Below are 105,661 nucleotides of genomic sequence, written 5' to 3' on the forward strand. Positions count from 1 at the left end.
AAATTTAAAATTAGTGTTGAAAATAGCAATAAATCAAGGAGAAAATCTGTATAACAAGAGGTTCCCAGGCGCCTGAATTGCTCAACTGATTGCATTTTTGCCATTTGACCCCAAGAAGACTTTGGTAATACATTTAATCAGGGTCTTATCATCAATTGAAAGTTTCTATTTATCATAGTTTTTATAAGATATATATTGGCTGAAAACTGTAAAAGAAACCGTCATTTATCATCTTTCAAAGGCAATTAATTGTACAAGTTGTCTGACGACTTTGATCTGATGCAGACTTTTGTAGGCCTTATAATATGGATCATTCAGGAAAAATTAAAGAATTTGGCTGAACCTAACAGTATTGGAAATATATGCCAAAAATGTTCGATTTTAACAGCTACCAGATTTTTCGACAGATCAAAAATACCCAGATCAGTTCTATGCAGAATACCATTCATACCAAGTTTGGTCCCAAATGGTCAACTGGTGTCAGAGAAGATTTGTTTAAAGTAATGATGTTAAAAATAGCCAAAAAAAACACCGAAAAAAGGGCAATAACTCCAATATGGCTTAACAAATTTACAAGAAAATTTGACCAGATAGATCTCGTCATTCTGAACACTTTCACCCATTACAGAACTTTGCTAAACTTAAATTACAGATATATATGGGAAAACTTCTGTCTGACCCCAATGTTCTATTTTTAGTAACAGCAGCCATGTAGAAAGATCAAAAGTCACCACATCTGTTCTATGCATAATACCCTAAGGAACATTCATACCAAGTTTAGTACTAATTTGTTAATCAGTTTCAGAGGAGAAGAGTTTTGAAAACTTGTTAAACAATGACCACACCAACTTATGGCAAAAGCTCAAATGGCCTTTGGCAAGGTGAACTAAAATATGAAATATAATTACTTGTGCAAGGAAGTCCTGCACATCTGTAAATCTAGACATTCATGGGGACTCTTGATGATATTTAGGTTATTCACTCTTACCAATTAATCATTTTAGTACTGTCAAAGATTTTTTATCCACTACCTTATTTTTCAAAAGGCTTTTCATATGTGTGTAAGAATTATTTGCTTTAGCAGCAGTGAACAAGATAAAATCCAAAGTCAGTCTTTTACAAATGTAACATGGAAAAAGGCAGTTAATATGACCAATCATAGTTAAGTTTGTATATTTATTCCAAAATAAAGTAATAATAATATTGCACTTTAAAATGAGATTCGATGACATGTACTGGAAGACTTCTGATACACATTCAAATAAGTAGTTTAAAATACTATAAACAAAAATCATCAAACATAACAAAATTAATGCTGACAAATACTATATTAAGTGTAAGTATTTGAAAGAATCAGGCAAAATAGGAAAAGTCAGAAATATGCATGTCAAACCCCACCAATCTGACAATCTAATATAACTCAAGGATACTTTCTCTGTTTGAAAAGACAATTATTTGATCTCTGCATCACTGGCTTTGCTAAGAAATTTTTCAATAGAATGTTAGAAAAATGAGGTTTTTGACAGAGTTGTCTGCCTATAAAATGTTCATCTATTGTTCATTTCAATGAAATTATAATTCAATGCACTAACACCATATGGAAAATATTGTCTTTTTTCCTTGAATCTGATGATGCAAATAGTCAAATTACACAATCAAAATGATGAGTTTCTTCATACCACATTTCACCCACTGCCTGATTCTTACAGAGACTGACACTTAAGTATAATAACCTAAAAATTAAGTATTAGTAGCTTATTTTCAAATTATTCATTACAAATATTCATTATTATTAATAATATGTTGACAACATTTTTTTTTCAAAAAATGTTTTACAGCAAAATGATATGTATTGCACAATTACAAAAATATGTTTAACTACAACTTTAAACTCCACTTTGGTCTAAATCATGTGAAAACTCTAACTTCCAAATTTCTTTAATTTTACTATTAAGGCCAGGGTTAAAATTAAGGAATACAAGCTGGTAGCCCAGACCATAATTTTCTTTAATATTTTCTATATGTTCAACTAAATTTTTCCAAAAAGTTTGATAGCCCAGTTCAAAATCTGCTTGTCATGGGCTACTGGGCAATTGCTAATTTTCAACCCTGAAGTCTATATGACTTATGAACATTGAAACTATCAGATTTTTTTTTATTTTTGTGAACCAGTTGAAATGGAAACCAACATTCAACATATACCATAACTACCATAAGGTAAATATTGCTGTTTTCAATTGCCTAGTTACCATGGAAACTATCAATGCAGGCATTATAAACTTATTGTTTGGAAAGTTTGGCAACTTAATTATAATAATACAGTTAGTTTTCATGTGTAGTTGCATCCATATTTTTACATAGTAAGGTATCAAAAGTTTCTACAAAGATTTCCACAATTGTCACTCATAATTCTCAAAATCCAGTTTTCTGAAATTTTCAATATCACACAATACAAAAGTGAATGGATAGATGTGTGTGTACTTCCAAAACTAGATTGAACTGTCCTTGCACAAGAAAATAATTGAAAATTAGAAATGTGTTATGATTAGAATTTGAAAAATTTGAAGAGAAAAATAGCAACCAAAGCAATTTTCTAGAAAATTGAAATTGCTAGTGTTTGTCAATAAGGCATTTCATTAATACTCTTAATAATTTCAAGTAAGCATGTTGAAACATTTATCGTTGAAGAACATAAAAAACATTATTTTAGAATTCATTATCAAAGTTTGTCATTACAGAGAATTGCCCTCAAAAAGGAAAATGAGACATGATATGATCAACAACATGACAATACTACAAGTTCTATATTCACTCAATGAACAAAGCCTTGTACCACAAATGGTTAATAACACACCTCACATTTTGAGAGTATTTGGTTTGGCGAGAATTTTGTAATTATAAATTTATTTTTGAACCCTCAAAGGCAAAAATAATATTCTCTTTTGAAAAATTCTTAAAAAAAAAAACCAAAACAATTAAAATAGTACTATGGAACTTATCATTTATTTTAATACTTGGCAAGATTATGCATATTTTGTGAATTTTGGTTTTGAAACTACCAAAAAACGTTTATTGGATTATGCTTAAATTTTTATTGTATTGAAAAAGACAAATCAGATAAAACAGACTTTGTAAGTATGACTATACCAATAATTAAAACATTACAGCAAAAGACAAAATAATAAATACATTTACAACCTCAAGAACATTTTTGATCTGAGAAAAAAAATAATAACAAACTCATTAAATGTAACCTAACTTAAAATGTATACTTTACTTTAATGCTACTTGCACTTTTTACAAAACAGTAACTATCTTGAACAAATAACTACACATCTTTGAATATCTCTATAAAAAGTATTAAGGATACTTTACAACTCTGTACGTGGCTTTTTCATTACATGGGACACAGCTTCTTGAATAATAGCATAGATTTCATCTATTGATGTCCATGGTCCCCAGGCATCTAAAACTTCTCCATTCTCATTCACTAAGTATTTGAAGAAATTCCAATTAGGGGCTTCTGTTTCACCTGTATAAAATAAAATGGTATTTTAAATTAGATGTATGAACTTATGAAACACCTTAGGTATAATGATCTCACTTTGGAGGCATCAAACAATATTTCTTTATTCAAAATATGCACAGTTGTTTCCAAAAAGCACATAATTAAAAAAAAAAAAAAAAACCACAATATACTGGTAGCCATATTCTATAGCCCAGACCAATTTATATTTTTTAGCCTTCCCATTTTTACTAAAAATAACTATACCTAAAAGATTGCTCATACAAACTGCACCAGTTTCTAGCCCAACTAAAACAAGAAGCATTTCAAACCAAACTAATACATACAAACACATTAATTATGGGTATAGGACAGGTCTATCAAAAATGTATTTCCTTAAAAATTTTAAGATAAAATTAAACTCACGAAACTTTCATACAGTTTTAAATTTGTGATCTGTCCCAAAATTATAATGTTCTTAAAAAAAAAAAATTCAATTTAGTTTTATTTTTGGGCTACAGCTCTTACCCCAAAAAGAGTGAAAATAAAACTGGTATGAAAATTTCACAGTTTACAGTGTGTGTTAGGTATGTACATTGTACATTTCAATCAATACACTGCACATTTTTTTACTATAATTTATGTTTTTATTGGTATAGCTAGGCAGTATTCAATCAGTAACACCCAAGCAGTAGAACTTCAGATTTTTAAAATTTGTTTAAGTGTCCACTAAAACCTTAATCATTTTTTTTATTTTATATTTTCCCTTTATGTGTAATTCAATTTTTGTTTTTTTTACCACAATGAGACATTTTTACCAGACATGTATGAAACTGTAGGTCCTGTGATTTTCAATTTCAATACCTTTAGTTTTCATTGATGATTTACACTGTAGACATATTTTTTTTATATTTCAAATCAAAACTGGGTCAACCTGTACTACCTGTTATTACCAACATGATATGGCACTTGTGGCTCATTGTAAATGCTGCCTTTTATCAATTCATTTTCAACATTGATCTTACCTATCAAATATTTCCATGCTGGTGGTACATCACTATCAATTACATTAATTTTTCCAAATACAGGAAACTTTACTTTGTATTTTTCTTTGACAAACTTTTGAATTTCTTCATTTGACTGAAAAAATAAAAGTAAATTCATGAGTAATGTATATTTTACCTAAATACATGCATATTGTTCACAGCACTTAATGTACATGCATTTTCAAACAAACAAGATAGCTAGGTTTAGCCATTTGTTTCCTGTCATAGCAGATTAAGTTAATGGAATATTACAAGAAGACTCCAAGAAGATGCTTAAAAGTGGAAAGAGTAAAATGCTTTATCAAATTCAGAATAAATGATGATGTATGGTTTAGATCTTGATATTAAATGCTGGTAAATTCTTAAAGTTTTGTTTTTTTTCCGTCTCAATCTCCTGACTCAAACTAGGTTTAAAGGGGCAAAAATCCTGTAAATTCATGTGATCAATACTCCATAATTCCTGATAATTTATACAACTACATATATACAATACCCTTGGTTTCAAAAGAGTTGCATCCATAAGGTCTACAATTGTAAAAACTAGAAAAACTGACCATTTAATTCATACCCTACCTCCACCACTTGATAACATGCACCTTTTGACATCAGGATGGATTTAAATCAAAAGGCTTTCAAAGCTAAAAAAAGAGGTGCACAGTGGTAATGTGTAATAGAAGATTCTGTGCAAGTTTCATTAAATTCTTTTCAGTTGCACAGAATGAGTTACTGATAAGGGACAGGTATAGGTACCCAACGACAGAGATTGATAGAGTCCATGTTTCTCAGAAAAAAAAAAAACTTAAGATAAAAATCTAAAAAAGAAGGTGCACATATTATATATATATTCAATACTAAATAAAAGTTCTGTAAAAATTTAATAAAATTCCATTGGACAGTGTAAGAGGAATTATGGATAAGATATGGATCCCACCATTTACCCATATTCATAAATGTCCATGTTTTGCTATGTGAAACCCTCAAAATGATTTAGATCAAAACTTCAAATAGAAGGTGCACAATGGGAATATGTAATAAAGATTCTGTGAGTTTCATTAATTTCCATTCCATGGTGTAGAGGTAATAGAGAATAGATGGGTCCTCCATCGTGTAATAAAAAAAAAGGAAGGAAGGAAAAGAGACAGACACCCCATCACTAATCTATATACCCCCACTATGCAAGTGGAGAGTATAACAAGCTGAAAAATGTGTAAGTCCCATAAATTCAAAAAAAATTTCATTGCCAAAACAAAATGGCAGTGTGGTATACAAATCTATACTTCATATATCATACCAAATATTAAAAGTATCCATATTTCCAGCTTCCTAACAGGGACAATAACACTTAATTCTGGTTTAGCTAGTTAAATTCAAATATACACATGGACATTACTAAAAGGTTAATGACCTTTCCATTTAGCTACATAGTAAAATGTTTTTACTTCTGAAATTAGCAGAAAAAAATAAACCCATACAACAAAAAAATCATACCATTATAATTTCCAGGCCAGCTCAAGGTAGTCTACAGGCCTTTTATCAACATATTTGGAAATTAGAAAAATGAAGCAAACATAAGACACACATTGAAACCATTCAACAATAATATTCTTGAAATGTCTATCTTAAAAGTTTTTTAGGGAAGATAATTTGAATCAAATGCATTGTTGTTCAATTTTTATTATAGCAAAATCATAGCTAAATGATAAAGAAAAAAATATTCTTTTTTCTCAAATTTCAAATGCCTGCTATTTTGTAGCTGGTTGGTATTCCCATAATTTTAAAACAATAAAAAGTTACTGTAATTACAAAAATGAATCTCTTGTAAAGTATTTATGAGCAAATCTAGCAATTACTGGTTTGAAATATGAAATACGATTACTTTCCTTTAATTGATCTGAAGATTTTATTTATAATGGTCTTTAAAAAATCAATACATATAAAATGTCAATAACTGTCTGAATTGCATATGTCACGTATGGGTCTACTAAAGATGTTTCCTGGGTGTAACATCTGGACAACATGATTTTCTTTATACTGTCATACCCTTATATTGTTACACACATTCAACTCTATGCATAAAATAATTGCCACATCTCCTGATGATGTGGCCTACTTTGTCATCAATCTTTGAACTGAAAATAAGCTGAGAACAAATTTAAGCAGAAAAAATGTCTTACCCCTGGTTCTTGTCTTCCAAACTGGTTACACGGAAAACCTAATACAGTAAATCTACCAGTTGATGACAAATGATTATGGATTTTACTAAGTGCTCTATAATGATTGTCAGTGTATCCACACTCAGAGGCCACATTTACCACTAAACTAATCTGAAAATACAACATTTGTACATGATATGTACCCAAAAGATCCAGAACTTCATCTACCTTCGAATATATAAAATTAAACGAAAATAGGGCAAAAATGGAACATTAAGTGATACCCCACCAAATAGCTGAGAATTTAAAATTAGCTTGTATTTTATGGTACTCAACAGCTGTGTATAGTTTTAAAAAAAGTAATTCATTCATTCTCCAGTTATCATCTTGAAACTGTCGGAGACAGCCACGCAACTTTTCAAAAATGTACGACATACATGTTGTTGTAAGATAACAAAAGACAATGAAAATTTACCAACCTGTCAGTCAAACTTACCCCTTATGAGGAATTAACTTTACAAATTAATTTTCACTCATTTTCATGTACTTAATTCTAAAATAAATCTTCTAGGTACATTCTGTTAATCTCTTTTTCTTTTTTATTTGGCTTAAGAACAAGAACGCCATTAACTACTTGAACTATATTACATAAATAAAGTCACTTCTAGTTTAATTCCATAAAACTGATGATCATAGAATTCTTTTCAATATCCAATCTGATTTGGCCGCCACTGAATCCCTTATCAATGCCACAAAACAGACTATAACTCATCTTGTATTCAAACTGAGGCACGTGATCTACTTTCAATATAAACAAAAATGGTGGCGCCCACGATTGAAAGGAAACAATATCGCTAAAACTTTTGGCTGTATCTGCTGATATATGGCAGTAAAAATCATAAACCAAGATGATTCAAAGAGAAGAATGTATATAGAATCGAGCCCCTACCTTGTTTGAGTGTGCCCAATGAAGAATGTGATGTAAAACGTTCTGTTCCAAGGTGAGGTAAAATTTTCCAATTTTCCAGAATGAAATTTGTGGCGTTGATAAGGGATTCAGTTGGGCGGCCAAATCAGAAATTAGCTCTGGACACTGAATCCCAAAACGGATTACCATTTCTGGACTATATACACTGGACAATAAATCTTTGGTCAATGAAATAGCTTTATCAACACAACATTTTTACCTTTAAAGGCTTTTTGGCAGTTCAAATGACAGTGTACTAACAAAAATAATTTATCAATTCACTAAAGTAAACTAAAACACTTAAAACAGAAACAACTTTTGCTCAACTTGAATAAAACTGTTTGATGAATACCTGTCCCTTGTACTTGCTCAAATCTACGTCTTTTCCTTCGGCGTCTTTAACTTTAAAATCATAAAAATTCCCATGACTTGCGTATCCTCCTTGAGGAGATGCATCAATTTCCTCTATGTAGTCTTCTTCCCCAACTTTCGGTGATGCGTCGTCTGCTTGAACATCTAAGTTTTGATCAGTTTCTTTCTTATCGGGAGAGCACTTAACAGACGTAAAAATTAAAAGTACTAAAGGCAAAGCAAAAACAATAGCCTTCAATGAATCCATGATGAATTGTATGACTTCTAGCTCTAAAATGCAGCGTGTAATATAAACAACGTGTACAAGCACCTGCAGCAGCCAAGGGAGAATACTCTTGTTAATTCCTAAATTAAATACTGCGATCTCGAGCTTGTTTTATCGAATTCGACCGGACACTGATCCATTCTCATGACAAAAAAAATCAAAATATACTAAACCAGAATCACAACACATGCGTTCATGCTATTTCATATTTGTTCGTTTGTCGCAACGAAAGCATATTTTTGGATATTTTTCGGTGTTATAAGTCTATCTTATAGATAGAAAGAAATCTCTATCTTCATATTTCCGCACTCCGTCATCATGCTGATTATCGTGTGACGCCTGCATGCATGGCTACCGCATAATTAAAAAAAATAAAGATATATAATAATTATATATATTATATATATATATAAATATATTTATAATATATATACAGACAAAAACTGTTATATACAATGATTTTTGTTTGTTTGTTTTTCATTCAAACGTGATTTTAGTTTTTTTTTAACTATGTACATGTCCTGCTGTTAAGAAAATTTGTGAAAGAGCAGGTGTGGTAATCTTCTCTATAAAACTGTCTACTGTGGTACAGAGAGCTGCAGATGTTGGTAGCATGTTCCACTGTATGCTTGTATATGGATAATATGAAAATTTATAGGTGTCTTTCTTTGTTTGAATTTGTTTATAATGGTAGGAGCGTTTATTTCTGGCTCTATTATCAAATGATACAAGTAAATTTGTTGGGTATATTGCCAGTTGAAGGTGAATTAAGAAGTTGATAAAGTTGACAATTCAATTATCTGTATTATAAACCATATAGATCTTAGATACAAAAAAATCTAAACACAATACTGAAATAAGTATGAATAAATATGTGCAGGAAATATTATTTCATCTTATGTGATTCCCCATTTCCCCCGCGAATTTCATGCAGTATGGCCATGGATAGTAAAACGTAACAAATAGTTAAAACAGCATTTTAGTACAATTTTGTCCATTTAATGCATCTAACCCATGACCTGAAGCCCCTGTGTCCGTGGGCGGTCAAGAAAAAAGTCCAAATATTGATTTTCAACATTTACATCTGAAATGTGTGCAGTGTTAAGGCGTACTAGAGAATTTTTTTAAATAACAAGTGCTACAAAAATTCGTATCATTTGATACTTGCAGTCATCACATATTACATAACCCAACCCGAGTGAAAGAAAACATTAGATGATTCCTGTCTTGTACTACACCATGCAAATGGAGGTTTTGGTATATAACAATTGTCTTGCTGTTTAAAAAAAATATTCCCGAGGAAGATGAACCAGGATATCTTTATTGAATTTTAAAAATCTATTTACTGCTATGCTAAAACTTAATACATTGCAGAGTGTCTTACTAGGTGTCTATTTCTTCTACCAAATACTTAGTATAGGACGTTTACCCTATCGGTGCACCTGGCCCATGCTCCCAGTTTTTAGTGGAGTCCGAGTTGCTTATTTACTCTTGTTACTTTGTATGTATTATTTTGGTTATTTTATGTTGTGTGTGTCTGTTTTCCATGTCAGGTCTTTGTCTTTTGATTTCTGCTAGAATGTTGGTTCCCTTGATTATTCTTGCACATATACAAACAATACATTTATGATAATGTAATGTATACTTCTACAAGCAGTATTGTCTGTAAACGAATTACGAATTATTTTGTGACAAGTCTTTCAAAACGTCATCTTTGAGATATTTAAAAAAAATTATTTTAAGTATATATCCTTTAGATGAAAACAGACATTTTGAACCTATTGTGTGTGTGTTTGTGTGTGTGTGTGTGTCAAAGTGCCGAAAGAAAAATATTCAAAGCCCAGGATTAACTCAGTAAAAAAACTATGAATTTGCGTCGATACATCCGTTTGTACTGTTTTCCCGAATAACTACGCCAAATTGTTTTCATTATTCAAAATTGAATAGCATTTATCATTTTAAATACTCAGAGTGATTTTTTTTTGTGATGTGCGCCAGGCTATATTAACAATTTCAAGTAAAAAAATGCCAATCTTTGTCAGTTCTATGATGCATTCTGGTTGGGTTTAATGAAATTCATTCATCGTCTCAATCAATAAATTTCTCTATGAAAAAAAAATGAAAAAAGGATTTTATTCTATCCTGTAAGGCTAATTTGAATTTCAAACTCCTCCCTTGAGGTCCTGAATTTTGACTTGAAGTTGACATTTTTCTATTACTGAGGTATTGATCGACGTATATAAGAAATTTTACCGAAAACCATCCGTGCTTTCCCCCCATATATTGAAGAGTATTAACCAACTGTTATAACTATTACAAGACACTTGAAAATATAAGCGACGAGTATGATTAAATCTCACCCCGCGAGATACAATGAGAAAGCGTGAGATTCCAATCCTTCTATTTTAATTACTTGAAAAAATCTAAATTATTTCCCTCCGTGCGATACCCGACAGTGTAGTCAAGGACGTTAAAAAAAACCTTAATACTAGTCATTATACACACGAAGTTGTATTCATAATTTTTTGTTTATCTTTTATTATTGTTTGGATGTTGATTGACCAATCAATTTTTTTCTTTCAAAATTGAATTAACCAATGATCAAGCGGCAAACTTCAAAAGTAGAGATCAAGAAACTTGTCCAAACAAGAAACACAAACAGACGTCAGATTTGTAACTATCACAAATATAGTACAATTGAAGTATCAGCTATCAGGTAAGGGAGAACTAACACAAAAATAAGTATTCAAGTCACAGTTTTTTATTTTGCTAATCTGGATTTTCAAAAGCTGTACATTGTATGGTCGTTGGAGAAAAAAGGGGGTTCCTTAATTAAATTTTTCTAGAATCACAGAAGTAATTATCACCAATGCTGTCACTAATATTTCATTTCTCTGTATAATCTGTGTGATAGCTGTTTTTGAGAACAGAATGTCAGGAATCTATTCAATTTTATGGAAGTTCAATAACCCTTTGAGTGCCAAGGCTTTTCCTTTATTTTGCCAGGGATGAATTTGAAGATTCAAATTCAACTGTCCTGCTTATGACGTCAACAATAACCTAACGTCACCAGAAAGGGCACAACAGCGGGGTGATCGAAAGCAGAAAGAAATAGACATAAACTATTCATCATTTGGATGTTTTCTAATATATTTTATACTGTCAACTTAGTACATATACGCAATGACGTACTTATGAGTTATGTACATAAAAATGTACCCAAAAAATAGGAAAGTAAAAAGAATATAATTAGACATTTCATGAAAAGTGTTTTTAATACTTAAGCCCATAGTTAGCACACAAAAAGATTTTACAAGCCGCTATTTATACACTGATATTCATTTGAAAAGGATATAATAAGCTATTAAAACATCTAAGAAGTAAGTTGAATTTCATATCCATTCTCCTTAAATAAGTACAGTTTAAAAAACAAATAGAAGTAATATTGATAAACAACCTAGTTATTTTATTTGGGACTTTGAAAGGAATCCTAAAAAAAATTGTAAAACATCTAGGAAATAAATAACCTTCATGCCAATGTTCTCTTTTCCCTAAGTAGGGAATACTTGGCGCTAATACATGTGGTAAGATTAATTTTCATAATCATTTGTTCAGCTGACAAAATGTTTCGTGCAATCGATGTCAACTTCGAGTAAAATCATTGTACAATATTTGCGATTTTATCAATGATAAATACATGTGCATGTACATACATAACGAATAGTTGAAATTATATGTTCATATTGTTTAAAATTTATCATTATTTTTTCTGTTTTGCTTTTTTTGTTATTTCTTTAACGTTTTTTTTTCTATTTTTCACTGTACGAATACATGAAGAATACATCTTGATTTAAGTAGATTGCACTGAAGGTGAAATCAAAGAGAAGTAAATAAAATGTGAATATTTGATCAATAGATAACGGCAAGTAGAAATAAGAACAAAATTTGCAAGGAATTTTTTTTTGGCGTTGTTTTAATATGAACAGTTTGCCCTGTGAATCACCCCACACGTCATGACGTTCAGAACTATGACGTCAACGACATTATTGCAGAACAATCGACTTGCAGAATGTGTAGACAACAGTTGCTAAGCCTATATATAGGCTCTTTGCAAAATACGGGAGTATGAAAAGCCTATTTATAGGCTCTTTGGCATAGTAAGGGTTAATTACAGATGATAATCAATCTGAAGAACTGAGGAATAAAGTACAGTTGTACTTTTTCTTGACCAGACTCACCAGTGGAGATTATTTTGTATTTTTTAAGAAGGTGTCTTTTAATGCAATAATAAAAGTCTGAATATATAACAATCTATGAAATTTGTAAGACAATAATACAAATTTTATTCATTGACATTGTACAGCTGGATGCTTTAGTCCCCGAATTGACACCTTTCTGAACAAAAAACCAGACTGCAAATTATTTTCTAGTAATCTAGAGGTCAAATGATACTTAACATGGTGAAAAAGCAATCAAGGGAACCAAGGTTATAGCTGTAATCAAAAGAATGTAATCCAGAGACAAAGAACATAAAATAACTAAAATCAAACATACAAAGTAACAAAAGCAAATCAGCAACTCAGACTCCAGTAAAAAGTGGGAGCATGGACCAGGTGCACCGGTAGGATAAGCATCCTCTGTTTTTCTAGAAACACCCACCAAGTTGCTCATAAAAAGTCAAGTCCGTGGTAGACAAACGCAGAAAGGGAAACTATGACCCGTTCAATAATAAGTTTTCATGGTGCAGATGGATACACCATAACAATCCACAAGTTCATGATGACAACAATAAAACTTCTGTAGTGATGACTTCAATCTTAAAGCAATATAACCCTGTTCCAGAAGCCTATTTGTTAGAGTTCTAGGGCGATACAAAAAGTCTGCGTAGCTTAGGCAAGCTCTGGCATAATGTATGAGTTGAGATATGAACACTCCATATGCAGGTGCTGAAGGGATGTTGCCACAGATGAAAGGAAAGTTGACAATTCTGAATGAAAAGTCATCACGTTTTTTGTAAAGTTTGGTCATTAGTTTTCCTTTACCATTGATTTCTAAGTGTAGGTCAAGATATGAGGCTGACTTCGCAGTGTCTGTAGTATCCTGTATCTCAAGTTCTTTGGGGTAGATGCGATGTATCAGATCCCCGAAATTAGGATTGTTTAAAGATAATATGTCATCTATTTAGTGGAAACTGAGATCAAAGGATCTAACCAAACGATATTCTTTCTTTCGGATCAGATCAGCTATAATTCAGCCTCATAAGAGTGGAGTATTGGTCAGCAAGTAAAGGAGCACATTTCGTTCCCATTGGAATGCCGACTGATTGTTGAAAAACACGTCCATCACATTATATATTTGTATCTAGGTGTACCATCTTTTTTGGAAAAACAACGATGTATGATGTTTTTAAGTCGGGATTTTAGCAGAGTATGGGGAATAGAAGTATACAGTGTTGTAAAGTCATAGGTTTTAATGCTATTATATTCAGATAATAGTCTTGAATTGATAGTCTCCAAAAGATCTTTCGAAATTTTTCAGGATCCGCATTGAATTAATACCACTACGGGAGTAACAAGTGTTGTGGTAGGACTGCAGACCCTCTTTGACAGTTGTAAGTATAGAAGTTAAAAGTTTTGAAAGAGGTTTGGTGGTACATTTTACAGATCCAGCTATGAAATGTTGTTTGTATGGATTCTTGTGGAGTTTAGGAATCCAATACATTGTACATAGACGGTAAATCAAAATCGTCGTCCTTGGTAAAGAGACCAAAAGAGGATAGCACAGATTTATGGCTTTCCAAAATCTCCTTTTTGGAGAGTGTGGTAGCAGTATAGGTCTTATCACTGCTTTTATTTTCTGCGTCTACCTCTGATAATAAACATTGGATGTAAAACTTTTTGCAGACAAAAACAATGTTGTTCTGGGATTTGTCTGCAGGTACGACAACATACTTTTCATGTATAGTAGACAATGTTTTTGCTACATCGGGGTCTTTGAAAACTGATGTAGCCTTGGCACTCATTGACCTACTTAAAACTCATTCATTTCAAAATTAAAGACCTAACGGCCTTTAAACACTCTGACAGAGAATCAATGTCTTCTTGTACATTAAAGGCTATATACCTTTTTTATTAACCTGTACATTAAAGACTGTATACCTTTTTTATTAACCTCATCCTGTTATAAATCTCCCATGTACATGTACATTAGACTGGGACAGCCAATCTAGGGGTCCTTGTAAAATCACAGTCCACATTAACATTAATGAGGGCATAGGTAAAATTAGCTACAACTGAAAACTACATTTTAACAACACTACAATAAAAAAAATTGTATAATTTCAATAAGTCCACATCATTCCAATGCTTGTTTTACACACAATAGAACAAGGCCAACATTTTTATAATCTGTTTTACGGGACCGTCGATCCTATTTTAGCCAAAAATAAAATAAAATTCAAAGTATGTGAATGTTGTTTTATTTTTGTAAATTCCACTGACTGCTGGAATATTTGCCAGAAAATCCCATGCTAAAAATTAAAGAAAACAGATCGCAATTTTTCATTGGACAAGTAAAAAAGAAACAACCAATCAACAATCGTTTTATTTTAGTAAGCCATCAGAAGCTCTCGCCAGTTATCATTAGTTAAAGAAAAACACTGAAAGTCAACAACAACGTGATCGAGGTTCGGCCTACGATTATTTCAAACTCGTTATTTTTGGGGAATACAGAAAGGTGAATCTTTCTCTATCCATCAATGAAATAATTGGTGAGATTGTCGATGAAAAAGCTGAGGTTGTCATAACAAAGGTGTCCTGCCATGGTCCCATGAACATTTTTGTTATACAAGGATTTAATCCTTAATCATTAACTATATATTTAACTCCATGATTATGAAATAAATGCTTATTAACCAAACAACATTCTCGCACCCTGCCCAACACACCAGCAGGCAGTATTGGCTTAAAAGTTGTCTAAATCTCTACATATCTTGTAACACACTAAAAACGTTCTGCACATAAATTATTTATATTTTTCAAAGCCAGAGTTGTCCAACATTGCCCCTCTGCAATTGCTACTGATGTAATCAACTATTTCAATACCAATTGCAAATTCAAAATATTCATCTTATCTAGAAAATGCTCCTAATTAACAACCAAGAGATAAGATTATCCTCTGTGGATAAATTTAAGGAATCACATTTATAAACTGTACTGGGTAAACACCTTGCCTATAAATTACCATTTTATCTGGCTTTGACAGCTGATGACTACTGGTCATTATAATAAATGTACATGTCCTTATTGTAAACAACACAGACCTTTTTACATTTTTGAATTTAACTATCAAATTACATAAACCAAAAATTGATGGAGAACACTGCACATCTCAGCTACAGCTTTTTAACAAGATCATTTCGCCTACCATTAAACCATTATCAAAACACATTATATCAATAAGATTCTGACATCCAGTCATTACTAGGACACAATACAAATGTGATTCTCCAACTAATAACCCTAACTGATCAGTGACAATAAGATCAAATGTGGCATGGGTTCTTATGTATTTTCCTAGGTAAAAATATATTGTCAGAAGGGTCGAAATGTTCACAAATGACTTGAAATACACTTTCAAAACACTTCGGAAATGTAGCCAAAAACTTGGAAAGGGGTACAAATGTATCTACACATCGAAAATATTTTACACACCTTCTTTTCAAAAGTTAAAAGTTGTGTGTATTCTCTGTTTCCTATTGAAAACAGTATTATTTTTTTCATCGACTCACCAAGATTTTGACTTTTATTTTTATTGCTCCCCTCAACAAATCTTTTTGAAAAAAATCCTGTAAAACAGATTATAAAAAAAGTTGGCCCAATGTGATAACTTTAGGAACTTTGTGTTTCATTCTTTAATGATGATTCTGAGTGTTTAACCCTCCATCTGCACAGTCAGGGCTCAAGCTACTTGAGAAAAACAGGGAGAAGTGACTTTTCTTTCAGTTAGACACTAAGGAGAAGTAGGGATGAACAGGGAGAAGTGATCACAGTCGCGCATCATTTACTAATGCTTTTTAAAATTATGTTTATGTTACTTACATGCACACAATATAAGCAACCATTTTCATTTATTCATTTTCTTTTATTGAGATAAATATTTTGGACAAAATGAAGTCAGCCTGCTGACTGAATGATTGACTGGATCATGTATTCATGAAATTGAATTTCTAATCTATACCTTACCAAATTTATTACAGCAATATTAATATGCTTGAGCAAAGCAAAGCTTCTTGCACTGCACTGTCCTTTTGATTTTGCCTTTTTTTGCAGCACTAGAATAGAAATTTTCAGGCAGTGACATTCTGTTGGAATTTTCATTTTGTTTTGTTTTTTTCCTGATCCCACTTGTTCCATAATGATTTCTTGTTCAAAATATCCAGTCTCTTGATATAAATTGATCAAGAGTATCAATAATCATGTAAAAATTTTATTACTGACAAATCAAGACTGAAACTTTATTAACACATATTGTAGCAGTCGGTACGAACTTGTCTCAAGCTTAAAAATGTTCCGTTTAAATGGATAATTGTTCTGTTATGAAACATGAAGATCAAAAGAAACACTTCAGGTTTTCTACCGACTTATCTATTGAAATAAATTTAACTTAAGTTCAAAGAACTAGCAGTCATGGCGAAATTCGTCTGACATGACCGGTACTTTTAGCCATTGGTCCGGTAAAATTTTCATGATTTCCGGACCAGATGTCCAGTATGTTTTTGTTTATTAGACACGCCTCAGCCGGAACTTTCGGTTTAAAGACACCATCCAATTCAAGGCAAATTTAAATTGGAGCAGAGAAATGATTTCGGTCTGGCGGATAATTGTTAGGTCCAGCAGATTTTGTTAGGTTGCTGGACCAAATGTCCAACTGGTTGAAAAATGATTTTGCCAAGTCTGAACCCGCACAAAAAATTTGCATGTTTCGTAACGAATTGTGAACGGTAAAACATGAATTATTGTAAGCTGAAGTGAAGAATGTTTATTCTGTATCCTAACTTAAATGTTTGAAACAAAAAACTGATTCAAATACTTGCTTGTAACCGACAATTTGATAGGTTTAAAAAAAATTTACGATTTATTTTCTCAAACGGGTGTCATTTTTGTTTGAATTGTTATCGGAAGAGAGATAACTCTGGTCAAAATACTGCTAAAAGACGGAGTACAGTCATGATCATGGGCCATGTCTGAAAATGAGAGGGTTTGTTTGTTTGTTTGTTGGGGTTTAATGTCCGAGCAGCAATATTTCAGCTATATTCAGACAATGAACATGAAATGGATGATAAAATGAACATGAAATGATAAAAAAAAAAGGATGGGTCACAAGGACAACAGGGTCGACAAATTTTGATTGCCACTAGAAAAAGGGGGGATGGGTAAGGTCGGGCAATTTAGCCTCCTGTGGCGGAGCGCAAAGGTTCCTGCTCCTATCGAATACCACAGCAGGGTTCTTTAACGTGCGAGGAACGTGGCATCTTTCCCAACACGGTGCACCACTATGGTTTGCGGTCAGGTTTTCTGTATTATAGCCTGACAACCCCAGCATGTAACATGCCAGGGGTACCCCATTCCACCACCTGGGGCACACATCCCAGTTGCTCTGTGGGGAGAGCGCCTAACCCCTGGCTAGGTTTCTGAGCACTATTTAGTCGCCTTTTACGACAAGCTTAGCGCTGCTGCAGGCCTATTCTTTTAAACACCCGGACCTGCACGGGGCCTGAGAAGGTGACTTCACTTTTCTTTTGGTGTCATCTGAGGACGAAGTGAGCAACTCCAGGGCGACTATTTCGTCCGAATTGCCCAGTAGCATGAGCCCTGCAGAGTATGTCACCTGGACTGATTATGTTCAATCATGTTGTAAATTTTCTTTTCCAGAGAGTCAGCTGCCGTACAATACTGGATTTGAAGTACCAATGTCACAATTTAACTTCGAAAATGAACTAAACAGTGTCCTTAGAATGGATGCTCCATTGTCAAAAGGACCACCCATTCGGTGGCAGAAGAAGGAGGATTGCAATGCTTCTGTGAATAGTTCTTTGAACATCAGCACAGCTTCAAAAACACCAATGAAGAATGTCAACAGATCTATGAACAATCCCAAAACACCATCTACTGGTTCTGGATCAAAAACTCCTAAATCACAAGGTACCAAATTGTACATTTTATGCATAAAAGAATAGTTGAGTATACATGTAGTAAACAAGTTATTACACAGTACTGCTAACAATATGCAATTCAATAATTGAATTCATGGACATATAAGGAAAATATGATGTATATGAAGTGTTAAGTTATTGCATAGATAAGGAACAAAATGTTATTAATATAAAGCTTAAAAAATTCCAATTAATTGTATTGGCAATTGTTTCTTGTGAATTCATTCATAACATGTATGATACTCAATTTATTATGTTGCAGGCAAATCAAAAACTCCAGCAAAAGCACCAAAGACGCCAAGTGCAGGAGATAGATTCATTCCAAACAGGAGTGCCACACAATTTGATCTTGGACATTTTAAGATTATGAATGATGGCAAAGGAGAAAATCCTGAACTTTTGAGTCCATCACAGCAAGAGTTTCAGAAAGTTATGAGTGAAAATCTGAATGGAGCTGACATCATGAGCAATAAAATCATTTCTTACAAGAATAAGGCACCAAATGCACCTGAAGGTATCTTTGATATAAGTAGATTATATTTCCTTTGCATGAAGGGGACTTGTTAAAAAAGATAGTACATGTAGTTATACCAAAAAATGTACATTTACATGGTTCTCTCCAGGATTTTCAGATAGAGCTGTATTCAGCGCGCGTGACACGACGTTAATAAGTCTCATGTCGACACGTGCCACTTTGTGTTTAATGTATTATATATATATATTTTTTATTTATAATTTTATTGTTTTTGAAAGTTTCTACAAATATTAATACAAATACAAAGACAGTCTCTCACACATCCTTTCATTCTGGAAAAAGTTGCAAATATTAATAGCACAATATATGTATGATTGTCATAGTATTTAATGTATTATATAAAGATTGATCAGTGTATTAAAAATGTACATTTGTACATTGCTGTTTATGTTTACATGAATTATTTGTAGGTAAATACATGTATTTTACCTTTTTTCTTCTTTTGCAGTAAATTACCGGTATAAATTTGATACTATTTTTTATTTTTCCTTTTTAAATTAACAGAAAAATTTAAGATATTCTATCAAATTATTATGAATAATTCTTCATAAATATTTCCTCTAATTCATACATACCCAGTGTTCTTCAAATTTTTGCTGACAGCAGACCCTTGGAAATAATAATTTTCAGGAAGTAATGTGGAGTTGACCTAGTTATACCAGGAAAAAATATAAATGTTATCCTTGTTATTTAAAGTTTGCACACTAATTGTTTTGTTTTGTTTTTAAATATTGTTTACATGTAGTTTGTTCATGACAAAAACCCCATATCATGAATTACAAAAAAAAATTCCCCACACCTGTTGTACTATTTTTAGACTTGGGGGAATTTACAATGTAGTTCTTAACTAATTTTCCTGCCAAAAAAACCTGCTCTTGATATTCAACAGCATAGCAATGTAAACAAAAGACAGTCATTTCCTTTTTCTCTTCAAAGTGTTTTGGAAGTATCTGATGGAATAAATATTGTTTGGGATTTTAAAATGTTCTTTTATAAGGTAAATCAGCTTCTTAATGTTGAAAACATCATGTGATTGTGCAATTATTCGACTTTGCATTTATAAATAGCCACATTCTTTTGGCCAGGGTTAAGTGATTTTTTACCATAGTCAGTTTTGATTGGTTCAGTACAGATATTAATATCTGATTGATATCTTCATTAAAATGTGTGGCCAGGTGGGGTGATTGATAAAGAATCTTGTAGGCAATGTCATAGGCTTCAGACGCCTGTGCGGTCACGCGGTGATCAACTGACTATAGCATGTTTACTGCTAATTACCTTGTGGTATGCCGTAAATGACCTTTGGGCACACACGTTTCCTGTCATAATTGATTTTTAATCCTCAAATTTAATTTTATAGCACAGAGCTGGTAGCAAGATAGCACAGAACCAATCTCGATAGCATTGTAAAGCGCAGCGCTTTAAGGTCCTGGGGAGAACACGGATGTAACACTGTTAATTGGCACCATTAAAATACGTTCAATGAAATTTCATACCTGGCATTTACCATTATTGCATTTATGTTTTTCACCATACTTCATAACATAGACATTTGAATATACACATGTATATGTAAATGCATGCTGCTATCCATCAGTCTGTCCACATGTTTTTTTTAATAACTCAAAAAGGCTGAAACATTTTATTGGGTTTTTTTTTGTACAATATTTACTTTTGATATAGAAGATACAGGTATCTCCATATTGTTTTTTTTCCAGTTTAGTACAGGAGTTGACATACAAAAACAAATTTCATTTTTTTATTCCTGATCATTGTGCATTGTTGTATAAACATTTTTGTTTTAAATATTGTATTGTCATTATATATATTATAATATCATTTTAAATGGATTCCAGGTTACCAGAGTAATTTACGGGTATTATATAGTTCTTGTAAGTCACCTGTCAGTACAGTAAAGAAAACAACCAGACATATTCCACAGTTTCCTGAGAGGATCTTAGATGCTCCTGATATCATTGATGATTATTGTGAGTATATTTATCATATGTTTTCCTCCAAACACAAAACTGATACCATGGAAATAAATGATATTACACTGAGTAATTCTCATTAAAAAAGTACTTATTTTGTTATACATGTAAATCATTAGAATTTTTTGTAGTTATGCAGGGCATAATCTTGGATTCCGTGAATAGGAGAAGTGACTTCTCCCTTCCAGGAGTGATAAGGAGAAGTGAGTCTGGAATGTGGAGAAATCATACTTCACCACTAAAATATTTTATCGCATTGATATGAAGTTGTATCTCAAGGACATGTATTTTAATAAATAATAAACAAATAAGATATGTTTAATACTGTAATTCCATTTTCTGTACTTGCAAATGAATAAGTACATGTATAATAAATAACTTTAATTGAATATAGTAAATGATCAGATTGTCACTGAGAACTTGTTTCTTATAATAACATGTTCTTGAAGTCTTAAGAATGGTCTGCACCTTCTTGTGGTCTCTTCCTAAAAAAGAAAAAGACATTTTTTTGTAAATCATCCCTGTTCTGACATTATGATGGGTACACTTGTATTGTAATTGATACAAAGCACAAATCAGTCTGTACAGACATGCATGTACATGTATGTTTACATATACATTGTTTCAATAGTGGGATTATTTTCAAATAATTGATAGTTATAATTTTAAATTGATAAAGAAATGACTGCATCTTGATATGAAGTCTATTATAGTTTATTATCCAATAAATTTCCCTGATTTTTTTTTATAAGTGATAATAGTTACCTTAATTATCTTTATTTTTGCCTTATCAAAACAAAGTCTCACTTCAAACCATCATGCAACCATACACACAACTGTTATCCAGGCTGAACCTACCAATTATTAATTGTCTTATAAAACCATTGAAATCACTGTAAGAGTCTCTCATTGAGTAAATAAATTAATTGTTGTCATCAAATTAATATAAAGGAACACAAAATATACATGTACTCAATGAGTTAAGTATATAAATCCTTGATGTACCTTACCTTTTGAAATTGTTTTCATTTGATTTTGAACTCAATAAGTTGAATATGTTTCATTCAAATAAGTTCTGCTGATTTTATCCATTATCCAAGTTGCTAGAGCAGGTGAAATATTCCTTGGATTGCTTGAAACTGATGAAAATTAACTCCTTCCAATTCAAGTTTACTCTTTGTTACGAAAATTGCCACCATTTTTGTTGTTTACTAGGGCTAGAGTTATCTTTGGTCAATTTCACAGGGATTTAAAAGAACACGAGCTGGCGACTTTTAACTAGTTTTAAAAATTCTTGGCAACTTAAATCTCCATTTCGCTGCCTAGATTATGCCCTGTTATGCACTTTTGTGAATGTAATATTTAGATGAAATTAGTACATATAATTAAAGGTGTAGGAAAAACTACCTGTTTCATATTACTGCTGTTACATGTTATCTCAGTATCATGTAAATACTTTTACTTACGTAGTGTATGTTATGTATATTTTTATCACAGATTATCACAATAGTGCATGTTAGTGGATGATTTAGTGTAAGTGTTTGTAAGAATCAGGCAAACTGGGAAAAATCTGAAACATGCATGTCAAAACCCCACGGATCTGACAATAAAATATCACTCAAGGATGCTTTCGCTATTTGAAAAGGCCATTATTTGATCTCTGCATCACTGGCTTTGCTCAGAAATTTTCATTAAAATCGTAGAAAAATGAGGTTTTTGACAGAGTTATTTGCCCTTTCATTTTCAATGCGTTTCAATGAAATTGTAGCTCAATGGACCAGAATGATATGGAAAATTGTATCTGTGTTCCCTGATTCTGATTGTGCAAATAGTCAAATTACACACTATCAAAATGGTGGGTTTTTTCATACCATGTTTCACTCACTGCCTGATTCTTACAGATACTGACAATTCAATTGAATATCCAACAAAAGTTAAACCATACATCCTGGGCATTTATATTTTGATTATTCACAATAACTAATTTATTGTCCTTCTATAATATATAGATTTTCTCAATAATTGATTAAATTTTGTGATCAGCAGAGTGATATTCCAAATCATTATTAATGCTAATTAATGGTTGATGTCCCAAGAGAACAGTGCTGTGACATTTTGGAGAAAGTAAAGTTTTAGAGTGAATTTACATATCAGTTATGGTAATGTGTTACACATGGACCATTTGATAAGTCACTGCTATCTACATGTTGAATATGATGAAAAAAAAATAATTCAAATAAAAATCCTTGGGATTTATATTTGACAAAAAATTATTCACACTTCCTTTCTTTTTATTTCAGATCTTAACTTGTTAGATTGGTCAGCAACTAACCAGCTAGCTGTCTGTCTAGGTGGCAGCGTCTATCTCTGGAATGCTACAACAGGAGACATCAACCAACTTATGCAGATTGACACCCCAGATGATTACATTGGTTCTGTGTCTTGGATCAAGGAAGGAAATTATCTTGCGCTGGGTACAAGCAGTGGTGAAGTACAGGTATAATGTATACTTTATATAGTGGGCACTATGCAGCTCCTGAAACATTAGGATAAACATTTTGTACACTTGATTTACATGGTGTATGTTGATTTTTAAACATAAATTTATCAAATGAAATTTTTTTAAATGTGAAGACATCAACAAAGACAAGAATAGAAGAAAAATTTTTTTATAAAACACAAGTATATACTTCAGTTGATAAGCATATACTGTGGATAAGCTTTATTTTGATAAATAAACAAATTGATGGCCTCTGAAAGGGACAGAAAGTAATGACAAGTACATGAGGAACCAGGTTTTTTTTTCACTGAATATGCTATCTTCTATAGGGGTTGAAAATTCCTAAAGCCCGACGCCCTGGACGAAAAAAGTTTCATCCCGGACTTGCCGTATTTCAATGAAATAGGTCCATCGGGCATGGCAAATCTAAAAATATAAAAACTCTTTTTTGAAAGCCAGCATTTTACAGTTTAGTTTAGTTTCACGCTTTTGGCTAGGGATGAAAAATGACATTAATGGAAACCGGTGGTTGCTATAGTGATTAAAAATGAAGAATCTGTTGTTGATAAAACATTTTCTGAAAAAGGAGACTTTCCAAAGTATTTTGCAATGTTTTATATATTTTCAATGTTGAAGGGGCTTTTTTTTTTCAATGACAATTTGACTTCATTGTGAAAGTGAAAGTAAGTCAGTTTTTTACCATGCTAAATTTAACAAGTGGATTACAAAGTGAAAATGCTCAAAATCTAAGCGGCAATGCCCATACAAGGAAGGGGTTTTCGAAGGAAAAACTTTGGACAGTTTCAGGGAATAAAATAAAAATTTAAGATATTTTGCGAGAACTTTGATATTTTTAAACCTGATTTTATGAACTTTTTTGCAAATTTTCATATATTTTTGCATGGTTTCTATGGTAACCCTATTTGCTGTGGGTATTTTTTTCCCAGAAAATTTTCACTGCACCCTGAAGGCCTTGGCTTGAGCTATTTCTAGATATATAGATTTACAGATGCTTGAAAATTTCTTAAAGTAATAAGTGCTACAAAGCATCAGATTACAAGACCAAAATTAGGCAGTTCTACAATACTGTGGAGTGCTGGCAAAGATTTTGTTGTCATTATTTGGACCCTGTTTCTGGATCTATTCCCTGACCTATAAATAGTTATAACTTTATTTTTAGAATGGGTATTCACTAGATCGATCTATTGATTAGTCATTCTCAAGTCTGAATCACACATGCACTTGATCAGATGCATTTTTTTGACATACTATTATTAATCAAGCACTGGAATGATAAAGATCAAAGTTAGTTGATAAATTCTAGAGGAAAATATCGTTGCTCAATTACAATTTCATGGTTAAAAAACCGCAGAAGCAGAAAGCTGATGACAAGGCATCAGACTAGGAGATGGAATCAATTGACACTGTGTCTTCTTCCTTGCAAACATAGAATTATACATAAGAATATCAGATAACAAAATTGCATTTATATTGATTGGGACTTGACACAACATTGTTTGGGCTTAGTGTACCAAAGATGGAAAAGTCCAGGGCTCAGGTCTTCCCAAAAAAATTTTCAACCCCTGTTATATTATTTTTTTCTATAAATTTTTGGGTGACCTTTATTTTTTTACTTCATTTCTAGCTGTGGGATGTTGCTGCTTGCAAAAGATTGAGGAATATGACTGGTCATGTCTCAAGAGTTGGATCTCTATCTTGGAATTCATACATACTAAGCAGGTATTCTAATATTGGCTTCTTCGGTGATAACAAAGCTTAAGTGAGGAGTAACTACAATAAAGGTCTAATTGCCTTCGATTGAAATTGTTTTTCTATCTCCAAAGTTTATCTTTTAGTTTAGCACTAGTATGCATAAAATTGCTTAACATCAACTTGAAGCCATAACAAAAAAACAATTGTTCATATGGACTTATACTATATGATTGATTGATTGTTGGGGTTTAACGTCCGAGCAGCAATATTTCAGCTATATTCATACAGACTTATACTATATGTATCATTATTATATATATTGTATATTGCACATATACAATGTTCACATTACACATTTATAGCTTTTAAAAGTTGCACAATAACATGTTGTTCAGGCATGAAAAAAAGCCTTTCCAAATACTGTTAAAACTTCAATGTAATTTATGATTTCTCCCTTTTCAGTGGTTCCAGAAGTGGAAGCATCCATCATCATGATGTTAGAGTTGCTCAGCATCATGTAGGAACACTGAATGGTCATACTCAGGAAGTTTGTGGACTACAGTGGTCTACAGATGGTAGACATTTAGCCAGTGGTGGAAATGACAATGTTCTGAATATATGGCCAGCTCAGATAGGGAATGTTGTGTCAGACTCACAACCTATCTACGCATTTACACAACATCAAGCTGCAGTTAAAGTGAGTTAGGGTATCATTTTGAGAGCATTCTTTTATTCTGAAGGAGACTTTTCTTTTATGTTGTATAAAATATTTATATAAATATGAAATATTTATCTTAATGATAAGATGTCCAGTGGTTGATAATGTTTAAAAATGTGTAAAATGGGTCTCAATTTTTAGTCAGTGTATTGTATAATAAGTGAACTTCAATGGAATCCATCAGACTCATCTGTGGATTATATTAAGTTATGGAATCCACGACAAACTGGCTTTTATAATGTCATTTAAGTTATGTACAGTGTATTAGTTATCTACATATAGCATTCTTTTAATACCATTCTTGATTGTATTGTAGGCTGTAGCATGGTGTCCTTGGCAGCCTAATTTATTGGCCAGTGGTGGAGGAACGGCAGATAGACATATACGTTTCTGGAACTGTAGTACAGGTTCATGTGTTCAAAGTGTAGATACTAAGTCGCAGGTATGTATATATGTCACATGATATAGTGTCTCTGTCATATGAATAGTTTATTTGATACCCTAAGTAAAAAGGTGTTTCATTCTGTGTTTTATGGAAGGAGCTGTGAACATTATTTGTAGTAAAAAAGGAAAACTCATTTTCAATTAAATAATGAATAAATTATTCATTAAAGAAAAAGATAAGGAAACTGCTTGTATTCCACTGTGAGTTGCCAATTTGGAAATATTGTAGCTACTTTTTCAAGTAGATAATTTTAAGATTATCTGGTGCTCAGCTCTAGAAAAAGTGTCCCTTTTCTGGTTATTGAACTAACTGGTATTTTACATTTGTAACTTTCTTTTTTAGGTTTGTTCTCTGTTATGGTCTAAAGACTATAAAGAATTAATATCTAGTCATGGATTTGCTCTTAATCAGCTCACAATATGGAAATATCCATCTTTAAATAAAGTAGCAGAACTAACAGGTAAAATATCTATAAATTGCTTCACAATAATGAAATATTTTTCTATTTCAGCATAGCTTCTTTATTTATCAATAACTTGAAAGGTTTTGCATATTTGTTCTTACTTACCAAAAATATCATGATATGGGATTGCATGGTTTTATAGACATGAGGGATTTCATTTGACAACATAACATCACACAGACTGCTGTAGCTGTTCACATTGTTCTTTTTCTATAATATGTATTCAATGAATTTCTAAATAATATTTGATCTGCAATCTAGCCTTTAGATTACAAAAATGCAGATATTGAAAACGTCTTATTACAATAAACCAGAAAAATTACTGGTAGGATTCTAATGGCCCATAAAATAGTTCTTGCCAAAAAAAAAAACTAATATTTTTTGTCCAAATAAGAACAATTTTTAACTTGCATATATTTCAGGCCACACAGCAAGAGTGCTTCATATGGCTATGTCCCCTGATGGTTCCACAGTGGTGTCAGCAGGAGCTGATGAAACATTAAGACTTTGGAAGTGCTTTGCAGTAGATGATGAGAAAAAGAAGAAACAGCAACAAAAATCATCCTCAAAAGACACTAGTAGAGCCTTATCTATGACATCTAAAATTAGATAGTGTCATGATATATTTCTAGTTGAAATGTGAAGAGGCCGAATTTTACAGCCAAGATCGAACGGTGCCTGGCTCACCGTCGAGATAGTGCTTCCCAATGCTTCACTGTGTTGATTGCGGACTAGAAAAGTAAAATATTGAAGACTACAGTGTCTTTGACACTATAATAATCCTTGAAGTGCTTCATGTTTCTGAATGGAATGTAAAATTATTTTTGAAAGAAAAGCAGACAGTAATACCTCATCACTATGTTTTAGTAAAACATTATTCAATTTCATTTATGAGCAAGCAATACATGTATATTACTTTGGTGTGATATGAAACTACTATTTAAAAAAAAAAAAAAAAAGAATTAAGCTCAGACAGAGGATAAACTTCATTGCACAATAGTGAATACTGAGTGTAGGTAAAACATTTTATAATGTTTTTGCATGCATTTTTTATACATGCCAGGGGAGAACAGTGCTAACAGATCATTATTTTCAAGAATAAGTTGCTTTCTTTTTTTGTCCTTATCTTGCACTCATAGTAGGTTTTATATTTTCTAAAAGAAATTTCCTTCCTATATTTAAAAAAATAAGTCTCCCAATAGTGTACTACTCTTAATTAGATTGAATGTTGTGAGTGAACTGTTGGGTGTAATATGTGTTTTGTCTGTAGTTTGTTTATAGTGTATTGTGTATTCAGTTTGTTGCATTTTGAAACATTAGTTTAAATCTTATTTATGCTAAAAGTTTGTTACACTAGGAGTTTTTAAGCATCACTTTCATTTTTTTATTTTACTTTACTAAATAATACCTATCACTTTTAATTGATTTGAGTAGTTTTTCCACCCATGAACTTGAAGATTATATTTCTTACAGTATATAAAATACATGTAGTAAATTGCAGGGGAGTTGGTCTTGGTTGGCCATAATCTGGTGTAATGTCTTTGATAGCTAACTAGGCAATTAACAAGGAGATTTAAACTTTCCATCAGACCTAGATTCATATGCCTATTGAGTAATAAAGAGTTTAAATCTCCTCCACCTTGTTTATTGTCCAGTTCATAATCTACGGCAGATCAGTCATTCAATCACAGGAAGACCACTATTCCACTCGCTGTAATACATCTTATTTTTAAATCATTAAATTCATATAGAAATATCAGTGAGTGGATTACTTTTGAATCATGAATAAAAAAAATACATGTACCTGTTTTAAACCTATATAAATCATGTATTTGAAGTTTTATAAAATAATGATTTTTTTTCTTTGTTGTCATACCTAAAGTATGAAAAAATTATATTAAAAATACCATGTAATATAAATACAAGTAGATGCCAGTATTGAAACAACTATATTTTTCAGGGAAACTGATTTTTTTATCTACAAGAGTCTTTTTAAATAAATTGTGACTTTTTATTGGTATGAAAGTTCAACTTCTGAGTATGTGTGGATGAATTTTAATTTTTATGAGTGTTTATCGTGGTATTTTATCGAGTGGCTGACCTTTTTACATCATTTTATAATCTTGTTACTGATTAATAGAATGGTTGATATATTAAATGCAATATATATTGTTATTGAATTATGTTAAAAATAAAATTGTGAAGAATAAGAAATTGAAGTATTTTGTGATTCATTGTTTAGTGGTATCAAGTGAAAAACAATAAGTGTATCAATTTTTGAGGTGGGCAGTAAAGCGCAAAAAAAAATAGTACCTGCGATTAATAAAAAATACTACTGGTCTTTAATGTTTCATCCCAGTGGGGTTGTCTCATTGACATATTCACCATATCCATTCTCGTTATATTACAGTACTCTTGAAACAATAGTGTAGATTATTGGAATGTTTTATTTTCTACGAAAAATGTGACAGATGAAAATTACAATGATTAAAACTTGCATTATGGAAATTTAAACACAACTCAAGACATTGATCTCAAAATCGCAAACTTTAAATGGCATATGTGACTAAAATGATTAAATGACAAGCACAATGATTTCTGAAATTAAATTGTACATTAAAAAAACTAGAAAACCCAACTGTCAAAAAAAAAATTAAGACAGAAATCTTCTATAAAAGATTTACTTGTGAATACAAAATGTATGTTTACTCTTGAAGATGGAATTTTTCACACTTCTGGAATACATATACAAACATCTTGAATGAGGGCTCATGTGAAAACCTTCATGTATCAATCTTTGAATATATGTAGGTTAAAACCTTCTTGGTTTTTACATAAAAAAAATCCTTTTCATTTGATAACGTAAAAGAGACATTTAGGGAAAATGCCTTGAATTGGGACAGCAAAAAGTTATCAGAGAATATTGTTTTTTGATACTAGAAAAAACTTAATTTTAAGTTTTAATGAGTGCATCATCAAAGAAGAGAAATTTGTTTTGCTTATACAGAACTGTTAAAATTTAAAGAAAAGAAATTTGCCTGTTATATTTTGTACCAGTTAAAAAACATTACATTGCAACCATGTGTTGGTGCACTAGGAGCCTTTACAGTAATTTTTTTTTCTCAAAATTTCATTCAAATCACATTACATGTACTTTCAATATATCATTGTCTTCACCCACATTTTAATATTTCAAAGTGAAGTTACTGTATTTGAATCACCACTGATAAGGGGATAACCGATGTTGAAGGTAGGGCTAGATAGAATAAATATTACACAGATCTTGTTTTGATTTTGAAAATGGGAGAAAAAACTAAATTGATCCTTTCAAATCACTCTGATTGCAACAATATGCTTTTTACATGTGTATACATGTATGACAATAAATTATTTGATTTTATGTGTGAAAAAGAAATATTTCAACTGTTAACATGTTGCAAATAAATGTTTTCCTAGCCCTCCCCTCAATTTGTCACCTAATTATTAGGGGTGTATAGGTTTCACCTTGTCTATCCATCTTCCCGAACTGTATTAGCAGCTTGCAGCATTGATATGAAACTTTGTGGGATGTAATATAACCACATGGAGATGTGCATACCATCAGGAATTTGTGTATGGTAACACATCACATTCTTCATGAGTGGTTGCAACTAAACATGTGAAAAAGCAAGAAATTTTCCCTCTCAAACCTTTTAACAAAATCCAAGTGATTTAAAAGAGACCAGTGTAGTTATTTCTTGGACACTGCAAGTAGCAGGCAATTTTTCCAAATATTTCCTCCTGTCTTTGTCAAGTATACATTTGCTACATAGTCAATATTTATGTAAAACGCATGATGTCATGATGGTATGAACCATACCTGTGGCAATGTCTATGTATTTGTAACCAATGCCCATGACATCCTATTTTTAGAGTTGCCCATGATCTATGATTTCTTTGAAATACCACTGGAAGATAAGGTCATGTGTAGTATAAGATCCATTTAGGTGCACTAATCTGCATCCTATCATCTCCCACTGAAACCAGTCTTTCCAAAAGATTTTAAAATCTTATAATGAAAGGCATAACTACTAAACACATTGATCGACCCTTTTTCAATATAAACACTGAGAATAGAATATAAATAGCAAACGTTAAACAAAGTTTTATTGCACTCATCAGAAATGTTAAATATTTTACATGACATTTAAATGTATCTGCAATACATACATATAAAATAAGTTCTGAGAAGAAAATTTAAAAATTAGCTAGTTTTTTTCTTTACTGCTACCTTCCTTCCACCATTTTATCCCTGGCTATAACTGATTCATCAAACTCTATCATAAATGTTGTTCCTTTGTGCCAATGTGCTGTAACTTTACAAGGCTAGAAAAAATACAAAATTTTTGCAAGAACTTTCTGAAATGTTTGTGTCAAATTTCAGTCCGCTTTTAATATATTTGTTACAGACTCGAATTTAAAATCTAGACTTTAACAATAGTCATAAATAACAAATATCTGTTTAGCACATTTGAAAAAAAAAAATTCCTTGTACATTACTACAAATGTGTTTGTACTAAAGTTTACTGGTATGTTCTAAATAATATTTCTACCCTTCATTAACATTTATATCTGAAAATGAACTTACGAAATTAGCACCATTTAGTACAGCCTCAATAATACCACCTGTGAAAGCAGCACAATTCAACTTTGCTGAAATAAGAAAAAAAAATCAAAGACTGGATCAACAAATATTCCATCATGCCACTGATTTTGGCTAACTTTCAATATCCAAAATGGCAGGAATGCTATATGCTCTAAAATCGAGTAACTTCCGCTAGAATCTTGGTTCCCTTGATATGATTACTCTTTCCAAATAATTTCAATCAAAACAACTGGTTACCAGGAACCAGATTAAACAACTGGCAATGGCTATATATAGACATTGGCGCCCTAATAATGTATATAAACTGTATAGTCAATTGTAACGAGCCCCTGAGTCTGAATCTGAAACTGGGTAATATTCAATACTAACTGATCATTTCATGTTCTAATGTAAACTTCCTGTTCTCATACAAACAAAAAACTCACGTAGAACACATGTGTATATTTAAGAGGTACATTTTGATCTCATGTGAAGCTAGAACTACCAAGCTATGACAGTAAACACAGTACTGATCTGCAGCTTAATGTGGAGTAGTAATATATAATTATGCAAATTATATGCAAATATAAAGTACTGAAATTACGAGTGCAATAAGTCGCTAACAATATTAGCGACTTAAAAAGATATATACAACTGTTGAACCCAAGATATTTTCTAATATATAGTATTCTAATAAAATATGCATGTCATTAAATACTAACATGTATTTTATACTGGAATGCAAAAAGCTCCGTGAAAATTAACATGTCACTAAAACATGAATAGTTTCCAAATGATAAAGAAATTGATTTCATTGAAAAAGATATTCATTATAACAAGCAACAAATATGAACTGAATTCCTAGTTGAATTTCCTTATCATTTACTGGAATATATCATCAATCCATAAAACAATATACCTTACCTTTATCTTTGGGTACTGATATAAATTTGTTGACTAAATGTTCAGCTTCAATTATATAATCTACATGAAAGTTAAGAAATTTCAAAGCAATTTCTATAAATAGTTGATGTTTGTCCTTGAACTTAACCTCACAATTAATTTAAAACTACTATAGAAATATTAATTTTCGCTAATTTCGTGGTGGTAAAAAACGCACAAAAGTGGTACCCACAAATTGAGTTTTAACACTATTGAACGTTTATCATTTTATGAAACCGCAAAAATTGGTACCTGCGAATATGTTAACTGGACAGAATTCGCAAAAATTAGCAACCACAAAATTAATAGGCTTACAGTATCCAATTGATAAGTTGTCAGCAATTGTTTATCCCATAAAGGGTACTCCCCCCCAGGGTAAATCCTCCAACAGAACTGGGAGGGAAAGTTGAACTTCATCATTTTTTTTACTTTACCTCCTGCAAGGGTAATGACAATTGGTATTCACTTTTCTAGATGTTTGTAGATGAATTGAACAAGTGCATGTTATCAGAGCTTTGATTTTTCTTGTTTTAAATTTAGGCAAAATATTCTCTTCCTTCTTTTTCTCTTATGCAAATATATACCTAGATCAACGGTCCGGAAACAGGAAAAATGGCAGTCATTGGCCGACAAAATTTGCAAATGACCAGCGACCATTTTTCAATATCAGCCATAAAAAATTGTCAACCCTTATAAATTACAGTCTGCATGATTTTATAGGTGTATAAACATCCTTTCTACCTGTCTCCTAATTGCTTGTTGGAAATTAACTGACAGGTGAACGTCAATATTAGCCAATGTGCAGTCACCTTTGACTGTGATTTACTTGTAACTGATTAGTTGATTGCATATATAAATTATCGGTACATGTGCAGCACCATTGCACAATTGAAGTAACTCAGAGAATTTTCATACATTTGTTACTTTATTTAGTTAATAGTTAATTAGAAAAAATTGACAAATCCATCATTTTCCCACTGATCTTTCAGTGGTAACGAACTACAAATCAGTCGTAGTTTGTAATTATTAATTTATCAATTGAATCTCTTTTTAACACAGAAGTAAAAAAAAAAACATTTAAATAAATATACAAAATGTATTTGCAATTTTCTGTTATATATAATCAACATTTTTTTTTATCACTCAGAAGTTTTCTGCTCTTTGTTGATGTGATGAAAAAGTCGAAGAGATGTAATGTTTTGTTTACATGTTAAAACATTCATGTGTGGTTGAAACTGAACTCGTTCACTCATTCATATATTTTGTAAAAGACATGGAATTTAATATATGAGTATGTGATGAAATAACACAAATTCCAATAATTATCTTTAAATAACTACACAAAAAAAAGATTTTTTGTTTTTTTAAAAGTTTATTCTCTATCTGAGCATGTAAAAGACCAACAAAAACATCAGTTGAAGTTTGATGAAATGACCAACATGATATGTCAAAATTTCCATACCTTGACCTAGATACATGCTTATGTAAAATATTTACTTGGACCTTTAAAGGATACATGTTCTTTCATCATCATTTGAATGTTCCAATCTATCAGCCTCTTTTCCAAATAAAGTCTACAACAAATTCAATGTCATAATAACCAGGTCATTGTTCATGTAAGCACAGCCCCCAAAATTATTTATGGACTCAGTTTTTAGTGGAGTCATTTACTTTTGTTGCTTAGTATGTATCTATTTTTGCTTTGTATGTATTTTTTTTGGTTATTTTATGTTCTTTCTTGCGTGTTTCTGTTTTCCATGTTGAGACTTTATCCCTGGATTACATTCTTTGATTTCTGCTAGAATCTTGACTCCCTTGATTACTCTTTAAAACAGTCACATACAAAGTTTAAACAGTATGGGATTTTGCAGCTATAGATCTAGACCTCAAAACTTGTTTCTTTTTTAAAAGAACTTTCATCAAATGAAAATATTTCTACTAGGCACTAGGTCTTAACTTTCACGAGGTTTAAAACATGGAGTGTGGTACATGTATCATTGAATGATATAAATGTATCCTGGTTCCCACAGCTGCTTATTCACATTCTTATTCACAAAAAAAATTTGAATAGATATAACAGCAGCACAAAAAACTTGAACCAGTCTGGCTATCGCAGAGACGATTTTACGAGGTCAACAAACAAAGCGGAAATTGGCAATATTGGAAGTAAATATACAATAAAAACAGAATCCTAAGGGTAAAACTTGAATATGAAATAGCAGAAATCCACTAAAAAAAATGAAAAAAATCATCCCTGTTATCAGGACTTGCCATCAGCCACTACAATAGGATTTATGAAAATTCCAAAAAATTCAGTTTTTTGTATATTTCTCCTATTTACTAAAATAGTACCTTCCAAAAGTTAGTTTTGATAAACAGTAACATTTTCAACAGCTTTGTTTCTCTTTTGTATCCTTGTTCTCTGACAAAGAGTAAATCTAACAGATGTGATCCAACGTGTTGGCCCATTTCTGATAACCTGCAAAGAAGAAATGTAATGAAATGTAAATGCTATGTCCTAACTAGCAAAAGTAATACATCACAGGGAGTAGCTTGAAAAGTCTGCAGAGGACAAACCATGAACAGTAGGGGCAAGTATGGACACACCATTCAAGCTTGATACAGCTCTGCATTCTTTTTCACATAAAAATATAAGTGTAAAATCAGTGGTAATTAATGATGTCACAATACTTTGATCTTTTATGACATCATAACTTAATACTAATTTTACACTTACAATTTTTTGTGAAAAGGACTGCTGATGTTTGATTGTGATTACATATTTGACACAGAATAAGACCAGAATTAAAGAAGTCCCCTTTTGGCCTCCTTCTTTACCAAATAAGTTTAAGTTACAAGCCCAAAAATTCATGCTGGCCTTCCTTTGTTTGTATGGTACTTTGTTGTAAATTTTCAAAGAGATGCATTCACTTATAGATAAGTTATTGTCTGGAAATAGTAAAAATACTTGTTTTTGGCCCCTAAACAATTCAAATCACAACCCCCCAAACCACCCCCCCCCCCCCCAAAAAAAAAAAAAAAATCCCAGCCTTCTTCTTGTTGAATGGCACCTTGCGGTACAGTTTCAAAGAGATCCATTCAATAATAGTCAAGTTATTGTCTGGATTCATGAAATGCTTGTTTCAGGACCTCATTCCTAAACAACCTAAACCTTCCTTATGTGGTATTGCATCTTGTGTTAGAGTTTTATAAAGACCTGTACATTTATAGTCAAGTTATTATTTTGACATGAAAAGTTTTTGACTATTGACAACAATTATACACAGCATGATACCAGCTGGCAGCACTCATCTGTAAAAGATGAATGTAGTAATGCATAAATAGCCAAAGAAAGGCACAGCACTCTTTATGTTCTTGAGTATCTATACTTAAAAAAAAAGAACATAAAAATACTTCAGTCATAAATTCATAACTACTTGTATCTTATTTATCATAAAATTACCCTCATAATTTATCTATTTTGAGATACCAATTTCAAAATAAATTTCTTAAGGCCTATCTTCAGAAGATGCAAATGATAAAAAGTGTTGAGCTGGATTGTTGTTTTATCATGTACTTACTTGGTTTGTAGTTCAGAGACACTGTAAACTCTGTTCTGACAATACTGAACCATTTCAGAAAATAACAAAGCAAAAGTTGCAATGTTCACCTGGAATGACAATAGAAACATTGTGATATGGCAGCAATATTGAAGTCTGCACCTTGAACCACCTGCCTTTTGCTAAAATTGGTCAAATTTAATTCTGGCTAATCTAAAATCAATTATTACTTTATTGCTAATGTGGGCAAAAATTATACATGTATATTGTACCTGAAAAGTATACAATGTAGCTCAGAGTTAGTTACCATATTTTCTGAAAATGCTAGAATTTAAGAAGACTTGATTTGACAAGATGCTATCACAGACCTGTAATTAAAGAGATGTGCAACTGTAACGTTACCCAACCGATTGATTTTGAAATCTCACTGCAAGTTTGAGAAAGAGTAATCAAGGGAACCAAGGTTATAGCGGTAATCAAAAGAATGCAATCCAGGGACAAAGACCAGACATAGAAAACAGACACACACAACAAAGAACATAAAGTAACTAAAATCATATATACAAAGTAACAAAAGCAAATGAGCAACTCGGACTCCACTAAAAACTGGGAGCATGGACCAGGTGCACCGGTAGGGTAAGTGTCCTCTGCTTTTCTAGAAACATCCGCAAAAAGTCAAGTCCGGGGAAGGCAAACAAGGAAAGGAAAACCATGACCCGTTGAATAAATCAGTTTTCATGGTGCAGATGGATACACCATAACAATCCACGAGTTCATGATGACAACCATAAAACTTATGTAGTGATGACTTCAATCTTGTAGCAACATAACCCTGTTCCAGAAGCCTATTTGTAAAGAGTTCTAGCGCGATACAAAAAGTCTGCGTAATTTCGACAAGCTCTGGCATAACGTATGAGTTGTGATATGAACACTCCATACGCAGGTGCCGAAGGGATGTTGCCACAGATGAAAGGAAAGTTGACAATTCTGAATGAAAAGTCATCACGTTTGTCGTAAAGTTTGGTCAATAGTTTTCCTTTACCATCGATTTCTAAGTGTAGGACAAGATATGAGGCTGACTTCACAGTGTCTGTAGTATCCTTTATCTCAAGTTCTTATGAGTAGATGCCATGTATCAAATCCCCGAAATTAGGATTGTTTAAAGATAATACGTCATCTATATAGCAGAAACTGAGATTGAAGCATCTAGCCAAAAGATATTCTTTCTTTCGGATCAGATCAGCTACAAAGTCAGCCTCATAAGAGTGAAGGAATAGTTCAGCAAGTAAAGAAGCACAATTTGTTCCCATTGGAATGCCAACCGTTTGTTCAAAAACATGTCCACCACACTGGACAAATATGTCGTCGATTAAAATTCCAGCGTTTTGTAAACATCTTCCTCTGTATATTTGGAAGATGATTGGGAATTATTTCTTACAAAGTATGAGGAATCTCTACCAAGAACTGTATATTTGTATCTAGGTGTACCATCTTTTTTGAAAAAACAACGATGTATAATGTTTAACTACTGCGATCACATGATATTTGCAATGTGTCTTTTCGTCTGTATGATAATAAACAATATTCTGTGAAACTATTGACTTATGTTTAAATTGTGAACAAATTCATGTGATAAAATGATAAATAATGTATTCAAATAAATGTTTTTGTTTATTGCATTTTATTGAAAATTTAAAAAGGGAGAACATTCATTTCCATGTAATGGCAACTGGAGATGTGTCATGTGTAGATATATCACTTTTTTTTATTATAAATCTTTGAAACCTTACAGGGAAGCATTCATATAAATGTTTCAAAATGTCACAGACAAGCTTAAAAACATGAAATAAAGGGTTTGAAGGCCGCATTTAATCATATGCTTGTCACAAGCAGAGACCTATAATTGAAGATATAAGATACTTGTTAATTGGCCAGTTTATCAATAAAGATATCATGCCGTGGAGAATGACATTCCCTGACCTTTCCACTTATTCATTAAACTTCTTGTCCCCCTTTTGATGCAATGATCTGAAATTAATTGTAGCAGACATACAGAAGACGTAAAAATAAGAAACTGAAGATTTTATTCAATTATCTTAAAAAAAAAAATTTGTGATAGGTTAATATGACTATAATGAATTAAATTTTGAATTATTTTCATTTTCGTAAACATCGGGGATAGGTAACTTATTTTCAAGACTTCTTTTTTGTTTGTTTTAATACAAAGAAAAATGTGGTATTAACATTAAGCTAAGATATCATAGAATAAGAAACATAGGTTTCAATTTGATATTCGCAATACTTTTTTAGTTGTGATCATTTAAAGTCAAGTCGTCATTGTCGATTAAGTAAGTGCAAGATCTCGTTCCCCGCCATGTGATGATGTGAGATTTCGGATACTTGCAAATTTCTTTAATTACTGGTCTATGTCACAAATGCCTTAAAGTGGTCGAAGAAATGGTGTTGTCTGTCATGTCTACAGCTTCCTCAGTACTTTTTTAATAACTTTTTCCATTATGAGAGTAACTTCATTATTTAAGTTTGAAATGACATTACAAAGTTTGCAAATACGAAACTGACAGTTTTATATATCGATGTCACCAGTGTTCCTTGGATGTAGAGGCAGAGTGTTTATAAAGTTCCTGTAATTACTTTTCCTTACAAATCTTGTTAGAAATCAAGTCTTGTTTTCAAGCCGTTTAATAAAGTGGGATATCAATGTCTTTCTAATCACTTTAAATACAGATCTATGCTGCTATACATGTACTGTAACATCCTTCAATTTGGTAGGCAGTAGACAGGTAGATTTGTAATAAATATAGCATTATAGGCAGCCTGCGTTAATAGTGCTAAATAAACATCTTGAAAAACATTTGCTTATGAAAGATAGTTAACGACGTCTCCACTGGAACAACCTTTATAACACAAATACCTCTGCTTTGCCTTTACTTAAAGGTTTATCTAATGGGCTGGATTTCGATTTTGTTATCGACGCCATCTTGTACACAAGGAACTCTTCAATAATTTAAAGTGACATTCCGCGGGAAATTCAAAAGTTCCCCATTTGAAAATGGAATTGTCCACCGACATAAAAGCAGCACATCGAGTTAACATCATAAATTTGTCTAACATATAACAGTCACGCTAGCACGTAAATAAGATATAGCCTACCCGAGCTAATATTTTGAAAGCCAGGGAGTGCACATTTGTATATGAAGTCCCCGTGGAAGTTAAAACAATATTGGAGAAACTTTTTTCCTGTGACTTTTTTCCCTTGTATTCACTACAACGTAGACGAGCCGTCATGTCACATTATGCGTTATATATGTATATTTTATCACGATGAATTTTGGATTACTTTTTATTGATTGTAAACACTGTATCTTAATTCCTACTTGCGGTAGTAATTGGAATCGGCCGAATCGGGTATGATGGGAATGTAGGAAAAAAAATCACAGGAAAAAATGTCACGGAAAAAAGTCGCAGATAAAAAGTCTCAGGAAAAAAGCTACAAGAAATAAAGTCTCAGTTTATACATATATACGTGGAGTTTTTATGGAAAATATCAACTGTAAATGATTAAAAGTTTTATTTCTCATTCATCTTATATAATTTAATACCGAAATTATAATTTTATATTGTATTTGCATATTGATGTCTGAAAAGCTGAAGAAAGAATAATCAAACAATAAAAAAAAACAACAATTATTTGATGAAACATGAAATCGAAAAGTTTCAAAATAAACGGCTTTGTTTTCAATAACAAGGATACCATTTAGTTTCTGAAATTACTTATTACATGTATTTAAAAGGGGGAGGGCACATCTATCAGAACAAAGGTGACGATATCCAGGGTGCGATCTGCATCGCGAAATTTGTTTGTTATACAACTAATGAATGGTCATTATACATTGCAATGAAAATAACTACTTGTATGAGAAAACAAGGCTACAATTGACATGTGCATAAAACCATGCCTACTAGGGGGTATGTTTTTTTTTATGATAAAGCTGATTTCAAACACTGTAACATATTTTAAAATATATTTTGTGCGACTTTTTTTGTGTACCATTGTAGAAGGTAGTGGAATGTTGCCAAGTAAACAGAAAAATAGAAAAAAAAAACGAAACGAAATCTGTAAATTAAGAAATCTTCCTCCTACATATTGAAGGCCAATATTATTCAACATTTCGAGTTTCGACCTGGCTTTAAAATTTTTGGCTAGAACTAAATCGGACAGTATAGTCATTTAAAATACTGTTAAGTTTAAAGTTAGAATAGCCTATCATGTAAAAACATGTATATGCGTTCGTTCGGAATTTGTACCCCCCCCCCAAAAAAAAAAATCCGATGATCAACTGGGTCCATGTACTTGTTATGAATATAAAGTAAGTGTGATGGTACTATATGTTGTGGGTGATGTAATGTCATGATGGTGAGTCCAATAAAAGTAGTTCAGATTGTATAAATATACTTTTTTTGGCTGTAGATGGTTTAAAAGATATTGAAACGTTTTCGGTTATAAACCGAAATGTGTTTCTAGTAAACTCCTAAATTCATGTTTATCACTGGGCTGTCATCGAGAAGTTAATCGAGGTCCGATCCTTGTTGATGCAAAACCTGTCCTCTGAGTACACGTAAAATTAAGCACCTTTTCGCCCTGCTTATGACCTTTAAAACAAGCAGGAACCCGGCGCGACCTCTGGTTGTAGAATTGTTGATTGAATTTTTTTCGCGCCCGTCAATAATAGGATATAGAAAACACAACATGTAGGAGCAGACTTGCTTTTAATAAGGTAGATCATACATATTACAAGAAACATTCTTTTCTGTTATCTTGCAAAATACTAACGTTTATATTTTCAATTATAGAAAAGTGTTTGAAATGATGTAAACATAATTTATTTTTAATTAAGTTAATTTAAAAAAAATAACATAGAAATTTGTATGGTAAAATTAAAAACAATAATTGTTAAGTCTTCCAATGGTAGATAATTGACGGGAAAATCTTTAAAAGGGGGATAATTACGAAAATGTTCTTTAAGAATGTGTAAACGAAATTTTAGCTTTTTAAATATAACAAGAAAAAATAGTTTTGTGATCTCCAGCTTTCTTTTTAAAATATGAAAGAATGTCAGTCAGTGTTCTTTGTATAATTTTTTTTATGAACTTATATAAATGTACAATGAATACCAGTTTGTTAACAGTTTGCGACATAATGAAAATTCCCTACATAATCCAAAGAAAATGCCTATATTAAGATACAATTATCTCGAAATCAAGTTCGGTGGCATATGTTTTTATATTAAAATTCAACAGTATGTGAATTCAAGGTTATCTTTGAGAAAAGTGATACTGTTGGCCTTCTTTTTTATTGGGAAATTTTGAATAACAGTACAAAACCTAAAATTTGTAATTAAAATGATTAATTTCACAGGGGATATCACGAAAAAGACAAGTCATAAACATTTAATCATTGTAATTTTGAGCAGAAAAAAAAACATATCCTATACTTTGACTACCGATTGGGAAATACTTATTTGGGAGTATTTTTGAGCTACCTTTTGGACAAATGGGAGTTTTTCATCGAGGCAAACAGCCTTTTTTCGAAGGTAATATCTCTCAAATTTTAAACATGATCTACCCATAGGGGCTTGCTCCCACTATCAATTGTGCAGCCTCACTAGTATATTACCACGAAATTGTGATCTCAGATTTGGGGGTGCCTCGCTTCAACTCATTTTTTTTTCAAATAAAATCGAATATATCACTATTTACTGCTAAGCAATCCCTTGACAAATGTTGAATCTTATGAATAAACACAGGTATCACCATCAAATACTTCTAATTGAATTAACACAATGATTTAAACATTCAAACTCCATATTTCTGCGATCGCTTGGACCAAAAGTGAAACTACTGGGACCTTGACATCGCTAGACAAATGCTTAAGTACCATTCTGTGTAAGAATCAGGCAATGGGTGGAACATCACTATTCTCAACTGACCTTTTAAACTTAAATGTATTCAATAATCTAATCATGACGTGAGCCGTATGAGTACCAGAAAATTCGTTATATCCACTTCCTTCATATGTTTTCACAGAATTGAAAATAATCGTACGAGGCAGAGCAGCTGTTTTTTTTTCAACTGTTGACAGGTGGGCAAAGAAGGCATTTCCAGTATGATTATCATTGGTACCAACAGGTGCTATAGAAACGATTTATTATTACATTGTGAGTTGTGCAAGGATACATCATTAAAAAAAATAACTATGGCCTTAAGTTTTTTCCTGGACTTTTTGCTGCTTATATAAATTGTGTTGATAGTAGTGACACTTTTACCAAAGATATAAATAGAATACAAGTAAAAGTTAAATATTCGCAATGACGACATGGATATCGAATGAACAGTTTTTCAAAGTTTGCTTTCCTCCATTGTAGTTTATTTTAGCATAAAAAAATTTAGATTAAGTAATTTCAGTTGTAATAATTGTTTCGTTTCGTAATGAAAGATGAATTGAACCTTGACGATATAATGTAACTTTGTTTTATGGATTACAACTTAAGACCTTGTTCGTTCATTGACTTCAAGATTATATATACATGTAGTGTAATATAAAATACTAGTATCTGATTTCACAATATATCCCAATATATATTCTCTATTTCAAAAAAACTTTTTAAATTGAAAGTATCGCTATATACTAGGATGTTGAAACAGAAAAAAGTAACAGTTTTGAGCTTTTTAGTGAATTCTTTGTCATTTTTGCTAAAAATCAATAGCATACACTAGTATATTCAAAAAATCGTTATGTGATCGTTTTTATTTATCAGACTTCCCCAAAAGTAAAGAACCTATACATGAATATGAACACATTGAAAATACTCATTTACTTTCAAAACAGTTTCTTTTTTACAGGGAGATATGAAAACCTACCTGTCATAGACGATCTATTTGTTGTACCCGGTTTCCTTCAGAATTTTTTCCATATACCACTGATAATACTTGCAATTTTTATAATTATCTACAGTATCTATGTTCAGATATATTATTTGTATTTTATGTTAATTTGATATTCTAGACATTTCGCTAACTGGAATAGGAAGTATTTCTGTTCTTCAATGTCTCAATGATACATTGACTTCTTAAGTCAATGGCAATAATCCCTACATACGTTGAACCACTTTTTTTTTACTAGTATTTGTTAATATTGCTTAACGTTTAACGTTTTTGTTGAATATCGAATGTCTCATTTGCAGCATTAATAAAGTGATTTTTCGCAATGAAATATTGGCCTTTAATACATAATAACGATTAATTAGCAATACTAAGTTAGCAATGTATAACCCGACTATTGGTTTTTGACAATTGTTTTCATTAACTTTGGTTTAAATTTAGAATTTAGTTAGTTAAGACATATCTTTTTACAGCTACTTTTCGACTAGTTTGTATGAATAACAAGCAAGTATATCATTCTAAAAAGATCCAGCTTTATTGTATCACTTTTTAGAGAGTTCTTATTGGTATATTAATGGATAACTTTAAAGTTTTTCCATATCATAAGTATTTTGGGTGAAGGGAGGACAGTAGATATATTTCGAATCGAAATAGTGGCAGGATGTTTTAGGTTTATCCTTGGAGCTTGTGAGATATACTATATAAATCTGTTCTTTATTTGTAAAATGAAGAGGAAGAAAGGTTTGATAAATATTTTCTGTGGTTTAGATAGTGACTATCAGTATCGTAAATTCTTATTAATTGTTTGTACTAAGAAGATTTGAGTCTGTAAAGTTATCAAGGCTAAATTTTTAAAAGCAGAAACGAGTAATAATTACACCTATTTGTTTGAACTTCTTGATCTGAATGAACTTTCAGGGAAATATCTTGTAATGCCAATAAGATTTGCTATTTTGATTCTTTAATTGAACTACTTTCAGATTTTTATTCGCGTGATTCAAGCCCTGTCATTTGTTCAAACAGAAGGTAGGAAATTTCACTTTATTTCTGCTACTCCTGCTCAATTGTTATCAGATAATGGCATTGAGCTTTTTCTATGTGGATTTTCGATCCGAATAATTTTTTAATTTCTATTATTGTAACATAGACATAATGTCATATTTTGCACCTGTTCTTTAAAGGAATACAAAAATACCCATATGCTAATGTTGAAATTTTTTTTATGCTGTACACACGTTTAAAAGAGTGACTGCTCATCAGCAGCATGAGAATCAAATACATAAGAAGATCTAAATCCAAAAACTAAATGTATACACTCGATGATTCAAAAACGTAATATTGAACTCGCCTTTGACTTAAGCTATTGAGTAAGGATAATTAAGTATTTTCTACTCGTAAAACATTCTGGAAATTTAATCATGTAGTGCCATGCCATGCAGTCTGCTCTTGCTATGTTATGTAAGTGAATTTAGACTCAATTTTACTCAGAAGAACCTTGGGGGTTATAGCCATATTATAAAAAAAACACGTCATATGATTTTAAGACAAGACTTAATGGAGGTTCTAGTGAATATTGTAAACACATGAGTGGGCACGGTATCATTTTGTGATATGTGCTTATTATTGTTCCAGTTTGTTCTTTATGCGTTCGTTCAAATGCTAATTTTGAAAAGTATTTCCAAAAAGCAATAAGCTGCAACACGACAAAAAAACCCCACTTAATCAAAATGTGTCTCGGTATTATTGTATTTACAATCCAGAAAAAGATGATCTGCCATTTTTAATCACTGTAAACATCCTGATAGAAAGTGTACGAAATTCTTGTCCGCACAAAAGCTGTATAGCACTGGGAAAGCATTTATGCTTCTCCTAATAAAACAAATTTAGATTCATTGGAATCTTCAGCATCAACGAATTAACTCGGATGAACGTCAGAATTCTTGACGATTACAAATTCTTATTATATAGATAGCAGTGTTTTATCGAATGTTTCCAGTGTAATAAATTTCGATAATTCATACGATGAAATAGCTCTGGCAATTCACTCTAGGATTTTCTCCCGCCAAAACATCACAACTTTGGTATCAATACGCCAATCAAAGAATTCGAAATTCATGTTGAAAATATCGATAAAATATGAAGAAAATCTATGTAATAAATAGGATAATCAATTGCTTATCGTAAATAACAAAATATGACCACTGGTGTCAATAACGCTTAAAGATATAACACGTGCGCGGAACAAGTTCTGCTCACTCGTTAAATCTAGGCGTTCTTCGGCACTCGTGATAATATTTTGGTAATTCACTCTTTCCAATTAATTATCATATTAAGAATATGCCCGGATTGTTACTCAGACCATTTGCCAGAGTCCTGTAAATTCCTGGTTAATTGTTATGTCCATTTTTTTTGTTCGTCTTTACGATATCGGATATAAATATATCGAAAAAAATTGGGTTTTGATCATTTCCGGACATGCCGACAAAGAAAGCATTCACATTTCTAGCTTTTAAACTATCACTGCTTGTAAAAAGACCAAGTACTACAAAACAAAACATTACTAAGACTTAGCTTATATATACATACGTTTTAAATACGGGTATATGTTTACTTTTGTTCCCGTTTTTGACGGTGTTTTTCAGTCGTTGAAAAGTTTTAAGGATAACTTTAACCGTAGTTTCCCTTCATTTCATTTATATGCAAAGTATTCGTTAATCATTTAGAATTAATTTGTTGTTATTTTTCTTTTAGCTGTCACAACAAAAATATTCTACGGCCCAATTTTCTTAAGTACTCTATATCTGAATGGCATCCTGTGATGTGTTCTGTTCTTGTTTTTATTCGTTTCGGAGCTTTTCTTCTATTCTTTTTTTAAAATCATACTTTTTGCAATACCGTCAAATATTTAACTACAAAAATACCTCTCATATGAAAGGATGAGTGGCATTTCAGTCACAGTACTTCATCTCGGGGATAAGAAGCTTGAAAGAAAAACGATCTATAAACCCTCCCCCTGGTCGATCCCCCCCATCAAGTTTCTCCATATTAGCTCTGCTAATTAATTATTCTTTCCTTTCAATTGTAAAAAAAGCCCTATTTATTATCTAATAACTTGAAAAATCTTACAAATATTGCAATGAATATGATATGCATCTGAAAATGAATACCCTAGTTTTCGTTGATGAAAGCAGCGTTTCGTATCTAAAAAGTACTAACCCTAACCCTAACCCTTTTCTTTTTGATGAGAAAACAGGGACTGATATGTAAGCCCAAGTGCTTTAACAGTTTCTCCTAAAATTTAACAATTTTCAATTTTCAAGTTAATTGAAAATGGAAGCAGTTCCTATACTTCCAGCATCAGTCATACCAATAAAGATTGCTGAAAATATGGACCAAACATTGTGTAATGTTTGCGCTTGGTCATATTTTTGGAAAATGTGTCCTGCCTTTTCAGTGCTTCATGCGACTACGTGTCCTTGATGTAAAGCCTCTGTACATACTTGGATTCACAGACAGCTAATCAATTAAACATTTGAGACTGATATCATGTTTAAACTTACAGGAAGCATTTCCCTGCTTCAGTAATAGTTTTTTTAGTGTATGAAGTTAACGGATATATGACATCTTTATCAAATTTTAGAAATATTTAAAGTAAAAAAAGAGAGAGAGAGAGAGAGAGAGAGAGAGAGAGAAACATCACTTGCGTTAGATTAATAACGATAGTGGTCTAAGTTTATCTATATTCATCCGTTAATTCAGCATCAATGCAGAAGCTTCCCTGAATGTCAGCATTCTGTACGATGTCATAAGAAGCATATGCTCCAGGACCCCTCATCCGTAAGGAACATGAAAACACAAAAAGACCACTTACGGGATCCATGAAAGCACCAGAAAATTCGTTATACCCACTTTCGTTTTTACTGAACTGAAAATAAGCGTATGATGCGAACCAGAGGTTTTCTCAGATGTTGACAAATAAGAAAGAAGTCATTTCCAGTATGATTATCATTGGTACCCATAGGTGCTTTAATAAAACCCGATTGATTATTACAATATTGTCAAAGAAATTTCATTTCTATACATATTTCTATTTCTATACATATTCTAGAGTTTAGCATGGAAGGTACGAGTTCGAGTGGGAACGACCAAAAATTTGTATCGCAAATTTGTCAGTTCTACCATTGTTGGAAATTTTTCAGACCTTTCTGTACGTTTACATATCTTCCCTGTATCAATTTGATCCGATAGAGCAGTGTAGTGAATAGAGTCGTCACATTCTGAGATGTTTGTATAATATTGATTTGTTGTGACATGCATCATTAATTTGATCCTCTATCCTACATAATAACATCTAAATGAACTGTCCCGTACTACCGTACATCGTGTACTAAGTTACAGCCCTAGATTAATCCTACGAGGAGGAATGACCCGGCCAGCGAAAGCTACATTTTTATATAGCCTAGCTGGCCGAGTGGTCTAGGGCGCTGGACTTTGTGCAGGCGGTGTTGCCAAAGATGTCACATCGGTACGAGTTCGAGTCCCGGGGAGGGAACGACCAAAAATTTGCATTTTTCAGTTCTAACATCGTTGGGAATTTTTCAGACCTTTATGTATATATATATATATAAGTCTAAAGGAATCTGCCAACCAGCAGACTTAATGGGTATCGGACCGTCGAGTCATGACGATGCAACACAAATATATATATATAAACGTTTAACATCACCAGAAGATGGTAAACTTTAAATTGAATATTTCGGATAACAGATATCCTTCCTCAGCATAAAACTCACAAAACTTAACGAGCATAAAACTCACAAAGTTCAAGATCAAAACAGATTCAGAAGCTGAATAGCGTGCGCTGTGGGTGATTGTACCTTTATCAAAGGCTCACATAAGCAACTGATGAGGAGCCTGAATGAAAATAACAAAGAGGGTCTTTTTATCAAAGTTACAATTAACTGTGGAAGACAATTAAAAAAAATAAAAATTCAAATATAGTAGTACGGCGTATTGATGTATAGCAAGTAGTGCTGTACCAGCCTTAGATCCAAGACCTAAAAATGAATTATTTTTTCTCGTTAATTCCATCTGGAGAAGTTGTTTGCAATTTCTTCATCCAAAAGCTTTCCCGAGATACTCTTTTACACTTTGACCAGTTTTTATTATGTTCTATGATCGTCACAACAATGTTGTGGAGATCCTCCTGGGTGTGTCCGGCAGATCTAAGATGGCGACTCAGAGGGAGGTCTGGTTTGCATTTGTAGTCACTGCGATGACCATTCATACGCCTGTTGAAAGGTTGTTCTGTTTCGCCAACGTACTGCATACCACATCGGCACTGGAGAAGGTATATGGTATTTTCGGTTTTGCAAGTTACGTCGCAAAAAATGGCAAATTCCTTTCCAGTGCAGTAGCTTTTAAAAGTTTTGGTGTGCAGCATCTGGGTACAGGTCTTACATCTCTTATCTCCACATGGTCGACACTGGCCCGTTGTATTTTGTTTAGACTGAGATGAAATCTCTGCCCTTACTAGGGCATCTCTTAGGCTCCTCGGTCTACGGAATGCCAGGACGGGGGCCCCCGGAAAGAGCTTGGAGAGCTTGGGATGTTTTTGAATGTCTTTCCAATTTGAATGCAGTAACTGCGAGAGTTTCCCAAAGGCTGGATGGTACGTAAGTACAAAAGGGACCCTTTTGTTCTTTTTCTTAGGTTTGTACTCGAGGAGATCTTTACGGCTGATTTTGTTAGCATGTTCAAATCCCCGATCTATATGTTGATTTATAGCCACGCGATAACAAATGACCACGGAGTTCATCTAGACGTTTGTTGGTGGTATCGTCAGAAGAACAAATACGCCGAATTCGAAGTGCCTGACTGTATGGGATGCTTTTAGTACAATGTTTTGGATGACAACTATTGGTAGATAAGTATTGGTGACTATCAGTTGGTTTGCTGTGAAGATCCATGGACATTTCTCCGTCTTTTACAAACGTAGTAGTATCCAAAAATGTGATTTTAGTGTCAGAAATCTCATGGGTGAATTTGATTTAACAGTCGTTGAAAAACCGTGACGATATAGTTATAAAACCAGCAGACAAAGGCAGCGCCATAGTAGTTATGGATAAAAATAACTACATCTCAGAAGCTACGCGTCAACTTTCTGATGAAAGATTTTATAAAAAGCTATCCAGTGACCCTACTAAATCTTTCAGTGAAAAAATTACTTCAGAACTGAACAAAATGTTCAAGGACGGCAGCATTACAGAAGAACAGTTCGAATACTTAAAACCAGAGGATCCAAGACCCGGACGCTTTTACCTTCTACCTAAAATTCACAAAAAAGATATCCCTGGTCGACCCATAGTTTCTGCTAATAGTCACCCAACCGAAAAAATTTCTGAATTTGTGGATTACCATCTCCGACCCCTTGTTCAAAAGCTCCCGTCATATTTAAAAGACACCACGGACTATCTGAGGAAAATGGAATCAATGAATCCTTTACCTCCCGAAACACTTCTGGTCTCCCTTGATGTCACTTCACTGTATACTAATATCCCACACGATGACGGTATAGAAGCCTGCAGAGAAGCTTGGGAATCACGAGATATTTTGGACCCCCCCCCTACCGACTGCCTAGTTAATTTACTCACTTTAGTTTTGAAGTGTAACAACTTCACTTTCAACGACGAACACTACCTTCAAATCAATGGTACAGCTATGGGAACGAAAATGGCTCCTTCGTATGCTAACATCTTCATGGGTAAATAAGAAAATCAAATAATCTCAACATCTTTACCGAAACCCCTCTCTTGGTTTCGATTCATCGATGATGTTGACATGAAATGGACTGAGTCGAAACAAAATTTTATCACACATGCCAATAATGTTTATCCATCAATCAAATTCACCCATGAAATTTCTGACACTAAAATCACATTTTTGGATACTACTACGTTTGTAAAAGACGGAGAAATGTCCATGGATCTTCACAGCAAACCAACTGATAGTCACCAATACTTATCTACCAATAGTTGTCATCCAAAACATTGCACTAAAAGCATCCCATACAGTCAGGCACTTCGAATTCGGCGTATTTGTTCTTCTGACGATACCACCAACAAACGTCTAGATGAACTCCGTGGTCATTTGTTATCGCGTGGCTATAAATCAACATATAGATCGGGGATTTGAACATGCTAACAAAATCAGCCGTAAAGATCTCCTCGAGTACAAACCTAAGAAAAAGAACAAAAGGGTCCCTTTTGTACTTACGTACCATCCAGCCTTTGGGAAACTCTCGCAGTTACTGCATTCAAATTGGAAAGACATTCAAAAACATCCCAAGCTCTCCAAGCTCTTTCCGGGGGCCCCCGTCCTGGCATTCCGTAGACCGAGGAGCCTAAGAGATGCCCTAGTAAGGGCAGAGATTTCATCTCAGTCTAAACAAAATACAACGGGCCAGTGTCGACCATGTGGAGATAAGAGATGTAAGACCTGTACCCAGATGCTGCACACCAAAACTTTTAAAAGCTACTGCACTGGAAAGGAATTTGCCATTTTTTGCGACGTAACTTGCAAAACCGAAAATACCATATACCTTCTCCAGTGCCGATGTGGTATGCAGTACGTTGGCGAAACAGAACAATCTTTCAACAGGCGTATGAATGGTCATCGCAGTGACTACAAATGCAAACCAGACCTCCCTCTGAGTCGCCATCTTAGATCTGCCGGACACACCCAGGAGGATCTCCACAACATTGTTGTGACGATCATAGAACATAATAAAAACTGGTCAAAATGTAAAAGAGTATCTCGGGAAAGCTTTTGGATGAAGAAATTGCAAACAACTTCTCCAGATGGAATTAATGAGATAAAATAATTCATTTTTAGGTCTTGGATCTAAGGCTGGTACAGCACTACTTGCTATACATCAATACGCCGTACTACTATATTTGAACTTTTTATTTTTTTTTAATTGTCTTCCACAGTTAATTGTAACTTTGATAAAAAGACCCTCTTTGTTATTTTCATTCAGGCTCCTCATCAGTTGCTTATGTGAGCCTTTGATAAAGGTACAATCACCCACAGCGCACGCTATTCAGCTTCTGAATCTGTTTTGATCATGAACTTCGTGAGTTTTATGCTCGTTAAGTTTTGTGAGTTTTATGCTCATATAGTTTTATGAGTTTTATGCTGAGGAAGGATATCTGTTATCCGAAATATTCAATTTAAATTTTACCATCTTCTGGTGATGTTAAACATATTTAGACGTTTATTTTATTTATTGTTATGTTTCGCTTCGTTTTTAACGATCCATCACCCCGTAAGAGTGATTGTTGACTATTATTTAGACGATTGATTATATATAAAGGTCTGAAAAATTCCCAACGATGTTAAAATTGTCAAATTTGCGGTGCAAATGTTTGGTCGCTCCCTCCGCGGGACTCGAACTCGTACCGTTGTGACATCTATGGTAACACCGCCTGCACTAAGTCCAGCGCCCTAGACCACTGGGCCAGCTAGGCTATAAAAATATAGGAATGACCCGGCCAGCGAAAGCTATATTTTTATAGCCTAGCTGGCCGAGTGGTCTAGGGCGCTGGACTTAGTGCAGGCGGTGTTGCCATTGGAGCGAGGGAGCGACCAAAAATTTGCATCGCAAATTTGACAGTTCTAACATCGTTGGGAATTTTTCAGACCTTTCCATACGTTTATGTATATTCCCTGTATCAATTTGATTCGATGGAGCGAATAGAGTCGTCACATTCTGAGACGTATATATATATATATATATATATATATATATATATATATATATATATATATATATATTTATATATATATATATATATATATATATACAGGTCTGTAAAATTCCCAACGATGTTAGAACTGAAAAATTCCATGCGGTCTTTACGCTGTTGGTGCTGTTGTTAAAGTGCATTACATTTCTTATCTGCACTAACAAGCATACCTGTCATGATGTCTATCTTATGAACTGTTTTTGTTTTTTGAACTATTATCGGCGTGGTTGGACTCTCCCGTATGAGTAGTAGTTCCAGACATTTGATAACTGAATACACTGGAATCCGTTAGTTTTTATGACTGTTATTCTTGTCAAGATGCTTTACTCTGTTGTGAATAAGCTTATGTAGGAACGATATGTAAGTCTCATGCTCTGTCAGTTTTTCTTCGAGTTTTAGAATTTTCAAGCTCTGCTTGTAGATCATTTTCTCCATTGCAAGTAGACTTTAATTGGTCCATTCTGGACCTAAACCATCAGACTCGACAATAAATGCTGCAAGGAGTATAATACCTAGCATTGTGGACTGGTAAAAGAAAATGTGTCAATCCTTATCATTGTAACGGGAGAGCATGATTCGACTCACAAAATTATACACCGCCACCGAGTATCGAACCCTAGACAGCACGGTGACAAGCCAGCGACAAACCTCTTTGGCTAAAGAATTAATTCTTTAGCCAAGTCAATTAACTGGCTATTTAAATCTCACTACCTACTACAACGCAGGTAGGCCGTCCTGCCACATTTCCCCCACCTTAAGAGTCTTCGTACCACGAACGACTCTAACACTAGCTCAATAGTTAACCAAACCCCGTGGGTTTTTTTAGTTGGGCGCCAAATGTAACGGGAGAGCATGATTTGACTCCCAAAATTATACTTCGCCACCGAGTATCGAACCCTAGACCGCTCGGTGACAAACCGATTCAGCTAAAGGATTAATTCTTTAGCCCAATCGGTTTGTCGCTAGCTTGTCACCGAGCGGTCTAGGGTTCGATCCTCGGGCGGAGAATAATTTTCAAATCATGCTCTCTCGTTACATCATGTTAAACAAAGTCTCACTGGTCATGTTCTATACCCATGCCATAATCCACTTCAAATAAGTAGGTTAAATATCAATATAATTTTTTTAATCTGACTTAATTTAATTTACTAGAAATTTTACGAAATCAAATAAAAAGCCTCATCTTTGTATTGTTTATATTTTTTTATATACGCTGTTATTGTCTATATATTGGTCAGTCAAGTCATGGTAACGACCATAGAGTCCTTGAAATAAAAAAAATATACATAGGCAACACACCACTATCCTAGCTGTAACAAATTCTTGTAGAGTGTTGACAAGGTGACACTAGTGAATTATGAAGTACAAATTTGACCAATACAGTAGTCTTACGGTACAGAGGAGGGTTCTGAATTTCATAAATAGGTTAAATTTATTTCTTCTTACATTTATACATTGAAATATTCATATAAATGTTACTTGTAGATCACTAGATCCCTTTTTTCCCCCACTTCAATTCATTTTCAAAATTTCAGCTGAAAGCAAGAGTAGTTCATGGAGATGGATTTGACATGTGCTCAGAATGAACAATACTAGGACATATGTAACAGCATTGGTGTGGCATCCTGAAGGAAAGCAAAAGATTGGTCGGCATAAAACAACATGGAGGAAGACTATTGAACAAGAAAGATCACAAGTGGTCTGGAGTAGTTGGACGTTAGCAAGAATAGCAGCCAAGGATAGACACAAATGGAGACAGTGTATCCGGATCTAATGTGACAGTGGGCATGTAGAGGATAAGTGAAGTAAGGTGTTTTACAACATGTACTCAGAAATAATGCCATATTGTTGACTGAAATAATTAAACCAATACACTAAAAAATTTCAATATAACACTAAATCTGTTTTATTATCATTATTAATACAAAATAATAAAGCAACATGAGTCATATTTACTATTGCTTACAAACTCAACAACATTATAATTACAATAGTATATACAAAATTTGTACAAAACAGAAATGATTCTACGCTAAAGCACATGTTCTAAATATTCTGAAATTCTTCAGTAATTCCTGATTTGTCAAAACAAGATTATTCTCATGTATTAACAAGTATTTAGTGTTCTAAATTTCAATCTACGATTTATCAATGTTGTGCTCTTTTTCCTGTTTGAATTTCGTTCAAGTTTAGTTTTCTTTTTTTTTTTCAAACACGTTTCATTTGATGTCTTTCTTTGTATGATAAAGTCATCTTTAAACTGTTTTCACATTAGTTTAAAAATAATAACAAATATACAAACATTTTAAAAATGCTATAAGATTAAGTTAATAATCTGAAATACCAAATTAAACTGTCCAGTATGGTTCATATTTAATATTAGAACATTATATTAACTGAATATATAAAACAAATCAAACAAGAAATCTATGGGCCAATACCCCCGCTTTCAATCATGATCTAAAGAAAATTAACAAAGTCCTCGGTAAACAGGAAGTTGTTGTGAATTTTTTTTCCGAAAACAGACCTCACCCTATGGCAAAACGACAGGAAAAATGTATCAAAATTTCAAACCGCTGTGATAAGTAGCTGCTGGGAAAACTGACGGAAAAAGTGTTACGGACAAACGCACGGACAAGGGATAAACAGTAAACCATCTTCTCCTTCGGAGCGAAAGTATAACAATTATTTGTTTAAATATAACAAATATTCAATACTAAGGACATTTTTACATTTATAGTAATTATAACTAAAATTATACATATCAACTGTTCCATTCAGTCAATGTATATAGGGTCCTGCAGCAACGGAACGGAAAATTAGTAGGCCTACTTTTTGTTAAACTGAAGTTCTAGCTGCTTACATTTTGTAACAACCATATTGCGACCAAACGGCAGTGACACAAACAAATCATCTGAGTCGTTGATAAGATAGATACAAAGCAATATTGTCTAACTACTATGAGTGAATTTTAATAAAGAATTTGACAAGTTATGTGAAATGGTTCAAATGGGAGTATTTGTTGAAAGCATGAAGTAATACCGTAGTGTCATGTCTATAAAAATTACAAAATATAATTGTTTTATGACAAAATAATCGTTCATATGAAAATTACATTCAATTTCATCACAATGGTCATGCCCTTATATGATAAACTTTGGTATATATGACTTAAATCTACTACTGACTCAACTTATAAGCATTTAGGTACAACAATATGTACATGCACATTTTTAAAAATTACCCTATTTTTCCACTTGTAATTAGCATATTTTTCACATTAAACATTCATATGCATTTACAAACATTCTATTGTATATATATATATATATATAATTTATTAATATTTCTATTTTTGTAATGAGATATTTTACAACGTTGCAAAACATATGCAGTAATATACATTTTATTTCAAAATGATATGAAATTTCACATCAGTTATTCTGTCAGCACTATCTTTTGTCAGAGACATATCACCACGTTCGCTTAATATTCAGTCACAACCTTTGTTGTTCATATTTGCCAATTTCTACAATGAAACTGACATAAAAACTGTTTTAAAAGTTCCATGAATATCTATGTCTCCTTCTTGAACGTGATCGCTTTGTTTTAGTTGATTTGGTATTTGGAATTCCTTCACATATAAACCTTTTTGTGGTTGTATCACAGCGTTTATTTCGCCAAGTGTGATTTTTACCCACTTGTACACAGCGTTTATTAAGATTTCGCCCACTCGTGTTGGGCTGTCTAACACCCCAGTTAGCGAATTGATATGGATCATAGTTCAGATATTTCCAAACTTTAGGATTCTCTTTATTATTCAAACCTACAAATAGAATAATTATAAGTCATAAAAGATTAAAATTACTTTGATTAACTTTTATACCAATCATAAAAATTCTCCTCAGTCAAGCAATATTTCTTTTCCACTAGGAAGCAAAACCCAGATTGTACAAAATTGTTAATGACTTACTAATATATTCAAAGCAAGTATTTTAGAACCGTATCTTTCTCCTGAAAGGATCCTCAATAATAGAAAATTATCAATTAAGAAATTACACGTGTATAAAGACGTGTTTGCCAGTCGAATATATGGGGCAACCATTCACATTTCCTGAATATATACATTTTCTTCTGATTTATTGCCAGATGCAACAAATATGATATTCAAAAAGCCAGTGATTATGAATGCCAATAAGACATTTTTAATCAGTTAACTTTTTCAGGTAAATATACGTGTGCTATGAAAACTTGTGATTGAAGCTCTAGCATGTAGACATATCAATTAGAATATATTGATTTATACACCCAAAGTTATAGTGAGAAAAAAATACAAAAAATGTATATGATTATTAAGTTTTCATTCTGATTTCTGTAATAGATGGATTGCTGACTGCATTCGACACTTTCAAAATTGATGAAATGTTTGGAATAGGAATGGAAGATTGAGGTTTAGCGCTGTAAAACCTAGATCTAACCCACCATTGCGGTACCAACTGCTCCGGGGGTGCAATATCTATTTGCCAGATTTATTTTGGACTTGACTTGATTTTGAAACGGATAAGTGTTCGTTAATTCTGTTGTAACCCTTATTTTATGACAAAACAGCGAAAGTATGAGATCAATTTTAAAGTAGCAAAAATTAAGTCAGACGTTCTTTTCGGAACAATATTTACAGAAATTGACAACTAATCCAACTGCACTTGTACGTATTACACTAACTGTTACATAGGCTTCGTGTTGTGATAAGTAAAGAAGAAAAGGGACATAAATCTACGGTATGCAAAGAAATGATTAAGAAACAACTTTGGCCCCGATTCCTAAACATGTATCTTACTCTTGTTAAAATGGGGATAGTTTTGGTTTGTCTTATTTTATTTCAGGTAAAAGTACAAAATAAATTGAATAAAGATCAAACTTACCAATCCAGAAAGATTTTTTATTAGACAAACTAATAAGGAAATCAAAATGTTCCTTAGATCTGACTGAAGTTATTGTGGATTTCATAGACGACAATGAAGCACATTTATACTGAGCAGCATTCCAAGTGAGTCTCTCGTTGACAAAGGTATAACACCTTCCTTCAAAATGGGCTCCTGAAATATGAAAAAAATAAATGACTTTTTGTCAGTATACGTTTCAGGTTGCTCATGGTAGAAGAAGAAAAAGGTATTTCTATAAATTACCTTACATTGGCCTCTCACAACAAACAAAAATTACTCACCTTCCCAGGTTTTTTATAGTGGGGTTCGTGCTTTGTTCGTGTGTGCATTTTGATTATTTTATGTTATACTGGTTTATCCTAGGTTGTCATTTTGATGTTGCCGGTTTAATATGTCCTCGGATTTCCACTATTTTGTACCATCGGTAATGATACTTCCACTTTTAGAAATACGATGAAATAATACTAGTATTTTGCAGTTTCAACATCGATAAAGTTAATTTATATTAACACTTTCTGACTTTAATGTATGCCAAATTACATTGTGCCATAATACTATTTGATAAGACGGGTCAACTTACATTATCTAAAATTCTCAACATAATTTACGTTTTATCTTTCTATTGACTCTTCTTGCATAATTAAACTGTAAAAATGGCAAACGATTAAACAATAAAAATGGCACTTTATTTATTCAAACCGCTTTCTTCAAATTTATTTTAAGTATAACCTTTTCCTATTTCAAATTAAGTGCGTCTTCGTAAGAATCAGGTAAAAAAAATAAAAATCTATCATTATGCAAATTGTTTTTTTAATTACCAAAGTTTGATTTAGATTCAGAATATAACGTATGGCAGTTTTTTTCCCCACATTTTTCGATTTACATAGATTTTAAGTAGATAAGTCCAAAAAGTCTGGTCGAAAAGAGTAATCAAGAGAACCAAAATTCTAGCGGAATTTAAAAGAATGTAATCCAGGGACAAAGACCAGAAATGGGAAACAGACAAATACAACAAAGAACATAAATAACCAAATTATACATACAAAGTCACAAAAGTAAATGAGCAACTCAGACGCCACTAAAAACTGGAAGGATGGACCAGGTACACCGGTAGAGTAACTGTCTTCCTCTAGAAAGACCTGCCGAGTTGCTAATAAAAAACATATATGTTTGTGTGTAATACTTAACATATTGCCCGATTCTTACAAAGACTTGATTTAAACACATATACTTACCACTATTACATTTGTTCCCGCCTGACTGACTATCAGACTGCTCGTCAGTGCTGTCTGATGTCCACCTCTTCCAGTTTCCATCTTTTCCACAAATGTACATTTGTTGAGTAAACAAATCGAAATGTAACAGTCCTTTTGTCGTCGAAGTACACTCTTGAGGTGCCTATGGGGTTTATAAGTTTGCGTTATTTGAAAAAATGAACAGGTTTTGTACATATTTATAAATATATTTGAAAATAGCCATGAAAATGGTGACTATAAAGAAAAAATGGCACAATTTTGTTTTTCATGTTATCATTTTGAATAATACACTTGAGATTTATTGTGCATTCAAGCAGTTTTAATGTCTACTTGTTGTCGTGTAAGATCACCATTTCTCTTTGGTTATTCTTTTTTTTTTTGGTTACTTTTGCAGGTTTTTTTTCAAACTTTAGTACTGAAAAAGGACTATGTATCGAATTCGATGTGTCAATTGAAAATATTAAGGTTTTCTTACCTGAATATTTATTTTTGGTATTGGAGTCTTCTTCCTTCGTCTTTTCGTTTTCTTATTTCTCCTCCGTTTCTTTCCCTTTCTCTTCTTTTTTCTATTTTTGTTTTTCTTTCTATTGTTTCTAGTTCTTTTTCTCTTCTTGGCTTTTTCTCCAGATGTTTTATTAATGTTGCTGTCATCATTTTTCTTTCCAGGTTCTGTGTTATATGTGTTGTCGATAGGATTAGACGACTTAAACTGTGTCAAGGATGGCCGCTGCAGAATAAAGAATAAAAGACATCAAGAATAAATCAAGGTCTATCGGAGTAAAATCTGTGTCTAAGACGGACAACCTAAGATAATATTCCATTTCCCTTAATGATTAATTACTAGTTTATGTTTAGTCTTATCGTGAAACTAATTGTTAAAAATATGGAAATATGTTGAAGTAATATTTTGTTCAAGTTGATAGCTTGTATAGATGGATTTTCACATTTACAAGTAAATTCTGTTCTAATTGACAAGTGTCTTTGCGAAAAAAAAAATAATGGCATGTTCTTCAATCTCATAAATGTGAAATAAAATGTACTTATTTATAAATGGGCATGCTTTTGTTGCATCGTTCATGTATTCCCAAAACTATTTTGACAGGATCAGAAACCTTCACCAAAACTAACATCACACTCTTAAGCTATCATTTTTATCTGTAATTAAAGTGCCAATCTCCAGTTCAATGTTAAAGTTTTTGTAACTTTTGACGTCTTATCTCTTCCAATTCGATTAACACCCCGCAAAGAGTGCATGTTTTTGTTTTGGCGTGCTTAAAGTTCGGCACGATTTTAACTAGGGCGTTTAAGCACTGTACACAATGTACTGACCCCTACTCAATATTGCTGATATTTAAAATTAATTCTCAAGTGATTTTGTTTAGTCCGAAATTGCATTTCAATACAGAAGGTTTTAGTTGTTATTCTGAAATCTATTTCATATTTTCAGAAATGCTTTGAAAACTTACCTAAGTAATTCAAGAGCGTTTCTTTGCATTGCCTTTAAAGTTATCGATGCATTTTATACGAAGATTAAGAATGGTGTTATTGTAACAAAATATGTTATGTTTTTTATTATGTGATATGCTTTGGACATATTCCAGTTTTGACTGCATCTACAGTTCATATTCATTTAGTCAGTATTGAATGAATTTATTTTATATTAATATATGTTATTATATAGTTCATATAGTTCCTAATCAGCATTCAATGAATTTATTTCACATTTAATGTGCGTTACTATTATATATTTTCAGGTAAATCAAGTTCAAATAATATTACACTGTTGCTTTTCATAAAGACATAAATAGGCTAATTAGAAAATCGCCCAGACTTGCCAGAAACCAAAAGGATGGTATTGCTGGAAAATCGTGATAGATGAAAATAATTAGAAGCATTCTTACTCCTATGACAGTGTCTGTTTTTCCTGCTCCAGGTCTGAAACCATTATCAATATCGTCTAATTCTGTTGTGTCCTTTGAAATCATGCCGATATATTGGTCACATTCTCCTATTACGACAAAGGAGTGAAAGAAATGATAATTAAGTAAATGAATAATGCTTCAAGTGAAATGAATCTATATTTTTTTGCAATTTGTTTTCAATTTGTTTTATGTATGTTATACTGTAACCGCCAACTGTCATATCTAAATCATTGATGGTTATTGAATGCCAAGTTATAATTTTTAAATGAAACTCAACAATCATAGGTTTTCAAGTTTATGAAGTTAATATTTTCATTGAAACTAATTTAATGAGATTTATTTCATTATTACCTAAAACACTGAGTCTTCATGCTTTGAATTATTAATGGTAAAAACTCTGGGTGTTGGATTTGGCACCTATGTCTATATTTTGTGTTTTGAGTACTTCTTGCACACATTTTTTGTGATACATACGTTTCCTTAATGCTTCTGATGAGAGGTTACTCCTTGAAACACATGTGCAGCATATCAAAATTTGCAATCTATTTGATTGGCATTGTTGTATTCATACTTGAATTCGAGTGGTGGAAACATCAACGGATAAGATTAAACGACCTTTTAAAGCGTAAATGTAAATCTTTGCATTCTTTATTTATAATTTAACTTGCTGTGTTAAAAACAAAATATTATATCCAAATACATGTAGTGATATATTTATGTGTACCTTTTCTTGCATTTATTATTCGTACTGTAACTCGCTCATTGTTTCCCATGATTGCATTCACCGGTTCCTCTAAGACTATTCTGAACTTTTCGTTTTCCTCTTCTATCTTATCATCAGGTATTCTTACGTCCCAAAATGCTTGTGCTTGTCCTAAAACATATAAACGAGTTTTCTTTACATTTAAGAGTTTTAATGAATATGCTGAACAAATATTCTTATTTGGCACATAGCTCTTATTATGCAATAGAAATATGTATATGTATATGGTTATATTGACAGAACTTTATTTTGCAATGAAATAACATTTAAAAGAACACTTACTGTTTTCTAACTGTTAACATGCAGTGAACCCGAATAATTGTCCATATGAATTGCTTTCTTAATAAGTGTAGCTGTTGTTTGTTTTTAAAATGACAATATTACTGTTATATTTATACCTGGATTAAATTGGACTTGCTGAGCAGTACTTGGTACAAAATCCATTCCTTCTGTAGCAGACATTTCTCTTATAGCAATTCCTACAAAAGCCATACTGTCAAGAGCACCTCTTCTCCTGAGTGCAACACTCAAGGTTCCAACATTCTCACAAACCACTATATCTTTCTTTGCAAACTCAACAATTGACCAGCCGAGTTCAAATCTGTAATCAGGTAGAAAAAAGTTAAAAGAATGTTATCGACGACCTGATTTTATATCATTTGAACAATCAGTATCATTAAACCTTTGTAGGGCGTTTGGAACGCGTTCAGTTCTTAACTTGATAATTGTTATCTTTTTACATGCAAACTGTCTGCACACTTTTTATATCTGGATTTGAAAAAAAAAACTAAAAGGTTAAGAATCTTAAAGAGTATAATCCCATTTGAATCATGTTTTCATATGATCGTGCATACTTTAAGAGCCTCTTAGTACTTTTTCGTGTCACAGGTGACTTTTCAGGTGTGTTTTGAAATCGGCTTTATTAGTCAGTTTATCGTCTCTAATCGTATCATTATGTCGACAGTATTATATATACATGCAAATAAAATGCATATTACCCACCCGTAAAACCCATTAATGCACCTATCATCGATTTGGTATGTAGTGCGTTTCTCCAATTTGTCATGTACATTTTTACTTTCACTGCAAAGCAAAACATTGGGGTCTTCTTTTCCATACATACATTTTGGATTCAATAAAATATATAGTTAATTTGTAAAATTGAACTTGATCAAAAAAGAGTTGCGCATCATATTGTCTTGCTATTTTCATTTTACCACGTTTGAAATTTTGTAAATCCTTATGCGTAGATCTATCTCAGCTATTTGATGTTAGATATTTTGTATACCCCTTTTTGATTCACTGTTCGGTATAGTTTTACATCTGTTCATATCCCGAAGATTAATCTATACTTAAAGTACCATAATTAGTGTAAGAATAAGATACAAAGCCACTCACTTTATTTCATCTAAGCTGTTCCCTCTGCTGTCCATGATACGGAAAATGAAGTGATCTTTGGCAATGTCCGTATTTTCATTTAAAATATACAGTAAACTATTCTCATCAAGGTCTTTTTGTGTAAATCTTCGTCTGACAAATCGTTTAGTTGCAACATTTTGAATGTGACCAAACATTGGGCGTTTGACAATGATATACATAAGTCTACTATTATCGGTATCTGAATCAACCGCCTTTAAATTTCGACTTGATAACCTGAATCCATATTTTTCCTGTCCGAAATACTCCAGCGTGTCAGGGGGACTGTTAACTATTAGTTTAGGTGCATCATTTACAGTGGGATTTACAAATATACTACAGATAACTGGATTTGTTTGAAGTGTTTCATTCACCAAGAAACCACTGTGACGACCATCTGACACTGTAAATAAAAAGTTATCTAGTCCAGCATAAGACAACTCACTTTCATACGTAACGTACCCTAAGTCGATGTCCCTTTGTGTGAAGTTTCTGGTTTCTACAAGTCCTCCCTTGTAAATATGACCAAATGTAGGGGGTTTGGCAATGATATATGTTATGTTCGAGCTCGGAGTATCAGGATCTTCGGCTAGAAGATTCCCTGAGTTAAGAACAATGTCACTTCCCTGAGAAACTTCAATGAGATTATTTTTACGTAATGATGGCAAAACTCGATCTAGTGGTTCAATTTTAATATTGAATACTCCATCTTTAGCTTGACTAAGGCCGTTTGTTACCGTAAATGAAAATGAATCCTTAGTATTATCGCCTTTCGACAAATGGTTGTAAACAACTTTCTGAGCAGCAATATCAAGTTGAGAAAAGCTCGTTATGCTGACAAGAGGCTTATAAATGTTTTCAATCTGTCCATGTTTTGGTGGTTGAGTAATAGCGAATACTATTTCCTCAGGCTTAGTAGATTCATCAGAAGCATTTAGGTCTGAAGAAGTTATTGATGTCCTTTCTCCTTCTCTTACTTCTATTCCTTTGTTTAGTAAAGCTAGGTTAGCCTTTCTTGAGTTTCTTATTCTAATTTCAAATGTTTCAATATGCCTTTTGTTTCTTCCATCAGACAAGAGAAAACGGAAATTATCAGTTTCTGAATTTCCCATACGTTTTGTGTGAACATAACGAATTCGATTCATATCTATATCATATTGTGTAAAATTTGATCCAACACGTAAATCTGAACAAGCAGAAACCCTTGACGGTATGTAAGGATCTGAACAAAATTGTAGAGATCCCTTCTTGGGAGTTGATGTCAGTATGTAATACACTTCATTTTGACTGTTGTCTGGGTCTGTTGATTGCAAAACAACGCTAGAAATCATAGCATAGTCTCCATATTCTAACTGAAGACCTGCATTTTTTGTGATTTCTGGTCGTTCGTCGTTTACGGGATTAACAGTGATGTTACACAGTCTTTTCACTTCATGTCTACCATCCGATACAGTGACGGCAAATTTGTCATGGAAATTCTCGGTATTGTCATGTTTATACTTCAACCTGAGACCAGAGTGTAGCTCATCTGAATTAAATTCTTCAATAGCAGCCTCAACATCGCCATTTCGCGTTCTAATCATAGCAACAATGTTTCCATGTTCTGGGGGTTGTGAAATGGCAAAGTTCAGTTTATCTTTGGGCATGTCCATATCTACTGCATCAATCATTGATTTGTCCATCATCATGCTTTCACCTTCATTTAGACTAAAATCATGAAGCATAACAGTAGGCTCTTCATCATTCTGAGGTAGAATTCTTATACCAAAGTTTTTGATTGATGACCTATGGTTTCCATCAGTCGCATAGACTTCCATGTCATCATAAACTGGTTCGACTCCTTTATGGGTCGCTTGAACAAAATTTACTGAGTTATCAATTATATCTTGCAACCGGAAAGTTGTTATTCGTTTCCCTTTGTTGGATTTCTCCGACCCCGGACTTGGTTTTATATTCTCAATGAAACCCCACTGAGGTTGCCTCACGACTATGAACTGGATTTCGTCCGGGTCAGTGTCAGGGTCTTTCGCAGTAATGATGTCAGGTGTTAAAGTAATTGTACCACCCTCTTTTACTGAGACTTCCCTTCCAGTTATGATTGTAGGCTTCGAGTTATCAATTGGTGTTATAGTAATATTCAAATCATACACTGGTAGGTCTGCAGTTGCAAGATAATTCTGATCAGAAACAATGAAAGTCACGCTGTCCTTCATTATAGCTGTTCCAATTTCCCCTGCAGTGTGTATATATTTGACAAGTTTATCTTTGACATTCTGTTGTGTAAACTTGGTTGCTGGTCTGTTATTTAACTGCATTACTCCATGCTTAGGCTGTTTTATTATCAGAAAAACGAGATTTTTGTCGTCGGTATCTACGTCTGTTGCTGACAGCACCGCTGAAGTTATAAAAGCCTCGGAGCCTTCGGACACAATGAGACGGGGGCGGAGGTTTTTGCCAAGTTGGGGGGTTTCGTCATCGAGTGGAACAATATTGACAGACATCACCCTTGTTGCTTGGTTAATACCGTCAGATAATGTTAGAGTAAACGTATCCAAGATAACATCAGATCCATCGTTCACATACCTACAACATGGAATTCATGAAGTCATTTGCAAATATTAAGAAGCTGTCCACGTAAAAATTAAGCCGATCATATGATATGAGTGGCACAGTGTAAATTTTATCCTACTGATTTGTTTCCAAATGTAATATATATATATATCATAATTCATCTATGTCAAATAGATTAAAGTTTGTTCTAAATCGACAATGGATTGCTCAAAAGTTGATCTTAAAATTCCCTAACAAAGAAACCAAATTTTGCTCAAATTAAAGAGTTATCTCCCTATTTTCAATGAATTTCAATGCTTTCTATGCATTTTATTTCTATTTAATTGTTGAAAAAAAAAAATCAAAAACCAGCTTTCAACTTCGAGCAAAGATACATTTTAATATGAAATGTATTTTTTTAAAATAAAATTTATCATGTGTCATTCACTGCCTGGTTTTTTCATGGATTCCCTCATCAGAATATTATGATTATTTTATTTCACTAGATTGGGAAATTACAGTATAAAACTACTGATATTAGATATGAATTGTAATATTCATATCTTTGTACTACTTGTGCTTGATTACTTTTAACAACAACTACAACAAAAATACACTTTTTTTTAAATATTGATAAAAATCAATTAGAAGTTAAAAAAAAAGACAAATTGCTGACCTAATTATCCAATTACATGGTTGTTTATTTTAACATTTAACAATGTCGATAATATTTGTCAATATAAATATTCTGTCATTAGATTCGTAGACAAAATAAATTCTGATTCTATCATGATTGTGCATGTCTTGATCATGAATCATTAAGTACTTAGATTAGTCACATCATCCTCTCGTCCATCCAACTTTCTTCTGTTTGTTTGATTAATAAAATACAGGCAAAGTGAAATAGATAAAGCTTATATTACACAATAAAAAAAACGAGTCAGTTTGAGTCTACTTATTACACATTCTATGTAATACTGTGCCCGTTCTGATATTTTATTGCATGTTTCCTCTCGTTTATTAAGTTTTTATGCTTTATCATCATGATGACATAATAAATAAACAAGGAACATAGTATCATTAATTCCTACCAAATATTTCAGAAAAAACATAGCTTATGAAATCTGAGAGGCGAATATGAAAGTGTATTAATTTAAAGTGTATTAATTTTCAAACATATTAAAGTTAAAATGGACCAGCCTAGTAATTCAAATCTTTGTTAACGTAAAATGTATTTTTTTCTGCAAGTATCTTTTTATATCAGTTTGTTCAATATTTTCGTTAAAGCGTTTGGAGCAGTTATGTTGTTTATTATAACTCTCATAGATGTTTTCACTGATAATAAAGGTTGTCGATTTTTGTTCATTTTGTTTACAAATGATCATATAAATCAGAACTTGGTGAGAAGACAAATTACTTTCGAATCGAAAATATGTCATGATATATTTTCTTTTCATTAGATTAAGTCCGATTTACAAATGGCTTTGAACACAGTGCAATTATTAATGATTATAAAATACGACCTTTACTCATGGAATAGTTTGTTTTCCCGGAGAATTATATTTGCACCAATTTACTACAATGCTATTAATATCGGTTTCCTTTGTAGTTTGAATGGATCTATAAAACAGTATGTGAAAATAGAATTTGGTTTTAAAATTCATATGCCACGTTTCGGTGCTATTGAAAGTTTGTCTTTGGAATTAATGTTGTGAAATATAACATCAACCATTGATTTCGTAATTGCATTGCCGGAGAAAAAGAGTTTGGCTTCCACAAAAAATAGAAACATCAAACGAGATATAATATTTGTGTTCATTAAAAACAGAGCCTACTTCAAAGATTTTTCCATTGGTCAGGAATAGTCATTAAATATAATTTCTTGTAATTTTCTCTTGACTTTGTCTGGGGTAGCTCTGTAAAACCTCAGAACTCCTTTCAGCAAACACAAAATGATTTCATAAGTCTTCATATTGATTACTTTCTAATGAAGAGAATTTCTACAAAAAGGAGGATGATTAAAGCTTGTAATATTTTTCTTAGATAACCATTACTTTAATTAGTTGTGATTACGAGAGCGATTATGTGTGAAATAGCACAGAAACTTAAAACATATTCCAAGCATTTTTGTGCGTTCTTTTCTTCACAAATTATTCTAACTACAACACAGATAGAACAAGAATGTTGATTAACGCCATGATTTTTACAATGATCTTTTCAGACATCAGTTTAGATGATGTGTGCTTATGGACCAATGAATGTTGGATTAAAAAAAAAACAAAACAAAAAGGCATAGTGCCTTGTCGTATCGATAATGCATTAAAGAAATAAGGACATTTTTAAAGTGCTTACATTTTCTCAAACATATTTGCATCCTATCATTTCAATTTCAGATAACGTAGCTTACTAAGTAGAAACTGTAAAATTTCTATACATTCAACCAAAAGACTGCACAAAATAAAACTTTAAAAATATTCGTTTTTCATTGGAGTTTTGTCACGTAAATGCCTTGTTGCAGTTGATGTTGATGTTTTTTCAAAGTTCTTTTCCGAATGATAATAAGCACATTTTACTGAATTTGTTTTACATCACAAAAACGTCTCGTCACAAAATGCGGTGGGTGTTCTAAAGTGATCAATCTGTTCGTCCGTCTGTAACAAATTGTGCGCAGTCTGGAACATTTATATCATTCAAAATAAGTATTTGATATTAAGCACAATTGTTGACAACCCAAAAACGACGGTAAACGACATTCTGGCATTTAACATAACGTCAAATGTTACTGTTTTTGTTTTGTTTTTTTTTGTTTTGTTTTGTTTTGTTTTGTTTTTTTTTTTGTGGGGGGGGGTATTTTTTTCCTTTTCCCCCCTTTTGTGTGACAAACTGTGTCCGGGTTGTAACGTTTTTCCCTTTACGACAATATATTGAAATTTGATACCAGGTTTACCATTAGACTGTCTTGAAACAAATTCACCAGCATTTATTTATGGCGGGTGCACATTGATGGATTTCGTCTTATGATATCTAGTTTATTTTAATTGCAATTTGTGGGTGTGTTAGATTTTGTTGGCATTTTAATTTCGTTCATGTTGGTATTGTATTCCTGTTGTTCCAATTACTTTTTTGTCAAAGTGTATTTATAACTAAGCACTTCGCAAAGTACCAAATTAATACTGCTGTTTTTCTTACTAATTGCTCATTGATAATGGCTGAATATCTATTACTAACTCACCTGATTCGTTTCTTTTTCAGGTCCTTTAAATTGAATTTACCCCCAGTAGTCATGACGTCACCAGCTTTCTGTAGGACACCAAATGACGGGGTTGCTTCTACGATGAAAAAGAGTTCTGTTGGTTTAGTGTCTACATCTGTAGCAGAAAGTTGATCTGTAGTTATTCCTAAGATGCCACCTTCCTCGACTAGTAGTTTTGAGGTAACGAATGTTGGGGCCTTGTCATTAACTGGTTGTACATCAATATCAAAATATTGACCGAGAACCCGATTGCCGCTGGCGTCTTGTACGGTATAGACAAACCTGACAAGTCTACCAGATGACCCAATGTCCGTCAATGGTGGCATGTAAGCAATTTTCATATGGTTGATATCTTCTTGCTTAAAAGTACGTATTTCTTTGAGTGACGGGTCTTTTGATACCATTGACATATTGTGTGTTGCAATGAGACGCCCAGCATCTTCATGTCCCCTGTTTGCAACAAAATATGGTGGTGCAGTTATTATGTATGTTAGTTGGTTATCGTCGGATTCTTTATCAGTATATTGAAGTTCTGCTTTTGTTATGTAAGCAAGGTCATTCTCTAATACGTGCATTAGGCGAGTAGCGTCAGGTGACAACTCTGGGGGGTTTTCATTAACTTGGTGAATAATAATGTTAAATGTTTCGACATTTGATTTATTAGGTGGATCGTGTTGATCTCTGATACGAAATTGGAACGAGTCCACGAACATCTCTCGCCCAAAATGACGGTAGTATATTGCACCTCGTTCAATATCACGCTGTGAGAATCTAGTTACTCTAGTCCCAGTTTCTGCTCTACGAAGCCGACGTATTATTTCTCCAGCCTCAGGTGGATGAACAATTACGAATATGATATTGCTATCAACGGTGTCGATGTCATGAGCTTTTAATATATCTGTGTTGAATTTTTTCAAACCACCCTTGTTTAACTCTAAGCCTAAATTATTAACTACATATGGCGCTGTGTCGTCTTTTGGTATTATTGTAATTGGAAAATTTGTAAGAACTGTATTGACACCGTCACTAATTCTTATATCAATCCGATCTTTAGTAGTTTCGCTATCATCATGTACATAAACTACAGATCTTCGTTGTAAATCCTCGACTGAAAAGTAAAGAGAGGGTTTGCTGTTTACTTCTATGCGTCCATGAAAAAGTCCACCGGTGACATACAGGCGAACTTTGTTGACGTTGTCTCTATCGACAATTCTTAAATTATCTTGAGTAATCGGTCGCGACTGTCCTTCGAGAATTACCAAACCGCTATTTCTAGACACTCTTGGCGCTGTCGTTGCAGAAGATCGAACAGCTATATGCAAATATATTTCCTGGCTATGTGCAAAATGACTATCAAATACGGTAAAGCCAACTTTGTAAATTCTTTGCTCAAGATAGCTGATGGCGGGTGGTTGGTATGCTATTCGTTCATTCTCTATGTCAGTTTGTTGAAAAGAAGTGATGGGTGTCGTGTGGTCGTCCAAATTCACGAAATAACCCCCGTTTTCTCCTGGTGGGTGGCTTATGTTATAAACGAGCCGAGAGTTGGGTGTTTCATAATCTTCTGCAAAAATAACTCCTGGAATTATTGAAGACAGAACAAATTGATCTACATCCATCATGTATATGCTACGATGAGAAGACGTCGGAGGAAAATTTGGCTGAACATCTTTGATATATATTGGTAAAAAGAAATTTTCAACAGTCGGTTCATGTGTTGTTTTAGAATCAGAAAGTTCGATTTTCAGAGGAATGTAATCGACATCAGGGCTATGAGATTTAAGATGCTGGTAATGAATTTGCGATAACAAAAACTCATGACATGACTTTTTGAAATTATCTACAGCTTCTAGAGAATCTGCAATGATTAGGTTGCCAGCAAGTGGCCAAACTGTTCGATGACGTGAAAATGATACGGTACATGACGCATTTTGATGATTCCTCAGATTAAACGATAATACCTTTGAATCTATTATATTTGAAACAGCTTTAGCTTCTGGCACAACAACAGACCTAAGTCCTCTAGTCCGTACTAAGTCATGAGTAGAATTCACAATTCGAACAGTGACGTAAAAGTTTTCTATTTCGGTAGAGTATTTTGTAAATCTAAATGCACGAAATTTGATTTGGTCTTCTGTTAATAATGGTGACCCACTATGAAAATACTGTACTGTCAAAGGTGGAAAGTTGCAATCGAATACCTGTAAAAAAAATCTGTTTAGATGAATTAAAATATACAACAATTTTCAAATGGTCAATGCTAAAGTATAAACCCTTTCGACTTGACTCAATGAGCATGCGTGATATATACTTTCGTGAATTAGGGCTTGGGTAGAACAAACGATGGGTGTACTGAGTCGGCTATACGCATACTCATCGACTGCCCACCATATATATGGCTACAGCAATCAAATGATAAATCTTATTGAATCGTAGTTTTCCTTTAGCAAGAACTATAAAAAGTATAGACAGTGAATAACTATTAAGTGATATGGTTCATGTATCAATAAATATTAGGCCTGATTAAAAATATGACCAATTATAGAAATGTTTACTATTAATGACTTGTGTTTGACTGAACATTAATGGAAGTTTATCGGCGATTTTGACCTCTTGGGATCCAGTTTTTATAAGACAATTACTTTTACAATTTACCAGTAGCAACCCCTGGATAGTCTCTTATTGCTACACAGTAATTAACCATTTACATCTTTCATGTAACAGTATGATTCAAAAGAGTTGAAGGCTTACAGATCAATATTAAGTCGAACAATTATTATTCTGATCCCGTAGACATGTCCTATGGGGTAAAGATTGACTGTGTATCAGTTTGATACTTCATTCTGGGTATTTCAGTACTCGATGACATCCCTAGAAAAGCAGAGGATGCTTCACCTACCGTTGCACCTGGTCCGTACTCCCTGTTAGTTGAGTCCGGGTTGCCCATTTATTTTTGTTTCTTCGAAGGTGTTATTTTATTTATTTCTTGTATTTTGTTGTGTGTGTCTATTTTCCTTGTCTAGTATTTATCCTTGGAATATTTTTCTTTTGATTTCCGCTCGAATCTTGGTTCCTTTAACGACTCTTGCAAAACATAGTGCATTTTGCTTTCAATATGCTTTGCGATATTTTACACATTGCAATATATTATTATCAACTTGATCAAAGGACTACTGGCATTTATGCAATCCAATTCATACTAATACAACAAAATTAGTTTCTGCTATCTCCTTCTATGATATTTTATTGCCAAGAAGAAGAATTCAGTAGTTAAACCCGTTCTATTACTGTGTGGTATCTAACACAAGGTTTATATCACCTTAATCTTACGTCAGATTGAATATTTACCGATGCATTGAGATGACGTATGTATTTTAAACGACTGAACTGATACATAGAGGAGGCGTTTAATCACTTGGTCAAGATTGATTAGGTTTCGCGAAGTCATTTTGAGAAAAAAAAAGTAGTTTGAATATGGCAAGATATTATTGGCATATTTCTTATGAAAGTTCTATACTCTTATTTGAAAATAAATTATATTAAAGAAAATACTGTTTTGTTAATAAGTGGGCACGTCGAGGTTTATTAGAACAATAACATCTTGACTGTTTGCTTCAATGGAGAGTTTTTGCTAACATTTTAACGTAACTTTCAACACGTCGTTTATCATATTGAGAAACAAATGATAGGATAATCTTGGATGTTCAAATATATCATAAAAATGCTTAGACAGAAGGAACATCAACACAATGCAGATTAAACTATTCAAGATCCTTTCAGAGACTGACAGCAGCTTCTCAACGCAGTTGTCAAAGAGCAAAAAGAGTTCACTCAAACGTTAAATGAAGCAGAGAAAAACATTGTGTTTATTTTACAACTGTCAATATACGTAAATGAAAGGATATAGAGAATGCAAAGATAACAATGAATTCCTCTCCGGGATTCTGACAGGGAAAAATTAATTGAACACAAGATGAAGACACGTAAGAAACCATATACCTGTTAATTAACGCCAGAAAAGAAGAAGTATCAAAGAAGACATGAAACTTTGACAAAGAAGTTAATGTAGCATTCATTCATTAAACAGCTTTTCCAGACAAATTTCTAGCTATTGAACATTGAAGTTGTTACATCTTAAGGCAAAAATCTAAGTTATGGTATATTGAAGCAGAACTAATAGCATCTTCATTATCAAAGAGAAAAAGTGAAAAACTAGTATGTGCTCATTAGAGCTTAATTTTAAAAATTAATTGGTGATGACTTATTTATAACGTAGCCTTAAATGATGTGAAAGTACAAGTATGCTTTTAGCTTTTAATTTGCTCACAGAACGATGATGAAGTAATCTTTTTATAGGAGTCTACATTGATAACTTCATTGATTTCAATTCATAATATGGGCGCATACAAGAAGCAAAATTTTTTGCTTTTATTGCACTTGTTATAATCTTATTACATATAATAAAGAATAGAAATCTCCTGCGCAGAGGGTATATTCGTCATTTCATATGTATTGAGTCAAGAAGTGGCTATGGGTCTGCGGAGGAGACAGGAAAAAATACATGTAGTGTTAAGTTACGACATATAAAAAAAAAAAAAAAAACTACAAATATAAAAAAATAAAATCTACTCTTCATATATGTACGTGTATAACTCGTATTACAGCTTGCGCAATTTTGTCCTTTATAGATCTAATTGAACTATCCAATCAACTTCTACACCATTTGAACATTTCAAAATGTAGTAAACTTGTTAATTTCTTCTGACTTCATGTAATAATTAAAATTTGAAATACCTACAGATTAAGTCTTCAGATTCAGAACTGGACACAATGTAGTAATATCTACATAGAGTGATCAAGGGAACCAAGATTCTAGCGGAAATCAAAAGAATGTGATCCAGGGACAAAGACCCGACATGGAAAACAGAAATTACAACAAAAAACATAAAGTAACTAAAATAATACATACAAAGTAACAAAAGTAAATGAGCAAATCGGACCCCACTAAAAACTGGGAGCATGGACCGGGTGCACCGGTAGGGTAAGCGTACTCTGCTTTTATAGAAACACTCGCCGAGTTGCTCATAAAAAGTCAAATCCGGGGTAGACGAAAGAGGAAAGGAAAATTATGACACGTTGAACGATCGAATTCAGCCATGCGTCAATATGGAGAAGAATAATACTTCAGACATGTACAAAACTTGAAAATCGGAGAGAACACATATGAACAATACCAAAAACCATTCACCATACATGAAACACTGTATAGAACCATCAAAGACCCACAGAAGACTACCAGGTTAACATTGCAAGAGTGTTAGGCAATGAGAAGAAAAAAATCAAGAACAATCATCATAGAACAATCATTTTTTTGCCTAATATTTCTAAAACTTCAACTCAAAGTAGAATTCGTTACAAAACAGGAAGTAATTAAGAGGACAATTATACTATAATGATGTTCTAACCCTCTTTCTAAATAAAATCAATAATTTCCATCCGAATTTTTCATTCATAAAATTTAATCTCGACATTTTCTTCTTTTGGTATAAGTGCTGATTAATTTTAAAAGTATATCGTTTCTGTGAAAAAAAAAGAAAAGAAAGGATTGTCATAGACCATACAGTATCACCACGAATGTCGTATAAATTGGTTCAAAACTTGAATGAACAGGGAAAGATTCGTATCAGTTCCAAATCTAAGCAATGTAAAGTAGTTAAAATTTAAGTGTGTGGTATTTTGACAGCTAAATGATAATAGTTATTGGCGTTGATAGAATATTGTGATAAAATGCATGAAGTTAAGCGATAAAAGAATCATTTGATTAACATTTGTTAAAACTCAAGCGTTTTGGTGTGATAAGCATTATGTATTTTAAGGTATCCACTTTTTGCTTGTAGGATTATTTTGTGTTATGATATGCATAGACTGCAGTTCTCATTGAAGTCATTTCAGCATACGAACAAACTTAAATAGTTCTCGAATTTTATGAATCTTTAGACAAATTAAGATATTTTCCAAAAGAAAATATTCATACCACCATGTAAAAATTAAAGATTATATGACTTGTTCAGCACAGTTAATGCTTGTATGTATGTTTCACAAAAAAAAAACCACCATAATGAAAGACTATTAGGATAATTAATTGGAAAGAGTGAATAACCAAAATATGATCATGAATGCCGAAGAACGCCTAGATTTAACGAGTGTGCGGAACTTGTTCCATGCACGAGTTAAATCTTAATGCGTTCTTGGCACGAGTGATCATATTTTGGTTATTCACGATAACCAGTTGATTATCTTATTTATTATATAGATTTCCTCCATTATTGATTATTTTCAACATAAATCAAAAATTTGGTGAACGGCGGATTGATATTCGTGTTGTGACGTTTTGGCGTGAGAAAGAGCGAGAGTGAAATTACCGAATTTATTTCACAGTGTGAATTATCGAGAAAAAAATACACTGGGTACATTTGGTAAATCACTGTCATCTATATAATAATTGATTATATTTTCCTTATATAAACAAAGCCTAAAACTTCTTTATTTGGCATACGCATTTCAATTGGTGTTTGTCTTAGTTCGTTCCTGGTAGTGTGTATTTTGAAAAATGAACATCTTGTTGTTTAGAGACAGTTTTTGCACATTTCAAATGTTAAATATGCAAAAAGATGTGTCTCTTTGTATTTCTTTATGAGCAGTTTTCTTGGAATTTTACTCATACCTCTTCTTTCCACCTATCCCATTTATGAATTGGTTGTCATTTCAAATAACGAGGTTATACTATACTGCCCGGATGCAGGAAAAAAATAACGTTTATTATTATTTTATTATTGTTATAAATGGCACTTTCACATGTGAAAACCATTCAAAGATTATCTAATTCACTCGCAATTTGTGTCAGTTGAGAAGCAGACATTCAAACATTAATGAATTTCCTTTTTTTTGGTCAAAATCATAATTGCGGTGTAATTAAATATTACTTTTTATTTTATAAAAGAATTATAAAAGAGCTAAACTGTCTTCTCGATCAATTATTTTTTACCCGCAAATTGAATTATAAGGTAAACAAAATTTGAAGCCGAATAAAAATTTAAAAAGTTACTCAGAAATAATAAGAAAAAATACCTTCTACATACAGGTGTTCTAATTGTGATTTCTTTGTTTAAACAAGCATATTATGCAAATATTTTTTTCTTCATATTCTAATGTTCGTATTCATTTGTCTTTGTCATGCTGATAGATAATAACTTCTTGAGAAAAAGTTAAAAGTCAAAATACGTCTTTTTTATATTTTTTTCCATTATTTGGAACGCTTCTAACAATCATTTATACAGCAGCAAAGGGAATAAAATTTATGAATTCCATAGAAAAAAATCAATGGATAATTTCTTCTCAATGAGAGTTCTTCTACTCAGTAAATAAAGAGGAACAAACGAACAAATTTATTTTGCTGTAACAAACTTTTTGACTAATGATATTGTATGTCAGCTTTTAAAATTTTGGTAAATTAAGTTTCTTTTTGATACAGGTGTTCTTAGTTTTCTTGTTCTCTGTCAGGGTTTAAACAAGCACCCTATACAAACCAGTTATTTTCTTATCTTTGCAGGTTCTTTGTCAAAACCTCTTGTACATATTTTATAAAAGTTGATGCTCAACTATATGAGTCAACTGAGAAGTCGAAATGTAATTGTAAAGTTATTAATTCTTAGATTTAGGCATGCAAACAGCAAGATAATTTGCAAATTACAATTGCTTTTCGTGTATCCGTTTCTTTACCATAACAATTATAAGACACGGGAAAATATTTACTTTTAATGGTAGTTCAAATTTGGAATTGGCTTTTTGAGACTTTATATTTGTTTTCTTCTGAGACACAGGTGTTCCAATTGTTCGGAGAGCTTTTTTCTTTTACATCACACTCTGTGTGTTAAAAATACCGTTCAAACTAAATTGTCAGGAGCATTCCGTAAAAATAAACAAAATCTTAGCTCAACTTTGAGTGAACAGTAAAAAGTCATTTTACATTTTTCAAAGTATAAAAGGAACTGTAAAACTAACTGCAAGGGAATTTTAAATTGCAATTCTGACTTTTTAAAATCACAATTATTATATTTCTTTTAATGTTGAAAGGTTTGATTGATTCAAATTGGTTTACCAAAAGAACTTGCCATCGATCTAATCCTTTATTTAATGCCAAATTGCATCACAAATAACTCCATTCTATTTAATTTATCAAATTCATTTTACTAATGTAAGTACTTTGCCACCTTCAATTCGTCATTGCGCCAGTTTCCTTTTTCAGTACTGAAGTTACACCAATTGAAAAGATAATTTTTTTATGTTGTAAAATTAATTTCATGGTGATAATACTGAATCAGTGAGCGACTTCTGGAGTGTATCTCTAAATTGAACAATTTACCTTGCAACCCGGTTCACTTTTAAAGAGGCGTGAACAAAAAATACCATTAAAGCGCTTTTTTTGCTATGGGATTCGTTTTGATATTCAAATTTGCACCTAAATTCGTTTGATAAATATTAATTTAACTTTATTGCTTTTTAAAGAAAGGGTTAGTAGACAGACGAATGGCGACGAAATATTTGAAAGTTCGCTAGGTTGCATGGGAAATATCGTGGAACACTATTCTCGATAAAGAGCACATTACGGTGTTGTTATTGTTAAACTTTCAAAATTGTTTAAGCAATAAAACTTCAAAGTCCGTAAATAATGGGCACTCTTGACGATTAAAAATCGCATTTATGAAATTCATTGAATAATATTGCATTTTGTCAGTTGACAACATCACCGTTGTATGTTTGTTTTATGCCAAAAATATTAAGGAAATCTTCCAGAAAGGTCAAACGACCCCTGTATTTTAAACCGGTAGAGATTATGACTAGAATTTGAAGTCGTAAATTTTGAGCTAAAGGTATTATTATAGTTTACCTACATGCATGTTTTGACGATCTGAGTAGTGACACTCTGTTTTTTTTCCTAGACTGTTAAAGTTTTTTATCTACTTAAGGGTCCCCCACACACGTTGAAATCATGCTTATAAGGTTGCATGATCACGAAATCAACGTTTTCATTCGAATTTATGAATGGATACTACAGTAAATTAAGGTTAGAAAATTTAGTATGCTCTAGTCAATGGAGTATTCAAGAAAATGAAGCGGATGTTTCTCCCAATAATAAAGTTTTTTTTTCTTCGAATAGGGGAGGGGGTAAAATTTTATTATCAAGTCTGAGACTCGATGATTTTGCATCTCCTAAACAACGACTTGCACTTGGAAACACTGGTCAAAGGTGACAAAGGTGACAAAGGTGTTCAATGTAAACAAGTTCTATCTTTAAAAAGATAGCCGACGAATATTCCCCCTTTCTTTATTGGAGAACTGTGTGATTACTGTACTATGTTTCGTATTTCAAATATTTTATTGGTGCAACAAGTACACTATTTCCAATAATTCGATTAATAATAGATTATTCAATAAATAAAATTGATCGAAAATATTTCGGACACCTATGCCTCCAATGTAGCCTTAAATTTCACGGTTGCTATCACAGTTGTCCAATCAAATGCAAGTTTGTAAGCTACATCGGTTAGGTTGCCATGGTTAAACATCATGGATGTCACGTGATGTTAATGCGAACTCAATACCGACTGCGTCGGAAAAAAAAGACGTAGGGTTTTCCACACTATTGTTCAGTCGAAACGGCATTGTGTTAATGGGAATCGTTGAATTACGGTACAGCGGTTAATAACCAACTCTATTGTACAATGTCCTTGTTGGGTTGATACTAACAAGACACTTTCATCGCCCAAACACTCGCATTTGGCCTGTCATTTAATACTTATGAATAAAAGGGCTGTGGAAGTGTCAAACAAGAGCACTCTTGAATACGGAACGTAGATGGTGGTCGTTTTATTATAGGTTAACTTTAACCAAAAACCCTTGCCAGGTGTTAATTGTGGCTTCATTTTGGACTCTTGTTGAACTCCGTATTTCGAATTGATTGATAAAAGACATAATTTTATACTACCTCAATTAAATTCCTTTTAAGTATCTACCGCAGAGATCTTTCGACCTCAGTCGTATTTGCTATAGTACTCGTTGTAGTGTTACACCTAAGTTTATTCTTAGTTTCAGTTACCGACATAAATTTGTGTTTAGTAATATCTTACTCATCCGTAATCAATAATTTGTTTAAATAATTTATACGTTTGATTTAATAATAATACAATAAATAATGAAGTTGGTTGATTTATATTTTGTAATTTCCACACTATTACCCCCTAATGACTTGAAAGACACCTGTGTCTACCCAGTGGCACTCGGGTAACTGATTGTTCATTGTGATAATATTATCTAATTTTGTTGAAAAATATATCGTATTACTTTAAAAGTATGGAAGAATTTAAAAACGTTCATTGCTCTATAAATGTTGAACATAGTCTCGAGTTTTAATTCATCCCATTATGAATTCTAATAAAACAAATGGTATATTCCAATTGTCTCAACCGGGTTAATTGTTCTTATGTGGCTCTATTTATTGCTGAGTATTCAAAATTCTAGACGTAAATGGTCAGCAACCCTATACAGCTTCCTAATATGCCCATAATGTAACGCCTCGACAATAACTTAATCACAATAGAGTTGGGGCACATCGAGTGGTCTGAAATCTCGACACCTCAACTAGAACTTTTGATGACCATGACCTATGGCTGTGAGACACTTTACGGTACAATATGTTCAAATATTTATTCATTACATATGTGGAAATTCAATTTTATGTTGATATGCAAAACTTAAAAATGCGAGAAAAAGTATTAAATTTTGAAACACCTGAATATGAAATTATCTTTACTTAAATTTCTGGCAAAAAGCACCATCAATTGCCAATTTAATTTTTAATGTTCTAAAACTTCATCAAAAATAATTACATAACTGGCAAATCAATCTTTTTATTAGCAATATCCAGATAATATAGTGCATGTATTAGAGAAAACATGCATTACTATTGCCAATTAAAATACTTTACATGATCATAGGAAGGTCAGTGCTACAATTATAACATGTTTATCAGATACGAGACGAAACTGAGAGTATTTATCATACAAGGTGGATGAATGTACTTCAAAATAGCGGTTTCATATTCAAGATCATGTAATGTTAGGTGAAAATATGCAATTGTTCCCTTTGTTTACATATCTGAGAGAATTTGAATGGTAGATTGTATACAACAATGTTTTATGATGATGTACTAGCCATATCTCTTAATGTAATTGTATTTTATGATGTAATATCGCCTTTCAAGTTGTGCAGTATTTATTTAATATGGTGGAGTTTTTTTCTTGCAAGTAACTTGATTTTTCTACCATTTCCCTCTAAACTGTAATTGTTTATGTCAAGTAAATACTAGTGTACGATTAAAGGTTGATAAATTGTTACAGTTTACTAGTATCATTTTCATCTATGGGAAGTTGGTTCAGTTTGTAAGTGACCCTGATGTGGATACACCCAAGACAAACCCCGTTAAGAAAATGTTTCAACACTTTCTAGAAAACTTACACTGAATCAGTGTTGATGTTCTTACCCGAAGGCATTTTTTCTAATTTTTTTTCTCTAAAAATAAACCTTAAAGATATTTATAGACGCAGTAGCAGTTTCTTAACCACAAATATTAAAGGGGAATTCATTGGACGAGACAACACCGGGAATACCAAGAGGACAATACATGGAAAACAAATCATACAACAACAAACAAACAAAAAAGAACTAAAAAAGCACACACAGAAAAACGAATACTCCGTTAAATATCTGGGGCGAACTCAGGTGCTCATGCAGGTAGGCTTGATATGTGCCTGCGTCTTGCAAGACACACGCCGAAGGGTATAGGGTCTTCATTACACATCAATCAAACTATATAAATCCCTGACCATGAATTCAACAATAAATAAGTTGGTTATTGTGTCAAGCTGTTACAAAGTAACATATTTTTCGTAACAACTGTCATAAAAACATAAAAATATTTGATTCTAAACCTTTAATCTATATGCGGTGCAATTTTCTTTGATTTAACTTTCAACTCTTTGTTATCTAGGATGTAAAGCAGATGATTACCAGAGCTCTACAGAAAGATCTGCTGAAAAAGCAAGAGTGCAGCTGGCGCGAAGAATCTTATCCTGAAACACCATGAGTAAGTTTGCAAACGCCACCTGAGACCTAAACAATGTAAGTTTAAGTAACAAAGCTGATTACGTTTTAGGCTAAATGTTACCCAGTACTTAAGTTTCTAAAAACTTAATTTTGTGGTTTAGAGTCTCTTTTTGCATTCATTCGCAAGTATAAGACTAATGACCCTTTAAGATACATAATGAAAAAAGCATAATTTTCTTCTTTTTGTGTTTTATTTTGTCCTGCTCCTGGTATTCAAACCAACCAGCATTTAGTGTTTTTGCAATCGTTCCTGGTGTCTTGATACTAAATGGAACACAAGAATCTTGTCAACGTTTTAAACATGTAATACTAAAAACTAAATGAAAAATAAATATCGAAAAAAGAAAACCGAAGCATGAAAATGGGTCAAAATCCAAATACATGGCCAGAACATGAAAACATGAAACAAAGACAATCGATACATGCAATGTAGCAAACCGAATAAAATAGATTACATTAAAAAAAACAACCTGAAGATAAGGCAAAACAAGACGTAAAACAAAAAACTGCAAAACTACAGTAGTATTAACTCCTACAAAAAAACCTTGGTGACATCAGGTGCCTCGGAAGGGTCAGCATGTCCTGCTCCGCCAGCAGCACCCGTCATACTGCAAGTGAGTGTAATCCGGTAACGTTTAAGATAATTTGTAATGGCAGAGATATAGAATAGTTGTTATCTATCATTGGTCGTCTAAAATCACAAATTTTTACTTTGAACATTTAACGTGTGAAGGTAAAACCTTATAAAGCCCAATAAAGTGTCATGTTTCTGTTGAAAAAGAATTCAAATTATTTAATAGTGATTCATTATTTTCTGTGACGTTTTCTGTCGTATGGCATATACTGCAAAAGTAGTGAAAATGCCACATGGTGTCATAAAAAGAAGTGTTTTTGTTATAACTATTGCATAAAAAAATATCATAAGAAGAAGTGTTCCCCCTTGTTCAAATTGTGTTTAACGATAATTTGATAACTTGAACTAGCGCAGACAATACAATCATTAATAAATTATATTGGAAACACTTGTGACGACCATTAATAATTATTTTTTTATTCTGTCTCACTGCGTGCCCATCCAAAACATCTGTACATTACATGTCTGTTCGACGTCATAACAAATAGTTTCCCATCGCAGACGCACAGCACATGTAAAACAAATTCTAAAGACATGCTTTGCATCTTTTGTTAGCTTTCCCTTTGGAACTTGAATAATTATATATTAATTGGTCATTAGGAGACGGATTTCCATATGTTCTAACTTTCTTAACCAGATTTTACACGCAACTTAATAAAAAGGAAGACTTTAAATACATGGTTTTTCCTTAAAAAAGCGGAATTTTTTTCGTATATCAGTAAAATTTCTGAAAATGATCACTGGTATGCCTAAGTTCTAAACAGAATGATACCAAAACATTGCCATTAACATTGACATATGTGCACTGTCGCAGTTACAAGTTACTAAAGACGACAAGTTTGAGCTTTTAAGGAGCACAACATAAATTATTTTGTACAACGTTTCACTCAAAACAATCTTGTTAAAATTGTAGCATCATGACAAACATCTTGAGAAAGTGGAATCAAGGTAAGAGCCATATGAACGAATCAGAAATCAAGAAAACATAAAAGGACACGACAAAACAAAACAGTAAGTTACATGATAAAAAAACATTGCAGAAAAGGGAATGAAACAGACAAGTTCAATGACAGATTTATGTTTTATTAGTGTTTTTAGTGAGTTCCAGCTCATTACGAGCATGTTATGTGGCGAAGCTGTGCAACGCTATCCTGATAATCTGTTTAACACTATCAGCAGTATGAGAAGCAACATATCGAACACGCGATCAGTGTCGGTAAAATAATTACCCTGTTCCTGCAGAATAGTTTAATTTTTGCAGTTTATTTATCTAATAGCCTATATTTCTTTTAGAAAACATATTAATTTTGCAAAAAAGTTTACTTCTGTTCCAATAAAACTGAAAAAGTAGCATCATATCGTTTTTACAACATAATAAATCACACATGCATGATCAGTGTCGTGTTGGGTTTCAAAACTGTTTTCAATATTTTTTAACTTAACGATGAAATTTAATTTATCAATTCTTGTTTCTATACTTTATAGAAAATATATTTCACAATTTTGATCGACAAAACCGTTGCCTCATGAAGTAATTAAAAATTCATGATATATACGTTTGAATTAAAGCATTTCAACGGAAAATTTAAAAGTTTTCATTAAGTAAAATGTTATGTCGTTTTGATATTTCCGATTTGGCAAATTTTCATATACATTTGTAATTCAAATTCCCTTTACAGCCAAAACACCGCATCAACATAATTACACCTAATTGAGGTCGACCTAATGTAAATAAAAACCCTTTTTTATTGGTCCCGTGCATGGTCAAGTAGATACCTTGCAGCTAAAGTACAGGTGCGGGGCTTGGCTTCAATTCTATATCTCAATTTACTGCATGCATGTTTACGCTCAGGCAAATTTTCTGCCTTGTTTATCTTAAACAAACGACTTGTCAAAGGAATGATGTGAGAAAGTTATTGAGTGAACATTTTCATCGGCACGGGCCTTAGGGTCGGTGGCTTGTTCATCATTCAACATCACAATCCTGTTAACTAACCATTTACAAAATTATCACTTACAGCAAAAAATACTTTAGCTTAAATTTTTACCATTTTCTAAATGCAGGTTTTTAGGTTTTGATATTATGGCTTACGCCCAAAATACTTCTTGTAACACATATATTTTTTTTTGCTTTCCGCCTAATATCATGTCAGAAGTGAGAGCATTTTTGAAGGCGGGTAACAATCATTAATTCTTCACATTTGATGGCAGTATTCTTTCTCCGTAAATTCATCTAACATAAACTTTTGTAAAGTAAAACACAACATAATTACTAGACAAATAAATCAAAAGACACCTTCATTAACATTAACCAAACCAGGAGCTACAAAGTTTACATTATTCAACGCCAAAGATTATCCAATTTTGGAAGGACATCAATCATAGCAAATAGCTGGTAATTAACTACACCTGATTAGCTCATGAAGGTATCTTGTGGATAACCTCCCCTGTTTCAATCTTCATAAATCAGTTTTAAAATGATATCTGAAGTGTCTTCACTCTCTTCAAAATATTCAAAAATAATTTTTGTAACTTTAAACGCAGCAGGGATGACATTCCTTCAAAAATTAATATGTTCTTCTAGAATTGAAGTTGGATAGTTAGAATAATTTCATTTCAAAAGATGCTTAAATGCGCTTGTAAATCCCCTGACTTGTGAACGATAATATAAAACCATTTGTCATTTATGGTTTTAAAAGGGAATATATATTACAAACATTTGATTGTCCTATGTAAAAAAAACGTTCATTGTCACCTGTTTTCTTTATTTGTAATATTTTCGCCTTGGTACAGCCTTTCACAGATTTACTAGTCAATTTAACACCTTTTCTTCAAATATAAACAAAACTGTTTGTAAATATACTTTTTCCAACTTTTAGATAATTGGATGGAAAATACATTGCTCAAACATTCTTTCTTTGATGAATTTGTGCTTTGTTTACACCAAATGCGAAAAGGACTCGTATTTCATGAATATGTTTGCTTTTTGCTGAAACCCTAATCTTTTTTCAAACAATCTATTTTCCTATATAGCAGAAATGTTACCCTTCTGATGCCAGGCCGTTTAAATGAATGCTTGAATGGAATTCCATCTCATTATGACGAGATTAACAAATCAGGGTACACGATGAATAAAATCGCCATTAAAACTCGACAACAAGGAGATTTCTATTCACAGATGTATTGGCGAAGACTTGATTTTTGATGGAGTACACGTCTTCTTTTCACCCCTGCACGGCTTCTTTTGAACAACTGCTCAATAGATACTTCAACCAATAGCTGTGATAATTTGAATTTTATTACTTCTTAAGCACTTCGACAACTGATATATTGTCAAGAACTGATTTAATGTGCCGAAAATTCTATTCCCAAGTCTTTCTCAAGGCGTATTGACAGTGTAGAATATCACCCTCTGATAAAAAAGAAAAAATCTACTTTTACGTTTCACTGAAAGTGTCTGAGAAAAAAAATGAACATTGTAAACGAGATGTGAAGTTCAGATATCAATGAAAAAAACTCTTAGTAAATTTTACTTTCTGGCAACAACCCACTATTATTTCATGTAGCAATTCCGTCCTAAATTAAACAGAACTGCATCAATAGAAATGTTATACTAAATATCTGTAGACTACTAACGTACTTTCCCCTAGTTTTATAACCCGTTTTATTTGTACATTCTGCATACCACACTGAAGTAAATTGTTATAATTCATGCACTGGCATTAAAAAGCCTCAAATTATACCAATCGTGATCGTTTAATTGTATTGTCGGCGATAAATTAACGGTTTAGAAGAGTCATAGCGTTAGACGATCTCCCAAGTAAATCACTTCAAGTTATATGCAGCTTATGAATAGTACTCAAGTAAGTTTTCTCAGGGAAATCCACGTCGTTTCTTCTTGTTGACCAGAAATAAATCTATGTGAAGGATGACGTTAGCATATCATCTTTATTTGAATTTGCATTCCACCTTGGCTTTCTAAGTTCGAAACGTCAGATAATTGATTTGGGTTTTCAAGTCAACTAATAGGTGCAAGTAACTTTTGGAATCAATGTACTTAGAAAATATTGCCAACAATTCAAACAGCTAAGCATCAAAGTACTTACTTATATATTTTCGAGGGTTAATCAACATGCATTTGGGCCAGTCAGAAGGAATTATTCGTACTTTCACCCAACACGAGATAGATGTATGAGGAAAAACGGAATTACTTATTTGCATGCATATAAAACTAATTGTATTACTGATACAAATGGGTTTATGTTCATATACCTTTAATGAACTTAAAAACGGTTATATTGGAATCTGTCCACTTTTATTTCAGTAATTGTACAAAGTTTCTATTACAACACGAACATATACTGACAATGTGATCAGTATCTTATCAAGTAATGCATTATATTACTGTAGCTTTTTTTTTTATTTTTGCAAGATCCTATTTAAAATATTCAGTAACATTCATTAGATACAATGGAGTTATTTTTTGCCAATTGTATCCCGAATACGAATGAATCGTTAATAACACAGTGTCAATTTAAATCTATAATTCACTATGTCAGTAACATCGCTAGAATTGTCTGTCAACAAGCTTATAAAATGGTTTTTGACCCACGTTACGTGTGGTTAGGGTGTAAAAGTGTCAAATGAATTAGGGCTCTGTCCATCACAGTATCTTTCATGTGTGATTTCCGAGCTTAAACACCTGGTACATAGTTTGTACTTTGTCCCGCTGCCATCATGCAAGAAAACCCTTTCGTATCACCTTACAGATATTTTTGCACTCCTATTTCAAATCCAGCCGAGAAAAGAAGTCGGAAATTCAATTACGATTATCATCACTCCGCATAAAAATAATTCCGAAATTTAAATAGGGGCGTTTAAGGTCTAAAGGTCCTGTCACAGATTAATCTAAAATAACTTGTCTCTAGGTGGTCAACATTTCAAATATCATCACTCTGAACTACGCAAACTATGCAACAAATTTGTCATGTGCAAAACAAACGAATTGATATGTTTTTATAATAATTTGATGGATAACTGTATATGATCATGTTTATTAAATGTGGTCTCTTACGTCAGAACTAATCAAATTTATATTTTTACGAGTTTATTAGTAAACTCCCATGCAATGCTACTTCATCCTTCCATATGTTGTGATTTCAACAATCAAATAAAGCCCACATTTTTTAAGAGGCTGTCCATGTTAAAATCAGTCAAATTCTATGATATGGGTGGCACCACATATTTTTTTTCAACTGAATTTTTAGTTTCAAAGTAATATTTGTATCATACAAGGTAAATATGTAAAAGATTGTTTTAAGCGACAATGGATGATCAGAAAATGATTTTAAAGTTCCTTAACAAAGCAAACAATTTTTGCAAAATTACGAGCTATCTCCTTATTTCAATAAATGTCAATACTTCCTGTGTAATTTATTTCTCTTTAATCCTAAACAAACATTCAACTTTGAGAAAATATGCATTTCTTATATGCTATAGATGATTTTTTTAAAACAAAATTTCTCACGTGCCACCCTCTGCCTTGTTTTTGCATGGACACACTCTTAAGTGTATAAATGAAACAGTTTGCTAATGAGACAGAATGTGTACAACTGTAATTTCGCACCCTTTACTGATCTAAGATTTCTCGTCAGACGAAAAAGTGCTTTTTATTTGTTTTTTTTTACCATGATATACAAGCACATACATATATGCTGGTTATCTTTAAGGCGATTTAAGGTTGAAGTACTGTTGTGAGATCCATAATCAAAATACAGTTTTCTTTGAAGACATTATCTATTGTGTTGAGGTTTTGTATTGTCAGATTCATTCTTCTTTTTCGATGTTTCTCACGATTTAAATGCAGGAAATACATCTTTACATGATGCAGCGATTGTCCTTAATTGGAGAATCATTGTCATTTTGTAAATAGTGGGCGGATTCTGTCTTACGGTGTAACGACTTTTCGATACTTTTGTACTTTGCTTAAACTTAAGCGTACGTATAAAACATTATGTTCGCCATGTATTATAAAATAACAAAGACTTAAATACTAACACGGTGTCTGCGGTTTCAAGCATTTCATCCCCTCTGACCTTGAAAAGAATACAGTATTTGGTATTCAGATGTTCCAATACTGGGGATTATAGGTCAAACTAGGGTTACGAATGCAACTTCCTTTCGGGTCCCTTTTTGCATGAGAATATACTCATTAATGAAACTTTATATCAAAATGATACTAAAGATGAAAAAAAAATCATGATAGCGAATTCTCTAAAAAGATAGCGATGACATCATTAAAGATGGATTTTGATAGTTCTTTGAAATTTAATGAACGATAAAAATGCGATTTAAAGAGAAGCTACATCATCACTATATTGTCATGTCTTAGTTTTAAAACAGCTTGAAGAAAAACTGCAAAAGAATCTGGAAAATTGATAAGTAAAAAAAAAGAGGCTACACTTTAATACATTTCAATTTGAATTTGACATCAATGTATTTGAAGCCGTCTGTGGCATATCTTCTTCGTTTGAAGTTTTCTGGCAAATTAAACCAAACAGAGGGTCGGATAATGCTTACCCATTTTCTTTTTTTGTGATTTAACAAACTGGAGATAATTTTGATATCAAAACGTTATCTGAGGTATTTGTTTTCCACCTGATTTTTGTTCTGCTTAACATTGGGAGGATCTTCGTATATAATGTAAACTTAAGAGCTTGTAGGCTTAGTCGGTGTTATATATTTGACACGTTTTTGTTGCATTTTATGTTATTTTAATGATTTTTGTTTTAGGCTGTATGTGATTGATTAACTTTTCATAACAAAATAGTTAACTTTGTAGTAAAAATGAAAATGCTAGAAAGGTGAAGCAAATTGGGGGTTGAGTGTTTTTCACGCATTTTTCTTCTTCAGAATATTGTGTCAAATCTAACAAAATTTTAATATCACAATAATTAGAAATGATCAATGAAATATCGACTTAATTAAGCAATTGTGTCTATCTGTTTTTCATACTTCGTGACCTATTAATTTTAATATTTGACAAGTGTTTTATTTAAACAACTAATAATAATCACACAAACCAGTGTGTCACAGAAAATAGATGTATAAACTGAAAAAATTTGACAGTTTCAATTAAAATCACCGCAAATGTATTATATATTTCATTTGAATAAACTTAGAAATGATTTAAATGAGCATTCTTGTGTTCCTTTTCAAAGTACCTCGAAAATGATATTTTCCCTTTCTTTCTCTTATATAAATGGAATTTGAAACTAACGCCTTCGACTGAAGAAAATATAAAAGTTAATCAAGTATTAAAAAGGGAGGGGCGCAATTTTATTGAGTTAAAGCTGCATCAATCATTCAAAAGCATATCTTTTAACCTATCATTTAATTTTTCTAATGATAAATGTTGCTTCCAGAAAAAAAAAGCAAGTCATCTTGCACTGTCTTTTTAGAATACTTTTTACGATAGTATTTTTACTGAATTTTATAAAATTGGAAAAGTGTATTTATTGGCTGTATGTATTTAATTTAATAATTAAATCAATATTTGAGTTTTTATCTATACATTTGTAACCATTGTAAATACATTGACTTATTGACAAGTCATAATATCAAAGTTCAATAAATATCTAAAAATGGTAATTGTGCAAGTTAAAATAACTTTGGATCGGGAGAGTGATGGCACAACAGACAACTTTAAGGTGTACTTACGTGAGGTTCAACATATCCTACTCGTTGTGTGATTGGATCATTTCTAACAACTTCTATTCTACATTCCTCCCCCTTTTCTGTCCGCGAAAATCGAATATCATCCCTTTTCAAGTACACACTTCGTCCTATGTCGACCGAAAGCTCCTTTGTATCCAGGACAATTTGACACGAAACACATATTGAAAGCAGAGACACAACTGCTAATTCCTGAACTTTCATGTTTACTCCAAATCCTAAACACAACACTCCATTCTACATCCTAGAAATTTATTTGACTCCTTCCATATCTGTTTAACCACTAGTTTTGAATAATCCATCTATGTATTCCGTTTTTTTTAAATCTTGTCACATTTTTTTCGACCTTACTGCAGATTTTTCCACTTTAGAAAGCTATAATCTTCACATACAAACAAACCACCTGTGAAAACAAACAGTTAGTATAAATCTACAACTCTCGTGTTTGTTATAATGTTCCTTTTAATCATAGCTAATAATTCGATGAATAGAGGCTTGTAATCGAAAGAAAGCTTTTGTTATGTCTTAAAATAAACACTGCCCTTGACGGTACATCACAAAAATATATAAGAATGCCTCAAAGACATTCCAAATCCGTTTGCTCATAGTCCAATTTTTTAAGTCATACATATGTAAAATATTACATTTTTCTAGGTTGGAAGTTAAGGCCGCCAAGCTGTGAATAATACGTTGACGATTTTGACGATTAGAAGTGTTTTGAGATCAAAATCCAACAATACTACTTAAAACGAGCCATGTTTGGCAAAGAATTAAAAATAAAATAGATTAGGTAAGGCTAGATTACACTTATATAAACAAAGATTTACGTTTTAAGGATTTAGACCGTTGGTTGTAATCTTTTACTTTCCAACTCGGTGCTCGGATATATCTTTCCAAGTGTCAAGTTTGGAGCAAACTACCCAATTAATCAAGTACTCCCCGGTTTAATGCGATAAAGTTCTCACCTTCATTTCAAGCTCATATTTAAATATCTAATTAGATTTCAACGTTTCTTGCCTTTCCTTTGTGAAGAAATATTTCAATTTTGACGAATAAGATAATTTGAAATACTCTTTTCGGAACGTCTCTTTTGCTCTAGGGTCTCTTTTTTTCGTTTCGGATTCTAATTTATTCGCAGCTCGAAAGCCATTATAAGACGTGTCCAAAACCATTCATTTCCTTTAGTCGGTGTAAAAATAAAGTTATGAATGGAAAAATGTGACATTGATAGAAAAAAGTCATTGTACGGGTTAGATTTAATGAATTATAAACAGAAGTGGTTTACGAACACCTGTTTCTTGCTTTACGAGACAGTTAAGGTGCGTGATAAATACTAGTGGATCTGACATATTAGCCCATTCGATATGTCACTGTTTAGATTAACATAAATATATATTTCTCAAGTGAGATGTGAAGAGAAAATAAAGTATTTTCTAATACATGAGTACATTGTTGGCTTTCCTACTTTGCTAGGAGTATCGTCACTGGAAGCAAACTACTATTTCTAGCGACGAGTCAGGGGATTGAATTTTTTATGAATTTAAACACTAATAGTATGATTTAAATGCAGGGGTCATCAAATAGTGCACTATAAAACTTCAAGTGCATGACATGTAATCTTTTTAGAATTATATACATGCCCAAAGGCAGGGATCGGCTGCAAATCCCATTGATTCAAAAATTGGCTTGTTAGTATTTTTGTTCGTTTAGCTTTGTAAACATCAGATATCTAAAGAAAAAATATAACTAGAAAGATTGTTTTATGAAAATACATTATTACGAGAAATCTCGAGTAATATGTTTCATGAAACCTTTCTAAACCCCTGTTTAAAGAACAAGATGGTGGTTAGCGTAGTTCTTCATTGAGATAGACTTGTATTAGGGTATTGGGCCGGGTGAACATACTTAGTTCTTTACTTAAACCTGCTTGACTATGTATATTAGCATTAAAATTTTCAGATCAAATAAAATACCCGTGACTTGTTCGCGTTTACGTGTTAAAACAAACAATAATTATAAGGGTAAATAACGAAAGAATGAGAACTTCATAATCATAGTATGAAAATGGTCACACACAAAGAAATCTAGCAGTTTGGTAAACAAAAATATGATAAAACAAAATCCTAAAATCAATTTTCGTAATCCTGTAAATCACCATCATGTCATGCACTCAATATGCTAAGACAAATATTTGAGGACTAATTCTTCTAATAACATTTGAAATTTGATAACCACACATTTTTAAAATATTATTTAATGGTGAACTGGGCTTAGCGTAAACGGTATTGATTTTAATGTAGCTCTGAAGATAATAGTAGTCGGGTATTTCAGTATTAGGGTGCTGGTAAATACTGGGATCGAGTCACGCAAATTGTCAACTAAAGCACAGGTGTGCTGTTCTTAATTACGCCTGTATAAGCCGCAAACTCGTGTTTTGTTACTTTTGATATTGCTCATAGGATGGAAATAACGCGAATGACATATAATAGAAGCTATGCGACATTTCGCAACCGTGATACGAAAATATGATCATAAAATCCATTACAGCATAGCATCATTTCTCTACGTACACCGGTATTGTAAGATAACAAATGATCAGAGATAACAATCTTTATTTGCCAAAATTTATTTAACATAACAAATGAAACCTACGTTTAATGATATACGGAGACAACTTTCTAGCTTTTAATTATGCAAAAACCCTATAAAAAACCCTTTTATATACTATTGATAATATATTAAACACTTTTAACATTTTTCAAGCCTTTAAAACGATTAGATCTGAATGTACTATCGATGGAAGTCTTAGCTGCGGTTCGGATACGGTATATTAGATTCTATTATCTTAATTTAATTATCAATAGATATTATAATGGCATGTTTTCTCCACACGCCATAGTAAATTTCGAGGTTATATCATGAAAATGGAAAATTAATTATTCAAGGTATTTTATATTAAAAATGTGATGGTGAACTCCATATTCAAATATCTATTGAAATAAACAAACTATCTTTGGTCTTCTTGATGCGTAACAGTGGTGCAGAAACTTGTCAATGACACCCGAGATGAAATGAATTACATTTTGAAATACACTTAGTAGCATATGCAAAATGGAACTAGAGACTTTCTCTCTTCGGAAGCTGTACCCGTTTTAAAAGTTGATTTGCCCCTCTTCCCAACTGTGTCTATCCCGATTTCACCCCTGAAACATTAAAAACCTTTTCAATCAAAATTGAAGCTAAATTGTCCGACTGGTGTTTGTTTATATATGATATTGATGCGTTAAAAACCCTATGGACTAGGCGTTATTACACCCGGAAAACAAATGATCGCTTTAATTTTCGAAAAAAAATCCATTTAATAAGTATTTAACATAACTTCTGGAAAAAATTAAAAATATATAAATAAAAATCAAAATGCTAAAGATATAGAGAAGAGGCCAACAAAGCTACAAGCATAATGATACACTAGTCATTTGACTCTGTGTGATACGTTGTCAAGACGTTGTTAATTTGCTATAAAGTTATTCATATTCAGTCTGATTTGACCAACGCGAAGCTATATGTCTGCATTTTTGCCACTCTGTTAAAGTAAGATTTTCTTTGCTATAAAATTATATGGTATTGTCTATGATTGTCAATTTATTATTCAACTTAAAGAGATACAGGCAAGATGAGACGGAATGTCATTGCTAAATAGAAAAACAAATATACTTACAATAGTCGAAAAGTTCGAATAGCTCTAAAAGAGATGAGATATGAATTTGAAATCCAACTCCTTTTCACTGTAATAGATTTTGTTGTTATACAAGAAAATAAATCATCGTCTTAAGCACACCGCTCTTCGAAATCTGAAAAGATCATCAATTTTAACACTAAAAATTATTCCAATGCTTTGAAACGAATATTATTTGTGTTCAGTTAGACTACGGACTGATATACATCACCATGATGTCGCACGCCCATTTTACGGATGACTTTCTTAAAATTCAAATGCTTCATTTAATGATATTGATAATTTTTCCTTCCAATGAGAAATTTCCATTGCACATGATTTCACTCAGTGTCCATTGATTCAAACGATTTACAAGAATTTTCACTTGAAATGCCTAATACCCGATTTCACATCAAAACATTCTATTAAAATTTGTCGTATTTTTTTATTTCACAGAAAATTTGTTAACACGGAATATTCACATCAACGGATAGATTTGTTCATTTAATCTCCAATCATTTCTCGTGCACCTTTCGAATCACCCACGTGACTCCGCTATCATAGCCGTCATATAAAACCTTTAATTTTATACATTGACTGTTATATGTACGTTGTATTCAACGTTCAGGTAGAGAGAATGGTAAAATTAATGATCTCTCAGCATTCCCACACCTTCTTACCTATGTTGATGAAGTTAACGTTCATAAACATTTGTTTTTCCATGTTCATTTTCAACGTAATTGCACTTAGCCAGAAATAGCACTCCATTTGAATATTTAATTAAATTTGTAATTGATTACACATTCAATAATTTATATCCTTTCTATTTGACAACGACTTTGATTCATTTGACAAAAGTACTCTTTCAATTTTGCCAATACAAACCTCATTATTGCACATTCTGCATGTCGCATGAGGCGTTACTGTTGTTTATTACTGTCTGGCGCACTCAAATACATTTTTGTACTTATTTCCATTTTTTTTCGGTGCTGTTAATTTAAAAAGAGGTGTGCTCTGTTAGTTTAACTCTATATTTTATGATGGATGATGATGCAAAATAACGTTGTTTATTGTAAAAAACGATATTTTATCCCCTTTCTTGCATCTCAAGCAGGTTAAAAAAAAAAACTCGGAAGTTTTAATGGAAATATCTGAAGATACAGTTTCATTCAACGTTTGTGCTCTGAAATAAACCTCTACAGAACACCGCCCAAACAATTTTTAATGCCAAATAGTCAATTTAAAAATTTGTAATTGCAGATAAAGAGCTTAATATTAAGATTTTCATCTTAATGTTTGCGGTATAGAACGTCGTATTTTGGCAAGTCGCGTCTATTGAAGTCCAAGAATGAAACCGTTTGACACTTGTTATTTTTTCCTTTCTTCTAAATGTTTGAGTAATATAATTCTCCAAGATTAATTTTGCTAGTCGGCCGTTCGTTCGTCCGTTACCACGTTGGTCTTTTCGTAATGCTGAAAGTTAAGTTTTGGTATTAAAGGATTATTCAAATGAAATTATGTTTCAATACCTTTTAACTTGATCAAACTCATGACTGGTGTCGTCACATCGGTTACGAACAAGAATACCCCCAAAATATTTCTTTAAATGAAAATCTGCTAATTCTAATTTAGAATAATAGACCAACCAAAAAATAAATTCTTGTTACAGTTGGTCAAAATGCCCCACGCTAAATCACTCGATAACCACGCTCCTCATTTAAAGTTGCTTAAATTTTACCTCTGAAATGAAAATTGAAATAATTCTTTCCAAGAAGACATAAATAGCCTTATTTTTCTTAAAACTTCGAGTTGTTATATACACTGTGGACGCACTGACGGACTCCAATGTACCATAATACGGGAGTTTAAAATCAAAATCTGTTAAAATTTCTCCACAAAAATGGAAATGACTAAAATGTGAAAAACAACATTCACGAGCATTTCTTACGCTCAAAATAATTAATGATCCGGGAGAGATTTATAATATAGCAATCAGAGTTGCGAATAGATATCTACGATGTTAATTGCTAAAATTTGCTGTTACTACAGTGAGAGCCCTAATTCAATTGATTTATTTATTATCTTTTAGAACAGAGCTCGTAGTAGAGAAAACGTAGTTGCAAGGTCTTAACTATTGGCAACTTCATTCTTCAAATGGTGCCAATTTCAATCCGATAGTTTGTGAATAATGGCGACCCACATCAAGAACTTAGCTCCATCAAACTTGCACTTGATGATTGATAAATATGTACGCACTCGGTTATTGGCAACTCATAAAACTTACAGGAAACATATGCGCAAAATATGATATTCTTCATTTATATGTTTTCATCAAACATGTTTGAGATGGGATCATTAAAACAAGAACCAGTAAGCATCTGAGCGTGGTTATCACTTTCTATAAGACAGTAATTACTGTAGAGGCGATGACCTGTATATATTCAAGGAATCATCTGCTGGAAGATAATCCGGCTATTACGTTAATACAAAAGGGTTAGTTGAACCATGCAAAAACCCAAACCTCATGAAGACTAGACTTTGCAAAAAAATCTCTTGATATCATTTCAACAATGCTTATAACAATGATTGTGTCTAGAGATACATTTATTTTTACCTCTACATTTATCCGTTCTTATGCTGGATATTATTTTTTTTTGCTTTTTAAGCTCCTTAGAGATGATTGACATTTTAATAATCCATACTTTTATTTCACTTTAATATTATATCACCCAAACGGAATTGTTAGTCTTGTTTTTGCATGGTCAAAATTTTCCAAAGCTATTTGTTGGATGAGCATTTCCTCTTGACCATGCTCTTTGTTATATCTCTTTCTGCATACTAGTGTTGCCTCCATGTTATTTTCATTTGTGTTCATTTTATTGAGTTAAAGTGAAAGTAAGAATTGCTCACTGATGTTGTCCATCGCAAGGCAGCATCAAGTCGCGGTTCAACGAAACATTCCAAAAATGAAAAGTGTTGAACGAAAAGAAAGATCTACAACACACAACATTAATTAAAGTTCCAGTGTTGACTTTACTAAAAATAAATCAACCATTCAAGTTTAAATCTCAATTTTTTTCCTTCTATCTTCCTTCTTTTTTTAATTTGCATACCACCCCAAAATACGCCGTCTTTCGATATTTTGGTAAGAGGTCATATTCTATTTAGAACCAAAAAAAAAAGCTGCTGTTTCTTGCATGGTGATTTCTTAAAGACTATTAGCTCTGCACTACAGAATACAGGCAGATTTGTTGCAGTACAAATACTAACAACTAAAGTGTTTGTAGCTGTTGCTATACCTATCTCTGATCAGGAACCTTAACTTTTTATGAGCAACTCGGCGGGTGTTTCTAGAAAAGCAAAGGACGCTTACTATACCGGTGCACCTGGTTCATGCTCCCAGTTTTTAGTGGAGTCCGAGTTGCTCATTCATGCTTTTGTTACTTTGTATGTATGATTTTAGTTACTTTATGTTCTTTGTTGTGTATATCTGTTTTCCATGTCTGGTCTTTGTCTCTGGATTACATTCTTTTGATTACCGCTATAACCTTGGTTCCCTTGATTATTCTTCAACGAGTTCGCGCTTTTCTTCGTCGACGGTTATAACCCCACGCTTCAATCTATAGACTACACAATATTGAAAAACATATGTTATGTCTAGTGATTTATCATTGTTTCATAAATGCAATTTCTGACATAAGGGATCATACGCCAAAATGTCTATCTGTTGTCTCTTTGTTTTGAATTCGTTGAGTAATTTGTCTGTTGCTCAAGTGAATGATGATCTGGTATGAATTAAGCCGAAACGAAAAGGTGGAACAATACCAAAGATCCGGTGGTGCAGAAATGTTGCGCGATGCTGTTAACGTATTTTGATCGATATATAAAATGATGGAGTATATTTCAGAATTCCGTCGACCGGGTACGTTTTTGTGAATAATACATTGATTGATTGATTGATACACCAACCGAGTTGTGAAAATGTCTGACCTTTCAATCACTAAATTGGAGAAACTTATTTGCCCACTTTCTATGCAAGCAATTGATATCTTTTTCACTTAAGATTCTAATATCTGAATTAATAGGTGATCAGTTGGATAGATTTTACCAAATAATTTCACCAGTATGAAAAGTGTAATTTCTTATATTTTTGGGTTCTTGATCAAGTTTTGGTAACACTCATAAGTATATATTTCATATATTTGTTTCTCTCTATTTGAAATGAAAATGCACAATTGGCAAATGTTCTAATTGAGATTTCAGTTGATACCAGCTCTTAGATGTGGATATATACTCTAGGAAGTCAGCAAAAGCAGAAAAGTGAAGTTGTTAAAAAACAAGTTTATTTTCACGTAATACAGCTACCCAATCTCCTCCACATACCTATAAGCACTTCCTGGTATACTATGTATCCCTCTGCTAATTTACAGTCTCTGATAATTTGAAAAAAAAAAATCACTGTGCTTGAGCACTACTGATTACAAATCCGCGCAGCTATTTTCGTTGTGCTGTACTAATTTGAATAAAAAGGTGGTGTTAAATAGTTTGGTAAAGGTGTAAAGCTTTCAAATAACGATCGGATATACCTCTGTACCGGAAATCGACATCGACCATCGTATTTCTGTGCCGAGGAATAGAGACAAATGTACATGGACTTGAATTCGAGTTACGGAAGAGGTAAAAAAAATAAACACACGCAACAGATTCTTGTTTTTTTCTTATTTGTGATGTAATACTTTCTTATCTGTTTCAAAATCAAGTTATCTGAACTCTTGGTATTTGTTATAGTTTACATGTATCTGAGAGTGTAAGTTGTACATTTCCCTTGTCTTTGCATCTGGTGGTTTCTCCTTTTAGAATCATTTTAACCAATGCATGAACGTTTCAAGGAACCAGACAAGTTGTTATCACAGTGAGATACTGCACCAGTGACATAGATACGAACAAGTCCAGACAAACCTAACATTTCTGATATCCCCATGCATGTGCATTTGCCATGCATTTTCTAATTATTCTTGTTAATTTATATAGAAGACATCTGCGAACGTAATCGATAATTCGATATCTTGTTCTTAGGAAGGTTGTGACTGTGTACAACATCTGCAACGTTATGTAAGTAATGGACTTTTTCGCCTTTTTACAACATTTTTCTCAAAAGTGCTCGAGACCGTAATCTGGAAAACCTTAAGCGATTACGCAAGACTTCGATATCAGTCTGGCCGCAATTTTTACAAACGATTGTGTGAAAATGTTTACATTGCTGCTATTCAACTTTTCATGGGTTTTTACAGTAATGAGAATTCTGTTTTTAAATTCTTTGGCTATCGTTGTTGAAATCTTACAAACGCGATATTTTACATAATTCATATTCCTACTTCACTTTAAAGCACATAAAAATAGAAAAACCACGTTCGATAGGAATACAAATTTTCCAATATGGTTTGCAATTTAATTTTAATTTCAAGTGGCGACTATATATTTACAGTCAATGTTTCGTTAAATTTTAGAAGAATCCTCAATTCTGGGTGATCTATGAAGAACAGTCCTTGAAAAAGTTACGGCGTTGAAGTAAATCGTCAAGTAAGGTATCGGGTGATTCGAAGGACAACATCTGTGGACTTTTCTATCATTAGGACTAAACGCCTTACAAAATTAATTGCATAATGGTCTTTGAAGTACCATAGGGATATTTACTATCTAAGTCGAAACCAAACAGCGAGGCGTTGGTATAATTTTATCCAGTGGATTAAGTGATTCTTTCTTATTTGTTTTTATTCGCTTTACAATGAAACATCAATGCGGTGGGTCGTCATTAGTAGTACATTTAGATATTTAACTTGAAATTATTCAATGAATCGAGTAAATCTTGTTCTAAGTACAAACAATTGCTTAAAAAGGTGTTTGGTGTCAAATGGTTACGTTTAAAAAGCGTGATAAGTTCCTCATAACGTTACAGCACGAAATGTTTTTCATTCATAATAATTATGTGGTTAATGGCATTCCTCCGAGAATAAGGGTTAATGATGCAATCATAGCGAATACGTCTCAACGTGATTTGCCTACGATATGGAAAGAAATATCTGTTATGCCAGCATTCTGGCTTCCCGTAACAGGCTCTTGAGGTTACGCTGCTTGTTTGAATAGTACCATTGAAGTTTAGTTGTACTTTATCTTTAAATTGATGTTTCTGAAAAATATGTTGAGGCATGCTTAACTGGATTAAGCTTAGACGGTTCTAATTGGTTAATAACCAGGGTAAATCATCTCATTTGTTATGCTTTGAATCAATAGCTGAATCGATATAAAGTGTTGTATAGTAATGATAACAAGTATGGTTTCTTATTTTGTATGTGTGTTTTTATTTTGTAGTATCTCTATTTCCTAGTTTGTGTGACTGTCATTGAGATACAATTAAATGAAATAACGACGACAGTGGCGTGTTCAGGGGTTCGGGTTCCGGGTTTGAACCCTCATTTGTGAAGTTCGTGCAATTTTTTTTTGCAAATGAGCAACCCCTCATCAAATCTCTGGATTAGCCTTGTACTGCAACTATTTCAATTTTACATTTGGCTAATGTATTTACATGTGCATAAATATATCTAGTCTTCTTAAGTCTACTTGTATAACACCTAGACGGGCTTTGACATATTCTGTCTGGTATTTTTTCTCTAAAAAATATATATCCAGATATATGATTACGAAGCAAACAGGACAAGAAAGTGACATTAGGTAATGGAATTTGGGGGAAAAACACCTGCGATGTAGGCAATGTCTATGTCATCGCCAAAATGCCTTCAACGAGGTTTGTATGCAAAGTCTCAATACATGATATGCTTGATAAAAGCATGGTATGATAGAATTCCATTCCAGAACTATAACACATATGTACTTGTGAATGAATGGTAAAAAAGATCACTTTATAATAATTTATCACCAAGTCACACTGACAAATGTGACATCCTATCTCGAAAGGCTGTGTAGAACATGCACGAATTACCATATTATATAACATTTTTCTAGTTTCTTGTCTATATTTTGTTCATATCGCATACCTTCGTAAAATCGGAAAATGCAATGCCAATCTACGCAACATAAATATTGGTTTGACTTTTAACCTTCTAGGATAATGAATCAAAACAATAGCAGACCTTGGGAGTGAAATTTGTCAATTTGGGTAGGCAGACTTAGGACAATTAATGACACGGGGATTACAGAAGGTGGTGATATCTGCATAATTCACCCCTATAACATAGGAATTAAAAGATTAAATTTCTTCTAATGCACTTGATATATAGTTTATTCATAGTAGAGGTACCAAAAATACCCTATCATTAATCATCTCTTGATTTATTAAGTAATGTTGATCCAATAAGAATTTCTTAATGGTGCGAACTCTTTAGATATGAACTAGATTTAGGTTACATCACCCGTACGTAGAAAAACCTGCCTAAACCGAACCCAGTAAAAACTGAATATTTTCATTGAAATATATAGTCAACCCTGTCTTTAGTGATCAAAATCGTAGTCGCATAAGGCAGGTGTTCTTCATTCTATATCGAAAGCACTATTTCAGGTGTTGTTGAATGCATGTAGTTGCTTCGACTGTATTTATAAAATGCACGAACAGGTCATTACTTAGGAGTATATATATAGAAGGGTCTGAAAAATTCCCAACGATGTGGACTTAGTGCAGGCGGTGTTGCCATAGATGTCACAGCGGTATGAGTTCGAGTCCCGCGGAGGGAACGACAAAAATTTGCTTCGCAAATTTGACAGTTCTAACATCGTTGGGAATTTTTCAGACCCTTCTATAAGTTTACGTTATCTTCCCTGTATCAATGTGATCCGATTGAGCAGTGTAGAGAATAGAGTCGTCACATTCTGAGACGTTATATATATATATATATATATATATATATATATATATATATATATATATATATATTCCAAGTTTTCGGTTACCGAAGGACCAGAGGAGACAAGCTTCACCACATATTTGGTTATCATACGATACGATCTATGGATTCAAAATAAAGTCGTTTTACGTCCTTCTGACAGAAAACTTACAAATAGACCCAAACACATTTACGTTTTCTTCTTATTTTAAGGTGTCAGGGCGAGGTTAAATGTCTACGAACTTTAGACTATGAACTTAATTCTAAGGTAACATAAATAAAGAGAAAATAACTATTCTGCTTTGATTTATTTCCAAGCAAATTACAGCTATTTAAATCAAACGAGCGTTTCACGTTCAACATGTTGTATTATGATACCATATATTTATTTTCGCATTGTATTTGTATATTATAATTACTGTATTTTCAATTTGAATGTGTTGTAACTCTCATTTTCTACGTCTAGACTGATAGTTGTCTTTTTTTTAGCGTTGTATAATCGCATTTAAGAGAAATGTCGTTTCAAGAATTGGTGTACTCAGCTGGATTAGGGCTTTATATTCGAGACCGATAGAAATTCGAGACTAGACCTGAAAAATGGGCCAAATAAATAAACGCAATGAAGATGAGTACCACAAGTAAAACGAAAAAAAAAAATAATAAAACGCTTAATACGAATCTTGTCTTGTATTCCCCTGATTCTACTTGAATGAACAACTCCACTTTTGACAAATGGTAATAAACTAATGATATTGATCAAAATGAACTGTATCACAATTTGCCCATGTTTTATCATGTATAGGATGTCATTTGAGAATTATTCTCTATATTAAAGCCACTTGTTACCAGTAGATAACTAATTTTCCATTTTTTCTCCAATATTAATCATGTCTTGATGCCACAATGGCGAGATCAAACAATATTAATAACTCAACACTGCTTTGATGTACAAAAGACTGGAATTATGCAGCCAGTCAAAACAAACATCCCCAACATCGAGCATACTTGCTAGAATGTTTATTCTTTTGTCATAGTGCTTTTGATATTATTGAAAACATAACGTCTGTGTGTTTGCAAATATCTTTTGTGTCAATGAAAGCAGGACAAACAATTACATACATTTTTAAACTATCAATTGTCAAACGCTTGCTATATTGTTTTGAATTTTATTGAAATATTCTTCGGGTTTCAAAGAACTTCAATCGTGCGTTGGATGACTTTACAACATGACTCTAGGTTGAATTGTTTTGAAGGCTTATACAAAATCGATAACATCCCTAACCTCTGCCTTTTATCCCAAACATGATACTATTCAATACACTCAGCTGGTAGTCAGATTTACTGAAAATTGTGTTAAAATCCTTTAAAACTTTGAAGATAACATGATCAAAACAATTTAAAGAAGAAGGTACCGGTATTGCATCAATTGGGATTTATGTTGTAACAATGCATGCCAAATGATCGCAAAGGCTATATCCTATCAGGGGCGGACCAGAATCCAGAATGTTCAGGATTTGAAGTTAAGAGAGAGCATTCGAGAGCTTTTCCTTTTAATTGTTTGCCCTACTAAACGAAAGCTTACATGTTTTAGTAATATGATGTGTTATAAAAACCGACCTGTGCATTGCTTTCCCTGTTTTATTTACTATTTTAACGCATGCCTTGTAAAATTTAGAGAAGGAACACGTCTGCCACGCCTCAGTCAAAATCCACCCTTGCTTATGTACTTGCAAAGACATGTCATTAACATTAAGACATGCTTGTCTTCACCGGACTTGACCTTTGAAATAAAAATCATGCCGGTTGTATTAACAGAAGAGGGAACTGTACGCCTTTGTGAGAAATGAGTTAGACCCTGTTTTTCGTTAGGTTCGTTTTGTTTGGTTTTCTGGGAATATTTGTGCTGAGCCGCTTGTTCGTCTGTTGTCCTAAAAATGTTCAAGACATTTTTTCCACGGATCTGTCCTTGTTGGAATAATCTGTATATCTACTCACTTTTCGTCATCAGGTATCTTGGGCTCCGTTGAAAGTTCTTCGTTGAAAGTTGCCGAATATATGTGTACATTTTAACATTCTAAGTACTCGATGAATTGAATATTTGTTGAATACAATCTAGTTTCGAACATGTGGTTTTAAAATTCGCGGTCCAAGAATGCGGTATATATAATTTCAATAAATGGCTATCCCAAATTTGTATTTTTGAAGCTTTTAATTTACTATAGATGAGCACGTCAGAAGAGTAATTAGATATTTTATTTTATTGAATACATGAAATATATACCAAATTTAATCGGTGAACCATCTTATAATTGAAACTGAGCAAAGAAAGAAATCAATGACATTTGCCTCAAAGGACATTTAAAAACATCGTAAGAATGTGACATATATCTAAGTTCAGTTTTTTTAAAACTATATTGCTAAATTGTACCTATAACATTTCCATTTAGAGAAGACTCTTGACCAATCACCAGTTTTAATACAACTTACGATTGTATATAAACTTGTATTTATCAAACGGGCGTAATACATCGTGTAGTTACTGCAATGTAAAATGAAAATGAATTAAAAAATAGAAGTACAAAAATATTTACCTGTAGGTATTTTTATGAACATCTAGGTGTCTTAATTATAACTATGATAAGGTCTGATGTGTGTCTCTCTTCATTTGACCACTGACATAATTGATGGTTAGTATCAAAACGCCCCCACGTCTTTCGATGTAATTACGCTTCGTTGAGGTAGATTTGTTAGAGCAAACCCAGACATTATTTTCGTGTGCACGATCCTCTGCAAGGATTTTACTTCTTTTTTCTTAGAAAATTTCTTTTTTGTTTACCGAATTATCTGTGTGTGTATGTGTGTGTGTGTGTGTGTGTTGGTTGGTGCTTTTCTAAAGAGACCGATTAAATTTGGAATGGTCGTTTTAGAAGACAACGAGTAAGGTATACCACAATATTCGTCCTTGTCCTTACCTGCTCATTTTCTCAGTCCTCTTTGTGCTGCGGTGCATATAAATCCAATACATATCTCAAATGAGCCATGCTACTATTGTGATTGTTACAATCTGTTAGGGTAAAATTTTTAAAATCCGTCGGCGAGATTGGACCCATATATTTTTTTTTTCAAAGTATTGATGACATGTTTGAATCTTTAATTGAAAAACATGAATGACAAGATTTGCCATTGAGACCTGATGACAAATGTTAGAATAATATCGTATTTAACTTAGTCGAGTTCGGTCATCTCGATTATCTTATGTCGGTCCTATCAATGTTGGATCCCAAAGGGCAATATGCACATTCTTCCGCCATTAATCTTGACATTTCTGTCAGAATTCCTGTCAAATGAGGTCTCTTACAGCACGATATCTTTCGGTAGTGTCAATAATTTGAGGAGAATTATGTCAGAGGTTTAGATAAAAATCTTTTGATAACGGGCAGTGTCATGCAATTCATGGATTTGTCAATTGGTTTTTATAATATAAATGACAACACCGCGCGGGGTGCACAACTCTACGACATACTTGGTCAAATATTTATTGATTGACAATGGGGTATCTTATTTACTTAAAAGATATTTTATTGTATAAAGAATGAAGTATTCTCTTCATGAGTAGCAACTTACTTGTAGGAAACCATCTTAAACAATATGTATTTAGAACACCCAAGGTTGACGGTGACTGTTGTCTTTTTCCTGTTTTCTTTTATACTACTCAACCAATCGAATCGGGTTATGTCGAATAAGTTTTTTTTTGTAAACATTACTAAAACCGGTATTGTTGTGTTATAGCTTTGTCTTGTGAACATTCAAAGTTGTCGTGTTACCAATCTTGAACACGTAAAAAAAAAAAAAAAAAAACACCAACAATTTCTCGTGTTACATTTAGAATCTTGCTTAAATTAATCATGCATACTAAACACGAACTGAAACTTTTTCAAATTTAATTTCGACTACTAATTTTTAAACAGACAATTGTGCGATATCCATCCTGTTGATGTTGCGATCTGGTAGGTTGCTGAAGACGAGAATACCCAAAGTATTATTATCAGTTTGGTGAATGATGGCGGTTTACTTACACTCGGTTTGCTACTTTTTGCTACTTAGTACATGATATTTGGTCATAAATCGGCCATTCCGAATGACACAAGAAAAATTGTATTGAAATTTGACACTATTTGTGATGAATTACGATTTGAAAGACTTTCTAGTGTCTTCGTTTTTTTCATGTCACTCGATACTCGTGAAACGGAAAATAAGATATATCATGTCCTATTTTTCTTCCGAATGAATGAAACCGATTTGATGCCCAGAGAAGAAAAATAAAACGATATGATTGTTCGTTGACAGATACTTTTAAACTATCATTTAAAAGTTGTATAAATTTTCGACACGTACATATAAAGAACATTTTTGCCAAGTTTCATTGTAATCAAAGGTGTATGGCACAGTTTGTGTAAGATAATTTTGGGAAAGGGCAGATCTCATTTTGAGGTGAAGTAACAATTGGACAATTTACGTTCTTTGAAATGATAAATAAATCCTTACCTGTATATGTGAATGACATATTCGAGATTCTTGTATGTACTTGCAAATATATTTTTTTCAAAATTCTTCTCAAGTTTTTGAGGCTTTATATGAATAGTGTTGCACTTTATTTTCAAAAGTACCTGTTAGTATTTCTATAATACAACTATTAAAAAAGTCACTGTTCTACAAATGGCGTTTGTGACAATAAATTCTATTTATGAGCTTTGATAAAGTATTGCTTCTGCCAGCACTCCACAGTATTGTAGAACTGCCTAATTTTGGTCTTGTAATCTGATGCTTTGTAACATTTATCACTTTAAAAAATTGTCAAGCATCTGTAAATCTATATATCTAGAAATAGCTCAAGCCAAGGCCATCAGGATGCAGTAAAAATTTTCTGGAAAAAAATTACCCACAGCATATAGGGTTACCATAGAAACCATGTAAAAATATGCGAAAATTTGCAAAAAAGTTCATAAAATCGGGTTTGAAAATATCAAATTTCCCGCAAAATATCTGAAATTTTTATTTCAATCCCTGAAACTGTTTAAACTTTTCCGTTCAAAAACCCCTTCCTCATATGGGCATCGCCGGTTAGATTTTGAGCTATTTCACTTTGTAATCCACTTATTAAATTTAGCATGGTAAAAAATTGACTTACTTTCACTTTCACAATGAAGTCAAATTGTCATTGAAAAAAAGCCCCTTCAACATTGAAAATATATAAAACATTGCAAAATACTTTTAAAAGTCCCCTTTTTTCAGAAAATGTTTTATCAACAATAGATTCTTCATTTTTAATCACTATAGCAACCACCGGTTTCCATTTATGTCATTTTTCATCCCTAGCCAAAAGTGCGAAACTAAACTAAACTGTGGAGTGCTGGCTTAAACAGAATGCAATATTAAATATTGTAATTTTCTAGTTATTTCTTGAAAGCTTACCTTCTTACGAGTAAAATGATACCAAATTTATCATAATTGGACAATTGATAACAATTTTAGAGGCATTCTCATACTAGGCTATCTCCTCGTCATTAGTGGAGAACTTT

At 32.6% G+C, this 105,661-nt stretch overlaps 5 protein-coding genes across 8 annotated transcripts; 1 reads left to right on the forward strand and 4 right to left on the reverse strand.

The window, feature by feature from the left end:
- Positions 1-1,162: 1,162 nt before the first annotated feature.
- Positions 1,163-8,392, reverse strand: LOC148628559 (protein peroxidase GPX7-like). Its single transcript, XM_088590161.1, has 4 exons — positions 8,024-8,392; positions 6,726-6,875; positions 4,531-4,645; positions 1,163-3,532 (listed from the first exon to the last, which is right to left on the reverse strand). The coding sequence occupies exons 1-4, from the start codon at positions 8,288-8,290 to the stop codon at positions 3,372-3,374; spliced, it is 693 nt and encodes a 230-aa protein (XP_088446287.1). The 5' UTR covers positions 8,291-8,392; the 3' UTR covers positions 1,163-3,371.
- A 2,488-nt stretch (positions 8,393-10,880) lies between these two features.
- Positions 10,881-29,100, forward strand: LOC148628560 (cell division cycle protein 20 homolog). 3 transcript variants are annotated; one of them, XM_088590175.1, is made up of 10 exons: positions 10,881-11,024; positions 18,241-18,510; positions 18,784-19,035; positions 20,913-21,044; positions 23,348-23,544; positions 25,193-25,287; positions 25,723-25,957; positions 26,295-26,420; positions 26,766-26,883; positions 27,309-29,100. In XM_088590175.1, the coding sequence occupies exons 2-10, from the start codon at positions 18,279-18,281 to the stop codon at positions 27,497-27,499; spliced, it is 1,578 nt and encodes a 525-aa protein (XP_088446301.1). In that variant the 5' UTR covers positions 10,881-11,024; positions 18,241-18,278; the 3' UTR covers positions 27,500-29,100. The 3 variants fall into 3 exon arrangements, with proteins under 3 accessions (XP_088446301.1, XP_088446312.1, XP_088446322.1); XM_088590186.1 differs by lacking the exon at positions 10,881-11,024 and adding an exon at positions 14,976-15,043; XM_088590196.1 differs by lacking the exon at positions 10,881-11,024 and adding an exon at positions 16,528-17,309.
- A 1,915-nt stretch (positions 29,101-31,015) lies between these two features.
- Positions 31,016-39,031, reverse strand: LOC148628561 (trafficking protein particle complex subunit 5-like). Of its 2 annotated transcripts, none has more exons than XM_088590212.1 (7): positions 38,945-39,031; positions 36,034-36,122; positions 34,805-34,931; positions 33,969-34,026; positions 32,435-32,494; positions 31,514-31,578; positions 31,016-31,251 (listed from the first exon to the last, which is right to left on the reverse strand). In XM_088590212.1, the coding sequence occupies exons 1-7, from the start codon at positions 39,008-39,010 to the stop codon at positions 31,153-31,155; spliced, it is 564 nt and encodes a 187-aa protein (XP_088446338.1). In that variant the 5' UTR covers positions 39,011-39,031; the 3' UTR covers positions 31,016-31,152. The 2 variants fall into 2 exon arrangements, with proteins under 2 accessions (XP_088446338.1, XP_088446346.1); XM_088590220.1 differs by having other exon boundaries at positions 38,928-38,967.
- A 14,629-nt stretch (positions 39,032-53,660) lies between these two features.
- On the reverse strand, positions 53,661-92,820 carry LOC148628562 (FRAS1-related extracellular matrix protein 1-like). Its single transcript, XM_088590233.1, has 11 exons — positions 92,191-92,820; positions 88,458-88,875; positions 67,862-70,083; positions 62,062-64,662; positions 61,062-61,264; positions 60,625-60,774; positions 59,880-59,986; positions 58,454-58,705; positions 57,958-58,120; positions 56,702-56,875; positions 53,661-55,605 (listed from the first exon to the last, which is right to left on the reverse strand). Exons 2-11 carry the CDS (start codon positions 88,674-88,676, stop codon positions 55,337-55,339), a joined length of 6,360 nt encoding a protein of 2,119 aa, XP_088446359.1. The 5' UTR covers positions 88,677-88,875; positions 92,191-92,820; the 3' UTR covers positions 53,661-55,336.
- A 5,094-nt stretch (positions 92,821-97,914) lies between these two features.
- Positions 97,915-103,220, reverse strand: LOC148628563 (uncharacterized). The gene is made up of 3 exons (XM_088590286.1): positions 103,055-103,220; positions 102,570-102,621; positions 97,915-98,374 (listed from the first exon to the last, which is right to left on the reverse strand). The coding sequence occupies exons 1-3, from the start codon at positions 103,105-103,107 to the stop codon at positions 98,138-98,140; spliced, it is 342 nt and encodes a 113-aa protein (XP_088446412.1). The 5' UTR covers positions 103,108-103,220; the 3' UTR covers positions 97,915-98,137.
- Positions 103,221-105,661: the final 2,441 nt, after the last annotated feature.

The sequence above is a fragment of the Perna viridis genome, chromosome 1 (assembly GCF_037379345.1).
Source record: "Perna viridis isolate PV_CMFRI_1.1 ecotype Kerala chromosome 1, ASM3737934v1, whole genome shotgun sequence".
Classification (NCBI taxonomy): Eukaryota; Metazoa; Mollusca; class Bivalvia; order Mytilida; family Mytilidae; genus Perna; species Perna viridis.

Excerpts from the sequence above, each read along its gene's own strand:
- LOC148628561 (XM_088590212.1), bottom strand. The coding sequence starts at position 39,010 with ATGGCGTCGATAACAAAATCGAAATCCAGCCCATTAGATAAACCTTTA. Across the intron at positions 34,932-36,033 it reads GTCTCTGAACTACAAACCAA|GTTATCAGAAATGGGCCAAC; the intron begins GTAAGTACATGA and ends TCTTCTTTGCAG. Across the intron at positions 32,495-33,968 it reads AAATGATGATGAAAGAACAT|ATTATATAATTGAAGCTGAA; the intron begins GTATCCTTTAAA and ends ACTTTCATGTAG.
- LOC148628560 (XM_088590175.1), top strand. The coding sequence starts at position 18,279 with ATGTCACAATTTAACTTCGAAAATGAACTAAACAGTGTCCTTAGAATG. Across the intron at positions 23,545-25,192 it reads CAAGCAGTGGTGAAGTACAG|CTGTGGGATGTTGCTGCTTG; the intron begins GTATAATGTATA and ends CTTCATTTCTAG. Across the intron at positions 26,421-26,765 it reads GTGTAGATACTAAGTCGCAG|GTTTGTTCTCTGTTATGGTC; the intron begins GTATGTATATAT and ends TTTCTTTTTTAG.
- LOC148628563 (XM_088590286.1), bottom strand. The coding sequence starts at position 103,107 with ATGTATTGGATTTATATGCACCGCAGCACAAAGAGGACTGAGAAAATG. Across the intron at positions 102,622-103,054 it reads AGGACTGAGAAAATGAGCAG|TAACTACACGATGTATTACG; the intron begins GTAAGGACAAGG and ends TTTACATTGCAG. Across the intron at positions 98,375-102,569 it reads ATACAAGTTTATATACAATC|AAACATCAATTTAAAGATAA; the intron begins GTAAGTTGTATT and ends CATATTTTTCAG.
- LOC148628562 (XM_088590233.1), bottom strand. The coding sequence starts at position 88,676 with ATGAAAGTTCAGGAATTAGCAGTTGTGTCTCTGCTTTCAATATGTGTT. Across the intron at positions 58,706-59,879 it reads AAACAGACACTGTCATAGGA|CGGCCATCCTTGACACAGTT; the intron begins GTAAGAATGCTT and ends TTTATTCTGCAG. Across the intron at positions 55,606-56,701 it reads TAAAAAATCTTTCTGGATTG|GTTTGAATAATAAAGAGAAT; the intron begins GTAAGTTTGATC and ends TTCTATTTGTAG.
- LOC148628559 (XM_088590161.1), bottom strand. The coding sequence starts at position 8,290 with ATGGATTCATTGAAGGCTATTGTTTTTGCTTTGCCTTTAGTACTTTTA. Across the intron at positions 6,876-8,023 it reads TGAGCAAGTACAAGGGACAG|ATTAGTTTAGTGGTAAATGT; the intron begins GTATTCATCAAA and ends TTGTATTTTCAG. Across the intron at positions 4,646-6,725 it reads TTGGAAGACAAGAACCAGGG|TCAAATGAAGAAATTCAAAA; the intron begins GTAAGACATTTT and ends TTATTTTTTCAG.